General features: G+C 36.6%; 1 pseudogene; it reads right to left on the reverse strand.

Moving 5' to 3' along the window:
* Positions 1-33,593: 33,593 nt before the first annotated feature.
* Positions 33,594-87,910, reverse strand: LOC142442315 (nuclear ubiquitous casein and cyclin-dependent kinase substrate 1 pseudogene; annotated as a pseudogene).
* Between the last annotated feature and the right edge of the window lie 56,269 nt (positions 87,911-144,179).

The raw sequence follows: 144,179 nt of genomic DNA on the forward strand, positions 1-144,179 counted from the left end.
TGAAAAGAAAATTTCCTTGGTAACGAATACTTTTAGATTGCTATAATTTTCCCTGAAAATTGTTTTGATTAAAAAATTGAATCTGTCATCAAGGAATTTTCCTTTTATGTATTAGTTACCATGGATTTTTTTTAGGCTATGTTACTTATGACAATGAAAAATGTTGCTGTAAAGGGGATGACAAGTCAAACAAATGAATATTTCATGATTTGTATAAAGTCTTTAAGAGTTCCTGGCCAGTTGATAGGGATTCAGCAAGGGCAAGGTATCTGAGAGAAATTACTGAAACCCAAATGACGGCTGAGCATGATAGTGGAACTAGAGGAAAGTGTAAGGAAATAGAGGAAAGAACTAGGTGACAAAGAGTATTTACAGGGGTCTAAAGACTGGAATGAACTTATATAAATATATTTGTATAAGAGTGTGGGGAAACAGATCTATGTGCATATATTTATAGGCTTAGTATTAAGACAGCAGATGGACATTGGGTCCCACTCAAGCACTTGCTCAATGTAAGAACATGTTGTTCTATTAAATTGGCATTCCAGGATGCACACCTTCCTGACATGATTACTGAAGAAAAATGTGTGCATAGCAAATGTGGCAAATAAAGCTGATGGTGCCCAACTATCAAAAGATATAGTATCTGGGGTCTTAAAGACTTGAAGATAAACAAGCGGCCATCTAGCTGAGAAACATCATAGCCCACATGGAAGAACCACATCAGCCTGTCTGACCACAAGATGTAGAAGGGACCAGTTATCAGACATCAAAGAACTAAAAATCATATGAGTGGGTGCCCACCTCCCTGATATGATCAATGAAGACAAACATGTGCCTAAGCAAATGTGGTGAAGAAAGCTAATGGTGCCCGGCTATCAAAAGACATAGTGCCTGTGATCTTGGAGGCTCAAACAAAAACAAATGGCCATCTAGTTCAGAAGCAACAAAGCCCACATGGAAGAAACACATCAGCCTGTGTGACCACGATGTGTAGAAGGAAACAAGTATCAAGCATCAAGGAACAAAAAATCATATTGTAAATGTGTGAGTGCAGAGTGGAGACTCAAAGTCCATAGATAATGGGTGAGTGCAGAGTGGAGACTTGAAGCCCATCGGCAGTTAACCGGACACCCCCTTACTGAAGTGTTGTAGATAGGAGATGAGCCTGTCAGGGCGCAGGGTAGCAATGAAGAAACATATAACTTTCCTCTTGTTCTTAAATACTTCCTCCCCTCCCCCCATCATGATCCCAATTCTACCTTCCAAATCTGGCTAGACCAGAGGATGTACATTGGTACAGATAGCAAATGGAAACACAGGGAATCCAGGACAGATGGCTCCTACAGGACTAGTGGTGAGAGTGGCGATACCTGGAGGGTAGAGGGAATGTGGGGTAGAAGGGGGAACGGATTACAAGAATCAATGTATAGCTTCCTCCCTGGGGGATGGACAGCAGAGAAAAGGGAAGGAGGAGACGTTGGATAGTGTAACATATGACAAAATAGTAACAATTTATGAATTATGAAGAGTTCATGAGGTAGGGGGGAGTGGGGAGGGAGGAGGAAAAACGAGCAGCTATTATGGGCTCAAGTGGAAGGCAAATGTTTTGAGAATGATGATGGCAACAAATGTACATATGCTCTTGACACAATGTGCTTGATGTATGTATGGATAGTGATAAGAATTGCAGGAGCCCCCAATAAAATGATTTTAATTAATTAATAAATTATATTTTTGAAAAGAGTTCCTGGCCAGAAGCCAGCCTGATTCAGTGTGGTTATGACTTCCTATTTGTCTCTGCTCCTCTGTACTGAACCAAATTGGAAATTGAATTAGATGGCAGATAGTGGAGGCTTTTAAAGACTAAGCCTGAAAGTGGGGAAGGGTACTTCCTCTCATAGTAAATGGACTAGAATTTAGTTACATAGTTACACCTAATGGCTGGAATTTGGGGACACATGATCTGTTTTCTAGTCAAAAATAAAAAGGAGGTAGGTTTAGAGAAATGCTGCCAATTCTGGCATACTAGTTAGATGATTAATTGACAAATGTAATTTAACCTATTTTCAATTTTATGGGAATTGATTATCTAGATAATAAACATTTAGTATTTAGCTATCAGGCATCCCTGGGTCACAGTGGTTATAAGTTGGTCAGTAGTTTTACACAACCAGTCGCTCTATGGAGAAAAATGAGGCTTTCCTCTCCGGTAAAGAATGGCAGTCCCCGCACCCACAGGCACAGTTCTCTCCTGTTCTGCGTGGCCTCTCTGAGCCAGCACTGAGCTGATGGCAGTGAGGAAGAACAAGAAAGAAATCAATTTAGGGACCAGGGTCTGTTACATAATACATAGTGCTCAGTGAAAGAAATGTAGACCTTTTTCTTTCTTTTTTTTTCTTAGAAAGAGCACATTAAATAGACTAACATGTATATGTGTTTACTTTAAATAGTTTTATATTTTATAAACCTCAGAGACACTATTATTGGTGCATAATTTTCATTTTGTTGGATGCTGTCTGGACAGTCCTGACTTTCAGCAACCTTATTTACAGCAGAATGAAACATCACCTCATATTTCCGTCCATTTTTGCAGCCCCTGTGCCAAGTCGTCTTTGAAGGGCATCTTCCTCCAGTCCTCTCCACTTTACCAAACATGGTACTCTTCTCCAGGGACTGGTCCCTCCTGAGACATGTCTGAAGTACTTGATGGAGAAGTCTAGACAACCTTATCTTTAAGGAGCATTCTAGTTGTACTTTTATCAAGACAGGTCTATTTGTTATTTAGGCAGTTTGAAGGTTTTTCAATATTCTTAACAAACATGATTGTTCAAATAAATGAATTCTTCTTTGCCTTTTCTTATCCATGTCCAACTTTCACACGCATGTGAGGTGATTGAAAATCCTATGGCTTAGGTCAGACCCACCTTAACCCTCAAAGTAACATAGTTTTATAGCATATACTATGTAATGAAAATTTTCATATAAAAATTACTGAATAAATTACATGGAATAACTCTAAAGATGTCCAATGAGAACATACCTATGGGTTAGTCCTCCATGACTTGTCCGTCAGTATGTCACCCAAAGTGAACAAGTTTCAATGGAGCTTCTAGACTAAGCAAAGACAAATAAAAGGGTAGCTTCTGCTCTTTTAGGAGGAAAGAGTCACAACCAATCCCAGCATAGCTTCAAAGCTTTGTCAGATACTTAAGGCCTAATGCATGACAGCAGAACATCTTCGGAGATGGTGCCAAAGGGCACTCTAAATGGAACTGAGAACGAGGTGCTTTCTCAGAGCGGTGTCCACCATCATGACATGAATCGGGTAAAGCCTGTGAGAATAGAACATGAGGATCTGTATTTGTTCTTGGGACACAACTCTAGGGAAGAAGAAACAAAATTCCACTATTGTTTGGAACTTGGAGTATGGAAAGATGGATCTAGGAAAATTGGAAGTAGTCAAAAATGAAGTGGAAAGCATAAAGATCTCTATCCTAGGCATTAGTGAGCTAAAATAGACTAGCATTGAGTCAGAAAATCTTTTGATTTACTATGCTGGGAATAACACAATCAAGAGATGTGGCGTTGTATTCATTGTCATTTGTATGCATTGCAAAATCAATCATGATGCACAAATCTGTCTATGAGAGGATCACATCCATCCACCTCCAAGAAAATCCAATCAATACAACTACTTCAAATGCATGCACCAATCACACAAGCTAAAAATTGGACAGGGCTGGCCATGAATTGCAACTGACCATCAAATGTTCATAGTTAAGTTCATGTTGAAGCTAAAGATTATGAAAACAAGTCCACGCGATTCAAAATACCACCATGAGTCTATCCCACTTGAATTTCCAAGAACAGATTTGATACATTGAACCCTAATGACAAGAGACCTGATGAGCTGTGGGCAGACATTAAAAACGCCATTCAAGGGCAGATAATAATCAATAGAACGTTTATCTCAAGAAGGCAAGTTGGTTGACCACCAGTCAACAATCAGTACTTTATCACTACAGATTAGAATGAAAACCATGTCATTATCTTAATTCATGATCAGAAATCTTTTGATAAAATTCAACAGCTGTTTTAAAGAAAAACTCTTAGTAAACTCTAGAAATAAAAAATATATACAATTATTATTAAAAATATACAAGGACAGAACAAAACTAACTTGTTATTCATAATAATGATGGATTACATTGTCCCTTACATTTGAGAAAAAAGCAAGAATATCCACCACCATTGCTTGTAAAAATGTACTCTAATTTTGGTACACATGCACTGAATCAAGGGTTCTAGGAGTACAAGTGTATTTGTAAAAAGTTTTAGGAATATCTGAGTTTCATATAAGCCTACACATGAAAACTCTTTTTTACCAGGTAATTTAAACAACTTAAGTTTGAGTTTGTGATTCCTTTCTAGCAATTATATAATAATTAATTACAAGTCTTGGTCATCATCAGAGATTTTTTGTATGTACATAACTAGGAACTTTTGGGGTAGATTTCCTGATATTACCATATCATAAAGACTGATGATTGTTCATTATTCTAGCTGATAATTTATTTTATCTTGGTTAATGCTACTTTCCTGGATAGATCATATTTTATCATTCCTTTGAGTTGATATAAACAGTGAATAGAGATTAGGGATATGAATGTACCTCAGTGATTTAAAAATATTGGTTTTAGGGGTCTAAATTAAACATACATGTATTCATGACAAGAAAATAAGTTTAAACAAATTTCTGTGATCAGTGGACAGGTGGAGTAATATACTTGCCTTAGTTATATCTGTGTGTTCACAAATCCAATCCTAACAGCAGTTTTGGGGGAATCTGCTGAATCCATTAAATTTAAAGTAGAATGGTCTGATCAGAAGTTTATGTCACTGTTTATTGGGTCATGAGCCCTGAGGATAGCAGAACAGGTTGCACAATGAGTGGCTAACCCCAAGGTCAGCAGTTTGAAATCATCAGTGGGAGAAAACTGAGGCTTTATGCACTGTAAAGATCTACCTTCTCAGAAATCCACATGAGTGGTTCTGTTCTATCTTATAGGGTTGCTATGAGTTAGAATCAACTCAACAAGAGTGAGCTTGTATTTCTTTGATCAGCTCTGATGTTTATGATGACTGTATTTCTCAAAAGATGAGTTACTCTTACAGAGGCTTAATGGGAAGAACTTAAGATTATTGAAAAAGACAGGGAAAGTTATGCTGAGGAAATATTTTCGATCACTACAATGTACCTGAGTACATTGTACCTGTTACAATGCCCGTATTTGAGAATTTCATTGGGAACCATGCTCTTAATCCTGACCCTTCAGTCTTCTTATTCCAGAAAGTAAAAGAACATTTAGAAGGAATGTCATTTCTGCACCTCAAGGCTGTCAATATTTCCATTATGATGCAGTGAAAATTAAATAATGCAACATTTTCAGGGAACATTAGAAAGGTGGAAATACCTCCTTTGAATAAACTTAGTATATTACAATATTTTTGTTTAATTGAGGTTTCTTTAATTTTCTATAGCCTTTAGAAGAAAGAGAATTCCAGAATACTTCATTGTGCTTATGTAGAATTGCACATAGAACAAGAAACATTTGTGCAAATAAACAAGGGAATTCAGTGTGGTGTACCGTCAGGAAAGGTGTGCATTCATGCCATAGCTACTTACAGTCCCTATTCAATCTGCATTACGAGCAAATAATCAGAGATGATCATTGTAAGAAGAAGATTGTGGCATCATGAAGGCTTATTAATAATCTGCTATATGCAGATGACAAAACCTTACTTACTGAAAGTGAAAAGAACTTGAAGCACTTGCTGATGAAGATCTAGGATTGCGTCATGGATTACACTTCAATGTGAAAAAGACCGCAGTCCTCACAATCAGACCAATAGGTAACAGCATGTTAACTGGAGAAAACGCTGACATTGCCAAAGACTTTGGGATCCATGATCAATGCTCATTGTAGCACAGTCAAGAGATCAAACAGTGAGTTGCATTAGGTAAATCCGCTGAAGTAGCCCTCTTTAGAGTACTGAAAAGCAAGAATGTTGCTTTGAGTACTAAGGTGCACCTGTCCCAAGCCATGACATCTTCAAATGGCTCCTATGCTTGTAAAAGTTGGATATTGATTAAAGAAGATTAAAGAAGAGTCAAAGCATTTGAATTGTGGTGCTAGAGTAGAATATTGAAAGTACCAGGGACTGCTAAAAGGCAACCAAGTCTGTCTTGAAAGAAGTTTGAGCAGAGTGCTCCTTAGAAAGGAGGATGGTGAGACTTCATCTCACAGACTTTGGACACGTTCTCAAGAGAGACCAGTCCCTGGAGAATGAAGTCATGTAAGGTAGAGGGCCAGGGAAGGAGAGGAAGGCCCTGAAGGAGATGTATTCACACCATGGTACAACAAGGAGCTCATGCAAAGGTACAATTGTGGGATGGCACAGGACTGTGCAGTGCTTCATTGTGCACAGGGTAGCTATGGGTCAGCACCAACCCCATGGCACCTATATCCCATTCTCTGACTAGAAATTCTTCACTTATGAGGCCATGGACATATGTGTGGTTGGACACAAACTAGAGACTTTTGTGGCCCTTGACTATATATGGTTTTGTAAGTGGCCATTGAATCTATATTGACTCATCATGTCCACATGTATTCTCTTGTTTTCAAGTCTGTACACTTACAGAAGCAGAATATTAGTAAGATCCTTTGACGAGTAGTTAAGTGGCTGGCAGTTAAGTGATTAGCTATTTACTTTACTCAGATATATATGTGATATATGTATATGGTGGCTCTGTGGATAAGGCATAAGACAGCTGAAAGCAAGGCAGTAATCCAAATCCACTCACATCTTCATGAGAGAAAAATAAGATTGTCTGCTTCTTTAATGATTGTCTCCCACTTTAAACTTTAAAGTGGGAGAAATCCTAAGTAGGGTCACTACGAATGGGGATGATATATTATATGCATGTATGTATACACATATGCAAAGGAATGAATCAGAATTATATATAATTACTATATGTATATAAACATACACAAACACACACACAACCAAGCTTCAAAAAGTTCTTGAAAAAGGAATTAAAAGATAATGGAAATTTCCATGGAACTTTTAGTTGTCTCCTCATGTCTATCTATATATAGATATAAATGTTTATGAATATATATGTGTATAATAGTAGTCATATAATACTATATATAATTTTAGTTTCATTTTAATAATATCTTAATGATATTTTAAAAAGTAATGCCCCTTCTGTAAGGAGGTATCCAGTTGCCTACAGATGGGCTTTGGGTCTGCACTCTGAAATCACCCTCATTTAAAATGATATGATATTTGTTCTTTGATGCCTGATTCCTTTGATACCACGTGGTCACACAGGCTGTGGTGCTTCTTCCAGGTGGGCTTTGTTGCTTCTGAGTTAGATGGCCACTTACTTATGTTCAAGCCTTTAAGACCCCAGACACTGTTTCTTGTGGTGAAGAAAACAGATGGTCCCCGGCTATCAAAAGATATAGTATCTGGGTGTCTTAAAGGCTTGCAGGTAAACAAGCAGCCATCTAGCTCAGAAGCAATAAAACCCACATGGAAGAAGCGCACCAGGCTGTGCCATCATGAGGTGTAGAAGGGAGCAGGTATCAGGCATCAAAGAATAAAAAATCATATCAGTGGGTGCCCACCTTCCCGATATTATCACTGATGACAAATGTGTGCATAAACAAATGTGGTGTAGAAAACTGATGGTGCCTGGTTGGCATTTTAATAATATTAAAAAATGAGATTCCTATAAAGGACAACTCCACCTTAAAAATGGTATCTGAAACCGATTATAAGGATCTACATATAACCTCCACCCTGGGGACAGACAAAAGAAAAGTGGGTAAAGGGAGATGTCGGACATATAAGATATGACAAAATAATAATTTATAAATTATCGAGAGTTAATGAGGAAGAGGTAGCTGGGAAAAAGGGATAAAATGCTCAAGTAGAAAGCAAAGGTTTTGAGAATGATGATGGCAACCAAGGTGCGAATGTGCTGGACACAATGGATGGATGTATGGACTGTGATAAGAGTTGTACAAGCCCCAATAAAATGGTTAAAAAAAGAATGGTATTTGATACATTAGTATATTCTTTCCATGGATGTCTAGTGGTTACAAGTTGTGCTGTGATCCACATGGCCTGTAGCTCAAAAGCACAGCAGCCCGATGGGAGAAAGACTGGACTTTCTACTCCACAAGTGGCTGAAGTCTCAGGAATGGACAGAAGCTCACTATGAGTCAGCATTGACTAGATGGCAGTGAGAGTTCTTATTCCTTGCAAGCTGTCTTCTTTGCTTTTCTGATAAGTCATGCTCGTTTTTAGTTTTATTAATGTATTTATGGAGATCTAACACTTCTTTTAAAAAATAATATTCATCGCTTATATTAGAGCTGTCGGTCATAGATATTGGTACTACATAAAATTGTGTCCTATCTCTACCCCTGACTGCTATTTTGAAATGGGCAATTAGTCCTATCATTTATACAATTAAGTAAATAATGACTGGGGAGTTTATTTTTTCTTTGAGGTTTTTCATAGGAATAACCCTGGCAATGTCTATTAAAACGATGGCCAATATCTGTTGGATAAAAACTATAACTTCTTTATAGGAAAATAATTGAAACTTGTGATAGGAGAATACAGATATAAAGTGCATTATGGCCTTAATTATATTTTCCATTTTTGAAGTTCAAAATAATTTGCAATATGTTTGTTAGAATGATCTATGTGTTTAATTTCATCCCTGTAACAATGAAAAGAAATGTAAAATCAAATAGTTTCACTTTATTTTTTAGAGAGAAAGGAGTTGTCCTCTTTATTCTTTTATTTGCACTATTGGTCTGGGCCATGTTCAATCTCACGTGGATATATATATATATATATATATATATATATATATATATATATATATATATATATATATATATCTTCCCTAGGTCATTGGACTCACCGAATGCTTGCTTCTGTCTGGTGTTGACGGTCTCGTAAGTTCTTTGTACTGGGTGCTTCCATCCAGACAGCACCAGGAGAGCAATACTGGAATCATAAGGCCCTCGCTGGGTTGTAAATCACATCTCTTGAGTACCATCACTCTGCTTTTCCATGACAAGGAATTTATGAATACCACTATTGTACTTTTATGACTTGATAAGTCAGTCTAACCCCACACTTTAAGTCTTCCACTAAGCAATTTATACGACTTTTGTTTTTCCAAATTCCTCTTACTGCCATAACTTTTGTCTCTTTACCTATGACGTATAGCTAGAAAAGTTATAAACCTTCAAAAGCTGGTCTATGACATTCCATTGATAGTTTATTCATATGGGTAAATTGATGACAAATCCTTACTTTTCTAAAAGTTTTCTAAAATTCTGGCATTTGGGGCAAGATCCATGACAATAAAAAAGCATCATTCATGTCCATAATGCAATGTTGCTGCTTATCGCGGCCATTTAAACTTAGACCAATGTTTTCTAGCAACTGAAGGTGAATATAAGAAATGCCTGTTGCGTTATTTTCCTGGTGCTACTATCGCCATGTGTGTGGCTGCGAATAACAGGGATATATTCTCTCGCAGGTCTGTCAATTGGAAGTCTGAAATCAAGACACCGGCAGGGCTATGTTGTGGTTTTCGGGTACCATTGAGACATTGCAAACCTGTAGGGAGCCTGTGCACACCAGAACAAACCACCACTGGTCTTGTACCATCCTCACATTTGTTCCTATGCGCAAGCACATTGTTGAAGCCACCGTGTCAATCGAGACTCTTCCCTGGTGTTCCACAGAAGTCCCCTTCCAGGCTTTTTCCTACTTTCTGACTTTGATGGTTATATTAGTGTCGCTCAGCTTTTAGTTGCAGCAACTAATTTCACCAGTTTTTCCCCATGACCTTCCTCCCTGTGCACCTGAGTCTGAATCCCACTCTAAAAGGACAATAATCACTGCAGGGAAAGCCCACCTGGTTTAATCATCCAGTGCTGCTATCAGAGAAATAGATCAAGTTGTAGCTTTACAAAACAGAAATATATTTTATTACAGTTTAGACAGCAAGGAATCTGAACTCAGATGCTGGCTCTTGGAGAGAACTATTTCTCTGAGTCTTCTCTGGATAATGGCCTTTGTATTTTACTCTATTTTGTGTGTGGCAAATTTCATGTATTGATGGCACCTATTTCCCCCTATGCCTGCATACCCTCACCTGCTCTTTTATGTCTCACAGGTGATTGGCTAACAACAAATCTCACAGGAATATGGCTTCTTAACAACAAAAGCCTATTTCAATACAGGATTATAATAAAAGATACAGAGCTTAAGACTGACAAGAAAAATGTTTGAGGAACATAATTGAATCCATAATATCATCCAACTCCAGTATAACTACATTTCAACTTTGCAAGTGCCCTGAGTTTATAACAACATTCCCCAAAGTGAAAAATTGTCTTAGTCTAACAAAGTATATCTGACCAGAATTCCACCTGCAACACTGTACTTTGACCTACAAACTAGACGCCATTCATTCTTTTTTATTTACTTGACACTCTGCTGTATCCATCACTGTCCAGAGAAGCCATACCCATCGCTTTGGCTTTTAATGGTAACCAGAAAACAACCCTCCACCTACAAAGGGCAATCAGATATCAACATTTCAGAAGGACTGTCTATTTTTCAGGAGTCCATGAATTTTCTAGCTGAATCTTCTTTAAGGATGCATCCTTTGGAATTCTTTGCTGAAGAGCTTATTTGAATACCCAAGTCCTACCACATACCCAGTTCCCACTGAAACATGAGCTTCTATTTGTTGTGAAATTAAGGAGACTACATTAGATGTTGCAATGTGTCCCCGTGGCATTTATATCTTGTGTTTTCATATCCAACAAACACATCGATTGAGCACGGAGATGTCTGTTTTCAAAAATGAAAATATAATAGCTTAACATTTCTGAAACTATCACTGTGGGGGACTAGTCTAATAGTTGTTTTTATTTTGATCTGTATAGGTCACATTTAGAATTATTTGTTTTGATTTATCATACTCTCAGTTGTCCCTTAGCTGTCATGTATCTGCCTTCAAATTTTTTGCATGTTTTAACACAGCCAAATGCATTATTTTTGTAGTATTATGTGTTTATATAGAACATAATTAGGATTTATGTTATAAATCTGTGTTAGTCCGGGTAAACTAGAGAAACAAATCCATGGAAACTTATATGTCTACAAGAGAGAGTTCTATATAAAGATAAGTATACCTTAAGAGAGCATCTCAACCCAGTCCTGTCCAAATCCATAAGTTCAACATTAGCCCATATGTCTGACACTAATCTGCAAAGTCCTCCTCAATCTCACAAAACAAATGCAATGATGCTGACTGCAGGAGGAAAGCCGATTCAGTGAATGTGTAAGCATCTCGGTGCTGGCAGGGGTCTACACACGGGTGCCGCAGCACCTAGGGCTGCATCAGGGTAGGTCCATGTGGCTTCTCCTCAGGCATGTCTCACAGAAAGTGAGCCTTGACAACTGAAGCAGGGAACTGGCTAAGGCAGCTACACCCTACTCCTATCATCAGAGAGTAAGAAACCCAGGAACTAGAAAGGCGAGGCTCACCCAGCCATTTATCTCTCCGCCCTTCAATTAACCCTATCTGTGTTTATCAGCCAGGTTGGCACAATGAACATTAACTATCTTAATATCACTTATATTTTAGCAAATCTCAGAAAATCTAGTTTCTTTCCAAAAGCTAGTATTTTTACTCTATAGTGAAATTATCAGTGAATGAATGAATGAAAACAACAACACCATTTTTACTGAGTTTTGGGATAATTCCAATGTATATATGATTGAGCTTAAGGTGTGTATATATCTCCCCTATTTTATCAGAGAGTAAAAAAAGACAAGTAATATTTATTTTTTTAATTATTGTACAAACCTGGATGTCCTTAATTACATCTAGAAAAAAAAACATGTCCCCCAAAATATGGAGTACTATTTTATCCTGTTTTGCAATGAAGTTTTCCCAATTTCTTATCTCTGAAAAAAAGAAGAAATATGAAACACTAAGGATACTGACTATTACATTTTAGCAGTTGATTCAGACTCCAGTTCTTGAATCAATAATATTGTAGGAGTGTTAAAAATTCTGAAGGTTTGTGCACTGTGCTTTGTATTGGAGAATTTGTTCATTAATCAAGACATCCAACCTTTATAGTTAAATATAGCCTCATAGGCAGGCACATATCATAATTATATGCTGATGAAGGCATGCCTCTTTTTTAAAAACCGCAAGATATTTTAAAGTCAAAACATTGGAACCATTTCCAATATCACCGATTCATAAGATAATGTCAGAATAAATGTTTTAGAAATGGAAACAAGTCTACTATGTGATTTTAAGAGACAATTTTATGTTGACTGGTATAGTTTAATGTTTTTGAAGTGATGTATATATGCAGAGTTTACATATGCAGCTTGTGTTAATAAAAACCAATTTATACCACGTTGCTCTTGTTAGGTGTGCTAAGGTGGATTGCTGCCCTTAGCCACCCCTTCTCCAACAGAACAGACACCATCCTGTGCCAGGGATGTCTCACGATTCTTGGTTTTTAAAGCAGTTTTATTGGAATGTAATTCATACAATTTAATAGTTCAATCGATTTAAGAAAATTTGTGCGTCCATCACCGGTCTATTTCAGAACATTTTCTTCTCATATTACTTGTTGGCTGCCCATTTGCCCTCACTCTTCCCTGTCATAGTCATAGGTAATTATTAATGCAGAGACAGTCTCTATAGACCTACCTATCCCAGATCTCACACGCAAAAAATCATTAAAAGTATAAACAAGAATAAAACAAACAAACACAACAATGGCAAAACAAAATAGAGAAAAATTCATAGAAAACACAAAATGCTAAAAACTGAAAACAATCTGAAGTGGGTCAAAAGAGAGATAAAATGATAAGGTGAGACATTTTTTTCACCTAACTACGTGTGCCTTAATTGACTTTGCAATGCTCTCTGCTTCATGGCACGGGTATTCCCATCTCGGGTCTGTGGTCAGAAGGAATTTGAAGGACATTTAGTCCAGGTGGCGGTGACTCTACAAATAGATTTCAGGTTTCCATTTTCATCCAGAGCTTTCTGCAAAACAGATGTCCACAATTTAATTTCTGATAACTTCCCTCCTTCGGCTTCAGATTTTATTATTTACATTCCTTGGATCACACAGGTTGATTTGCTTCTTCCATTTGGATTTGTTGAAGCCTCACGAAGATAAGTGTTTGTTTTAAGAAAAGTTTCTAAGATCCCAGGTGTTATTATTTCAGATACCTGAGCATCATCTAGTTTCTCTACCACATTTTGCTATATATACAATTATATATTCTGTGAGCTCTTCAAGAGGACATGTATTAAGTCTGGCCATAGCATAGGAACTCATTGTTCATAGACTTCAGCCACAATGGGGTTTGTTCCAGGCATAATTCAATCAGGTAGCTTTGACGTAAACATGCCTCTGGCTACCTTTAGAGACATCACTTTCATCTCCTGACAGAGTGCAGCACCAATCCACCTATTGAGAGTGTCATTAAGTTGGTCCATGATATGGAATCACTGTTCAGAAAAGAAAATTTCTGTATATAGTCGAATATAAGCCAACCCGAGTATCAGCCAAGGTACCTAATTATTATTGGGAGAGCAGAAAAACTGATTGACTCGAGTATAAGCCTAGGGTGGAAAATGCAGAAGCTATTGGTGAGTTTCAATAATCAAAACAAATGAATATAAAATTACTAAACATTGAGACATCAGTGGGGTAATGTATTTAAATATTTATTTTAAATAAAAAAACATAAATAAAAGGACAAGTCATTTAATATTAGTAAACCAGCACAGTAAGTGGAAAATAGGTTTAACAAAAACAATAAGGTATCAAAAATGATACCTTAAGAGTACTATTCCCTGAGCTCAATTAGCCACTAAGCAAAAATGTAAAGAGTTGAAATCCTTCAAAACTGGATCCCTCATCATCATCCATATCCCAATGCAGAGCTTCAGCTGGTATGAGGTCATCATAGTCGCTGTCCTCACTGAGATCGCCGTCATCACCATCACTGCTGTCATTGTCATACACAGCGCAGTCTTCACTGCCATCCATAGCATTACTAATACTACATCCTGAAAGGCACGTCACACCATGTCTTCTGGAATGTCTTCCCATGCATCTTGAACCCACTTTACTACTAACTCTATGTCAGGCTTCATGAGGTTTCCTCCTTTTGTTAGTCGGGCTTGATCAGATGACATCCATTCATGCCACATCCTTCGCACACGGTCTTTAAAAGGCTTATTCAAAGATACGCGTCATAGGACGGCTCTGATTGGTTAGATGTGAGTAAACAGACATTCAGAGCCCTGCAGTGTCAGCGGGGCTTTGAATGAACAGCTGAGAAACTGCAATCACCTGCCAAATAACGGGCACTCGTCCCATTACCTCAGGGGGGATGGGCAGAGAGATATTACACCTCACCGGGGTACCACTGACCTGTGTGCAAGTCGAACCCCAGTTTTTCAGCACATCGACGTACACACGAGTATATACGGTATGTAAGTACAGGCTGCCTTTTGGATTACAATACATGAACTGTTCCTTTACATGGATTAAAATATCTAGATTCAGGAATAAAAAAGGAAGAACTAACTCAGCATATCTTAAAGTGAAAATAACCAAAGAAAATTTAAAGCCTTGATTTGCAACATTTAAATATTCTATGTGCAAGCTACTGACTGATGCAGGAACATCGAAATAAGACGGAAAGGATTCACAAAACAAGCTTCAAAGTCTCCTCTTGCGACCACGTTGAAATTGTCTCTCTTTCCTATATTCTTCACGACCTTTTGTCTTCTCCATGATTTTCTTCATGCTCTCACATAGCTCATCAGGTATGTAGTCATCAGTGTTCAATGCATCCAAGGTATTTTTGATATGTTCTTAATATTCTGGGAGGATAGATTAAAGGTTATATTTGACCCTAATGGACTTGTTTGAGCCATTGATAGTCTGTGGCCGGGGGGCTCCTGGCGTGGTTTTAGTTACTGATATTGTGCTTCTCCAGTCCATTCCCAGAGATGAAGTCAATTTAAGTTCTGTGCATTCCATTTGGAAAAGCCCATGCGTGTAGTCGCCTTTAGTGTTGTTGAAGAAGATATGTGCTATGAATGAATCACTGTTCATGTAAAATTCTATCATGTGTTCTCTGACTTCATTTCTATCACCAAAGCTACATTTCACGGTTGTTCCTCTTTCTTTTGGCATTCCATTTGCCAAAAATTATTAATGACATGTTGATCAATGTCTGACTGTAGACTTTGGCAGCATTGTTCAGTTTCCTCATCACTGGTTTTTGTTGCTGATACTTGGATTTGAATAATAGTTGTATTGATGGAATTTACTTGAAGGCAGATAGAGCAAATCCTATCACAGAGAGCATTGAACTTAGAGATTGATTGTGAAATGTCCTTTTGGACAACGAATGCAGTGCCTTTCCTCTTGATTGTGTCATTTCCAGCAGAGCAATGTATATGATTTTCTGACTCAAAATGCTCAATGGCTCTCCATTTCAGCTCAGTAATGCTTAGGAAATTGATCTTCATGAGTTCCTTTTGCCCAATTCTCCTCTTTTCACATTTCAAGTTCCCATTATAAGCAGATTTCTGCAGCCATTTCCCCTTGAGGTGCACCCACCAACAAGTGAGGACCCTGAGAGTTCCCCTGCCCCGGCTCTCCTCCTCTCTGGCATCAATGTGGACTTGACTTTCAGAAAGCAGCTCCTCCTCAGGCACACTTCAACTGTCTTCTGACCTGAGGGTCCGTCCTCTGGAATGATCTCCAGCAATGCTGTACGTCCATTCACTGAAGTACTGGGTACATATTTGGCTTTGAAATGTAAGGTCAGCAGTTCAAAAGTACTATCCACTGAGTAGAGTTAGCCTTGGAAACCCACAGGAGCAGTGAGTTTGACCCTGTCTTCAGGGTCATTATGAGTGATAATAAGCTATATGTAAGGACGCTCATGTTCCCTTACTTGTCGGCCAGCTTTCACATTCGTATGAGCTAATTGATATATTATTCCTTTGTATAATTATGTTATTTACACTAAAAACATGCAAGTAAGTGCATTCATTCTGGTGGGTTTAACAAGATTTAGGTGTAAGTTCTCAACTTTGCACCAGCAGCAACTATAATAGGATGACAAAACTGAGACATCTATAAATAATTATTTCTATTTACAACAAAGCAGCCATGTCCATCCCAACATACTCAGCATTCGCTTTTCCGGTGGGCTCAACAAACAGTTAAAATTAGAAAGTGACTGGACAGCATGACATGCTAGAATGGAAGCAGATATGCAGTTTTCAAAGGTAATTATATTGTTTTAAATTTGTCATTGGATTGTCGATAGACGTTATATAGTAGTCACCCTTTTCCCCTTGTGCTATGTGCAATTTCTGAGATGTAGTAAGAAATTTGGTATTTTTTCAGTTCATGAGTCTCTAGAAAAATTAAAGAATGCAATGAGTGAGAGAAAGAAAACCTCGTGATGGCCTTTTCTTTCTGAAGAAATTCTTTGTCCTGTTAGGTGCGGTGGAGTTCCTCGTGGTCCTCACTGGGGCCTCTGCTTCGTCCCCTGTCAGGCGCGCAGTCATGCTCTGCTTTAGTTCAGTATTGAAGCCACTGTGCCCAAGCGGCTCTTGAGGACCTTTCTCATTTTGATTGACCTTCGACCTTCCCTAGCATGTAGCTATGCGTCCCTTCTGATAACGTGTGCAATGAAGTCTTTTATCCTTGATTTTAAGGAGCATTCTGGATGTACATCTTTCCAAATAGATTGGGTCATTTTTCTGGCAGTCTGGGGCATAGTCAGTGTTCTTTCCAACACCAGCACGGAGCGGCATCAGTTCTTACACAGTCTGTCTTATTCATTGTCCAGAGTTGGCGTGCATAGAAGGTGCTGGAAAATATGAGGGATTCAGCTAGGCTGCCTCAGTGCTCACAGAGAGATGTTGCTTTTCAACCCTTTGGGGGGCGCTTTCCAGCAGATTTGCTGAGCGTAGTGCATACTTTTAGTTAGAGCGCTGACTGGACATCCAGGGAAAATGAAACCCTTGGTGATCGGGTTCTCCACTTTGTATTATGTTGTTTATAGATCTGCTTGTAGGATTTTTGTTTTCTTCAGAATAGCATGTGGAATAACAATAGAAAAAGTTTTAGCTTAATGATGTGATAATAGCTAAATGTAATGTTATTGAATGGCCAGGTCTCTTTACATTTTTGTGTGAACTGTGGTTTCATATTTCATCTCAAAATTATTTGAATCAACTATTATTTTTGGTTTTAACATGTTTATGATCAGTAGTAATACAGAGGCTGTGGCTTTGAGATTTGAAATCCTAGTGGTGACATCATTACATATGTTGGTCTTTGCTTCTTGGTACAATAACCACTTTTTCCATTAATTTGAATGAGATTTTCTGGATCATTATAGTAAAACTCTAACTTATTGATTATTGAAGAAAAAATAGTTTCTTTTCATGTGAATCACTTTGTTGGTACTTATTTGTGAATCACATTATTTATTGTCTGTTTGGAATACACCTGAGGTAAATTCTGGTTGTACTACATAGATTTTTCATTAGATTAAAGAAAAATTAGGAACAGCTGAACAATTCAGATAAACTCTATGTTTAGCAAGATTAAGATATATATACATATATTATATGGAAAAACAATTCATAGATATTCAAAAACTGATCTTCATGCCAGAGGAACAATGTTAACATATACTTTGCATATGTTATACAGTTAAGTCATTATTTATATATTATGGATTGAAGTAAACTTATGTGCAAAATATCTCAAACACTGGGAAAGTTCCACAGTTCTATTAGAAATGTGGAGAACTTTATTTAAATGTTAACCATAAACAAAGCTCAGCAACCTCTGGAATAACAAAATAATACACATGTTTTAGGGTAAACCTTTTATTTTTGATACTGTCAGTGTTTTGACAAGCAAACCTTGTCACTTTTGTTTAACAAAGCAAAAGCCATTTCAGATGAATGCTTTTGTGACAAAGTGGACTATCAAATTGTCTTCTAAATTTGCCATCTGACCATTAATCATACCAATATGGAACAAAAAAACCTGAAGATTCATGTTTCTAGTTGTAACAAAAGCTATTCTGTCACAAATGCCAGTTATATATTTAGGGAGATTATGAAAGAAACAGGTTACTCTGGCTTTAGGGAAGGGTATACGCATATAGCTCACCAGAAAATGGTGAGATGAATCTTGACAGATTATCCTTCATCTCGAATGTCCCATCACTTACTACCTTGGGCTTACGGAAGGGCCTGCAGGCTTTGACCAAAAATCTATGAAAAATACAGTTTGCATAAGGATTTAAATTTTCTTTCCCTGTTTTTCACATTGCTCCTTAGTGAAACTATTAACCAAATGATTTGACTAACTTAAGTTTGAAAGTGCATTTGTATTGAAAACAAAAATAAAACTTCCAAAGTTTGTCCAAATTTAATCGATTTAAGATATTCATTTTAACCTAACTATATTTTCCACAATAAGCATCACCATGCTCTCTGCCCAATAGGAAGGCTATCACATACTAGCACTACTGTCAGAGGTGATTCAACAGAAGTTTCATCTAATAGGGAGTCTGCAAATTTTAGGTTTCCTATGTCATCCAAAGCCTCTGCAAACCACACGTTCAGAATTTTAGCTCAGATACACTTTCTTCCTTCAGATACGTTGACAGATAAGGGGCAGAAGGAGAAACCAATTGCAATAACCAACACATAATCAACCCCCCCCTCCATCCCCAGGGTGACAAACAAAAAAGAAAGCATGGGGAAGGGAGTCATCAGTCAGTGTAAGATATGAAAATAATTATAATGTATCATTTATCAAGGGGTCACAAGGGTATGGGTGGGGCAAGTGAGGAAAAAAGAGGGGCTAATAGGAGATCTCAAATAGAAAATAAATGTTTAGAAAATAATGATGGCAACATATTTACAAATATGCTTGATACAATTGATGCATGGTTTATTATAAGAGCTGTAAGAAGCTCCAAGAAAGTGATATTTTAATAGTAACAAAATAATACATCTTTTTAAGTTTCTAAAATACTTTTTAGCACATGAAAGCAGTACCAAGTTTTTTTTTGTCATTTTGTTTTTAATGTCCTTTATCAGTTTTCTCTTCTGGTTTATCAAAACACTTATACAGAAGTAAATTTTGACATAAAAATTTGCCATTTTATTCTACTTTGTTTTGTGAAGGCTCTGTGCTGCTGTGATACTGGAAGGTATAACAATGATATTTCAAATACCAGGATAGCTACCCAGGGTGAAGAGCTTCTAATTGAGATTTCAGACTAATAGAAGTACGAAAAAGCCTATTTTAGAAAATTAGTTAATAAAATTTAGGGATTACAAACAACACTGTCCAATGTATTGTCTTTGGACATGTGATAAAGAGGGATTAATAGCAAGTAGAGGATATTATGATTGATGAAGCAGAGGGTGAGTGAAAATGAGAATGTTGGTAGGATGAATTGATATAATATCCACAAAGATGGCCATGACCATGCCAATGGTCATGTAGGACAGGACAGCATTTCATCTGTTATAGGCTTGAAATGAGTTTAAGTCCATTCATTCAAGTTATGACATAAAAGAATAGTTCTCTCTTTCTACAGCTAATTGATAGTACATTCAAGGTCTCTTTAAAGTGCATAAGAACTCTTTATCGTGCTGAAGAGCAGGGGTGTTATTTTGAAAATGAAGGTGTGCTTGACCGAAGTCTGGTGTTTTCAATCACACCTTGTGAGAGTCGACTTTGAATAAGGAGGGCTGATGAAGACGTGTGCTGGCAGCGAGAATTCAGTCTATGGACTGCCATAAGATCACATTTGCTTTGGAAGGAAGTACAGTCAGCCTGCTGCATCTCACACACGTAGACCTGCTATCAGGAGAGAACAGTCCCTGTAAAAGGCTAGCATACTTGGGAACTGATTGGGGCAGCAAAAGAGAAGATCTTCCAAAAGAAGGATTAACACTGGCAGCACCAGTGAACTCACACACAAAATTCATGGGGAGGATGGCGCAGCTCAAGCATTGGTTTGTTCTGTTGTAAATCAGGTTGCTATAAGTCAGAACTGGGTCAATGACATCTGCCAACAATATTCTTCTAAATTTTGTTTTTCTTTATGCTTCCTTTCAAAAGAAATTTTACATATGTCTTTATAATAATCAACGCACCCATTAAACTAAGATAATCCTATAATACCATTGGATTGTACAGCAGTTTTTTCTTTCATACATGAGTTTTAATTTAAAATGCTCTTTGAATATCCAGTTTTAGCATACAGTGCTACTGAGATACAAAGAATAATGAAATATAAAATGATTCTTATAAATAAAACAACACAAACACACACTAAGAAAAGTGAGATAATTTTATTTGTTGATATCTAGGCATGGTTCCTTTTTAAGCAATACTAGATATCTTCCAACTTCACACCTAAATATTAAAGATACATAATAAATAAAGATCAAGTTACTATGAATAATAATGTTCTGCCAAGTTTTTAAACTGATTTTGAGATAGAAATATACTTGTAAAATTAAAAGACTTCAGAAATTAGTCAAGGTTATTTGAATTGGTAATTATGGAGGGAAACCAAATCCACTTAAAAATGTTTCCACTAGGAAATGATTTTGTGCCTACTAGGCATGAAAATGTGCCACCATCTGGCTTTTAATAATATTATGTCTCTCTAATGGCTCTATGAACAAATCACACTTTAAACTCATTCAAATTATTTATAAAGCACAACCAGTCACAAATAAACTTCTGTTTTTCCATATGATTGGTACAACCTAAAGCAATCAAAGTGTTGGCTGTGCCATTTTAAACAGCACAATATTTACTATTAAAGATTAAAAAAGAAAAAAGTTGAGGTTATAGATAAAGAAAGCATACAGATGGTTTGTTCAGTTTCATAGTTTTATGCATTTAACATTAAAATCAAGCTATAAACCATAAGTTAAACAATAATAGAGTTATTCATATTTATCACACATGTGAGAAATAAAACAATCAAGTATCAGGAAGAGTTGTGATGCAAATATCACGTAGTAGGATTTATAGTTTGCATTTTACCTATGTTCCAACAGGTAGTCATTAAAAAATTGAATTAATATTTTAGGTCAAGTGCAAAGTTAAGGCTTATTATGAATTAATTTAAAAATAGGTGCTCTTTATTCTTAAATTTTATATTACAGAGGTGCTGTGGAAAATAAACACTTGCTATTCAATAAGACATATAAATATACATCATGACAAAGTGATGAAGGAACCAAACAAAATGATAGGGAGAAGGTAAAATGCTGGGCTTTTGAAATCAGCATTTCAGTTTCTTTTTAGCTTAAGTTTTAAGGATGAAAATACAGTGTGAGAAGAAGGTAGAAAGTGAGAGGACGGGTTTCCAGAAAATAGCAGCTTGTATGAATAAAACCTAAGAGGGAAACAAATATTATATGTAAAGTGTTCTGTCAATTTGGCTGGGTCAGGATTCTCAGTGGTTTGGCAGTTAAAAGACTACAGTTCCCCACGGCCTGCTTCCAGTAGAAGTAAGCATTGTAGAAAAGCTGGCTTGCTTTTTCCTGGGTTTCTGGATCCTTTATATGGCTAATCAACTGATCTCTAGGGGCTTTTTCTTGGAACTGAGAGGTCCGCTGTATTCCCTGCTAATCTTGGGCGTGCTTTGCAGCTTATTCACCTCTGTATCCAGAATCCTGCCGTCTGACCTGCTTGTCTGAGTTCATCAGTTTCTGAAGCTGTGTAAGTCTGGAGAAGCCTATATAGTCTAGCACTTGACCAGCCGATTTAGAACTTGCCAACCTCAAAAACGGTTTGTCATTTTTGTAATAAAAACCTTTCTATATATTTATATAACTAAGCTTCACTGCTTTCTCTTCTTTAGAATATCCTGTCTCAGACTCCAAGTACAGGAAGAGCTAAACTTTTGGAATTAATGTTTTCAAAGACTATTTTCGGATTTAATGCACACAATCTTCTTTCAATAATATAATGATATACATGCATTCTAACTAAATAATATAAGCATTTCATTGAAAACAAAAGAACACTAGAAAATGCAACTGAAATATATCAGTTTGAAATATACAGCATCATATTTCCCAGTCAAGCTAATTGAAAAAGAAAACCAAGTGCGAGAAAGATTTAATAATTAAAAGAAAATCAACCCCCAAATTATAGAAAAGGTGCTATAATATTCAATCCTATGTAACAACATAATTTAGCAATTTAAGTAAAAGTCTGGTTGAAATTTAGAATGAGTCAAATATCTAGAATCAAATTTGTGCTTAAAAATTTTGAATTATTGTTAAGGTTATTCCCATTAATGCTTATTTTTGTCTTTTTCCGAGCTAGCTCTCTGAATAACTCTCTGATATGTGGCTTCAAAAAAAGCAGTATTTGCAATGCCTTCCCCTCCCTTACTTATTATTTACAAATTTAAACGTTTCAGTGATTTAAATTTTATATGTTAATCCATCGATTAACTTCCATGAGCAAGATGACTGATGTAGTAAAAACAAAAACAAAACCAAAAACGCTATCCTGTGCTTCCCTGGCCTGAACACTAATTTGATCATTACTCTCTATGGGCTCCACTCCTTTAAATAAGCCCCTCATAACTCGAAGTAAGATTACTAACATATAATCTCTCTGAAGGTGTCAAGATTGCTTGATTTCATTCTCTGAACATTATTTTCTTGTAATTTTAGCTGATATTGTATACTGTCTCTCATTCATTTATCAAGAAAAGTTGTTACAAATTTTTAATTCTTTCACATCTTGAGTTATTTTTTTCCTTTTATAGCATCTTTCCATCATTTAGAAAAAAATATTTTCATGATATTTGTAGAATTTCTTACATTTTGCCTTTAATCAAACTTTCTAGCTTACATTCTATTTCCTCTTAATAAATTGCAAGTTCTTTTTAAAAAACTTCAAATATTATCTTGCATAAAATAAAAACTTCTTTATTAAATTAATTTCAGAAATCCAGTAAATTTTCAAAAAGTTTCTTAATAGATACTATTTAAAATAATATCATTTTCAAGTAGCATCTTTTAAGGGAATGTGAAATTCTTTAATTGGCATTTTAAAATAATGTGTTTGGTAATCAAACATTCCTTAACTTATTCAATTATTTTTAGAACTCTAACAATTGCAGAAAGCTTTTAATCTAGGAAAATATTATCTTGGATACCAGAAAATATCTTTTAATTTTTCCCATGTCTTCTACACCAATTTAAATGTAGTAAATATCAAAAACACCTAATTACTATATTATAGTATGCTAAATATATTTATAGATATACATATACATAAATATAAATTATATATAAATATATAAAATATATATTTAGCATATTATAATATAGTGATTAGATATTTCTAATATATATATTTATACACACATAAGTATATGGTTTAAATATTTGGCTCAAATTTTTAATGGTATTTAAGAACATAGTTCTCTAATTGCCTATAATCAGACCATTTGTTACTTTTACCACTTATAAATATTTCATTGAAATTAGGAACCTCTGCCACAATTTGTTGATGTTGTTCTATTATTTTATCTGCAATAATCATTACATTAATAACCATTGATATAATATTCATAAAGTGACAAAAGACGGCAGAGCATTTGTTTTACAATTCATGTCAAATTTTCTGGTAATATCAGATTATTAAGATTATTAGTATTAAGGTGGCGGAAGGACCTTGGGCCTCTACTCAAACACTCCCTCTATGCATGAATACCTTCTTTTATTAAATTGGAACTCTATAATGCTCACTCTCCCGACACAACAGCTGGAGCCAAAATGGGTGAACAAGTAAATGTGGTGAAGAAAGCTGATGGTGCCCGGCTATCAAAAGAGATAGTGACTGGGGTCTTAAAGGCTTGAAGATAAACAAGCGGCCATCTAGCTAAGAAGCAACAGAGTCCACATGGAAGAACACACCAGCCTGTGTGATCGAGTGGTCCCAAAGGGATCAGTTACCAGGCATCAAAGAACAAAAAATCATATCATTGACTGCACACCTCCATGATAGGATCGCTGAAGACAAATGGGTGCACAAGCAAATGTGGTGAAGAAAGCTGATGGTGCCCGGCTATCAAAAGAGATAGTGTCTGGGGTCTTAAAGGCTTGAAGGTGAACAAGCGGCCATCTCGCTCAGAAACAAATAAGCCCACATGGAAGAAGCACACCGGCCAGTGCGATCACGAGGTGCCCAAGGGACCAGATATAAGGCATCATACAAAAAAAAAAAGATATAAGTGTGTGTATGTATGTGTATTTATGTGTATATGTATATATGTATGTGTATATATATATTATATTAAATGAAGGGGGAAGTGCAGAGTGGAGACCCAAGGCCCAAGTGTCAGCCAATGGAGATCCCCTCATAGAGGGGCTTAGGAGAGGAGATGGGTTAATTAGGGTGTGAGGTAGTATCGATGAAGAACACAGCTTTCCCCCAGATCCTGGATGCTTCCTTCCCCCAACTACCATGATCCGAATTCTACCTTGCAGGGCTGGATAGGACAGAGGCTGTACACTGGTACATATGAGGGTTGGAGATACTGGGAATCCAGGGTGGATGATACCTCCAGGACCAAGGGCGTGAGGGACGATGCTGGGAGAGTGGAGGGTGAGTGGGGTGGAAAGGGGGAACTGATTACAAGGAGCCACATGTGACCTCTTCCCTGGGAGAGGGGCAGCAGAGAAGGGGGGAGGGGAGACCCCGAATGGGGCAAGATATGACAAAATAACGAGGTGTAGATTACCAAGGGCATGTGGGGGAGGGGGGAGGGGGGAGGGAGGGGGGGAAAAAAGGAGAGGACCTGATGCAAGGGGCTTGGGTGGGGAGCAAATGCCTTGAGAATGATTGGGACAGGGAATGTATGGGTGTGCTTTATACAATTGATGTGTGTATGTGTATGGATTGTGGTAAGAGTTGTTGGAGTCCCTAATAAAATGTAAAAGAAGAAAAAAATAAAAATAAAGCTCTTTCTTATACATAAAAAAAAAGAAGATAAAGTTTAAATGAGTTTCCTGATGTTAATTATATTAGTCAATTAAGTGTGTGATATTAAATAAATTCTAAATTTTAATAATCTTATTACATTAAGCTTAAATTATTCCTTGATTCATTAAAAGCTATCCCTCAGTAGACATGCTGAGAAATTCAATATTTTATTTAAATGATAATTTACTTAAAATGACCAAATCAGATAAAACATTAGCATATTGATAAGTGATTATTTTAACTTTAAATCATAATTGACAGCAAACAAAAATATATATCTGTGTTTCTTTATATGGCTGAAGATTGTTATGGTTTACATTTGGACTCTTTAGTGTATCAACAAATATGTGCAAATGTAGTTTGCTACGTTTTTTTCCACTTAATTTTTCATAAATGCTTAAACCTGAGAACAATCCAAAGGCAGGTATATTATTTCCTTAGATTTATCATTTTAGATATTATTATATTATTTATTACATATTAATTCATTAATAATTTTATAGTATGCATTAAGGTATCTATCCAATAAATTCTATGAAGGTCCATTTATCATTATATATAATAAAGGCATTTTTAGATATTATGTGCTTAGATATACCTGCAATAGAGTTATTTAACATTTTTCGCCAAAGTGTTACTTTGTTACTTTTTTACTCCCACCAAATAAATTTCTTTTCTGACTGGCCAGAGAGAGAAGGTGGAGAAAATATTGATTGGCCGTGCATTATGAGTGAGTGGTTGTTAACAAGTTAATTATAATGGCTATCCTGCTAGGTATAAAATCAGGCATCTCAGAGTTAAGACGGGAGGATTTAACTACCAGTAAGAGAGACTTGCCAGGAGGAGGGTGCATCCCTTTGGACTTGATATCCCCGTATGGGGTCTCTGCCATTCAGCAGGCAGCCCTGACACCAGAGAATGGCAGAAGAGCACCAATAGCAGAACCAGGTGCCAGAATAGGTTCAATTGCTCTTGTATATAAAGCTCCACCTTCTACACACGTGAGTGTCTATGAATTTGTTTCTCTAGGCCTCCGGACTAACACACCATCCATTGTCAGTTTGGCACTTGTACACATCTCTTCAACCATAAATAAAATTCAGAAAAAATACAATAAATAAAATCATATTTATGTCAAACAGGGTACAATTTACACAGGTATAAATGAAATCCACTAATCTCATTTATATATTGCATTCTAGGAATGCATAAGATAAAGATATTTGATGCCTACATAGAGGTGATACTATTAACAATTACAGTTCTCATTTCTGCAAATGATTACATGCCAGAGCTTGTATTTAATACTACTTTTTTCATCACCCATTACATCTTCTCCTTGCTCTCAGCAAATACATCACCTGGTCATGGTAATGCATACCTGAGGTGACACTGTGCTGGATACCACACTGGTGGATAAGTCATTTTGTAAGTCCATAAAGGTTAGTTTTGTCAACAGCATTGGATGCAGAAGGCAAATATGTATCCAAAGTAGAAGATAAATTGAGTAAAAACAAAACACTGATTTTTCAAAATAGAAGTGCTCCCATGACATCAGCCTGCTCCCAACATGCTGGTTGATTTCTCTGAAGAATATCTCATATATTGGACTCAGTGTTTGTCTCAGAGCAAATCAGAAGTGACATGACTGACTTGGTCTTGGTGAGTGTAAATCCATGATGTCGAGTCCATATATAACCTCTATTCCTTCCACCATGGCCAATTTCTTCGTGAGCACAATGGACAATGACAGGAGTGTCTGGAAAAAGAAGATGGTTGTTTTCAAAGGACATGCCATCATATAAATTTCATGGTTAAAAATGTCCTTTTCAGAGCTAACCCTTGGTGAACATTCACGTGAGGCACAACTGTATTCACCTTTGGGGACCACTCAGAAAGGTTGACATAGATACTTCTTTACCACCCCTCTTTGTCACACATTGTCCAACTATGCTTCTTTCACGTCCCCACTCAACAATTCTTGGAGCTGCCCGAAATTCAGGCCAGATTCGGGTGGCAAGAGGGATATCATTGCTGAGATAAGATAGTTCATGGATAAGGTGGTTAAAAAAATACCAGAAAGGGTTGTACTTGGGTTTTATTGACTATGCAAAGTCATTTGACTCTATGGACCATAGCAAACTATGGATAGCCTTGCAAAGCAAGATTAGTCCAGGACAATCCATTTTGCTCATGTGGAATCTGCACATAGATCCAGAGGCAGTATATTGCATGGTTTGAAATCAAGAAAGGAGTGTGTTTTATCCTCTCACCAGGCTTATTAAATCTGTATGCTGATCAAATAATGAGAGAAGATAGATTATATGAAGACAAAGAGAGCTTCAGAATTAGAGGCATGTATATTAATGAATTGCGGGATGCAGATGACACAACCTAGCTCATTGAGCATGAGAGGACTTGAAACACTTAGTGGAGAAGATCAAGGACTGTAGCGTTCAGAGTGGATTACAACTCAATGCAAGGAAGACCATCATCCGCACATCTGGATCAATAGGTAGCATCATGATAAATAGAGACACATTTGAAGTTGTTAAAGAATTTGTCCTACTTGGATCCACAATCAATGCTTATGGAAATGGCAGGCTGATCAAATACCACGCTGCCTTAAGTACAATTTCCACAGAAGTTTTCATTAAAGTGTTGTAAATCAAGAATGATACTGTGAGTACCAAGCGCTGTCTGACCCAATTCTGGTACTTTCAATAGCTCTATATGCATATAAAAGTTAACCATTAGAGAAGCCAAATAAGAATTGATGCATTTTAATTATGATGCTGATGAAGAATTTTGAAAGTATCATGGACTATGAAAAGAACTAATAAATCTGTCTTGTAATAAGTACAACCATAATGTTCTTTAAAAAATAAGATAGTGTCTTGCATACTTTGCGCAAGTTATTGAGAGACCGGACCCTAGAAAAGGACATCATGCTTGGTAAAATAAAGGGTGTTGAAAACAGAGGAAGATACTTGACATATGGATTTCAACAGTGGCTGCAACACTGGGTTGAAACATAAGTACTGCTATGAGAAGGCCCCAGAGCCTAGTTTGGCTGTATTTTGTTGTACACAGGGTCCCTATGAAGAGAAACCAAATCAATTGTACTTAACAACAATCTTTGAAGCACAGTTTTTAAATTTTGGTAAAGATAATGCACATATGTTTTACAATATTGCCTTGGATTTGGGCGTCATATCTAAGAATTCATTGACATTCCAATGCCCATGATATTATTTCTTTCTGTCTTCTTGTAAAGATTTTTATAGTCTTAGCTTATATAGATAAGTTTTTTTATCTATTTTAAATTGACTTTATATGATATAGAGTAAAATTCCACTATATTTCTATATAGTCATCTAATTTACCCAACAATATTTATTTAGAAGTAACTTTTACTAATGTTACACTTGTTGTACCCTTTTAGCAAATCACCTGTCTATTATTAATGCTAGGAATAATTTCTAGACTCTGTTCCATTCCATGGCTCTATATGTCTGTTCTTTTGACTTGGATACATCATGTAGTCAATATAACTTTGTAGTAAATTTTGAAATTGAAAGTGTAAGTTCTCCAACTTCTTTCTTTTTTAAGATTGTGCAAAAACAATTTTAGACAAGTTAAAGATGACTAGTCGCTATGAGTTGCCGTCAACTTGACAGCAGGGAGAGAGTAAGAGTTCCATGTAGGTGGAGATTGATATGTCTCAAATTTTCAAAATATGATACTGCTCCATTATCCCTCAGAGAGATTACCGCTCTTTGGCTTACAATGCAAGGATATGTAATCACTGCAAAACTTTGAAAAACTCCCAACAGGAGGGAGCAGCACATAGGTAGTTGACAGCATTATCAAGTTTCAAATCCAAAATTCAGCTGTCCACTTGGAGGATTCTCCTCATCCTCCAGAGTGTAGAAGCTAGTGATTCAAGGTCAGGTGACAGGCTGAGATGGAAGTGATCCAAACTGGAGGTCAAGCAGAGAAAAGCAAAACAAATGTGGGTTTGAAGGACACTCCTGGCTCTCCTCTTTTTCTTTTCTTTTATAGTGAGAGCCCACTCGCTGTTTCTGAGATGGCTCACTCTATACACGTTTCAATGGCTTTCACTCACAGCTGAATCATAATATAATCAGCATTTTCCTCCACCTTCTTTCCCAGACAAAGCAGGGGAAACTCAGAGGGTTAGAGTAACAAGAGGTATGACTATAAGATTTCAGATTAATAATAATTCAATGCACTGAAGTTTGTTTTAACTTTTCAGGTCATTAACAAGTCTCACCATCAGTCAGTCAATCTGTCCTATTGCAGTGGCTTGTGTGTTGCTGTGATGCTGGAAGCTATGTCACTGGTATTTCAAATGCCACCAGTGCCACGCACAGTGAACAGGTTTTAGTAGAGATTCCAGACTGAGAACAGACTACCAAGAAAGAACAGGCTGTCTATAAGCAAAATAATGCATGATACAGGAAACCTCAAAAAAAAGGTGGGGAAAATATACAGACTTACTGTCCCCAAACATAATAGTCAACATTCAAGTATTTCAAGAGGTTTTATAGGAGCAAGAACCAATGGAAGGAAGAAGTTCAAGCTGCCCTGAAAGCATAAGCCAAAATCAAGGTACCAGAAATTGATGGAATATCAACGGAAATGTTTCAAAACACTGATGAAGCATTGGAAGCATTCATTCATCTATGCGAGGAAATTCGGAAGACAGTTACTTGGCCAACTGATTGGAAGAGATACATATTTATACCTATTTCAAAGAAAGGAAACCCAAGAAAATACTCAAATTATAGAACAATATCATTAATATCAGATGCAAATAAAAGTTTGCTGAACTCATTCAACAATTTTTGCAGCAGTGTATTGAAAAAGATGTCAGAGGTTCAGGTCAGATTCAAAAGAGAATGTGGAGCAAGGGATAACATTACTGATGCCAGATGATCTTGACTGAAGACAGAGAATAGGAGAAAATATATACACTAGTGTTTTATTGACTATGCTGTTTGGTTCCAACTTTTGAAATCTAATCATCAGTTATTATCATTATATATTGATTGTTAGTTGATCAATTTCATGCTGAAGAAACTGATAAAATTCTTCGATTTCTTCATCACTAACTTAGTGTTGGAATATAAATTTGAAGAATATCTGTGTTAGCTGGAGTTACTTGTAGGCATACACATAACATCCAAATAACCTATAGAATTACACATCTTGATACTTCATGTACTTTCTTTTTAGGATGTATTAAATGCCAGTTGTATAGAATTTGTGACTATCAGCATTATAAACCATTTAATTTTCTACTTTCAAGGTGCTTATAAGTGTCCATTTCTACCCACTAATGCTTAGGGTAGTGATTTTATGTGTACACTTTTACTTTTGACAGCTTCCCAATCGTCTAGATTTATCATTTGTACGTTTCACACTCTAGTTATTAATGGATGTTTGTAGCTCTTTCTGCTCATTTGGTGTCATGTTCCAGCGGCATATACAGGTTCTGAAACTTTGTTCCATCCATCTCAGTAAAGTTAACTCTACATGGAAGGGGCAGTTCTTAGTCATATTGTGGGTGTCTTCTAACTTCAAGGCCTAATTTTCCCAAATTATCGCAATTAATTGATGAACACTAGAACTAAATCAAAACAAAAAGCAACCATTTAACACAACCAAAAAAGATGGATGTCTTGTCTGCTGAAATAATACAATTAAAAATATATATAGTATGCCATTTTAGAAGATACTAATATTTTCCTACTTACATTACACTTTTTAGGATCAATTTATTGAATTCTTTATGTCCACTTGCACTTCACTGACTCAATATTGATACACCTAATCAAGCTTCATTCCCCACCATTAAATTCAAATATACTTTCCAAGATAATTACACCTCCATTTTGAATAATTCAATAATCATTTCATTATCTTTTTTTTTAGTTTCACATTAGCCAGTAAATTATTGTCTTAAAACTTAGAAAACATTGTCAGTTTGTAAAGAAATTCACTGTGATGTAGAGCTTGGTCTTGCTACTTAAATGCAGGGATTTTGTTGGCTTGCTTCTTCCTGGAGTGGGGTGATGAAATATACTTGGTAACATTTTATCCGGAAACAGAATTGATATGCATATATTTTGAATACATGAACCATTAGAGAATGAGATCTGAAATCAACTGAATTGATTTGGCAACCCTTGTCTTTTGTTGTTGTTATTCTAAAAGACTGCAGGGTGGAGGATCACTGAGCAGAGGCTATGAGACAACAAGTGATAGACAAAAAGAAGCCTGTAGCCTCAAGTGCAGCCATCCCTAACCCTCACTCCTCCATGGAAAAACCATGAATATTTGCAGTAACAACTTAGAATTCACCTTCATCTCCTATGTGTCTCATTAGGGGAACTATTAGATGATGATTTTTTAAAAATATATATAGATGTATATAAATAATAAGCACTCACATTAGAGAACAATATGGGGGATTTTTAAATTACAAGGAATTTTGAAAGTAAAGTCAGAAAAAATGGTAATGATTATTAACAAAAACATTATATATATTTGGATTATTAGTCAACTTCCTATCATTTAGCAAATAGCAAATTTCTTACATTGCTCATCCCAAATTTTATTACTTCAAATGTCAATTCAGTTATTAATTTGGCATGATTTTCAATGAGGGGTCAGGTTGGGGTGGTGATGGTAAACAGACCAACATCCAAGAGAGGACACTGAAAAGATATTATAGTTTTCTTTAAATTAAAAAAAAAATTTGTTTTGCTTTTGTGCTTATTATTGTTTTTGCATGTTTATCTGGATAAGAGAGGCAAAATAAACAATCCAAAGGAGAAAACAACCTGATCTATGGTTCCGGGGTACCAGGAGAGGGGGAGGCAGAGGAAAGGTAGCGATGATGACAAACCTAGCAAGAAGGGACTGACAAGTGATCTAAAATTGGTGGTGGTGAGGTGGTAGGAAGCCTGGTGGGGCTTGATCAAGAGGAATGCAGCCAAGAGGAATTGCTGAACCCCAAATTAAGTTTGAACTTGACAGTGGTACAAGAGGAAAGTAAAAAGAAATAGAGGTAGGAACTAGGAGACATTAGACATTTACAGAGGTCTAAATAAAGGGATGTACATATGTAAATATATTTATATATAATTATAGGGAAATTTATCTATGTACATATATTTATATGTTAATATTAAGGTAGCAGGAGGACATTGGGTCTCTACTCAAGTATTCACTTAATGCAAAACCACGTTGTTCTAATAGTTTGATTTTTTTGTCATGTTCACCTTCCCTACATGATTGCTGAAGACAAAATGGGAGAGCTGATGGTGCCTGACTATCAAATGATATGGCGTCTGGGGTTTTAAAGGCTTGAAATAAAACGAGCGGCCATCTAGCTGAGAAGCAAAAATGCCTACGTGGAAGAAGCACACAAGCCTGTGTGATCATGAAGTGTCGATGGGATCAAGTATCAGGCATCAAAGACCCAGAATGAAAAATCATATCTGTGTGAAAGAGGGGGAGTGCAGGGTAGAGACCCCACGCCCACCTGTAGACAATTGGACATTGCCTCACAGAAGGGTCCCAAAAAAGAGATCAGCCAGTCAGAGTATAGTATAGCACCAAGGAAACACACAACTTTCTCTAGTTCTTTAATGCTTTCTCCATCACCCTCACCCACCCCCACTATCATGATCTGAATTCTACCTTGCATATCTTGATAGACCAGAGCATGTACACTGGTACAGAGAAGAGCTCAAAAAACAGGGATTTCAGGACAGATAAATCCCTCAGGACCATAATGAGAGTAGTGATACCAGGAGGGTAAGGGGGAACCAACCACAATGAATGATATATAACCCCTTCCCAGGGGGAATGAACAACAGAAAAGTGAGTGAAGAGAGACAGTGGCTGGTGTAAGACATGAAAAAAATAATAATTTATAAATTATAAAGGGTTCATGAGGGACAGAGGAGAGGCGGGGTGGGGGTGGGGTGGAAATGAGCTGATACCAAGGGCTCAAGTAGAAAGAAAATGTTTTGAAAATGATGATAACAACATACCTACAAATGTGTCTGACACAATGGATGCATGTATGGATTGTGATAAGAGCTGCATGAGTACCCCCAAAAATGATTTTTAAAGTAATTTAAAAATTTTATCTTCTACAAATGAATAAATGCATTCAAAGTCCATGAACAGAGTCATTGCCCAAACCATGTTCTGTCTCAAGTAGGTTCCCTTAATTTTTCTATATAATAAAAGAATTCTCCAAACCATCATCCCCTTTAATCCTCTCTAGCAGGCCGTCATCTTCAGACCCTCATCTATATTTCCCTGGCCTGGGACGGCGGATGTTTTCATTTCTGGTGGGCTTTCTGGCTCCTCTTGTTTTCTTTGCGTGAAGGAGTCTTTTCCTTTGATGCCTTCCTCTAAGTGTAGGGCGGCCTTCCTTTCTCTTCCACTGGACTTGGCCTCACTGTTGCCTTTAGCCTGGGTTTACATATATCCTTTCTCTTAGGTTTGGACTTATAACCATCTTTTGGTATTTATTTTTCAAATTGCCATTGTCACTGTCATCATCTATGTCCAATAGCAAGTCTTCATCACTGCCAGAATCTTGTTCTTGCAATGATGCCTCTTCTTCTTCCTTACTGCCCACATCCTCCATGAAGCACCTCTTTCTACTTAGACACCCCGTTAGGTGTTGCCTGCTGTTGTTAGTGCACATTGTTATGATCCGTTTCATCTTGACTACCCTCGCCAGGTGATGTAATGGTTATCAGTGGCCTAGAAAGGGCATGATCAGTCATTGGAAATCACCAGCAGCTCCGCAGGAGAAAGACTAGGCTGTCTACTCTCCCAAACAGTTACAGTCTCAGAACCCCACAAGGTCATGTTGTGTCAGCATTGACTCCATGGCACCTAACTAGTTTTTGTTTTACTTGTTTTCACTGTGTACAGTGAGCGTCATCCTTCTTGGCCTTCACATTTGTATCTTTGTAGTCCTCACTCCCTGCCTTAGAATTGCTCTAGATTGCCTCGTATTTTTAGCTTCTTGGGGAGTCGATTGCATTTTCTTAGCTGGAGGACTGGGGTCTCATCTATAATTGTCATCAGGATCATCAGAATCCTGAACCGGTGAATAATAAATGGCCTTCCTACATGTTCGCTGTGGAAACAGCACCAAGTTGAGAAGCCAAAGACCAGAAACACCCTTTCCCTCACCAACCTGCAGCCGGGGATGCGTCTCATTTCACTACCTTTACCTTTTTGTTCTCTCAGTAGTGTTTGACACATTTGATTATTTCTTGTTAAATTATTTTATTCTTATGGCTCCCGAGGTATAAGCCTTTTATCCTACAATGTTACTGTACTCAGGCTTGCTTCTTGGGTCACTTAGACTCTGCACAAGAAGTTATCCCAGAAACCAATATCCGTGTCCCTTTCTTCCTAAATCACACTGGCTGAATATTCCCATCCTCTTCTATGTCATTATGTAATAATATCTTTACTGATAATTTTCAAAGCAATTCATGTGACTCACATCTCTCCTATGCTTTTTTTTTGTTTTTTTACATTTTTTTAAATTCACATATCTTGATTGACCCATTTAAGTGACTGATGAGCATCTCAAAATAAACTTTTCCCTTCATTATAAAATAAAGTCACAAAAGCATACCAAAATGCAAAAATGTGTCACTTTACATTTCCTAATTATTACACGTTGTATTTGACCTGGGACAAGCTCCATGCTTAACTTCTCTCTCTCTCTCATTCCAGATCCAATACATTAGCAGATGCCCTGTGAAATACATCCTGCTGCAGATCATATTTCAGTTATTCCTTGTTATTCCCTCTTGCAGCAGCAGCATGTCCATCTGCATTACATTTGTTATCGTTATTCTCTCATTCATTTCCCTATGCCATCCTTATCCACTCTCCAAATACTACTCTCTTTGTTTATAACGTGAATGCATATTCCTGACTCAGAATCAATACCATCGCTGTGCCTTTTTCTGAGAATGAGATAGGTGTCGTATACATGGCTCCCGACACCGCCTAAAATATCACAACCCAGTTTCGTTAAGTCCATTATGACTCTATAGTGATTGGCTTCCTCCACACAACTGAATAAAAATATCATCTCTCTTATCAGTTTAGAGTCCCTTATTTCTTCTTCTTGCTATTAGTACTTTTAAAATATATATTGTCTTTCTATTTTTTCCCTAAAGATGTATATGAAACATGAGAACAGGAACTTAACAATATATCTCTGATAGTCCCAGAATATAAACAAAATTTGAACACAAGAGTATATACTTTATTATAAATTAATAAGTACAAATATGACCCTGTGGCTATATGTAGGAAAGAAGAGGAAAGTTTAGGAAATGAATCCATTTAAGCAGGAATAATGTGAAGTTGGGACAGAATAACAGAAGGAGCATGGTTGATATAAAATTCTATACAATTTACTTGATTGCAGAGCGAAATAATACAGGGGAGAAAAAGGAGAAAAAATTATAACAACCTGTTGTAACAACTGAAGAGCTTATTTGGGCCCAGCATAATATTTCGGCACTAGACTCTGAATTTTGCAACACAGTGGGTAATAGTGTTATGAACAGAAATTTCTTGGGAATGGTGCATTCACACAAGTTCTGTGAATCTAAAAAGATGTAACAAGTATATTTTTAGGGCCACTGGTCTCTAACATAACGGTGATTTTATAAAAATAATACAAACAACTCCTAATATTGCAAGCACTACTTGCCAGCTATATAATTAAAAGGAGAAATGATATATGTATTTTACAAACATATCCAATTCCGACATGGATTGTTCTAAGTTCAAAGTCAAATATACTCTGTGAAGTCAGTAAGTATTTATATAGTTAATGTTTGAAACATTGTCTCTCTACTGTTGTCTAAAATCGATCTATGCTCTTAATACTTCATAGAGTGATTGTGAAAATATGTCATGGTTATATATGTACATCACGTTTTTAAGTCATTGTATTTGATGATTAATAAGATAAATTTAATTATCCTACTACTTATATATGCACAATATATCTATGTCAAATATTGTTTACACTAAAATATTATTTTTTCTATAAACTGTACCAATAGATTAAAAATCTCCTATATTTAACCCTTGACTTTTTTTATAATTTGGAGAAAACATGTCAACAGATTAAAACATGGTAATAAACTATAATAATTCTAAGTAACTTTCTGAGGTGATATTCTCTTATATGGACACTTTGCTGTTGATTGGTCAAAATATGATTTCGTATTCAGCTATGCTAAATAATTGAAGCAGCTTTGTACAATTATGAACAAGCAGGCTGTACATAATTACATTGCATGAATGTATTATGGGTTTAGATATTTCTAGTAGGATGTGGTTTTGATTGATTTAATTCTCATGGAATTAGGGTGTGTAAGTCTACTTGGAAATAGTCTTTGGCCTGCTTAACCAGCAGCAGATGTACTATTTGCATAAGTAAGATGTTTTTGTGGGACTTTATTTTTGGCTGCCTTTAGATTTATGATACCAATTCATTTTTTTGCACAGATGGAAGAAAACCTGATGATGTGAAAAGAGGAGTTAATTTATTTCCTTTAAAAAATGTTACAACTCTTCTGATTTAAATTTGCATATATGTGAGTGTAATTATTTCATTCACAGATGTATATGAAACAACAGATAGTCACTTCATGATCTCCTCCATTTTAGCAACTGAAATTGAGGCAAATAGAGAAATAATGAGTTCTATTAACATGTAAATGTATTAATTATCATTTGAAGGGGAAAATAATATAGAATTCTATATGGATTAGCAAGTAGAAGATAATGGACATTTTGCCAAAAATGCAAGTGGTTTCAAAAAGTTTGTGGAAAAATTGATTTTAAAATAATGTATTAATATTTAAATGTTATGCTTAATATTAAAACAGTGAATAAGCTGTGTGTCTGAAAATGTATGAGGGTAAAAACAGTATAGCTGCAAAATTATAGAAACCTTTATCAAACAAGATCATCAAAATATGAAGCTACTGTGTCTTGACATATCTCCAACTAGGTCCCTGCAATTCTGCAGCAATGTTTCCATCTCTCTAATCCTTCCCTGGGGAATTCTGTGCTTTTTAAAATTTAGATCAAGTCAAATTGGAAGTTTGTTGTACCAAAAGCACTTCAAAATCTTTGAGTCTGGAGAACAGAAAGACGTCTGGAAGGACAAGATGACGGCTATAGAGTAAATGGAATAATATTTTACAAATGAAATTCTCATAGGAGAGTCCTTACTACCTTTGAAGAATGAATAGGTACAAACTCATGTTCAAAATAAAAAACCAAACTCACTGTTATGAATAGATTCCAATGCATTCTCAGAGACCACTATGCCCTGTGGGTTTCTGAGACTTTCATTTTGCGGGGAGTAGAAAGCCCCATCTTTCTCTGTTCAGGTGGCTGCCAGTTTTACACTCCTGATCTTGCATTTAGCAACTAAAATCAAAGAAAAATTATCTTCAGATCTTGCTAGTCATTTTATTACCAACATAGTTTTATTAAAACTTCTCAAAATAATTTCCCATATTTGTTTGCTGGCCATCAAAAAAAATCTATCAAGATCATGCCTCTGGAATCATCATCATCATCATCATCATCATCATCATCATCATGACATTCATCTGTTACTTTGTCATGTCTTTCATGTGATTGTGGAAGTGTAAGCTATGCCACTGGCACTTGAAATACCAACAGCCTCATCAAGATTGAATAGGTTTCATTGGAACATCCAGACTAAGAAATAGGCTAAGAAGTAGAAATAGGTAGTCCACATGTGATGGAATAGTTGCTGAAAACCTAATGAAAAGCAGAATGGCATTGTCTTATATAGAGGCAGAGGATGAACCTCATAGGTTGATATAGCTCAAAATATGACTGGGAAGAGCAGCTTCCTCAAATTAGAGTTTAACTAATTGATATGGGTGGAATTATGGTTTGGTGATGGAGCATGACTCACAATGAGTGTAAATGCTTGTAAGTATACCACTATTAGAAGGAAGTATGAAATCTTAGAAATTGTCATAAAAATGAAACTTAAAAAAATGAAACTGATAAAGTTCTTTATCCTAAGTATTGCTGTTTATATTGTTGCTAGGTGCCATCAAGTCAGTTCTGACTCACAGTGACCCTACGTACAACAGAATGAAACATTGCCTGGCTCTGAGTCACCCTCACAATCATGCTTACATCTGAGGCCATCAGTGTAACCTCTGTGTAAATCCATCCTCCTGAAGGTCTTCCTCTTTCTGCTGCCCCACTGATTTACAGAGAATTATGTCCTTCCCCTGGTACTGCTTTCTCCTGACAGCATGTCCAAATACATGAGAAAATTCTGACCATTCTTGCTTCTAAAGAGCATCATGTACTTCTACCAAGACAAATTTGTTTGTTCACTTGGCTGTTAATGGTACTTTGCCAGCACCCTAATTCAAATCAACTTATTCAGTCTCCTCTATTCAATGTCAAACTTTAAAAGGCATCTGGCGCTACTGAAACTATCATGGCTTGGGTCAGGTGCACCTTAGTCCTCACGGTAATATCAGTGCTTTTCAACCATTTAAAAGATTCTTGTAAAACAAATAGAATAAATAAATAGATAGATAGATAGATAGACAGACAAACAAACAAATAAATAAAAGAGTCTTGTACTGCAGATTTTCCCAAAGGTAAAAATCTTTGGGTCTTTTGACTGCTGCTACCAGGAGAACTAATTGTGGATCCAAGCAAGATAAAATCCTTGTAACTTCTCTACGAGTTGTAAAGACACTTGTTTTCTTTAGATTGAGTTATGATCTGTACTGAGGGCTGCAATCCTTGATCTTCAGCAAATGCTTCAAGTCCTCCTTACTTTCAGGACATGAGGTTGTGTTATTCCCAGCCTAGGAAATCATACAATTTTATGATTAAATATGGCCAGTGCTAGTCCAATGCAGTACATGAATGCCCGGGAAATCAATCTTTGTGAGTTCCATTTCATTTTTAACTATCCTAAATTTTAATTATCCTAAATTCATATTGCACACATTCCAGTTTCCAATCACTATCCGATGTTTGTGGCTGTTTCTTCTTATAGTTAGTTAGTCATGCTCAGGCAATAAATGTGGATCCTCCCTCCCACAGGCTTACTGACTCATGTCACGGTGACCCCACTCTGAGAAATCAGCTCTTCCTCTGTCACACGTTGAGTGCTTTCTGACCCTAGCGTCCCATCATCAGGCACTATGTCTGACAAGGTTCTGTTTCAATCCATTCGGCCTTCCTTCAGTATTTCACAATGTTTTGCAGCTATGCATAAGGTTTGCAGCACCCCCTCTCTCTGACATGAGAGGCTGTTTTTTTTTCTTTTTGGTATTTTAAAATTTTATTTATTTGTTATTATTTTTATTTTGGGGGCTGAGGACTTTTCATTGTCGATTCTTAGCTTGGGTACTCTGCTGAAATCAGTTCTCTTAGGGGTGCAGGGCCTGCTAACATTTGAAAGACCCATGACAGAGCACCCACCATCACAGCACACACACCACCACAATACAGCCAACTGACAGGCAAGGGGTAGAGTCTCCCCTTAGGTTTTATATGAGACTTTTTTTGTTTGGTTTTTTAATGTAAAAGGTTGTTACTCCTATTTAACCCACTCACAGAAATGTAATCACCTTTTCTGAAGCACACATCTCTCTCCATCTTGAGTTGACTTTCAAGTAGATTTGCTTATCATTCTTGTCTGTTCTTTTGGGGTGACCTTGGCACAAAGTTTAATGGCAACAACTGAACGGTCTTTTCCCTCTTCCCTCATCTTGGAAAACGTACTCCTGTTGAAGCGAGGTCTCCTCTGTCAAAGAGGGGTTTAAAAAACATTTTTTTTATGATTCACAACAACTTAACCCTTTGAGGTGACTCCTCAACCTTTAATATAACTGGCAAGCCATAACCCTGGGAAGCACATGACACAATCTTGCTTTTGGAAAAAAAGAGGTCTTTGAAATACTGACTGATGACGATCAAAGAATATAGACCAAAATATGGATTATACCTCAACATAAAGAAAACAAAGGTTATCACCACTGAGGTGAAATCATCATCATACATAATAAATGGAGAAAAGATTAAAGTAATAAAAGAATCCAACTCCTTAGGAAGCATCTTTAGTAATGACACATCAGACAAAGACTTTATTACTAAAATCAACAATATTTTGCAAGCTTACAATAAGAGAAACATTAATTTCCCATTGAGGAGGAGGGCAAAGGACTTGAACAGAAGTTTCACAGAGTCTGAAATCCAAATGGCCAATAAACATATAAGAAAATGTTCCCAAGTATTAGCCATAAGAGAAATGCAAATCAAAACAATTATGAGATATCACCTAATGCCCTCAAAGATAGCCCAGTTCAAAAAATCAGAAACAACAAGTTTTGCAAGGGCTGTGGTGACATAAGAACTCTCATCCACTGCTGGTGGACCTGTAGGTATGTACAGCCACTATGGAAATTGATTTGGTGATTTCTCAAACAGATAGGAATTGAGTTTCCATACAACCCAGCAATCCCACTATGGGGCATATGCCCAGAAGAGGCAATAAACCAACCATGGCCAGGCATCTGTGCTCCAATGTTCATCATGGCACAGTTCACAATCGCAAGGAGTTGGGAACAACCCAAATTTCCATCAAAAATGAATGTATTAAAAATATGTGGTACATGCATACAATGGAGTACTAAGCATTACTAAAAAGCAGTGATGAACGCATGAAGCATATTGCCACATGGGAAGACCTGGAGGAAATTTTGCTAAGTAAGCCAAGCACAAAGGGACAAGTATAACATGAGTCTGCTGAGGTACGTTCATATATATATATATATCAGAAAGGTAAAAAGGTAAATGCAAAAGGGGAAGAGAGGGAAAGCTACTGTATCAAAACACTCAAGGGGTGAGGTCCAGGTAGTATGGCAGGGGCCAGACCAAATCCTGGGGTACATATGGTAGAGGGGGTAGAGGGAGGAAAGGGGAAAGAAAAAAATTGTGTGTGATGGGGGAATAGGGCACTGACTCACCCAAGGGAAGGGTATTGTTTGTGTCTCCACACAAAAAGAGGGACCAGATATAAAGCCAGTGCCAGACGAATGCAGTGTGCCGGCAAGGAGTGGGGAGCCAGTAGAGGGGCCTGAGAGCTCGGTCCCCATACCAGCTATGTGGACAACTGCCTCTCCCCCTAGAAGAATTTACTTTAGAGGATAGCACTGAAGCTACAGCTCTGGGAGAGGGACTTCTCTGATCAGAGCACATGGGAGCAAATGAATGGGGAGGGAGAGGGAGTAGAGCACATCCTCGCCCATCAGGCCTGGAGGATGATAGCCCCCTCTGAACAGTCTATGTGCAGAGTGGACAATATGGCTGATCCCACTAGGAGACACGCCATCCCTTGATGGCCCAAGACCCTAAGTGGGGCAACACTGGAGACACAGTGGCAGGACTGGCCCAAGCTGACCCGGTGACACCAAGACAAACCACTAAAAGCAAGCAACAGAGCTAGTGTGGGTGCAAAACAGGGAGCCCCTGAGGGAATACAAAGGATAGACTCAGAGGCCAGATCATGGTACCTCATTGGACCTAACTGAAAGACAGGCCTAGAGATAAAAAATCAAACATTGATATATTTACAGGTTTTTCTTCCTTTAACTTTTTTTTCTTTTTTCCCCTCCCTCCCCGCTCCCTGCTCCCCGCAACCTCATGAACCCTTGATGATTTATAGATTATTATTTTGTCAAATCTTGCCCTATCCGGCGTCTCCCTTCACTCACTTCTCTGTTGTCTGTCCCCCAGGGAGAAAGTCACATGTAGATCCTTGTAATCAGTTCCCCCTCTCCAAACCACTCACCCTTTACCCTCCCAGTATCACCCCTCACATCCCTGATCCTGATGGTATCATCCACCCTGGATTCCCTGTGCCTCCAGCTCCTATATGCACCAGTGTACAACCTCTGCTCTTTCCAGACTTGCAAGGTAGAATTCAGATCATGGTAGTTGGGGTGAGGAAGCATCCAGGATCTGGGGGGAAAGCTGAATTCTTCATCAGAGCTACATCGCACCCGGACTGACTCATCTCCTCCCCTAGACCCCTCTGTGAGGGGATCTCCAGTGGCCAACGAATGGGCTTTGGGTCTCCACTCTGCACTTCCCCCTTCATTCACTATGGTATTTATTTTTGATGATGCCTTATACCTGATCCCTTTGGCACCTCATGATCACACAGGCTGGTGTGCTTCTTCCATGTGGGTTTTGTTGCTTCTGAGCTAGATAGCCGCTTGTTCACCTTCAAGCCTTTAAGACCCCAGACACTATCTCTTTTGATAGCCGGGCACCATCAGCTTTCTTCGCCACATTTGCTGCTTATGCACCCGTTTGTCCTCGGGGATCATATCATGGAGGTGTGCAGCCAATGATATGATTTTTTGTTCTTTGATGTCTGATAACTGATCCCTTCGGGGCCACGTGATCACACAGGCTGGTGTGTTCTTCCATGGGGGCTTTGTTGCTTCTGAGCTACATGGCCACTTGTTTATCTTCAAGCCTTTAAGACCCCAGACACTGTCTCTGTTGATAGCAGGACACCATCAGCTTTCTTCACCACATTTACTTGTTTACCCTCTTTGGCTTCAGCAGTTGTGTCAGGAGGGTGAACATCATAGAGTGCCAATTTAATAGAAGAAAGTATACATGCATTGATGGGGTGCTTGAGTGGAGGCCCAAGGTCCTTCTGCCACCTTAATACTAAACCTATAAATATAGACACATAGATCTATTTCCCCATCTTCATATATATATTTGCATGTACATGTCTTTGTCTAGACCTTTATAAATGCCCTTTTACTCCTAGCTCTTTCCTCCATCTCCCTTGATTTTCTTCCTGCCCCACTACCATGCTCCATCCCCACCTGGGTTACAGCTATACCTCTTCTTTAAGTAACCTTACCCTTGATCATTCCCTACCAGGCCTGCCACGCCCCCCTCACCACCAATTTGGGTCCCATGTTGTTCCCTTGTCCCTGGGTTTGTTAACAACACTTCCTTACCCACCCCCACCTCCTCCTATCCCAAGTCCCCCCGGAACTGTCGGTCCCATTGTTCTTCCTCCAGATAGTTCATTCAGCCTGTCTTACTTAGACAGAGCTAATTTTTTCTTTCAATTAATGTATTCTTCTATGGGAAATTGGTTCCTTTTTTGTTGTCATCGCTGTTGTCACTCATCATGTGTCTTGCTATGGCTTGATTTTTGGTGTATATTATTATCTCTACAGACCTATCTAGATAAGATAGACTGGATTAATAGTCTGGAGGAGAAAACAATGGGACTAATGGTTTCATGGGTACACTGGAGAGGGGGAGGCGGGGGACAAGAGGTGGTGCTGACCAACCCAGGGACAGGGGATTAACAAGTGATCCAAAATCAGTGGCAAGGAGGGTGTGAGAGGCCTTGTAAAGATTTAGCAAGGGTAATGTAACCGAGAGAAATTACTGAAACCCAAATGAAGGCTGAGCATGATAGTGGGACAAGAGGAAAGTAAAAGAAAATAGAAGAAAGTACTAGGCGACAAAGGGTATTTATAGTTGTCTAAAGATTGGAATGTCCATATATAAATATATTTATATAAGAGTGTGTGGAAACAGATCTATGTGTATATATTTATAGGTTTAGTATTAAGGTAGCAGATGGACATTGGGTCTCCACTCAAGCACTTAATGCAAGAACACGTCGTTCTATTAAATTGGCATTCAAGGATGCATGCTTTCCAGACTTGATTGCTGAAGAAAAATGTGTGCATAAGCAAATCTGGTGAAGAAAGCTGATGGTGCCCACCTATCAAAAGATATAGCGTCCGGGGTATTAAAAGCTTGCAGATAAACAAGCCGCCATTTAGCTGAGAAATATCAAAGCCTACATGGAAGAAGCACACCAGCTTGTCTGACCACAGGTGTATAAGGGACCAGTTATCAGACATCAAAGAACTAAAGATCATATAAGTGGGTGCCCACCTTCCTGATATGATTACAGAAGATAATCATGTACATAACCAAATGTGGTGAAGAAAGCTGATGGTGCACGGCTATCAAAAGATATAGTGTCTGGGGTATTAAAGGCTTGAAGATATACAACTGGCCATCTAGTTCAGAAGCAACAAAACCCGCATGGAAGTAGCACACCAGCCTATGTGACCATGAGCTGTTGAAGGGGTCAGGTATCGAGCATCACAAAACAGAAAATCATATCATTGTAAATGTGAGTGAGTGCAGAGTAGAAACTTAAAGCCCATTGGTAGGCAACTGGACACCCCCTCACTGAAGGGTTGTGGGGAAGAGATGAGCCAGTCAGGGTGCAGGGTAGCAACGATGAAACATAACTTTCCTCTAATTCTTAAATGCTTCCTCCACCCACTATCATGATCCCGAATCTACCTTACAAATTTGGCTGGACCAGAGGATGTACATAGGTACAGAGAGCATCTGGAAACACAGGGAATCCAGGACAGATGACTCCTCCAGGAGCAGTGGTGAAAGGGGAGATGCATGGAGGGTGGAGAGAATTTGGGGGACAAAGGGGGAACTAATTACAAGAATCTACGTGTAGCCTCCTCCTTGGGGGGTGGGCAGCAGATAAGAGGGCAGGGGGAGATGTCAGACAGTGTAACATATGAAAAAATAATAATAATTTATGAATTATGAAGGGTTCATGAAGTAGGGGGTGGGGAGGGAGGGAGAAAATGAGCAGCCAATATTAAGCCAATATTAAGGGCTCAAGTGGAAGCCAAAATTGTGAGAATGATGATGGCAACAAATGTACATATGTGCTTGACCCAATGGATGTTTGGATTGTGGTAAGAATTGTATGAGCCCCAAATAAAATGATTTTTTTTTAAATTGATTGATACAGTGATGGAAATGATGGGCTCTTAGGATATATATTAATTTTTACATAACAATTGTATGTATGGAGTATGAGAGGGCAGCATTTGCTTTGTTATACATATGGTCACTGTGTATTAGCACTAATTTAAGGGCTCCTGACAAACTATAGTATATGTATTTGCATGTGCATGTACATGCAAACATATATGTTTGGGTGAGTACAGCAAAACATGAAAAGGATGAGACCTTCAGTGACATGGATCACTATAGTGCCAGCAACAAAGGTCTCAAGTACAGTAACAGTTGTGAGAATGGCACAGGACCTACCTTTACATGTGCATCCACATATATATGAGAGTATTGCCAGAAGTTCGTAACAATTAAATTGAAAAAGTTCTATGGACGTTTTAAAGCTCTGCTTATATGCCATCAATGTGAATGAATTGTGACTCACAGTTACTTCCTGTGTGTCAGAGGAGAACTCTACTGCACAAGGTGCTCAACTGCTTTCTTTTTGGAGGTATATTACCAGAACTTTCCTAATATAGAATTTCTGGGTCATCAGAAGTTAAATGGGTTTAAATCAAATATTAATACTAGGACTTTGTTTCTATGGAAGATAGATGATAGCTGCTATGAAGATAGGTGATAGATGTATCTTGGTATGTAGATATATATTAATTTGTAGGTTTCATACTTTTATACCACAGGTAACAAAGGGGACAAAAGGCAAGACATGTTTCTTTGTGTGCTGTCTGATAATCACTATTAAAAGGGAATATTTGATCCTCCCCTTGTCATTTTATAAAATGTAATATTCTTTAAGTTTTTACAATACAGTCCTTATTATTTTAAAGGAGCCCTGTTGATGTAGTGTTCATGAATTGGTCTGCTAACCACATGTTCCGCAGTCTGAAATCACCAGCCAATTTAAAAGAGAAAGATGGGACTTTCTACTTCCTTAAAGAGGTACCATCTCAGACATTCCAAAGGGCAGTTCTATCCTACCCTGAAGGGTCTCTCTGTATTAGAGTAGACTCATTGGCAGTGAGTTTGATTTTGGTTATATTATTTTATAGCTTATATTTTCATTTTCAGAGATGAATGTATACATATGTGTACAGATTAAAGCTATATAATAGGGTATAAATTAATTATTTTTTTCATTTTTTCATTTTTACAAAGTGAAATTATATTTCTTATGAAACATGAAAATAGTTATGTTCCTTTTATATTACTGTTATTGTGAGGTTTTTTCTATATAAGAAAATCAATTAATGCCAAAATAAAATATTTTCTCATATTTGATTTTATGTGCATGATTATCTGCTTCATGACTGCAATTACATGGTTATTTATTAATTTTGTATATTATGAATGTCAAATAGCCTGCATTAGTTTACCTGTATTTAAGTTGAGTGAAATATGCTATCCTCAAATATTAAAGTTGTATAAATAGTTTCTGTGAAAGGTCAGTGGGTTAGTCTGGGTAGACTAGAAAAATAAAATTCATAGATGCTCATATTTAATAAGCAAGAGTTTTATATAAAGTGTAAGTTTACATTAAGAAAACATTCCAACCCAGTGCTGTCCAAGCCCTTAAGTCCGACATTAACCCATATGTCCCACACCGATCTACAAAGTCCTTCTCAGTCTCACAAAACACACGCAATGACACCGACTGCAGGAGGAAAGCAGAATCAGTGAGTGTGTAAGCATCTCAGCACAGGCAGGTGTCTCCACACCGCTGCTCCAGCATCCAGGGCTGCATCGGGGTAGGTCCATGGGCTTCTCAGGGATGTCTTGCAGGAAATGAGCCTTGCCAGCTGAAGCTGGGAACTGGCTAAGGTAGCCACACACTGACTAGTCTGATCATCAGAAAACAAGGGACAAGACAGAGGAGACTCACCGAGCCTTCAACTAATCCCACATGTGTTCATTCACCAGGTTGGCACAACAAACCTTAATTATCACAATGAGTGAAAAATAAAACTTTTACCACACCATCATAGTACATGATCTTTTTGTGCAGGTTGGTAACAATTGAATATTATCTAATTAAAAAATATAAATATGATGCAATTAAGTAAGCACACATTTAATTTTAGGGCATGTTTTGAGCTCCACCCAATGCATATGGGAAGAAATTCAGAACAAATAAGTATACTTTGCATCATGATTCTATTTGCTAATAGTAGCAGATATTGAAGATTTATTAATCACATCTTTTTTCAAAATTATTTGTCCATATATTCCTGCAGATAAAACATTAACATTTATTGATTGCGCAAGTCTGCTAATCCCACTATTGTCACAAATAAAATTTATTTGATTGTCATGTTTCTGATTTATACAATCCAAATTTTTCACTTCCATCAGTTCTACTGTTCTCAGATGAATAAAATTGTTCTAAGATGAATAAAATAAAGTCTATCATGCACTGTAATTTCTTCCACAGAATGCTCCCCAAACACTCCTGCTTAGCACTTGTCCTGTATACACTGGTCTTATATACCCTGGTCCCATACCCCAAGAACGTCCATTTATAGTTATCCTAATTCCCAATGGCCTTTTATAAACCAATTCTCCAATGCCATTGGATTATAACTATTACCCTCAACTGTATTCTTTAAATTTCCTAGACACGCAGTTTTACTGAGTTCTTTAGTTCAGGTCTCAATGTCATTTATTCTTCTCTTTTTACACCTCATGTATATGTGTACACACACATATATACATGCATGTGCATGTAAAAAGTTATTTTCCTGAGTAAACAATAAATTTACATATAAATGAAAATTTTAAAGTAATGCACATTTTTGCATTCAAAATACACACTTCAGTTCACACTTTCATTGGAACATAAAGTTGTGACAGAAATAGAAAATTTGAGAGTTCTCTCAAGAATACCCATTCACTTATTAGCTAATTAATTTAAAAAACACTAAATGACTATTCAGTTTCAGGTAGCTTCTAGGGCTATAGAGATAAAAACTAATTTCGTTTTAATTAGATTTAGTCTAATGGAGATTAATATATGAAAAGAGAATTATTTTTTAAGTGATTTCATTGGGGGCTCATACAACTCTTATCACAATCCATACATACATCGATTTTGTCAAGCACATTTGTTAATTCATTGCAATACTTGCTCTCCACTTAAGCCCTAGGTCTCAGCTCATTTTCTACTTCCCTCCTCACTCCCCCTTCCCTCATGAATCCTTGATAATTTATAAATTATTATTATTTTGTCATGTCTTACATTCCCCTTCACCCACTTTTCTGTTGTCCATTCCCAAAGCGGGAGGTTATATGTAGCTCCTTGTAATTGATTCCCCTGTTCTACCAAAACTTCCCTCCATCCTCTGCTATTGCCACTCTCACCACTGGTCCTGAAGGGATCATCTCTTCTGTATTCCTTGTGTTTCCAGTTTCTGTCTGTACCAGTGTACATCCTCCTGTCCTGCCGGCTTTGTAAGGCAGAATTGGAATCATGATAGGGAGAGGGGAGGAAGCATTTAAGAACTAGAGGAAAGTTGTATGTTTCATTGTTGCTACACTGCACCCTGAATGGCTCATCACCTCCCCAAGACACATCTGTAAGTGGATGTCCACTTGCCTACAGATGGGCTTTGGGTCTCCACTCTGCACTCACCCTCATTTACAATGATATGATATTTTGTTCTTTGATGTCTGAAACCTCATCCTTTCAACACCTCGTGGTCACACAGGCTGGTGTGCTTCTTCCATGTGGGCTTTGTTGCTTCTGAGCCTGATGGCCACTTTTTTACTTTCAAGCATTTAAGACCCCAGGTGCTATATCTTTTGAAACTTGGTATCATCAGTTTTATTCACCTCATTGCTTATGTACCCATTTGTCTTCAGCAATCGTGTCAAGATGGTGTGCATCATGGAATGCCAATTTAATAGAACAAAGTGTTCTTGCATTGATTAATACTTGAGTGGAAGACCAATGTCCATCTGCTGCCTTAGTACTAAACCTATAAATATATCACATAGATCTATTTCCTCATCATCCCATATAAATATACTTACATATATAAATGCTTGTATTTACACCTCTATAAATGCCCTTTTTGCCACCTGGGATATATGCCCATGTATAATGTGAACTCATGGAAACACTGACGCCAGACTTTTTTTATTTTCCAAAGTATTCAGAGTACAGTTTAGGGATCTTTTAATGTGCATATTGCTAAATTATTAGCCCTGGTGACATAGTGAGTACACAGAGGACTGCTAACCAGGTCAGCAGTTCAAAACCAAGTGTCACTTGACAAGACAAAGATGAGATGTTAGACCCTTGTAAAGAGCTACAGTCTCGGAAACCCACAGGTGCAGCCTATCCCATCCTATAGGTTGCTGTGCGGGGGAACTGACTTGATGGCAGTGTTTGGATTTTGATTTCTAAATATTGCTTTGGATTCATAAGATAATTCTGAATAATTCTTCAGTAATAATTATATCAACGCCTTTTAAAAATTGGTTATACTTTCAGTAAAGCATTTAAAAACACTCTTATGAAAGTTTATTAGAAAAGATAACAGGCAAACACAGGTCAGGATAAGAAAGCTTTATATTGTCAACAGAAGTCTCTCTCTGGCTCTCACACTCTCATATACATGGTCCCTTATCCTCGAGATAAAGGAAATTTTAAAATTAATTCTTCATGAATGTACAAACCAAGGAGTCCTGGTCACTTAGTGATTACATATGGGGCTGCGAACACAGAGGTGAGCAGGTGAAAACCACCAGGTGCTCAGCAGGAGAAAGAGGAGACTTTCTACTTCTTTCAAGAATGATGGTACTGGAGACCCGCAGGGGACTTCTACGCTGTTCCAAAGTGTCTCTGGGAGTCAGAATCCTATGGCACTACATTTGCCTTTTATGGTGTGCCCACAGAGACTATCAGCTTTTACTCAGATTATTCTTGTGTTAAATATTTTATACTTACAATTTCAGAATGTCTTTCCAACTATGTCTTACTCTGTATGAATATGAGGAATGATTTAATTAGACACATATTATTTAAATATAAGGACTAATTTAGGTCAAAGGGTTATGGAGATAAGTAGGAAATATTATAAAACATGTAACTTATGTATTGAGTCAATACCCATGTTATTTTTAAATATTAGTTCAAAAATATACTAATAGAACAACCAGAATATAGATATTGAGACTGTTTATGCATTGAGAATTATGTGACCGGTGTTTCTGAACATTGTGTGTGGAAACTGTAGAATGAGAGCTAAAGCCACTTTATAAATCTTCATAAAGAACACAGTAAAATAATATTTAAAATTATATATGTGTATTTAAAATATGTTTAAAATTTATAAAAAATGTATTATACTTAATTCATATTCATGTTACAATATTTTTAACATTTAGGTGTGGATTTCTGTGACCAAAGTTTTACTCAAATATCTGCATATAAGACACAAATTTATATAAATCGGTACTATTTTGCATCAATTCCATTTTTGGATCCCTATGGTATAGGACAATGATTACTTTTAAAGAATTTTATTTTGTGTTAAGTTCAAAATTACAGTATTTTTTATGATAAAGGTTATCATTAAAGTGAGGATCTTTTATGTTTATTAATGTACCAAGTTTGTTTATTTTCTTTTGATGGCATTGTAGAATAGTTAGTGTCCCCGAAAATCAAAAGCAAAACCAAATAAAGTGTACAGTTGATTATGTAAATGCCTCTATATTCACTAAGCTATCATTTGCTGTAATTTGAAGTATAAAAGTATAACAATGAATCAATATTTCCTATTCTTTTAAAGGAAAATAACATTACATTTAATTTAATCTGGTGTGTGATTTAATTTTTATCTTATTTGTATTTTAATAAGATTGAATAAGTGCGTAATTACCTGTTGCAAAAATGTTATGGATGAAATATTACATCAAAATAAATGTTTTTCACCTTGTAAAGATAGAAAAACAATTAATTATGCTACTCTTCATATATTTGGGACTATATTCCAGCTCTTTGAGTAACAAATAAATTAGCAGAATTTTGGATTTTCATTAATCCATGGTTGATTTTTTCTGGAAATTAAACAAAATCATTTCCTATGAATTTATAAAGACATTGATGCTAAAATGAAATATTTATTTAGAGCAAATGTAGTGTGAAGGTTACAGATAAAGTTCCATAGGGTTTAGTTTGCAGTTCTCCAACACAATTTGAATGAATACAGAAACATTAATAACAAAACATGATCACAAGGAAAGTGGACAAAAGCTCTCGTCTCTGATTTACAACTTATTGAGTATTTGAATTATAGTTTTATATACATTTTTCTTTCAATGAGTTCACTTTCCATAGCATATTTTCCACAATTAAGTTTGCCTTTTATATTGCTTATCAAAAACAATAAAAACTTCTCTGATGTTAATGTGATTTTTCTCTAAGTATCTGGATAGTTTCTATCCAAATATGAACATAAATATAAAGAGAAAATATTTCTTCATGCGTAATTTCATTAATTTTCACTTGATAAAATTTTCTAGTAATTATGATCTATATTTATAGTTGATCTAAATTTTCAAACCTTGAATAAGTCTGTATTAATCTGGAGAAACTCTAGTGGTGTAGTGGTCATGAGTTGAGCTGCTATCAGTAAGGAAAGCAGTTAAAAATCACCAGCTGCTCCATGTGAGAAAAATTGGGCTTTCTCTTCTCATCAAGAGTTACAGTAGGGAAACTCAATAAAGCAGTTCTACCCTAATTGATAAGGTCGCTATGAATTAGCATTGACTTCTTTGTTGTTTGTTTTGTTTTTCTGTTTTTGTTTGTGTATGTTAAATTGTACACATAAAGCACTTTTACCATATAGAAAACTATTGTGATATTTTGCATTACATATGTTCATTATTCTAACACAAATATATAAAATATAAATTATAATAGTGAGTGCATGTTTTTCTCTAGTGTTTGATATATATATATATATTAACATACATCATTATAAGAAAGACAATTCTTTAATTTTTTAATTAAAAGATCATTTTATTGGGGGTTCTTACATTTCTTATTACAATCCATACATTGTTTGCATCAGGCATATTTGTACATATGTTGACATCATTCTTTTCTAGATATTTACTTTCAATTGAGCCCTTGGTATCAGCTCCTCTTCTTCCCTTCCTCTCTACTTTCACCCTCTTGACCCCTTAATAGATTATAAATTATTATTTTCATATCTCACAGCAACTGTTGTCTGCTTCCCCCATGGCCGTATTGTTCCTCCCCCTGGATGGTGTGTGATAATGAGTTGATCATTGTGATCAGTTTTCTCCTTCTCCCCATTTCCCCTCTCCTTCTGGTATTGCTATTCTCATTCCTGTTCTTGGATTCCATGTGTTGTGAGTTCCCATCTCTTATCTATACCTGTATACATGCTCTGGTCTAGTACAAACTGAGAAGCAACACTGGGTCATGGTAGTGGGGGTGAGGAAATCTCAAGGAATAGAAGAATGCCGTGTGTTTCATTGGTGCTTTATTGCACCCTCGTTGACTCATCCTTTCCCTGTGGCTCCTCTGTGGGAGAGAGTTCCATTGTCTACAGATGGGTTTTGGGTCTCTTCTCCAACCCCCATCGTTCTCAACAATATGTTTTTGTTTGTTTGTTATGGGTCTTCTCATGCCTATTACCCTGTCCTGATGAAATTCCATGATGGCTTTGTCTTGTGTGCTTATTCCATGTGGACTTCTTGCTTCTCTGCTGGATTGCGACTTGTTTAACTTCAAGCATTTAAGACCCCAGGTGTTATATCTTTTAATAGCTGGACACCATCCACTTTCTTCACTTCATTTGCTCATGTAATCTTTTTGTCTTCAGTGATTGTGCTGGAAGGGTGAGCACCACAGAATGCTAATTTGTTAGAACTAAGTGTTCTTGTATTGAGGGGTAGTATGAGCAGAGTCCCAAAGGCCATTGACTAACTCAATGTATTGCCTTATAAATATATATACATAGGCCAAATACCTCTATTTTATGGATTAATGTATTTATATATGTACACTTCCATGCTAATATCTCTATCCATATCTTTGTTTCCTTTTACCTTCCTCTTGCCTCACCATCACGTTCCCCCTACTTTTGCCTCTTAGTGCTTCCTCTTAGCTTGATTGCTATTGTGCCAACACCCCCACGATCTCTACATTCTCCTTGTTGATTTTAATTCACTAACTGTTCCCCTGCTTATGGCATTGTTTGTTCACTGTACCCTTTCCCGCCTCCTTCTCCTCACAAATCCTTCCAGGACCATTGGTTCCACTATGTTCTCCTCAAGATTGCTTTCCCATTGTAAACCAACAATGACATAGACCAAACAAAGTGATTGAAAAGAAATGAAGAAAGGAAAAATGAAGAGAGAGAGAGAGAGAGAAAACATACATAAATCCAGGTCTGACCGCTGAACTTTATGACTGTCTTGCCACTGGTCCTGGGGGAATTCTGGGACCTGCCCCTCCTAGCCTGAAGTCTCTTTGGGGGACATTTTAGGGGTTTTGTGGCTTTGCTTCCATTGTTAATCTGTTATGTTCACTTCTTGGTTTGCCCCACTACAGTGGGCTGAGACCATCCTACATCCCTGCCATATGTCCCAAGTAGTGTCCTCTGTTACAGTAAGCTCCAGTAAGGGGACAACAAGTCATGAGCTTTAGGCCCTATAGTCCTCTCTGTGCCTTAGCAGCTCCGTGCAGGGACATTGTCCTCTGGGCTTGGTGTGCCAATATGGGATCTAGACCAACTGTCCCTTACTCTTTTTCCTTCGTGGTTTGCTTTTGTGTGGGTGTGGCATACCAGAAGGTTTAGTGTTGCTCTGGGTTGCACACACTTCTAGGGAGGGATGCAGCTTGGCTTTGGTTGGTGTCGGCACAAATGACTTTTAAATATATGTATAGATGCATTACTGATCCCGATTCCTAATGAAATATTTTCATGAGTCTAGATGATAGCACAAATAATGAAAGAGATGATGCAATGAATACAAAACCTCAGGAAATTATGAAAGCGGTGTTATTTTTTACAATAAAAGCTAGTAGTTTTACTTAAGTCAGAGTATGGATTTCTGCATTCTATGTTATGAAGTAATGTCATGGACCAAACATTCTTGATATTCTGCCTTCCTCACATGCTCATCTTTTTTTTTTAATCTCCTAGGATCCTTTCCATTCTAGAGCTCTTGACTCAGGCAACTTCTCCAGTAGTGTTTGGTATGACAAATTTCCAATATCAGAATGGAAGAGTGGAATTGGAAGGGTATACTTTGTGTCATTTCTTAAATTTTATTTTTGCTCCATTATTAAATTTAATCATTATATATTTTAAATTGCCACAATAAGCATATGCTACAAGTTTACAATTGTTCTTTAAGCATATTAAATTCAACTTAAACTTCAGTTTCTAATATCCCAGAGCTTAAAAAATAATCTTAAAAAAGATATAGTTTGGGGAGAGGAGCATGTCTGATCAGAGTACACAGGAGCAAATGAAGAAAGAAATAAGTGACTGGAAGATACCACGGCCCACCAAGCCCCGAGGACAATATTCCTGCTCAGAGCAGACAATGTCCAGTGGGGACCTTAGGGCTAGCCCCACCATGCTACACAATGTCCCTCACTGAACCATAATGCTACAGGGGACAAAACTGGAGACACAGTGCAGGAATTGTGCCCAATCTGACCCCACCATACTGGGGAAAAACACTAAGGGGATCAACAGAGAAGCAAGGGGAGCAGATCATTGAAATCCCTGGGAAATACCAAAATTAGACTTTGGGGACAGAGTGTGGCACCCCATCAGATTTGACTGGAAAACACTCCTAAAGGTCAAAAAACAGATCTTGAACTATTTATAGGCTTTTCTTTTTTTGTCATTGTCTTTCATTTTATCATTTTAAATTTCTTGTTGGCTGTTTCTTTCTTCATTGTTTTGCTTGGCTTTGTCTCATTTTGTGCTTATTATTTCTCTGCATGTCTCCCTAGATAAATTAGGTGGAATAAACAATTCAGAGAAGAAAACAATTGGAACAACGGTTCCAGGCGGACACCGGAGAAGTGTAGGTGGGAGAAAGGATGGAGGAGTCAACCAATCCAGGAACAAGTGAGCAACTAGTGAACTAAAATCAAAGGGGAGAAGAGCTAGAATGTCCTGTGGGCAATGTAACAGTGAGGAGTTACTGAAACCTGAATGGAGGCAGAATGTGCTAATTGGGCAAAGGAAAGAGAAGAAAGAACTAGGAGTCAAAGGGCATTTATAGAGGTCTAAGTACAGGCATGTCCATATGTAAATATATTTATATATAATGTTAGAGTACTGGATTTATGTACTTACATTTATATGGTTAGTATTAAGGCAGTAGATGGACATTGGGCCATTACTCAAACACTCCTTCAACTCAAGAACACTCCGTTCTAATAACTGGTATTTCATAATGCTCACATTCACAACAAGATCACTGAAGACAAAGTGGCTACATAAGCAAATGTGGTGAAGAAAGCTGATGGTGCCCAGCTATCAAAGGATATAGCATCTGGGGTCTTAAATACATGAAGATAAACAAGCGGTCATCTACCTAGAAGCAACAAAGCCCGTATGGAAGAAGCACACCAGCGTGTGTAAACACAAGGTGTCAAAAGTATTAGGTATCAGGCACCAAAGAACAAAAAATCATATATATCGTTGTGAATGAGGGGGAGTGCAGAGTGGGGACCCAAAGGCTATGTGTAGACAATTGGACATCCCCTACAGAAGGCTCACAAGGAAGACATGAGTCATTCAGGACATAGTAAAGCACGCATGAAACATGCAACTTTCCTCTAGTTCATTAGTGCTTCATCCTCTCTCCCCACTATCATGACCCTGATTCTACCTTACAAATCTGACTAGTCCAGAACATATACACTGCTACAGATAAGAGCCGGCAACAAAGGGAATCCAGGACAGATATACCTCTCAGGACCAATAATGAGTGTAGGGATACCAGGAAGGGGACCTGGGGGGAGAAAGGGGGAACCATTCACAATGATCTATGTATAACCCCTTCCTAGGGGGATGGACGAAAGAAAACTGGATAAGGAGAGATAGCGGTTTGTATAAGACATATGGGGGGGATTTAAAAATTATCAAGGGTTCTTGAGGAGGGAAGGTGGGGGAGGGGAAAAATGAGGAGCTGATATCAAGGGCTCAAATAGAAAGAAAATGCTTTCCAAATGATGATGGCAACTTATATACCAATGTGCTTGACATAATGTATATATGTATGGATTGTGATAAGAGCTGTAAGAGTGCCCAATAAAAGTAATTAATAAAACAAAACAAGAATAAAAACTTTTCATTTCTAGTCTTAATTCCTTTCTCATTCAGAGACACTGATTTTTAGGAAATCATCATCATCATCATTTTCACTTGGATTGCATCTGTGAACTCAAGAAATTTTGTTCTTAACCCTCGGTTTTAAGGATCCTTAGCAGCCCCTGTTGACCTGATCCTTGATTGTGAGGCAGAATCTCAGAATGATGTTCCTGGATCCTTCTAGGTACTAAAGTCAAGCTATCCCCCAGTTCTGTGCTCTTCTCATTTTAAGGCTAAGTCATGTCCTACCCAAAGTTTCTCCCCAACATTACCTGTCTGTATCAAACGGAAATGTTTGGGACTTTTTAACAGCTTGGGATCAGAGAAGTTTGAGGTGTCATTGCAGAAAATATGACTCATGACTCTTACATTCTATCTTTACTAACATGCACACTGTCTCTACTAGAAAAGATTCACTGTGCCCTGAGTTAACTTTTAGCATTATTGTCTAGGTTTTGTGATTTAACTAAAATTTATAATCCATGTTTTCTTTGAAATGTATAATGAAAACACTGCAAATCAAAAGTATCATCTTAAATTCAAATCCTAAAAAAGAAAAATCCAAGGTATAATACAAACTTAATTCAATTTTTCTTGATTACATTATGCCTCCACTTCTCTGATGAAATAATCATCAATTTCAAGTCTAATTTAATGTAAAAGGGATAAGAAGAATTACTCTTAATGGAAGATACATCATAAAATATTTAAAGGAATATATTGATGTTTATGTTCATTTTTCTATTAAGGAATTTGTAACTCAATATAAAATTTGCATAAACCAAAATCTCTAGGTGCAAAATGAAACTAATAGTTCATAGTTTAGCATGTTAAACATCCTATAGTTGGCTTTTAAATAGGTTCAAATTTAACCCTGCTTTGTTCATTGCACCTTATATTTGTATTAACATCTTCATTGCACCTTATATTTGTATTAACATCTGTGGAATTTAGATCCATTGAATTTTATCTTAGATTCTTTAGGATTATGTTCTTTATTTAAGCTAGCCAATGCTCTTACGGACTCACATATGCAAAAAAATTCAATGTAGACATTTATATTTCCTTTATTAAAATATTCATATCCTACTACCTCCAAAGAGTCTAATCACATTTTCTTGTTTTATTTAACCTATCTAGGTAACCTCTTGATAAATGGATGTGGTAGTTACATAATCTCATGTCAATTCAAGGATATTAAGAGTGAAGGGGTGGAGTCTAGTCTGTCAATCAGGTCACAGCCTGACGATGCCTCTGTGGACATGGCCTTCTCATGAGGATTCTGGGAACTTTCTATCTTTCTCCTGAGAGGTGGGGCCACACACTCTTTCTGCCCTGGTGTTCTTTTTGACAAGCCATGTTGACTTGCTGATCCAGTGAACATCTCTCTCTATGTTTCACACTCTTGTTGAGTGGACTTGATCTGGTGTTAGAATAATCCATCCTCTAACAATCCAAGTGGGGTCTGTAGGCACAATTGTATGGCGATAATATATAAAAATCACAATAAAGTCATAGAGAATAGGAGAGATATGAGAGAAGCTAAAATAAAGGAGTCAGACACATTTTATGGTAGCATGCTCACCTCTGGGATGACCATGATCTCAGTAGACAGGTCCATGCAGAGAGAGGGAGGAGAGACTGAATATATTTCGCACGAAGGATTATGTATCCTTAGGTGACATGCAAAGCTCCTGATTGCAAATAACCATACACCTACCAGAAAGGGGCTGTCCAATAGGCATACGTGTGACAAGAAGGGGATAGGCTAGGGGTATACATATGACAAGATGGGCCGACTCTAGCTTCAAGATGACAGTCTTGGTCTTCCTTAAGGGGGCTTGACCTTTTCTCTGGGGTCTCCTTCTGGGAGATAATCACTAACCTTATCAGCAGAATGTGAGCCCCAAATACAGTGGGACAGACAATAAACAGTGTCTGATTGCTCTAGCAAGCAGGTCTCAGGGTGGGTATATACTCTGAGAAACAACTTGGGGGAAAAACCCGCAAAAAAGCTACAAAAAGCTGGGCTGGAGTGGCTGGGATGTTTTTTCAATATACAATTGCTCTCTTACACTTATATGAGTGTCCCTGGATTTCTTTCTCTAGTCAACCTAGTCCAACACAATGGAGACATTGAAGTTGTCAAGGGTTTTGTCTTACTTGTATTCACAATAAATGCCTATGGAAACAGCAATTAAGAGATAAAAAGTTGCACTGCATTGGTTAAATCTTCTGTATGAGACCCTTTTAGAGCACCGGAAAGCAAATCTGTTACTTTGATGATTAAAATGCGTCTGACCCAAACCATGGTGTTTCCCATTACCTCATATACATGTGAACTTTGGACATTGAATAAGGAAGACCAATAAAGAATTGATGTATTTGAATGGTGGTGCTGGCCAAGAATATTGAAAGTACCATAGACTGTGAAAAGGATAGACAAATGTCTTAGAAGTACAACCAGAATGTTCCTAGAGATAAGGATGGAGAGCCTTTGTCTTCCCTGCTTTGGACATATTGTCGGGAGAGACTAGTCCCTGGCGAAGGACATCATGCTTGGTAAAATGGAGGAGCAGTGAAAAAGCGATAGGCCCTGAAGGAGATCATGGACTGATATAGTGGCCCCAACAATGGGCTCAAGCATAGGAATAATTTTGGGAAGGCTGCCTGATTGGGCAGAAAAGAAAAGTGTGTTGTTCTGTTGTACACAAGGTTGCTATGGGTTGGAACTAGCTTGATGGCACATAACAACAGCAACTACAAATAGGATATGACTTTTAACTCTTCTATAGCACTACAGGTAGCCTGATAGAATGTGTTAGATGCTCGCCCAAGAATGAGCAGTTCTAATTCCCCAGTTACTCCACAGGACAAAGATGGGAATTTCTGTCGCCATAAAGATTTACATCCTCAGAAACACACGGGAACAATTTTCCTCTAGAATTGCTGGGACTTGGATAGTGGGATATTTGAGATAACACTACAGTATTATATATATAAGATTTGTTTTACTTGCAAAAATTAAACTTTAAAATAAATTTTGAATCCATCTATCCTAACACAATGCTTAGAAATGTTGTAAAAGATCTACCAATTTTGTGTGACTACCAAGACTTATTATAAATGATTATTATTCCGTATATCATTTTATCTTTACAACATATTCATGAAGCTAGTAATATCATCATCGCCATTTAGCCAATGATTAGAGACTCAAGTAAAATGAGTTGCTAAATATAATGCCACTTATGTGCAGAAGAAACTAGAGACTGTCTGGTGTAAAAATGTTCACTTTTAGAAACCCTCTATGTGGTTGCGAGTAGTTGGCATAAACGCGAATGCAGTGAGGTTGATCCATTTGCACATTTTAGAGCTATTCCTCAAATACAGAACATTTTACACCAAAACATATACTTCTAAATGTTGTTGACATATTTTCTAAATAAACATCACTGGTATTTAATTTTTATCGGTTATTTTGACGTGCATTTTTATGTGTATGGAACACTTCCTATAATATTAAACAAATATAAATTTGACCAGACATGGTGCTAGGAAATTAATATCTAATAGTAAAAAGAAAAAAAATATGTAACAAATTGCTCTGCAGGAATTTATTTACCCAGTGGGGAAATTAGGAGAACACAGAAAGGTATAGTAGAGGGTGACAATAAGAAAATATATAGTTTTACCTGCGTATGTAAAAGGCAGTGGACCAGCTAACACTTCATCAAGAAAAAAAAGGATATCCTAGCTAAGAATTGAATGATAAGATGAGAGATGCAGGAATTAATTTTCAGTGGGTTAAGATCATGTTTGAAGAACAGAGAAGGGTTGTGTGAGTTAAAAATGTATAGGTAATAAATACTGTGAAATAAACTGAAAATGGAATAAAATTAGCTTTGTTAAACACAGATCCCTAATTGAAAAAGCTGGTTGTGAGGTAGACAGCGAACAGAATAAATTTGTATATAGATGTCGGGGAGGATAACTTCTATATGTAATCATGAAGGATCACCACTAGATTTAAATTTACAGGAAATCTTAATGCTAGTATAAAGAAGACATTTATAAAATAAAATTTAGAAAACATTTTTTTCATATAATATGAGAATTTTATGGGAAAGATGATCTAATGTTTTCATTGATTGGAAAAGTATTAAAGATGCTGGGCTTTGAGCATTTTCCTTAAAAGAAGCTGAAGTGCTGTACAGAAATCAAATGAAACAAATATTTGATAAAAATCAAAGAGAGAAACAAAATGTTATTGCATTAATAAATGTTGTTAAGGCGTCTATGTAACCTATTAGTCTAGATAATAACACTTATATAAAGGAGTCTAGCAAATAAATATTGTAATTTTTATTAATATTCCCATTAATTATTCTTTTTTCTCACCAACTACTCTTCAAAATAAAGTTCAATACTAAATTTAGTTCCAATAAGGAACACTCAAATTCTGTATCATATAGATTAAATGTGATAAAAGAATATATGCTTCCAGAAACTCATAGTATATATTTGCTAAATTATATATCTAAGAGTAAATAAATAAATTCAAGAAGTAAAGAGTTCTAAATGTGAAGAGCTGGAACTTTGTTGTAGATGCCACATGTGTGAAAGGAAGGGCATATGATTCTGGTTCAGGGCGGTCACTAGGAGTTTGATAGGCAAATGACCGACCAATAGAAAGAAATCTTATCTAGAAAATTTAGTGTCTTCACAGTTTGGATTATCTTTGGATATTGGCATTTGGGAGAATTGTAATGAATTCTTAATAAGATTTTGAAATGGAGCGAAAAATGAAGTTAGACTCAAATTTTATTGGTCACAATGCAGCAAATCCAGAGGAAGATCATTGTTTTATGTGTCTAAACAGCAGTGTAGTTGTGTCCTTTAGACTTTTTAAAACTTTGAGTGAACACTGTTTTAACATGCCATATAAACTCGTGCATAAGCCGAGTTTTTCAGCACAAAAAACATGTGTGCACATGTTAAAAGCTGGATGGATGAAGACGGAACAAAAAAATGGCTGGAAGAAATTTGGAACCAATGACCAGGAGCACCCTTAAAGAAAAGCCATTGTTACTTCTTTGGGATATGTTCAGAGCCCACCTATTGGATGACATAAAAAAATTTGGCAAAATCTAGTAAAGTTACTTTAGTCATTCTTCCAGGAGGGCTTACATCTGTATTGCAACCTCTGGATGTATGTTTGAAAAAGCCTTTTAAAGACTGTGAGCGAAAGATGTGGCATGAATGGATGTCATCTGGTCAAGCCTGACTAACAAAAGGAGGAAATCTCATGAAGCCTGACACAGAGTTAATAGCAAAGTGGGTTCGAGATGCATGGGAAGACATTCCAGAAGCCATGGTGTGACGTGCCTTCCAGAAATGTCGTACTAGTAATGCTATGGATGGCAGTGGAGACTGTGCTTTGTATGAAAATGACAGCAGTGATGGTGATGTCGTGATCTCAGTGAGGACAGCATCTATGATGACCTCACACCAGCTGAAGCTCTGCATTGGGATACTGATGATGATGAGGAATCCAGTTTTGAAGGATTTCAACTCTTTACATTTTAGCTTGGTTGCTGACTGAGTTCAGGGAATAATACTCTTAAGGAATCATTGTTGCTACCTTATTGTTTTTGTTGAACCTATTTTTCACTTACTGTGCTGGTTTACTAATGTTAAATTACTTGTCCTTTTATTTATGTTTTTTACTTAAAATAAATATTCAAATACATTACCCCACTGATGTCTCAATTTTTAGTAATTTTATATTCATTTGTTTTTATTGTTGAAACTCACCAATAACTTCTGCATTTTCCACTCAAGGCTTATACTCGAGTCAGTCAGTTTTTCTGGTTTCCCAGGTAACAATGATACTCAGACTTATACTCAGGTCAGCTTATATTCGAGTATATATGGTATATTTTACAACAATTTATTATTTGCTAGTTCACTGTTATGCCTTCCTTAAAATCTGGTTAAATATACAAGATTTTAGATAATTACCATATATCTGAATATCCAAGACTCTTTCCGAATGTGTGTGTTCATTTCTATCTGCCTTTCTCAATTTCTCACATTTTTTCTCCTGTAACAAAGGTTACTGTCAGAAATGATGAGGTGATATAGAGCATAGTGAATAACTGTATTGATTTAATATTTTAATTTTTCATGTGTAACAAAAAGTGTGATGTGAAATACTTTGCATGTGCCATTTACCCCAGATTAAATTTTATTTGTCACACAGTGTCACAAGGAATTTTCCTTTGACAACGTGTGTTCTAGACACTAGCAGCAATTTCTCTTCTTAAGAATGAAAATCAAAGCCAAACGAAAGAAAAACAATTTCAATTTTATGAAAGACCACAGTGTTCTCTACAAAGAGAATACAAGATCCTGTGGAGAGTCTGGGCTTGTTCAGTGCTTATCATCTCTCCTGCTAATGATCAGAATTAATATTTTTTTCTGTACAGTACAGTATAATATCAAAGTATAGGTAATAGTCCTACTCTAGATTAAATTATGATTATTGTGTGTGCACGCTAAGTAAAATAACATGAACATTCTTGTTCTCGTATGTATACATACTCACAGTGCAGCAACAAGCAGATTGATATTACTTGCTATCTCTGCTCATGTGTTTAGATACAAAGATGAGCTATGCATGCAAGTTACCTAGATTTATTACTACCGTCAGCAACCTTGGTGGCACAAGTGGTTAAAGTTACAGCTGCTAACTGAAAATTTAGCAGTTCAAACCCAACAGCTGCCCCATGAAGGGGGGTGGGGGGAGGGATCTGCTTCTACAAAGATGTACAGACTTGGAAAGAAACCCTTCGGCATGACCCTAAGTGTGACTTGGATGTCGTTTTTGACACCATTCTAGAGCAGTTTTATTTACTCAAGCAGGGTCAACACAAGTTAAAACCTTAACACCTACTCCATGACAACGAACAAAGGTATCAACTGCAAAAGGTTTTCATTGCTTGGAACTAAAATCTATTTGGAAGCATCTCAAAATGAAGGTGTGTTTAACAGCTGAGTAAGTTGTGTAATTGCACTTACAATCTTATACAATCTCAATGTTAATGTCTCAGAATAAACAAATACTTCCTATCTTTCTTCCTAGCCTTAGGGTTCTTTTAATTATTTGCTTGGACAGCATTGGGAAATATTTGTATCAACCATTGTAAGTGAAACCAATGTTTACAGATTGCCCCGATTAAAATGGAAACAATTTAGCAAATTCATCAAAGAAAGAAAGCACTAAAGTAATAGATATTTTAAACTCTGTATCACCTGAAGAATGCTAAGCGTCAGATATTAGTCTGAGTGCTTCCACATCAACATATCGATCTGTTAATGCAAAGTATAATTTAGGTTAGAGTACAATAAATAAAGACAGGAAAAGTATTACAATGTCAACCTTTCTTTTTATTGACTAGTCGTCACCATTTAGTTTTGCAATTAATTTAATGTATCAAACATAAATATTGAAGTTCAAAATAAAATTCTATTGCTGCTCTAGCAAATTACCACAAATTTAGCATCTTAAAACAACACAAATGGATTATACTAAAATGTTGTAGGTAATCATTCTGCGTGGGCAAAATGGAATCCTCTACTTCTGTGTCACAAACCAAAATCAAGGTGCTATTTGGCCTGTGCTGTATCTGGAGGCTTTGAGGAAGACTGTATTCCAGGCCAGTTATAGACGTCAGTGGAATTCTATTCCTGCAGTCACAATACTTGAGCAATTAATTATACGTACCACCTGAAGACATCAATTGAAACTTCCTTTTGTCTTGTAGGAATTCCTGTATAACACAAAGAGTTATAGTTCTTCTACTAGTGGAAAGGTTTGAGGTTTGTGGGGTAGTTACATAATTTCACATCAACTTGAAGATATATAAAAGTTTAGGGGTGGTATTCAATCTGTCAACCGGCTAACAGCCTGATGGTTCCTCCTGGTAGGTGTGATCTTTTCATAAGGAGGGCCCTGGGAAACCCATCCTGCCCAACTTTCTTCCTGCATCTTCCTGCTGACTGACCCTGATTGCTTTCAGAGCCACTGCCATTGGATCCACATGCCTTGGTACCACCAGCCTGCGATCATTTGGCATTCTGTGTCAGTGCATATAGCTGTAAGAATCTGAAGAGGGACTTGGGGACTAGGATTACGGACTTGAGTTGGACTCAGCTTGGATGTTTTCTTGATATATAATTATTTCTTGAAAGTTCTTTGTTACACATATATGAATGTTACTAGATTTATTTCTCTAGTCAACCCGGCATAATACATTATGATCCTCAGAGTGAGGTGCTAGAATAAGTGATCATGAAGATGGAGAGCCACTGTGTTAATATGTCTTGTTAAGGGCCTTCTTCTTCTTCATTGCCCCTCTATGAAGCAAGATGCCCTTCTCCAGGGACTATTGTCTCCGGACAGCGTGTCCAAAGTATGTGAGACAAAGTCTCGTCTCATCATCCTTGAGTGTAAAGAGCATGCTGGATGTACTTCTTCAAAGATAAATTTGTTTGTTTTTTTAACACCCTCAGTATGCTTTGCCATGATAATTTAACTGCATCACTTCTTTCAGTCTGTCTTTTTGAGTGTCCAAGATATGTATAGGCAGTTGAAAATACCAAGGCTTGGGTCAGAGCATCTTCATTTTCCTTGCTTTTCAACACTTTAAAGCGATCATATGTCACAGATTTACCCAGTGTAATGCATCTTCAGATCTCTTCACTGCTGCTTCCATGAATAGTGATTATGGATCAAAGAACTACAATGCAGTGTGTCATTACATTAGTGTTGCATATGTTATTACATATTTGACCTTTGTAGGGAAAAAAATATAGATACTTTTGCTTGCTACGGGTTTCTGACTCAAGCAACTCCATGTAAACCAGAAGGACATGTTACCTTGTCTTTGCCATCTTTGAAATTGGTATGTTTGAGCTGATTGTTAGAGTCACCGTGTCAGTCCATCTTGTAAAGGACTTGTCTCTTTTTCACTCTCCCATGACTTTAGCATGCAGGATGTTCTATTCCAGGGCTAGTCTCTCTTAACAATATGTCCAAAATGCATGAAATGAAGTCTCAAAAGCCTCACTGCAAAGGAATATTGCAACTACACGTCTTAGAAAACACATTTATTTTCACTAGTCCAAAGTATTTTCATTATTCTGCATCAACATCATAATTCAAATGCATCACTTCTATCTTTCTTATTTGATATTCAACATACACATGCTTATGAGGTGATCGAAATTACCCTGGCTTCAGTACTCAGAGTGGCATCTTGGATCTTCAATACTTTAAAGAGGCTTTGTGCAGTATGTACCCAATTCAATGCCTCATTTGCTTCCTTAAATGCTGCTTCCATGAACATTTAACAGTTTATTGGTTTTACTAATAAAAGTAAATATTATATTTATATTCTCTCTGTTAAGTTAAGAGACATGTGACAGTAGAAATAATATTCCTTGCTGCAAGTCCTCTTCTGAATTGACCTGAATTCCTGGCAGCTAAATGATATTGTTTGATGATTTTATGCATTCTGCTGGGTCATTTTTATCTGGAATCTGACAAATATGAATCTAATCAAATAACTTGTCCAGGCAGCTCTTCCTCAGTTGCACTTTGAGGACCTTCAGAGCTGAGGTGCTAATATTATAGCATTATATCAGACAAGGTTCCATAGCTATTCAGAAGATTTTCAGTATATCTGATAATGTTTCACTGGTATTCATAAGTTTATCAGTCTGTCTGAAAAGGTTCTGCTGCTATTCATAAGGTATTTAATGGCTTTGTATTTAGAAGTCAACAGCCTATTCATTCTGCACAGTGTGTTCTTAGTTGTCAGTTCCAAGGAGACTGGGTGGCTCTCCGAGTGTTTGAAAAATAAGCCACATAACTTATAACATCACAACAACATGCAAGCTCATACTGGCTGACAAACTAGCAGACAGGTGGGTAGAAACTTTATTTAAAATAATTTAAAAAAACATTTCAGAAGTACATTGACAAAGAATTAACAGAAATGAAAGCTAGATTCAGAAAAGGATGTGGTATGAGGGATATCTTTGCTGCTATCAAATAGATCATGGCTGAAGGGAGAGAATAACAGAAATACATTTACACATGTTTCCTTGACTCTGCAAATGCATTGGGTTGTGTGGATCAGAAAAAACTAATATAGTAATGTGAAGAATAAGAATTTCAGAACACTTAATTGTGTTCATCAAAGAGTAAAAGACAGTAGGTGGAAAATATAGACTTGGGTGATAGCAATGAAGCTGGAGACTGCAAGAAAGAATTTTGCTGGAATAACAATTTTCTAACAGCAAATATATTTTCAATAACACAAAAAATGACTGTACACAAGTTCTCTAGATGAAATATACAGAAATTAAATTGAATACATCTGTGGGAATAGATGCTAGACAAGCTCAATATCAGCAGTTGAAAATCAGGCTAGGAGATCATTGTGGAGGAGACCATCAATCACTTCATATTTAAGTTCAGTTTAAAGCTGATGAAAATGAAAAAAGTCCACAAAAGCCAAGATACGACCTTGATTCTATCCCCCCTGAATTTGATAACATCTGAAGAGCAGATTTACTACCTTGAAAACCAAGGAAAAAGAGCTGATGAGCTGTGGAGGGACATCAAGAGTATCATTCATGAAGAAAGCAAAGGGTAACTCAAATGTCAGAAAAGAAAGATAATATCAAAGTTGATGTCAGATGAGACAGTGAAACTTGCTCTTACGTAGCTGAAACAAATGGAAGAAAGGATGCAGATAAAATTTGAAAAGATTGCTTTAAAAAGACAAAGTAAAATATTATAAGGAAAGTCCAGAGCTATATTGAGAAATGCAAAGAGGAAGAACACACTAAACATATCTGAAACTGGGAAGAAAGAATAACCTAAAGAAATATTCAAGTCTCGAGTTGCAATAATAAAATATTATATGGGCCAAATATTGAGCAAAAATATTCAATGGGCCAAATATTAAACAATGCAGGAAGCCATTAAGAAAGATGGAAATAATACACAGTCACTGTACAAAAAAGAAAGGAAGAAGAAAAGAAAAAAACACTAGTTAACATTCCACCATTTCAGGAAGTAGCATAAGAGCAAGAACCAATGGTGCTGAAGGGAGAAGTTCAAGCTATACAGAAAATATTAGCCAAAATAACGCTCCAGGAATGGATAGAATACTAATTTTATGTTTCAACAATTTGATGAAGCACTGGAAACATTCTACCAGAAAAGTTTAAGACAACTGCTGACCAACTGAGTGGAAGAGATCCATATTTGTACACATGCCAAAATAATGTGGGCCCAAAGAATACTCACACAGTACAATAATATCATTGATATTACATGCAAGAAAAATTTTGCTGAAGATCATCCAACAATGGTCGCAACAATACATTGACTGGAAGTCACCAGAGGTTCAGGGAGGATTCAGAAGAGGATGCGTAAAAAGGGATATCATTGCCAATGTCAGATGTATCTAGGTTGAAATTAGAGGATGTCCGAAATATATCTATTTTGTTTTATTGAGCTAAGGAATCTGACATTCAGAATCGTCTTTGGATATGTTGAGAAGAATGGGGATTCCACAGCATGTCATTGTGCTCGTGTGGACCTTGTACATGGATCAAGAGGTAGCTATGGGAACGGAACAAGTGCATACTGCTTGGTTTAAAATCAGGAGTGATGTGTTTCAGGGTTGTGCCCTCTCACCATACCTGTTCAATCTGTATGCTGAGCAAATGACCAGAGAAGTGGGTTTATATGGGGAAGAATGGGGCATCAGGATTAGATAAAGGCTTATTAACAGTCTGTAATATGCAGATGACAAACTTTCTTGCTGATAGTGAGGAAGATTTGAAGCATTTGCTGATGAATGTCAAGAATTTCAGAGTTAAGTATGGATTACAATTCATTATAAAGAAGACCCAAATCCTCACAGGCAATTGGTGTTAGTCTGGGTAGAATAGTGAAACAAATCCAGGGAGACTCAAAAATCCCAGGCCAGTCCATATCAAGTTCATAAGTCTAATATTAGCCCATACATCTGATACCAATCTATAAAGTTCTCTTCAGGCTCATGAAACACATACAATGATGCAGAATGCAGGAAGATCACAGATTAGTGCCTGGGAAGTCTTGGGGATCCAGTGGTGTTGAAGCATCTCAGCACTGGCAGGTGTTTCCACATGGCTCCTCCAGCTCAGGACAGTAGTCTAGCTTCATGTGTCTTGTTAGCTGCAATGTCGCCCAGAGACTGAGCCCACATCCTGCCTCTAGCCACTATTTATCTGCTTATTGCCTCCTAATGAGGTCATCAAGCTGCAATCAGATTGGCAAGCTAACCTCTACCCCTTCGTTCATAATTCTCTCTAATTGACAACAGCTTATGTAACTACCACATGGCTCAATAGGTAACATGATGATAAATAAAAAAAGATTGAAATTATCAAGGATTTTGTCTGCTTGTGTACACAATCGATGCTCATGGAAGCAGCAGTCACAGGTCAAAAATTGAGTTGCATTATGTGAATCTGCTGCCCAAGACGTCGTTAGAGTTTTTGAGAGCTAGGATGATTTTTGAGGTCTAATATATGCCTGACCCAAGTTGGGCATGGAATAATAAACACTGGGGAAGAATTGGTGCATTTGAATTGTAGTACTGACAAAGAATATTGAAAATACCATGTCCTATGAAAAGGAAAAAGCAATTTGTCTTGGAAGATGTACAGAATGCTTGGAAGTCAGAATGCTCCTTAAAAACAAGGATGATAAGGCTTCATTTTACATGAACACATTGTTAATAGAAACCACTTCTTGGAGAAGGAGTCATGCTTGGTAAGGTAGAGACGCAGCCCAAAAGAGGAAGCCCATCAAGGATATGAATTGACACCAGGGTCGCCACAGTAGACTCAGGCACAGGAACAATTGTGAGGATGTTGGAGGATGGGGGAGCATTTAGTTCTGTTGTGCATAATGTGACAATGGGTTTTAACCTACTTGACCTCACCTAACAATAGGAACAATTGTGTTCATGCAGAATATATACATGGACCAAGGGGCAGTAGGTTTAACAGTTCAAGAGGCTACTGTGGGACTTAAAATAAAAAAAATGTGTCATGGCTGCACCCTTTCACATTACTTATTCAAACTGTATGCTAAGCAAGTTATCTAGCAAGCTGAAGGAGTAAAGCTTATGGAATTGAGTCTTTAAGAAAATTTACTAACAACCCAAAACAACCTTTTGTACTGAAAATTAAAAGGACTTGAATCACTTATTGATGATGATCTAAGTTTATGGCTTTCAATGTGAATTACATTTCGACATAAATAAAGCAAAAGTTTACCCCACTGGTCCAAAAAGCAAAAAAAAAAAAAAATTGGCTTTATCAAAGATTTCATCTTAACTGGAGTCAGAATCACCACTCATGGAAACAACATTCAGAAACTCAAAAAGCTTACTTCAGTGGTACATTTTGTTACAAAAGATCTAATTGAATTGTTGAAAAGCAAAGATGTCACTTTGAAGACTAAGGTGTACCTGGTTTTTGAACAATTCATACTGTGTACAAAGCTAGACATGAATTAGGAAGAAGGAGGAGGAATTAATGTGTGTGAATTATGCTGCTGGTGTAGCATTTTAATATGCCACAAATGACAAGAAGGATGAGCATATCTATGTTGTAAAATATAGTCAAATATTTCTGAAATAACTGAAACGATATATTTAGATATATATGTGTACAAATTTGTACAAATATAAGACTATATATGTAAGTATTTATTAAGAGCTTTGATGGATTGAGGCTGTTGTTGACGGAAGAAAAGAAAAGCAACAAAGCCTGCAGAGCCGGGAGGAGCCCCCAAAATAAACCAGTTAAGGAGGGGCAATTTCCAGAACCCCCAGGGCCAGTGGGGAGAGAGTCATAAAGGTCAGAGAACAGATTTGGAACTATGTATGGTTTTTTGCATTTTCTTTTTTTCTCTTCTCTTTTAACTCAACTTTCATTTTCTTTTTGTTTTGTCTCTGTTATTGTTGCTTTTCCAACCCATATAAGAAAGGCCTGGGAGTAAGCTCAAGGAGAAAGCAATGGAACCAAAGTTTCTTCAGGGTCTTGAGGGGAGAAGGAGGCATTTGAAAGGAGTGGAGAGCAGACTACACCATAGACAGAACAACTAGGGAATTAAAACAGCAACAAGGAGGACATAGAGATCCTGATGATGTTAAAACAACAGCCATCTAACTGAGAGGAATTACTAAGAGGCAGAAGAAGGGTGGGCATGATGTTTGGGAAAGAGGAAGGAAACAGAGGAAAAATATACGATTCAAAGCTATGGATATTGATATAAACATAGGTGTCCACACATGTAAATACCGTATATTAATTCATAAAAATAGAGGTATTGGCCTATGTACATATATTTGTATGGAAATACAATGAGCAATGGGCAGACTTTGGGCCTTTGCTCAAGCCCTCATCAACACAAGAACACTTTGTTCTAACCACCTGTGATGCTCAGCCTCCCAACACAGCCATTGAAGACAAAATGGGTACATTAGCAAATGTGGTGAAGAACTCTGATGGTGCCCACTATCAATAGATATAGCATCTGGGATCGTACAGGCTTAACATTAAACAAGTGGCCATCTATTAGAGAAGCAACAAGCCCACATGGAAGAAGCATACCAGCCTGTGCAATAATGTGGTGTTGACAGAATCAAGTAATAGGCATCAGAAGATCCAAAAGAAAAAACAAAACAAAAACATACTGTTGAGAATGAGGAGGGTCAGTACAGAGACCCCAAACCCATCTGTAGACAATGGGAAATCTCATCACAGAAGGGTCACAAGGAAGGGATGAGTCAGAAAGGACACTTTATAGCATTGATGAGACATATAATATTCCTCTGGTTCTTTGAGGCTTCCTCATCCTCTACTATCACGACCCCAGTCCTGCCTTTCAGTCCTAGCTAGACCAAAGCATGTACAGTGGTACAGATAAGAGCTCACAACACATGGATTCCAAGTCAGATAAACCTCTCAGGGATATAAATGGAATTAGTGATAGCAGGAGGGCAGGGTAAGGTGGGGGCAGGTTGGAAGAAAGGGGCAGCCGATAGATCTACACATACCACCCTCCCCAACAGAAGCATGGGTGAAGAGAGACAGAATTCAGTGTAAGATATGAAAACAATAATAATTTATAAGTAATCAAGGAGTCATGAGTGTGGGAAGGGGGAGGGAAGTAAAAAAAGGAGTTGCTGATATCAAGGGCTCAAATAGAAAGTAAATGCTTAGAAAATGATGATGACAATATATGTGCAAATATGCTTGATACAATTGATGTATGGAATATTATAAGAGATCCATATAAAATGATTTTTTTAAAAAGACTCTTTCATTTACAGAGTAGAAAAGCTCTCCAGAAAATTCCTAAAAGAATACTAGTTTTGTAGCTTTTCTGCTGCCTGGGTACTCACATGAGGAGTAAATTCAATTTATGGTCTGGATTCCAGAAATCAGAGTAGGTAATCACTATTACTAGGAAGAATTATTAATGGGTTTACATGCAGAAGTGCTGCATAGATAATTATTGGTGATTCAAATGCAAAAGTTGTAATTAGAGAGGAAGGGACAGTGTCTGAAAAGTATGGCCATGGTGAAAGAAACAACGCTTTATATCACATAGTAGAATTTTTCAATACTAATTATTTCTCCATCACAAATACCTTAAAAAAACATAAAGAAGGACTATGCATGTGGCCCTCTCCGTTTGGGATACACACACATCAAACTGACTACATCTGGGATGAGATGATGGAAAAATTCAATATCAGCAGCTAAAATCAGACCAGGGGATACAGTGGAACAGACCATCAATTACATATATGTCAGTTCTGTTTCAAGCTCAGGAAAATTAAAATAAGCCCACGACAGCCCGAATACAACTATGAATAGGTCTTACTTAATTTCTAAAACACCTCATGAGTACATTTGTTCCACTGAACACTGAGCATTAATGACAGCAGACCTGATGAGGTGTGAGAGCATATTAAGACCATCATTCAGGAAGAAGGCAAAAGGTCTTTAAATAGACAGGAAATAAAGATAAGATTAAAGTAAATGTCAGAAGAGACCCTGAAATTTGTTCTTAATTGTAGAGTAGCTAAAGCAAATAGAGTTGATGAAGTCAAAGAGCAGAACTGAAAGTTTCGAAACGCAGCTGAAGACAAAATAAAGTGTTATAATGAAATGTGCAAAGACCTAGAGTTAGACAACCAAAAACAAAGAACGTGTTTAGTGTATCTTTTTTAATAATTAATAAATCCTATTGGGGCTCATACAACTCTTATCACAATCCATACATACATCAATGGAGCAAAGCACCCGTATACATTCGTTGCACTCGTCATTCTCAAAATTCACCTTCCACTTGGGTTCCTGAAATCAGCTTGGTTATAAAATCATTTTATTAGGGGTTCATTCAAATCATCACAATCCATACATCCATCCATTGTGTCAAGCACATTTGTACATTTGTTTCCCTCATCATTCTCAAAACATTTGCTTTCAGCTTCAGCCCTTGGTATCAGCTTCTCATTTTTCCCTCCCTCCCCATTCCCCTCTCTCTCATGAACCTTGATAATTTATAAATTATTATTATTTTGTCATATCTTACAATTCCAAAGTCTCCCTTCACTCACTGTTCTGTTTTCCATCTCCCAGGGAGGAAGTTATATGTATAAGCTTGTTATCAATTTCCCCTTTCTATCCCACCTTCCCTCCAACCCCTGTTATTGCCACTCTCACCACTGGTCCTGAGAGGATCATCTGTCCTGAATTCCCTGTGCTTCCAATTCCTATCTGTACCAGTGTACATCCCCTGGACTAGCTGGATTTGTAAAGGAGAACTGGGATCACGAGAGTGGTGGAGTGGAAGTATTGAAAAACAAGAGGAAAGTTGTGTGTTTCATTGTTGCTACACTGCACCCTGTCTGGCTCGTCTCCTCCCCACGACACCTCCGTGTTCAGCATATCATAAACCAAAAGAACTAAAGGATATATTTAAGCCTAAAGTTCATTCCATGAATGAAGAGCTTGGTTGGTGTAGGGAGTTGTATATAGAGTGGCTAAGCATAAATTCAATAGTGTGAAACCACCAGGTACTATGAGGGAGAAAGATGAGGTTTTCTATTCTAGTAATTGTAGGAGGTGTTGGCTGGTCAAGGTGTTAATTGATGGGTGACTAATTAGTCCCCTGTTCCTCTGTTTATCTTGTAGCTAAAAGAATTTCAAGATAACTCAGTTCTTTATGATCTTGCACCTAGAAGCAGTGTGAGATTACTCAGTTGTTTATGACCTCTTTAAGATTCTTTAAAACCCTGCATGTCTTTGTGCTTACCTTAGAATCTAGTGCTTTTATTAGTCAAGTGTTTAGACAGAGTTAAGTAAAGTTTTCCATAGAGAAGAGGTTCAGAATGTTTTTTTTTTTAGAGCAAGCGCTTTAATGTTTGTTCTGTAACCATTCCCTTGTAAGAAGAATATAAAAACCAAGCTTCGAATATGCTCAGTGCTTCAGTCCATAAGACTGCAGTCCTCCCAATCCCATGCTTTGTACATTTCTCTTTCTTTTTCTTTCATCCGCACGCCTCATTTCAGATGCTGCTTGATGCGGGATAGCTGGTCTAATTACCCTCAAGTAATAAAGAGTTATAGTCTCTGAATCACACAAGGGGAGTTCAATTCTGTGCTATATAATTGCTGTGAGTCAAAGTCCACTTGATGGCAGTAAGTTTGGAATTTTTCATAATGTGCAAAATATTAAATGATGCAAGATGTATCAATAGAAGACAAAAATAATATACAGTCATTGTAAAAAAAATAACACATATATTTCACCATTTCAATAGGTAGCCTATGATCAAGTACTAATGGTTTTGAAAGAAAAAAATTACATTTAACTGACGGCATTAGCCAAAAACAAAGCTCTGGGAATTAGTGGAATACCAATTGAAATGGAAACTCTCACTTGTTTATGTCAAGATATTTGGAAGAGAGCTGACCAACTGGCTAGAAAATATCTGTATTTTATTTGTGCCCATTCCAAAGAACGATGAACCAAAATATACAAATAATTGAAACACATCATCGATAACCCAAGCAAATAAAAGTTTACTGAAGATCAGTGAATAGTTGCACTATGTTGACAGAGAGTAGCCAGAAATCCAAGGCTTTCAGAAGAGGACATGGAACAGAGGATATGATTGTTGAGGTCAGATGGATTTGGGGTGAAAGCAGAGAATACCAGAAAGATGTATGCTTGTGTTTACTGACTACCCCAAGGCATTTAACAGTGTGAAGCATGACACAGGGAGCTGTGAGAAAAAAGGGAATTCCAGAGCACTTAACTGTGCTCATGCAGGACTAGTACTTGGAACAAAAGGCAGTAGTGCAAACAGCGAGGAATTACTGCACAAGGAATCAGTTTAACAAGGAATGAGGGTACCAGCAAGAAAGTGTGTGTGTCAAGGTTCGATCCTATCAACACACTAACTCAATCTGTGCACTGAGCAAGCAATCATCAAATAATGAAAAGGAGCAGTACTACTCAAAGAAGAAACAGTATCAGCTATGGAGGAAGGCTTACTGACAACCTGTGATATGCAGACGACCCAACTTTGCTTGCTGAAAGTGAAGAGGACTTGAAACACTTGATGAATTTCAAGGATTATAGTCCTTAATTTGGTTATTTCATTAAGTATAGTATGATTTAAATTTTCAAAGCAAAGCTAAGACAAATTGCTTTATGTATATACATGTATTCATAAAATCCCTCCACTGCAAAATCTGATTTAATTAATTTTATCTGGAAAAGATGAAATTAGATATGCCTCATATGCATGTGATAGTTGGACATTGAACAAATAAGACAGCAAGAATGGATTCACATGCGTTTGAATTATGATGCTGGTAACATATAGAAAGCACTATGGATTGCTAAAAAAACAAAAAAAAACTGTTTTTAAAGAAATATAACCTAATTTTTCTTTAGAATTATGATAGCAAGACTTCTTCTATGCTTTAAACATATTACCAGGAGAAACCAGCTTCTAGACAAGGACATTGTGGTTAGTAAAGTATAGTGGCGGCGAAAAAGAGGACATCTGTCTACGAGATGGTGTGTAGCAGTGGTTACACAAAGCTGGATGTACATAGGATCTCTGTGACTCAGAAATTACCCAATATCACTTAACTACAACTGGAACAGCAATATTTTTTAAAAAGCTACTCTAGGTTGTAAGTGTTCCATTTTATTTTGTTCAACAACAAACTTTCATCGAAGCAAAGTCAAGATAGCAAAGAAAATGAATATTAAAGAATAAAGGCGTAACTTAGAGGATGGAACTGCAGCTGAACCAAACTATTGCATTTTCAATGGTCGCATAAGCAGATGAAAGCTGGGAAACTACTAAGGAGACCAGGGAAAAATGGATGCTTTTGGATTACGGGGATTGCAAAAAAATATTGAAAGAACCAATGGACTGCCAAAATGTCAAACTGATCTGTCTCGGGAGAAGTACTGTCAAAATGCTCCTTAGAGGCAAGGATGTTGTGTTGGATATTGAATAAGGAATACCAAAGATGAATTGATGTACTTGAATATGGTGTTGATGAAGGGTATATAAATACTATGCACTGCCACTGGTTCTTGATCATATAATCATATGAGCAAGAGCCAATGATACTGAAGGGAAAAGTTCAGACTGTACTGAATGCACTGGCCAAAAACAAGGCTCGAGGAATTGATGGAGTACCTATTGAAATGTTTCAACACCCCAAAGAAGCACTGGAAGCACTCAATCTTCTAGGCCAGAAAATTTGGGAGACACGTAGTCGTCAAACGGACTAGAAAAGGTCCATATTTTTGCCCATTCCACAGAAAGGTGATGCAACAGAATGCTCAAACCATAGAGTGACATTACTGATACCACACGCAAGTAAAATTTTGCTTAGGATTATCCGACAAAGTTTATACCAGGTCACTGACAGGGAACTGCCATAAGTTCAGGCTGGATTCCAAAGAGGACACGAAACAATGGATATCATTGCTGATGTCAGATCTCGGCTCAAAGCAGAGAACACCGGAAGGATGTTGCCTTGTGTTTCATTGATTATGCAAAGGTATTCTATCATGTGAACCATAATAATCTATGGATAATCTTGAGAAAAATGGAAATTCCAGAACATTTCAATGTACTCATTCAGAACCTGTGCATGAATCAAGAGGCATTTATGTGAACAGAACAAGGGGATAATGCACGGTTTAAAATCAGGAAAGATGTGTGTCAGGGCTGTATCTTCTCACCCTACTTGATCGATCGGTATGCTGAGCAAATAATTAGAGAAGCTGCATTATATGAAGAAGAATGTAGCATCAAGATAGGATTTAGGCTAATCAGCAACCTGTGATATGCAGATAACACAACATTGCTTACTGAAAGGGAGGAGTGTTTGAGGCACTTGCTGATAAAGATCAAGGATTGCAACTTTCAGTACAGATTTCAACTTGTATATGGATGACCAAAATCTTCACAACTGGACCAATTGATGACATCATGATAAATGGAACAAAAGTTGATGTTGTCAAGGATTTTGTCTTGCTTGGATCCACAATCAATGATCATGGAAGCAGAAGTCAAGAAACCAAAAGATGTATTTCATTAGGTAAATCTGCTACACAAGAATTCTAGAGTTGAAAAACAAGGGTATTACTTGTGGACTATAGTGTATCTGACCAAAGCCATGACATTGTCTGTTGCCTCAAATGCATTGAATAAGGAAGACCGTAGACGTTTTTATGAATTTGAATTGGGTGCTTATGAAGAATGTTGAAAGTACTATGGACTGCTACAAACACAAACCAATCTGTGTTGGGAGAAGTAAGGCCAGAGTGCTCCATAGTGGCAAGGAGGACAAGCATTTATTTGACATATTTTGGACATGGTGTCCAGAGAGTCCGGTCCCCGGAGAAGTACATCATGGTTGATAAAGTGGAAGGGCAAAGAAAAAGAAGGCTCTCAACAAGATGGATTGACATCGTGGCTACATCAACGGGTTCAGGTTTAGAACGATTATGAACTGTGCAGTGTTTGTTCTGTTGTGCATAGAATCCCTACTGGTCAGAGCCAAGTACATGGCAACTAACAACAACAGCATGGAGTGACAAAAGGACCAACAAACATGTCTTGAAAGAATTACTGTCAGAATGCTCCTCAGAGGCAACGATAGTGAGACTGGGTCTCACAAACTTTAAACAAGCCTGGAGAAACTAGTTCATGGAGAAGGGCATTGTGCTTGGTAACACAGTTACCAAGCAGCAATAAAGAGGAAAACCCAATACATTTGTGAACCCTTCAAATGAATTTGGGCTTTCATTGTCATTCACAGTCTACTGCAAACCAGGTATACACAATTTAAACTCTGATACTATTGCCTCCTTCACATGTAGATTTTATTATTTACAATCCTTGATTCACATAGGCTGTTATGTGGATTTAGTTGATGCCTCAATTGTGTGGCTGCTTGTTTGAAGCACCTAAGCACCGAAGACTCCAGATGCTATTCTTTCTGAGAGCCTGCCACCATTCTGTTTCTTCACTACATTGTGATGTAGCACCCATATATTCAGTATCTCTTTGTGAGACTGAGTATCAAGCAGGGAGCTAATTATCCTTTGATAGGAGTTAGAATTAATTGTGAGTCCCAAATCCACTCTTATATCTATGATGCTCATATATATATCTCTGGTGATATAATGGGTATGTTTGGGTACAGACCCTTAAAGTCAGTAGTTCGAAGCCATTAGCTGCTCCATGGAAGAATGATGGGCTTTTTTCTCCCATTACCACCTGTGCAGCTTTTGAACACTGGAGGGAAGATGCTGGGGAAATGAATGAAAGACAGAAGACAAGATACAGAAGGCTAAGGCCAGATGGAGACTTTTCCCCTGATGAGGGAGAAGATTGCCAAGCAACTGCAGTGTGTGAATTTATACAGGCAAAACTGCCTAAGGAATATCACATGGACTCAAGAGGAGGATGAATCCAGGAACAGGGAGTATATCTAATCTTCTGTAGAATGTTGTGCTTCAGAAGTTTCCCAGGGAATAAGAGGGGGCATGTCTACTTTAAGGCAAATATCAGGCCATTCAGGGCATGAGCTCCTTGAGTTATTAGCATCTTCCCATGGGGCCTTTGCCTTAACCATGGGAGATGATGGCCCTGTCCTTCTTGCCCAAGGAGTAGTCAGCTTTGCCCCCAACACCCATGGGGAAATTCTACCCTATTCTATAGGATTTCTATGAGTTGACATCGACTAGATGGAAGTGAGTCTAGTTTATTTTAGATAAATAATTATCATTTTATATAAGAGAACATTATCAACTAACACCTTGAGCACAAGTTAATTATACCGATGTGTCATTAATTTATCCAATGGCATAGCATTTAAGACACTGTTATGAAAATGAAACTTTACAAGTAGAGGCAAGCTAAAAATAGTATTATAGATTAGTACATGTCATAAAAATCAAGGAAGACATTAAAATTTTAAGTGAACAGTAGTTTCAGGCCACCTTCATTGGGCACATTTAAAGACAAGATGTCTGAACCAAAGTCCAACTACAGACAGTTCTATACCCTTGGGATAGCGTGCCTCTCCTTCTTTTGCCCTATGGAATATCAGCATTAAATCCAAGGTCTAAGTTTAAAGTTGTCTCTGCTCAATTAGTCTCAGACCCCTGTCAAGGGCAGTAAATAACCTTATTATTAGGAAGAGAACAATATAAAGTATATTGTGGCTATTATAGTTATGTAATGTTAATAGGTAATGTATTATCATTTCATCTCATTTTTGACAATTTTAAATTTGTTCTATTTTTTAATAATTAATGGTTTCTTGGGGGCATGACAAGGAAGGCTGGGGCAAAGGGGGAGCTAATAACAATGAGCAATGTTCTAAAATTTATTGTTGTAATGATTTTACAACTTTTATGAATATAATTGAACTACTGAATTTTAAGCACTGGAAGTCAGGAAATTTGAATTCAACTACTTGGCCAACTTACTGGAAGAGATACATATTTGTAATTGTTCCAAATAAAAGTGACCCTACAGAGAGTACAAATATAGGAATCCTAGTAGATAGAAATAATAGTAGTAGATTAGACACTTCAGAAAAATAGCAACATTTAATTTTTAACAAAACAATATTTATGATTACAAATTAATCAGAATAAAATATTAAAAATGTATTGACTTTAGTATTAATTTAAGAAGCAGCATGTACTAGTATGTTTAATTGTATTCTCAATGCAGATATGCCTAAACAAATTAAATAGCTAACAGAATAGCAGTCTAACATGGCCATATTTTGATGTAGCTAATAATCCCATACTCAAAAACTTCTTAGCTAAATATATAATACAGATATTTCAAAAAGTAAGATCAATTTTTAAATACAATTGCTGTCCGTTTGAAATACCTCTTCTATTTCCTCACAATTAACATCGTGTCATTCTTTCATTGAAGTTGTAGCCTGATTGCAACACATCAGAAATCACATTCTGCCAACTTACCCTAGTGCAGTGGTTCTCCACCTTCCTGATATTGCGGCCCTTGCAAACAGTTCATGTGGTGGTGACCCCAAACCATGATATTGCTTTCATTGCTGCTTCAAAACTGTAACTTTGCTACTGCTATATATCAGGCGACCCCTGTGAAAGGGTTGTTCTACCCACAAAGGGTCGCAACACAAAATGCTAGTGATAAAACTTTCAATAACTTGGTTATTCTGGTAAATCTGTCATATTTACCACACTTTATGTTGTAATTGTTGCTAGGTGACATAAAGTATTCTCCTACGCATAGTGACCCTAGGCACAAAGAATGAAACACTGCCTGGTCCTAGCAATATTTACAATTGTTCCTATGTCTGAGCCCATTGTTGCAGCCAGGGTGTCAGTCCCCCTCACTGAGGGTCTTCCTCGTTTTCACTGCCCCTCCACTTTACCAAGTATGATGTCCTTCTCCATTGCCTGATCTCTCCTGACATTATGTCCAAACAACGTAAGACAAGGATGTATGTCTTGACATCCTTCTCTCTAAGGAGCACACTGGCCAGAATTTTTTAAAGACAGATTTTGTCCTTTTAGCAGTACATAGTAATTTATTCTTCTCCTGCATCATAATTCAAATGCATAGATTCTTCTTTGGTTTTCTTCATTCATATCGAAATTTCAAACACAACAAGGCAATGGTAAATATCATGGTTTGGGCCAGGCACACTTTAGTTCTCAAAGTAACATCCTTGTTTTACAATACACTAAAGAGGTCTTATGTGGCAGTTTTAATTAATACAACTCATTTTTTGATTTCTTGACTGCTGCTTCCATGTATCTAAGCAAGAAAAATTCTTGACAACTTCAGTCTCTTCTCCATTTATCATGATGTTACCTGGTACTCCACTTGTGAGGATTTTAATCTGCTTTTCACTGAGTTGTAGTCCAAACTGAAGGCTTTAATCCTTGATATTCATCAGAACGTGCTTCATGTCCTTCTCCCTTTTAGTAAGCAAGGTTGTGTCATCCGTACAGCATCAGGTTATTAATAAGCCTTATTACAATCCTGATGCCACCTTCTTTTTCATATAAGGCAGCCTCTCCCATGATTTGCTCAGCATACAGATTGAACAAATATGGTAAAAGGAAAATCTTTGTCACTCACCTTTCCTGATCAGAAACTACACAGTGTTCCCTTATGCTGTTTGCCCAACTGCTCCTTGATCTGTGAACAATTTCCTTATGGGCACTATAAAGTGTTCTAGAATTACTGCTCTCCTCATGGTTATCCATAGTTTATTAGGGTCCACACATTTGGATAGTTTAGTCAATAAAACACCAGTAAAGTCTTTCTGTTATCCTGTGCTTGAGCCAAGAAGCATATGACATGAGTGCTGATATCCCTTGTTTCATTTCCTTTTCTGAATCTGACTTGAACTTCTGGGCTGAACCTGTCAATGTACTGCTGTAATGGTCGTTGGATGATCTTTATCAAAGTTCCCTACTCTGTAGTTAGTATTATTTCATCTTTCACCATTAATATATTTTGTTGATTTGTTAGTCTTCATAGACTAGAGAAACAAAATTCCCAGACACTCATATTTTATGAGACAGTTTTATATAAAGGGTAAGTTTACATTAAGAAAGCATACCAACCCACAAGTTCAACATTAGCCCATATGTCTGGCACTGATCTGCAAAGTCCACCTCAATCTCACACAACACATGCAATGACGCTGAACGCACGAAGAAAGCCTAATCAGTGAGTGTGTAAGCATCTCAGCACTGGCAGGGGTCTCCACGTGGCTTCTCCAGCACCCAGGGCTGCATCAGAGTAGGGGCGCATGGCTTCTTCTCATGGATGTCTTGCAGGAAGTGAACCTTGCCAGATGAAGCAGGCAACTAGCTGCTCTGACCATCAGAGAGCAAGAGACCAGAAAGGTGAGGCTCGCTAAACAATTTATCTCTCCACCCTTCAATTAATCCCACATGTGTTCATTGCCCAGATTGGTACAATAAACGTTAACTATCACAGTTGATACAGATGTATATTTTAGATGTAGTTATATTGTTTTTCCAATATTTAAATTAAAACTAAACTATACTCTCCAAGGCACACTAAGCCCAAATGTGTTTCTGTTGCTTCTTACTCATAAGACCATAAATATGTAGAGATAAAGACTGCCCCGTCGTTCTCCTGCAAGTTGCTGGTGGGATTAAATCACCAAAGGTTAAGTGAGCAGCCAAGCTCTTCAACCTGTGCCCTGGGCTCCTCGGAAGATATCTGTTTTCCCTCTAAATTAACTTTAGCATTGCCCATCTAGTCATAATTTAGTTAAAACTGGGGTTTAAAAGGAAAAATAACAAATTCTAGTTTTATTTCTTTCATTTCTGAACTGTCTACATAGAGGGCAAAATTTCACTCCCCTTTTTATATGCATTGTGGTAGTTATATAATCTATTGTAAATTCAAGAGGATTAAGGGTGAAGTGGTGGAGTTTATTCTGTCAATCAGGTTGCAGCTCGATGACCTCATTTGGAGTCACTAACGAGATAAATTGCTCACTGGAGGAGGAGACAGCCTCACTCTCTTGAAGACTCTACTGACAAGACTCATACCTGTGAGAAATCCCCATCAAGAAGACACATGAAACTATGCTAGTGCACTGAGCCAGGGAAGTCATGGAGAGACCCTTGCCAGTGCTGAGATGCTTACAATGCCACTGGATCCACAAGACTCCCCACCCACTGGCCTGTGATCTTCCTGCATTCAGCATCATTTCATGTACTTCGTGAGTCTGAAGAGGACTTTATAGATTGTATCAGACAGATGGGCAAACACTGGACTTATGGACTTGATTGAGACTGGGTTGGTATGCTTACTCAATATTCAATTGCTCTTTTACATACACTTTCTAATACACATAAGATGTCTCTGAATTTTTTTTTTCTCTAGTCTACCCAGACTAACACATGCATTTGATGCGGGTAATTAGCACTACATTTATTATCTTGAATCAGTTAAGCAAGTGGATATTAGATACAATCAATTGAATCCTATCAAGTAATCGTAGATAATTTTTTTGTAGTGGTAAGAATGTAGACTTAGAAGCCTTCTAGGCATCCCTAGACTCCAAATTTTTTCCTTCTTGCTGTGACTTGAGCCCAATAGTACTCTTATAAAAATAATGCATGCCCATGAAATGTTTATATTTAGGGGATGATGTAGGTGGTGAAGACCAGCTAGTACTTAAAAGTTTAAAGAGATGGAGCTTGAAATTCCCAAAGAGTCAAGTAAAAATGTAAATAGAAACCATGTTTTATGATCTGATTGGCTTTAATGACATATGTGGTTGTTATTTGATCATTTCCCGTCATTTCTGGGACCTAATTTAATATGCAAAGAACCTTGGTGGTAAAGTAGATAGATTCTCAATTGCTAATCAAATGGTTGATAGACTGAGCTAACCAATTGTTTCAAATGAGGAAAGTACAGCAATCTGATGCTGTGAAGGCACAGCCCCTTCGATAGTCATTGTATCTTATAGGCTCTCTCTGAGTCAGATTTAGATTAATGACAATGAGCTGTGCTCTCAAAACTTCATAAAAGTTTGCTAGTTGATTCATTGTTGGGAAAGTTAAAGGATTTTGAGGTTTCACATTCTTTAGTTTGTAAAGCATGATATAAACATTATCTGTTATTAAAACTATTAATACTTTTCACCAATTTTAATTTCAAAGAAACCAATGACATAAATTAAATTTGTTACACTACGGAAGCTCAGGAATCAATAAACCCAGCAGTTCTCTGTTGAGAATACTTGACACAACTCAATTGCTTTTTTCCCCATTTAATTTGCCACTGGATCAATAGAAGTCACGGTGTAAGTATTTTAACTCCAAAATTCTAGGGGAAATAGAGGTGAAACGGGAAACACAATTTTTCACAGGCATTGATCTCACAGTCATGTTGACAGTTTCTAAAACATTATCAAGATCAGTGAATAAATCGCACTAATGTGACCTAAGAAATAGATTTGATTATTTTGCCTTGAAAGGTTCATTACTTTTATGCAGCAAGTGTTTGTCAATTTATAAAAGATCAGGTGAATCTTATTTTCTTTAGAAACCTTCACGGTCATTTCAGGTGATTATTCAGATTATGTTAGTGAGTGATTGTTTTGGCCTCACCTTTGGGCAACCTGAAATGTATATTATTTATTGAACACATTGGAGCATCAGTGACAGAAGAGTGCAGGTAGCCAGAATGTTTGTCCTTAATTCAGTGTATGCTAAATGTAAAACACTGTATCCAAATAAAAATAAAATTTTATCATATTATTAATAATAATTTTATATTATTCATGATAACTTTTTATGTTGTTGCCAGGTAAGTAATAGGCTTCCTACCAGAAGGCTTGAAGTTCAAATCTACCATCAGAAGAAACTATCTGTGCCAGAGGTATTTACAGCTCTGTGTGCTGGAATTCAATATTATATAATTATGTTTGTACCATAAACATTTATCAATTTGAAATCTTAAAATATAATTAAAATTAATGGGCTCATATTTTATTGACTTTTTTACCCTAGAAATTAATTATGGAACAAGAGGTTTTTTCATTTTAAAAATAAGTAATTCTCAGATGCCTTGATATAAGTCAATTTTGACAAGCTAGCATTTAAGCACTTTTTACCATAAAGTCGATCTTCTAATTATCACTTTATCCATTGGACTAATCTGATGTTATATCATGTTCCTTCATGAACTTGGATATGTTGTCATGAACGCTTATGTGGCATATATTTCAATTAGTGTTTTAAGGAGGGGAGAACTACTTCTTGTCAATTACTCCTTGTCAAGCCGCTCTAAAATGTAAATAGCTAGATGAGAGCTATTGACATGTGTCCTAGAACACAACAACAAAATTACTTTGAGTCTGAATGATTGGCATATGCCACAGACGGAATTTTTTCTTTCCTTCAGGATATTTTTACAAGATGTAAAAATGTGCCAGTTAATGTAGTGACATTAAAATAATAGATCCTTGTGAAATTTTAACCATGAAGAAAGAATTCACTCAAATAAATTGAAAGAAAAAAGATTTCACTCCAAATGTCAACTGAAACAATTAAAGGGTCAAAATAGAAGCAAAAGTTTAAATATATAAACAGCATGACATTTGACATTAATAGAATTTGGATCAGTTTAGTGTAATATTAAATTACTTCTATTCACAAGTCATTTCAAAAGCAAATATATGAAAAACTCTTTATAGAAAGTAAAACATTATTTGAATAAAGCACATTGGTATATTGTTATATGTAAGAAAATGAATATTAAAAGTGTCAATGATTTACTGACATCTTAAAACAATTATCTAGTGTTTCATATATAAATTTTTGATCCCATTAAAAACAAATTTTCTAAAGTGCATAAATACATGAAAAGAAGAAAAATATCAAGTTGAAAGCTTTGGAAGGTAAACAAGCAGTAAGACATATAGACAAAGCTCAACAGGAAAACTCAAGATTCCATCATAGTATCTGGGGCCACTCTTGTACAAGCTTTGCAGACTGATAATGAAACAACCAGTGACTGAGACACCGAATGAAGCTTTCCACATCATTCAGATCTAAGGCAGAGTTTCCCCAACTTTTGGAAGAGTGAACTCTTGTGATGAATAATTAGTTGTTGTGAGACGATTTCATTTGTAGAATATTAAATAATATCCCTGTTCGGAACCCGTTCTGTGCCACTGGCAATCTCACACCACCCCAAGTTTTGTCAAGCAAAAATGTCTACACGTACGCTGTCTCACACGTGCTGCCAACGAGTCCCTGTCAATTCAAAGCACCCTAGCAGACGGGGCAGAGCTGCCACCTTGGTTTGCTGAAACCAGGGCTCTTTGTGTGAGGGGAAAGCTTCATTCTCCCCCGCGGAGCAGCAGCTCCTGTTTTCCAAGCGCTGAGTTTGCAGTTAGTCGCCCAACTTGTAACCACTCTGAAAAGTGATCCAACGGACAAAACAACTCCTTTCTGAGAAACACTGGACTAAGGACACTGAAATTTAATCCAGGCTTGCAAAAGGCAGTCATTGCCAAACTTTTCAGTAACAATTCAAATGATATGCTTAAATCTGTAAGTAACATCATAAACTTAAAAATAATTGATTCTAGTAGTCTTTGAAACTCAGCATTATAATAGTTCACCTCTGGAATCGCATTCAGCAATCACAGATTGCCAATGGAAGAGTTTCGCTAAGAAACAAGCATGCCAACTCATCTTGGGTCGCATATATTTCACTTTTTCATATTCATTTTATAGTGTTTAATCAAAAATGTGCGAGCTTAGTTATCATGATTAGAAATCAAGAGACAATAGAATTCTATGCCTTTGTATTATAGAGTTATAAGACAGAATTTAATTATACATGCATAGCATATTTGAGTAAGTAAAATTTGAGAGTGCATGTATCAGAGTTTGAAAGAATGAAAACTAAATAAACACATTTCAAAAATGAATATGAAAAATGAAATTAATAACTTGAAAATATAGACCTTAAAAATCACCCAGAGGCATGAGAATAACAAAACTTGTATAAATTATACAAGTGTGGAGTTTAAAAAGTGTGGAGGCAAGGTGATTCACCTTCCTTGAAACAGATTTACACTACGTCTGAAATAACAATAAAAGAAAATATTAACAACAAAGGAAAACATGCTGTTTCCAAGAAACTGAGCATTAGATAATAAAGAATATCGATTCCTGAGGGTCAGAATGAACAAACGAATGAACAAACAAACAAACAAAGAAGGTGCTCACTAGTGTTGTCCTCACTGCCTTCAGAATTTCTAGGCTACAGGGAAGGTAAAGGGAAACGAACACCAGATCATGATCTCCCCTCTGTAGAGGACACAAGATCGAAATACAAGAAAACCGAAACACCCAGTATTGGAAAGAGTCTCCGAAAGTAAAACCTATACATGGAGATCATCAGATTCCTCTTACATGTCAGTAGTGTATTTCTCAGTGAACACAGATTACTATTAGGAGTCTGAAAGGTCAACTAAAATACGTAAAGGTAGTTGTGCTTGCTTTTCCTCATAGAAACTAGGAAAACAATTCATGGAACATGTATATTTAGGAACATCTTACCGGAGGGAATGGCTAGATGAGATCAGTGGCTGGCAGTTTATGATAGATAGATAAATAGATAGACGATTGATAGATAGATAGATAGATTTATTTTTAGGTTCTATTGAGTTGGCTCTGATTCATAACAATCCTGTGTACAATGGGACAAAACTCTGATTGGTACTGCTTCATAATCACAATGCTAGTTCTGTCTCAGGCATTGTCACGGCTCTGTGTCCATACAGAAGCTAATAAATTAACTCCAACTCATAGAAACTGACGTACAACACAGCAAAACTTACCCTGATCTGGAATGAGCCCCTGATGCTGGAATGTTTCAATGTGCTGTTGCAGCTAGTGTGTGACTCTAGGACACTGATGGCCCCGATGTCCTCCTCCAGTAACTGATCCATCCTGATGCTACACATCAAAGCAAACAATTGAAGCAGCGTTCAGTTGTGGCCAACTAGGATTTGTATTAGGTTGTTTTGGCATACTAGAGACAACACGTGTATCACAATAACATACAGGCCACCAAAGTAAGATGAACTGTCAGACAGGTGTCAGAATAAGTTTTAAACTGAGGATCATAACAGATCAGCTTAATAAGAAAAAAAATCAACCATAATTTTCAAAAGGATAGAACTGATTTGAAATATAGACCCCAGAATGAAGTCTAAAAATACTTATGGAAAAAAAACCCCATCATGGAATACTGTGAACATCATTATTTATAGAATCTAATAGGCAATATTCAACATGCAAGAAAGTAGGAACAATTATCTGTATCATGAGAAAAATCAAACAATGAAAAGTGAGAACTACCACAGCTTCTGGAATTAGGTGTAAAATCAGTACCTTCATTTATTTTACATTAAAGATACAGTTAATTGAACATGAAAATATTTCTTGTTTAGCTCTATTATACCCTGCACCAACCAGACCAGTGATACACTGCCATCAAGTTAATTTCAGCTCACAGTATCTCTATACAGGATTTTTGAGTGTAAATCTTTATAGGAGCAATCAAATAGTTTCATTTTTCTTTGAGGAGCGGTTGTTGCTTTAAAACATGGAACTTGCAGTTATCAGCCAGAAGTCAAAACAGCAGAGCCACTAGGCCTCCTTATATTCTGAACCATGTGTCTACATTTCAATTCCTGGTTGAAACCTTAGGAAAATATTTCACATAACAACTGTATCACTATTCACTTAGCATAAACTTCTTCTGTCCATTGTATTATATTCGATATAATACTGCATTGATTTCTCTGTATATAAATGTTCTTTCCTCTATTAGAGGAAACTGATATTAAGGTCAAGGCAGTAAATTATTCATCAATTTTTATTCTCTAGCTCTAGACTAGTTCATGAAAAAAGTAATTGCCTAGCCGCATGTTTAATGAATAAAAGATTTATGCATCAACTTCCATTAAATTCTATGAGGAAAGATCATTTGAATATCTTAGCACAAAAAGCAGCAGAGTAATCATTATAAATAGTTTATTTTCATTTGTAAAATATTATTGTAGCTTACAAGAAATATGTTTCATTATGTGTGACTTTGTTACATTCCAGAAAAATTCAAGATACTAGAGTGATATATGTTATTAAAATAATTTAATAATGTCTTAAAGTAGAAGAAAGCAATTTGACTTGCAAGAAATTATGTTTGATTTCCCCCTAATTGTCCATATGATCTTCAGTTTATTAATTACACACTCTGAAGCTCAACTTCCGTGTCAATAAAAATGTTACAAGTACAAAAAGATAATTGTGAGAATAAAATAAGTTAACTCAATGTCTCTAGAAATTATTAGTAACTATAGATAGGTGTAATGAAATGAATTACTGATTCTGTCTTTTCTAACCATTGTCTTTGTAAGTCCCACACAAAAATCTGTGTAACTCTACAGATGGACTTCAATTGCTCTTTTCTTGATAAGTGTGGGTAGAAGAAGGTGGGGGAAAATGCTGAAAGATTGATAAGACTTAGGTATGCGTGATTATTAACAGATTAATTATGATTCCCCAAACCTGGAACAATAAATATTGGTTAATTTTGTCCTCGTGAAGGGTATGAAATGAGTCATCTCAGAAGCAGGTTGGAGAATGTCACTACTACTAAGAAATGAGAGTTACCTTGGGACTCTAAGATTCCTGGACATTAAACTTCAACCAATGACAGAAATCATGACACTAAGAAGTTGGCAGAGCAGCAGCAACTGCAGCAGCCCCAAGAGACAGTGCGCGGGAGAGTGCAAGGGCTTTGCAGCCCATGGAGCAATTCTAGCTGAGTTCATTCCTACAGAGAGCTCCCTTGCAGAGTGAGATAATTCCATGCATTTATTTCAAGGAGCTAGTTTTGTTGATCCATGGAATAGAGCTGAGTCGCTTCAGGATGAGTTTTAAGGCATAGTGGAGTGCCCATTGATCATTTATTAGCAGGGTCCAAAGAGCTATTTAATATTGTCTAAGCAGGTCTAGGGGCCAAGGGCAGTGGAGAGGATTGTTTTCATGTATAGAAGAGTTAATTCTGATCAAAGTACTCTTTCCTGAATATTTCTGATTTTGCATTGTTACCTGTTAGCTTACCTAACAAACCTCACAATTGTCAATATTGTCTGTGTGTTTTATGTGACCACTGCATCAGTTTCAGTATATGGAAGACAGTTGGAAGGAGGAGGCTTGACTGACTGTCTTAAGATTTGGCTTTGGTCAATTGTGGCGTTTAATTCACCCTCCTCCTACTTTAGTAAGAGGAGGTTAGCAGCCTTGCCTCTGTTTTTTTAAAAAAAGTAGGTTAGCTCTTAATTTATAAAATGTTATTTAACCAATAATGAGATATTTTTACAAAATTCAAAATCTGTTCACATATACAATATCTATTTGAGATAATCTGGCATGCTTATCTAGAAGTAAGAAAATGACTATTGTCATTGACTGGACTTGAACTAGCAGCCCTGAGGGTGTCGTGGTTTAATTGTTGAGATAATAACATGAAGGTCAATGGTTCAAGCCCATTTGCTTCACTGGAGAAGAATGAGGTTGTCTTTTCCCATAAATATTTATAGTCTCAGGAGCCCTAAGGAACTATTTTACATTGACTTATTCTGTTGATATGAGTTGGATGATATTTTTGTGTTTGCTTTTTATTTTGATTTAAACTAAGTTTTAAAAGTCTATTTATATCCATATTGTGGTCTTCCTGCTCTTCCTCTAGGTCTAGACACATATAAACTGATTTCTTTTATAGTTGCTAAATTGTAAGATTACTTGCTGTTGTCTGAAGTTATAGCCATATCAGAAAATAATTTTTAATTTTCTCATGAGTAATCATAAATAAATAGAAAAGCTGCTTCTATAGAAAACAACAAATTAATGCTTAAAATCTAGTTCATAAAGCTGTTTGTGAATTATACATAATACAACACTAGACAGGATAGCAGAGAGAACTATAAGGAAGATTTTTATTTTAAATTTAGCTTTGAAAGTTATGCCTTAAAACAGTGCTATCTAATAGAACATTTTGCGATGATGGAATTAATGGATAGCCATATCTTGTGCAATTAAAGTTTGTTTGAGGATTGGATTATAATATAACATATTAATGTACTTACATGCATATTTAAAGTATTTTAAATAATAATATTGCTAGGATCCATCAGATCCAAATGGATATTATGTATTTGAACAGATGGCTCCATCAGAAATATAGCCACCATGTGTGCAGGGTATACTTGCCATAAGGTGACCCAGACAATGGCCCTGGTGACACTAACCATAGTAGACACTGTCCATCATGAACCCATCTGTGTACACACAGAATACCTGTACATCTTAAAATTAGAATCTAGACACATGGTCTAAAGAGGGTGTTCAGGGATGTGGCCAGTTCTTTGTCAGCTGTGCAGAAGGCAAGTGTGGAACTCCATGAGCTTCCTTCATAAACTAGTTGACCTATCCTGGGGAGCAAGTCATATTGTTCTGGAATCTTTGCCTACTGTATGAATAATAGAACAAGGTAAATAAATAATAAACAAACATACATTAAGCAGACTACCGGATGTTCCTATCATTCACTCCCAATGATCAACGACCTAGAAACTTAACTCATGAACATTCCAGTAACCTTGTGGTTTCCATTTGAATAATATTTTTCATCACACAATTTGTTAGCTGACAGACACAAATATTTTTCACAGCATGTTGAATGAAACATATTGAAAAAGCTTGGTCTCCAAACATAATATAATTTTTAAGGTTATTGTTCTGCACTGATTTTAAATTGCTATGGATTTTTGAGATTTCCTTTCCACAAAGCAAATCCTTATGGAAGAAGAAAACCTCATCTTTTTCTCTCAGAGAAGATGGTTGGTTCAAACTGCTGACTTTGTAGTTATCAGTCCATCACATAGCCCTCTATACTATCTGACCCATCTCGCGGGGCATCAACAGCATGGGTACCTGAAAGAGGGACTGGGAATGAACATGGGCAAGAGACGCGGAGAATGGAGATAAGACAGGAGTCTAATCAAGTCTCCTTAATTGAGCTGAGAGCAGAGACTTAAATAGCCAGCAAAGGGCAGGCACCATTACGTCATATGGAAATAAGGTATAGCTGGGGTAGCCAATAGTCACGCACCTAGCAAATGAGTAATAAATGGCGGGTGATTGTGCTCAAACAGGTCCGCATGCTAATGAGGTGTAGGGAATTTCGTGTCCCCCCAACCTGGATTTAAGCCATATACAACCTTTATGAATTTACTCTGTTTCCTGCCATACAAACTGCCCTAAGGTTTTACAGCCCTTTGTTCCTTTCCCGCCAGAGGGTGGCTGCTTGACCCTTGCTAGGATTGGTGCTCTTTCACTAGCAGCTGCTATGCTCATTGGTCAATACATGACAGGTGGCATCTCTCCCCAGGCGTAAGGTATGCTTCATTAACATACTTACCTATTTGATCAGTTGCTCGCCATTTCTTCCTTATTTGGAGATGCACGACTATGTAAGGGTGCCCGCCCTTCGCTGGCTATTTAAACCTCTGCTCTCAACTCAATAAAGCAGGCTTGATCAGATTCCTGTCTTGCCTCCATCTCTCCGCACCCTTGCCCATCTTCATTCCCAGTCCCTCTTTCAGGTAAGCAAGTTGTTGATGTCCCACTGGACGGGACAATGTGGCACACTGGGTGCCTGGCGGAAGTGCTGCCAGGTGTGTGTTGTCCAATGAGTGTAGCGGCTGCTAGCAATTGAGCAGCAATCCTAGCAAAGGTCAAGTAACTAATGACCGCAGGGGGAACAAGGGCAGGAAGACCACTGGGCACAATTTATATGACAGAAACCCGAGAGAGAATACATGAAGGTTGTATATGGCTTTTGATCCAGGGCTGAGGGACATGCAGTTCCCTACAACTATCAATGCTCTTTTTTTATATATAGAAAAATATTGGATTTGCAACTAATACTAAACATATAAATTTGAACTTACCCAAATATTGTAAAATAGGAAAAATATGTTAATGATGAAGAGTACATCATAACAGTTATACATCTAAAATAATTATATTTCATCAATTGTGGAATCATGGTTAATAGTTTGATTAAATATATATTGATTGTGTCAAAAGATAATTTTAAGTAATATTAATATTATAAAATCTAAATTAACTTTACTGAACCTCTGAGGAGAAAACTGATTAGTTTTGGGCAAGTTGAATAATGAATAAGAATTTTAAGCTTTGTATTATTGATTATCCTAAAGAATTATATTGTTAAGGATATTCAATTTATTGCCCGCACCAGTCATGGAAAAGTGCTGCTACTGCTCTTGGCTTCCTACAGTGCCAGAGCAGGAAATTCACTAGAAAATTCCTGGAAGCCACTGTAGACCTTGAATCTGCTGTCTTCTGATCTTAGTCATCAATCCGTCTGCTACTGCAATAGAAGAAAATAATGACTTCACTCTTGCGCTTCAAAACGTCAACACATATCTTTATTTGACAGGGATTAACTGGAAACCGTAAGGCAGGATATTCTGGAACTATGATTGATATACTTTTGTAAGTCATATCTCGGGAAAATATTGGAAGGGACAATAATGATAAGGAATCAAGAAATGATCTGCACAGTGGTTCTGACAAGGTGGGAGAAAAGACAATGACGAGAATATGATTTTAACCCAGTGACCACATTTAGGAGAGCAGGTAAACATATGTATGTTAAATTATCCAAATATCAAACATCTGAGAAATGTGGACTCAATACTCTAAACTGAAGGATCCTCCCTAGGCTGAAATTACACAGAATTGTTGAGAATGTACTTAGATACGTTGGTGAACACATGCTCTAAAATAAGGGGTGAACCAAAGGGAACTCATTGATTCATGCACAAGTCAGTAACGAATGTATTTTAGAACTCTGGAGAAGATGTTGCTGCTTTACTGTTGCCACCGTAGCTTTGTAACAGTGCCACAGTGGCTGGTTACTTGAAATCTCCAAGGAAGATTTCAGGGTCACTCTCTTCTTAATTCTGTCAAGAGTTAATATACCAGGTACAACTGAAGTCAGATGATGTGCTTGTGTGCTAATTAAAATAGGAAGCCATATGATGCTTTTTATTTGAACCAGTAGATGTTTTCTCAGTTCTGGTATATAACCCTCTGCATGTCTTTAGATCTTTACTGTATTGCCTTCTCTACTTCTCTTTCTTTCTCTCCTTTCTTATTTGCATTACTGTTTAGGATTTTATATATGACCATAACTTAGTTTTAGTATTAAAGTAATATTAAATAAAATGAATGCAGAAGAAAACTGAGGTAGCAGGGATCTCCATTTACCCCTTAACTACTAAGGTAGAAAAAAGAAATCAAAACACTCTACTAGCTTTCCAGCATGAAAAGATGGCAATCAAAATGTGTTGATAATTACTGGTGATTGGAATGCAAAGTTTGGAAAAAATGAGGAAGAATTAGTAACTGAAAAATATTATCTTGACAATAGAACCAAAGTTGGAAATCACATGGTAGTATTTTACAAGACCAGTGACTTCTTTTTTGAAAATACATATTTTTCAAAATTGTAAATGGTAATTATACAAGTGAACTTTTCCAAATGGAATAATCAGCAATCAAATGAATTACATCCGTGGAGCCCTATTGTGGTGGTTATCCAATAGAGTGCAAAAATTATTGAACAATATCCTTAGCATCACATGCAAGTAAAACTTTACTGAACATCATTCAATAACAGTTGCAGTAGTACGTTGACATGGAACTACCAGAAATTAAAGCTGGATTCAAAAGAGGAAATGGCACAAGAATTATTATTACTGATGTCACATGAATCTTAGATGAAAGTAGAACATAGAAGAAAATGCATTTGACTATGTGGATTATAACCAGCTATGGACAGCTTTGAGAAGAATGAGCATTTCTGAATGCTTTGTTGTGCTCATGCAGAACCTTTATATCGGTCAAAAGAACAAGAGGACATGGCATAGTTTTAAGTCAGGAAATGTATGTATATTTTAACTATACTTATCCAATATGTTTGCTGAAGAATAATCTGAGATGGTAGTATGTATGAAGAAGAACTCGGCATCTGTCAAGATTGAGAGAAGGCTTATACACAACTTGTGATATGTAGATGACGCAATCTTGTTTGCTGGAAGGAAAGAGGACTTGACGCACTTGCTGAGAAAGATCAAGGATTGCAGCCTTCAGTTTGGATTACAAGTCACAAAGTAAAGAAAACCAATCATCATCTATCTACCTATAAATAGATGGCATCATGATAAAGGGAGAAAAGAAGTTGGCAAGCATTTCATATTATTTAGAGCCACAATTAATGCTCATGGAAGTAACCTTTAAAAATCAAATATTTTATTGCTTGAGAGCATTTTCTGAAAAAGACCAAAGTAAGAATTCCCCTTTGACAAAGAAGTGCCTATGACTGATGCCATGGTATTTCTAATGGTGTCATTGGCAGGTGAATGTTGGACACTGAATATGGAAAAGTGAAAAATAATTGATACATTTGAATTGACGTTCTGATGAAGAGTGCTGAGGTATTACAAACTTCCACAAGAACAAATACAGTATGTTTTTCTTGGAAGAAATACAGCCAGAATGTTTTGTGGAAGCAAGGAAAACAAGACAGCCTCAAATACTTTAGTCATCAGGAGAGACCAGTCCCTGGAAAAAGATATCATGTTTGGTTGAGAAGAGAGCATCAAATGGGAAGAAGTCCATAGACAAGATGAATTGTTACAGTGACTTTAACAATGGGCTCCAACCTATCAATTGTGTTTGGCCCTGGACTAGACAGTGTTCTGTTTTGTTCTACATAGGTTTCTATGAGCTAGAATGGACTTGATGAAGCAACGAAAACAACAAGCAAAATGTTACTTGCTTGTGATACAAATGATATTATTTTCCCTGCACTTTGGGATCCCCTTTCTTTGGATTGGGCACAGATAGGAATCTGTTTCAGTTGGCTGCGTACATAGATTTCTTCTAAACTTCTTCACGTAGATACGTGAGCACATCTAGTGTGCTTAAGCCGATTAAAACTTTTCAATGGGGATGCCATCAATTGCTGAAACCTTGAATTTTGGAAACTCCTTCCTTGCAGCTTAGCCTTCTGTTTGCAATACTAATGGTTCTTTTTCTGGCCCACTGGTCCTTGACCAACCTCTCCACATGGTTGAACATATGAAGTGTTTCAGTATAGTGACTATGTACATTTCTTCCATCTTCATGGATCTTCCTGCTTTGTTGAATATTTTGCCTATGCAATTCTTCAACACTGAAATTTGTCATTTGAATAAATTCTTCAGTTTTTCCCCCCAGATTGATAAACCCTGAGTGTATTCTTCCCCTTTGGTTTTGTGACTCTAGTTCTCTACATATTTCATTATATTATACTTTGTCTTCATGACCTTTGTTTCGACCTTTTACTTCAGAATCAGTTTTTTTTCCCTTATGCTTTAGCTTCTCTATGTCCTAGCATTAAGTTTCAAAGATTATTTGCAAGCAATTTTGGTCTATTCTTTCTTTATTTTTTAAAATATCATTTTGGTTTCTTCATGTATGATCCCCTTGTCATCCCACAACTTGTCTGATCTTCATTCGCTGGTATTCAATATTTCAAATCCAATCTTGAAAGAAACTCTAAATTTAGATGAGATATACCTAAGGTTGTATGTTGGACCATGTGAACTTTTTTTAGAATTCAATTTCAACTTGGATTGTATATGAATAATTGAAGGTGTAGATTGCACTTAGCCACTGGATTTGTTCTGATGGATGATAATTGGCTCTTCCAGTATTCTTTCACTTTTATTTAATAAGTTTCATTCCTGTGGACTCTATCTGTATTTTATTTCATTTTTGGTAACTTCCCATTTTCATAGATTTGTACTGCATACCACTTGATTATTAGTGGATGTTTGTTTGCTGTTTCTGCTCAGTTTGAGTCCTGCTATATCAGGGATGGAGTAAGCTTGCTCCAGCCAAATAATTTAGGCGTACTATGCTTTGAGGAAGCACTTCCTCATCGATTATCGTTTGAGTGCTCCCCAACCTTATGCGCTCAACTTCTTTCACTGTGTCATACAATGTTTTACTGCTATTCTTATGCTTTTAATGGCTAATTTTTCTACTGGTGAATTGCTAGGTTCTGCTCCTTTGTCTGTCTTACTCAGACGTGCCACCAAAACATGTCTGCCATGGGTAAACTGTAAGGATATGAAATACTGGTGGCAATAGCGGCTAGCTTTATAGCAACACTAAAGACACTATAGCAAAACCAGCAGAGTCAAATTATGCTTATTTTGCTTAATCCTCTAATTGATTTTGTTGTGTTTATTTGGAAGTATCTTATTTTCTATGGTGTTTGAGTTTCCTTTTTCTCTAAGTTGTCTTCTAGTTTAGAATTCATAATGTTAAAAGTTTTTACAGTTACTGGGGGTTCAAAAATTCTTGAAAAATCTATTCTATTTTAATTTTAATTTTCTATGAACTTTTTTTGAGAACCACTTTTTTATTTCTTTAGACTTTTTTTAATTGCCAATGTAATCCTTAGAACTTCTACTGACATATTATAAATCTTCCATAATTTAAAAATAAATAGAAGTTTAGATTTAATTAAAAACAATTACTTCACCTAAAATTGATCTTTGTATTGTGTATAAACAAATATCTTCCACCAACACCCCTTCTGTCATTTTATTTGTTAGAATTTCCTTGTTTCTTTATAGTAGTTTTTTCTTTTATGTATATTGGTATTATATTGAAATTGTATTACCTCTATAGATTAGTCTAGGAGATGTCAGCATCATTTCTATGTTAATCTTCATAGCTGCCTTTATACTTATGTTGCTATTCTTCTAAGTATTGCCTTATATTATTTTTCAATTTAAAATTTGCTTATATGGTTTATCTCTATTTTCAGTAATCTATATTTGTTGATTGCAGCTGTAAAATTTTAAATAAAAATATATTTCTCATTTATAAAATAAATACTACACACCTGTTCAGTAAAGATGAAACAAGCCACCGATCCCTTTATATACTTTGTATGATACAATTTAAGAAAGTTATCTGAGAACACCCTTTCTTTGTTTAAATAATTTCTTTGATAACCCTTTAGTATGTTTTCCAATTGACATTCATCTAAGGAATACACTCATCAGAAACTGCAGAACATTGTCAAATAGACTTTTACTTTTCTTTCTGGAAATCAAAAAGGTTTCCTTAAATTCGTATGAAAAATGGTTCTAATGAATCATTCATAAAAAATTAGGACAGTGTGACAAAACAGACAAAGAATATATGTTTTCTGGTATTTTGTTCAGTGTTACTGAATCGAACTCTTTAAAAAATTCTGCCCAGTCTTCGGTTTTAGGAGAATCCTAAATTTGCAATTAACCAGCATCAATTTTTTTCATTGACTCAAGATCCTGTATTTATTTGACATTGCTGTAATTGTAATCTTCAATCCCTTTGTAGATGACCATGCCATGAAAACATAAGTTTCCATTCAATAAGATTTTTAATAGAAGATACATCTTTTTAACTTAATTTTATTTTTTCCAGATTAATTAAAATATGATTCATTAAATGCAGCCATTGCAATTGAAGAACTATTGATGAAACATAAATGTCAAGTAGTTTGTGATTCCTCTCTCTCTCTTTTTAATTTAAAACACACACTGTAGTTCATGACAGGTCTAATATTGCAATTCCATGTTTAGGAAGGTCCTGGTGATTTGCTCCAGTAAATATGCAGCTTAGAAAGTTCTACCAGGGCAATGTTATTCTGTCATGTTGGGTCACTACAAGTCAATACCCATCAGCCTGGCACCTAAAAGCAATGATAATGTATCTAATAAAGTTTACTGCCAATTAAAATTATGGTGGTCTTAATTTAGATTTTGAAAAAGGAATGGAATAATACAGGTAAAAAACAACATTCTGAAGGATAATATTTTATGCTGACAGCCTACTTAGGTGTTAGGCATAGCCCAATGTATTTAAAATTAAAGTTCAAAGTTACTTTAAGACATAAGTATTATTATTATTCCAGTTAATGATGCTAAAATTAATGCAAAGCAAAAATCAACTTAAATTAGCTGAAACAGAACCATAAACAGGGTATAGCTGTTCCTGCTACTAAAGCTTCTGTTTTAAAGTGTTGTGGCGTCTGTTTCATCTGTGTGTGCTCCAGATTCCCGCCTTACATATACTCTCAGCCCAAGCATCTCTTAGCAGGATTCTGTTAATTTCAACATAAACAACAGGAAATGCAAGTGAAATCCTCAAAAGTTGCATTACCTCATTCTATTTTGAGAAAAATGTTGGCTGTACCACCTAACTTTCTTCAGAAATGGGACACATTGCCCAGATCACAGACTGCTGATTTGATTACCATGAAGCACTTAGAAATACCCTTTAAGTCGTACATTTGGTGCCAATTAAAGACATATCTTTTAGGGGTAAACAATATACCCAAATTACTGCAAGAGAAAATAAATGTTCTTTTTTATTCATTTTAAAGTGTGCTATCTTACAATCGAGGGGTTCTCATAATCAGAGTAGTTAAGCGCCTGTTGAAAGGCCAGCACCTCAATCAGTTGCTCTTGGAGAAAGCGCTGGGACAGTCTACTTGCATGACGCAGACAGCCAGCAAACCCTGTGGTACTTTTCTACACTGTGCAGTGGGGTCCCTGTGGGCTGGGGTCAACTCACTGGTAACGATTTTGTATTTGATATTTGAAATCTTAGGGGCATTTACATCTTTCTGGTTGAATTAAACTTCTCATTAAACTTAAACCAAAGGTTCCATCGTATCCTTTTATTCTTGTCACAAAGTGTTTTTTACATTATTACTTCATGTTTATGTCCTGTTCTAAGCTACATTTTACGTGGTCATGCGCTAGAATTTATCATGCTTATCACACTATAACACCTCTTAGGGAAATGTATGTGAAGTATATGTCTTATATATCAGTATATATGAAGGGATGACATTTTACATGACTTAGAAGTTAACAAATTGCCATTTCAGTTTTTGGGGTGCTGGTATAAGGCACAATATTCCTGAATCTGAGAAAAAACGAGAGAGAGGGCAATGTCAGCTCTCATTTCCCAACCCCAGTTGCTGTGCCATGAAGAAGCCGTGGCATGATCTGATGATATTTTTGCAAGAGAGGAAAGCAGATTTAGAGAACATAAATATTTTATAATGATCAGAAAGAAGGTCTGATATTTGACTTGGAAGAAAATATATGTACTTATTAGAATACTGAACCTCATAAACAAATTTCATTTTTCTCTAGGATGAGAGACTTTTAAGGGTGCTTTCTATATAGGCAACCTTGAAAATAGAGTTAAAAACAATGTCAGTGATTCTGTTTAAAGATGTATAGAAATGTAGAGGACTTTGGATGCTTATCTCCTGAGTGTATCACACAATATTGTAATCATATGTCCTATGATTGACCTTTACTCCATAGAGGTATACACCCCCAAAACAGATTATTTTTCAAAACTACATTTTTAAAAATTTTTTCCACCTTATCATCTTCACAGTAGTCTCCATTACACTTTCTACATTTGTCAAATTTGTGATTCCATTCATGGAAACATTTTTCAAACTCATCTGTTTGGATGGCTGACAGAACCTCTTCTGTGTCATCAAATTGCTGTCCTTTGATGTCCCTCTTCATTATTGGAAATAAAAAGAAGTTTCAAGGGGTGAGGTCAGGTGAGTCAGGTGCCTGGGGCAAGAGAGGTGTGCACTTTTTAACAAAAACTGGTGTGCTGAAATGGCTGTGTGAACAGGTGAAATGTCTTGGTGGCAAAACCAGTGCCCCATCTGCCACAGATCAGGACACTTTGCCGCACACTGTTATGCAGTCTTTTCAGAATCTCTGAATAGAAAGCTTGATAAACAGTGTAACTTTGGTGGCATGAAGTCCAAATGCATTATCACCCTTACATTAAAAAGAGTTAGCATCATCTTTACCTTTGATGTCACTTGAAGAGCTTTTGTGGGGGAGATGGCAATGGCATCTCCCACTGATTGGCTGATGTTTGCATTGGGGGTTGTGAGAATAGCCCTGTATCTTGTCACTAGGAATGACCTTGGAGAAAAAGTTTGGGTTGAGTGGGAGCTATTCTTTCAAAGCATGACATGTTTCCATTTGATACTCTTTTTGCTGGTCAGTCAGAACCTGAGGCACAAGATTCGCAGCAACCCTTATCAGTCCCAAACCTTCTATTAAAATTCGCCGAACCAAACTCCACGGCAGTCCAAATAATGTCCCATCTCTTCTAGTGGTTCCTTGTTGATTTCAGAGAACAAGGGCCTGGATTTTGTCACTTTCTGGAAGCTGAAGCACATCCAGAACTAGGTTTGCCATCAATCAACATTTCACCTTTTTGAAATTAAAAAAAAAAAAGCACACTCATACACTGGTGTTTTTCCCATAGTGCTTTCCTTGTAAGCTATGCTCAATATCACAATAGTTTCTGGCATTTTTCCTCAAGCAGGAGACAATATTTCACAGTCATACTCTGTTCTCTTAAATCATTCATCATAAAAGGAGGTCTGAGTGAAACTGCTTATATGAAAACATTCACTGTGACCAGATAGAACCATCCCCAGGAGACACCACTGGGTGCACTAACTCACAGTGAACTGATCGATGCTGGCCTAGTGGGAAAAATGTGTACTATGAAAATTCCACCCAGTGGAGCCTTTTCTGCATTTTGGGAGGCACACCTTCGTATGTACAGCAAAGGACTCTCTGCTCCCCCTCTAGCCCCTCACATATCATGTTGTCATCCTTTGGTGAACAATACTCTTTGAGAGAACCATCTGTATATTGCCCATTATTACATTCTTCTATTTAGTGCTTCATATGTAATATCTACATATAAACCCAAGGAGGGTCACTCTTATCTGACCTAGAGTGTCACTATGTATCATTTCTGAGGGTTGTAAATCTTCAGAGGAGAACACAGTCCCTTTCTTCTGAGAAGTGGCTGGTCCATTTGAATTGCTGACCAGGCAACTAGTAAGACTTGCTTGTTCGCTAGTGCCCCAGGGCTCCTAGTATGCATTTATACTTACAGTATATCTACCATCTCTCTCTATCTCTCTAACTACATATGACTATCTCTAAAAGTCATGATAAATTCTGTGACACAGTATGTCATCTTATATAACAGCTGTGTGAACACCATGTATATGCATTGCATAGATATTTTCCATAGTCTGTTCCCAAGTTTTGTTCCTAATTCTGTCTTTAAGTTGAGTTTGTATTTAAGTTGGAATAGTTATGTAAGGTCTATATCTAACATTCATATATGGCTGTCTTTGTATGTAATTTACCTTTATATTAATCTAAACATTATATAAAAATTCCAGATACAATAACATAATAATAGGAACATAATGATAATATAGTAATATGATAATAACATGGTAATTAAATAATAATGTAGTATTAAAACAACACAGTGATAAATACACTATTAAATAATAATACAATATTAAACAATACAGTACTAATGTAATAACATATAGTAATAAATAATAATGATGCAGTAATAAATAGGAATAATAATAATTATGTCCTGATGCCAATTAAGTCTTATTAAAAACCTGAAGTGTATACCTAGGATATAACCTGGTTGGCTGAAAGTGAAGAGGTTCTAAAGCACATTTGGATAAGGGTAAAGGACTGGACCCTTCAGTATGGATTAGAACTCAATGTAAAGAAACCAAAATTGTCACCAATAAACTTCTTTCTCCATGAATGAAGAGGGTCATGGAAGGACAGCGATTTGATAACGTAGAACAGGTGAAAAAAATATGAGGGTGGTGCTGTCAGCCATCAAAACAGATGAGTTGAAAACATGCTTTCAATAATGGAATCATAGATTTGACAAATGAATGAAGTGTAATAGAGAGTAGTTTGAAGGTCTTAAGGTTGTTTTGTAGAAAATGTAAATGCATAGTAGGGTTGAAAACAAAACAATACAAAGGTAAAAACTATGGCTATTAATATACTTGATTATATTTTAGCAGCTTTAGTAATACCCTATGTTGGATTTGAGAGATGTTTAGAAAAATATATTTTGTTATAGTGAACATTAAAGAATGCCATTAATTTCTTAGAAAAAAATACAGCCTGTTATCCAGCAGAGCACCATTTTATAAAGAAATAAATAACACCAGTTTACAAACACATATATGATGTCTTCATAATTAAAAAAATAATATTGACTTTTAACCTATCATATACTTTTCCTAATTTATTAAAACCTTTTACCACAAACAATCAGCATATGAAAGCAAGGCTCACTCACACATCTGGAAGCAGAAAATTCTGAATAGATAATATTGTGTGACATGCTCATGTATTTAAAGATGGCTTTGGGATCATTTAACTTTCTTCTCTACTTTGTAAGTGGCTATTTTGGAGTTTTTTTTCTCAGTGTAACAGTCATTTTGAGTTCATAATAGATACTATTTCTCTGCTTTTGAAGTCATTTATTTATTGCATGCCCAAATTATAGCAAATTCACCCACAGAAACCTTTATGTATGTAATATGAAGTTAATTTTTATATTTTGAGTTACACCAGGCTTATTTATACTGGATAGGCCTAGATAACCCTAATTCAATGTTGAGATGAAATATGGTCTAGAGGTTTTCTACTAAAGGAAAAAAAATTACTTTATCAACATATCTATCTTCAGTCTATTCAGCTAATACAGATCCAATTTTATTTGACAAGATTCCCAATATATAGGATAGACACAGTCGTTTGCAGTGTTTATCACTAAATTCTCCTTATCTTTCTTGTCAGTGAATGCCACAATGTGCCAGCTCTTAAAAATGTAGCCCATCAACAACCAATCAGATGTGAAATCTGTATTAAAAATATATATATTCAAGGAAAGAAATTTACCTATAGTATAGCAAAAGTCATAATTAAGATGTGATCTTTTATTTGATGGCCTGTTTTAATTATCAATGATGCACACTGCCCTCACCCATGTCACTAGCCAAGAAGCACAAAACTCTACTCTGTGAGCTGTCTTATCCTCTTTAGCTTCGTCAAGATGTCAGTTTAATTTAGTTCTAGCTCTCCTGGTTAAATTCACCTTTGCCTGTCCTCTCAGTTGTATTGGTATTGGTTTAATTTGAAGCTGATGAAATAAGATTTTTAAATCTCTAGGTTCTATTGTCAATGTATATTGATAACACTTGAAAATTAAACACTAAGATACAAAATGATATTAAATTAATATCTGCAGGTTGAATACTGAAAGATAAAATGTAATATAATTATGACAAAAATAGAAATTGAAAAATATGATTACATTTTACTGTCACCATATATTTTGTTTAGAATGTGAATTTCTAATAAATTTTAATAGAAGCAGACCAAATATACTATTGTTAGCTACAAAGAAAATATTCAAGATAATATTAGTGTGATTTTATATATTCAACTATCACCTACATTAATTTACTGGCTATAGAGTCATGTATCATTAACTTTTAAGAGTATGCTAAATTTCTCTTCAATAACAATCATGATAGATTTATCTTCTTTAAATGCAAAATATATAGGGTTAAGTATTTTCTATAAAATGATGTCCCCTTAATATCTATCTCTCAAAGGTCACTTTTACATTTAAAAAATATAGATATGTATCATTTTATTTCTAATCCTTTTTATTTTTGCTATAAAATATAGATTCCTTGTATTAAGCCAGGTTGACTACAGAAACAAATCCAGTGACATTCAAATATGAGTAAGAAATAGCTGTCTATCAAGAAGTAGTTATATATCAGAAAAACACCCCATCACAGTCCAACTCAAATACATAAATCTGATATTAGTCCATATGTCCCTCTTCAGACTCACGAAGTCAATGATGTCGAATGCAGTACTTACACAGGCCAGTAGGGGAAAAGACTTGTGGATCCAATGGCTGTGGCCGCATCTCCAGGACTCTGAAAAGTCTCAGAGTGGCTTGCATCAAGAAAGTGAAGGAAGAGAGTTAGAGAGAGGGGAGGTTCCTAGGATCCTCTTTAGGAGAAAGCCAAACCAACAAGAGGTAGTATCAGGCTGTAACGCGATTGACAAAGTAGTCTCCCCGCTGTCCTTCTATATATCAAGTTACATGATAGTATGTAATTGCCACATTCCCATAGATATTTATGACAAAATCATCATAAAAAACAAGACCCTTGTCAATTCTCACCACCTGTTGATTGATACACACACATTCAAATGAGCTAGCATTAAAAACTGAGAAAATGGAATGAAGGGTTAATGAACTTTTTTCAGTTACCAGCAGGGTCACTATGTGAAGAGGTTTCAGTATATATTCCAAACTAATATTAGACTAGGAAAAGGGGATAAATGAATAACTAAATATCTTATGAACAGCATTAGAACATATCTGACATAAAGAGAAAAGAGGAACTCAGTTGGAAAGACCAAAATCTATACAAAATTGTCTTGTCAGAGTCAACCCTCAAATAGAGCAGCTCTTTCAGGACCTGCACGTGGTGGTGAGAATAATCAGTGTGAAGACACAGCTCTAATAATCCATGTAGAACAGGACCTTATACAGAATGTATCAAGTATGAACCAAGGGAAATTGGGAGTTGGGAAAAATAAAAGAGAATGAAAAAGTATCTATTTTGTAGGCATTTGTGAATGGAAATGAATTGATATTAGCCATTTTTAGGAGGACAATCTTATAGTTTATGCTGCCCAGAATGACAAATTCAAGAGAAATGGCATCACGTTAATTATCAAAAAGAACCTCTCAAGAGCTATCGTAAAGAACAATGCTGTTTGCTGTAGAAAATCTTTATGTTTAAGAGGACATTCAGTCAATACAATTAGCATTCACATTTTCATACCACCAACAAAAGCTACTGATGAAGAAATTGAAAAACTCTACCAAATTCTTCATTCTGTAGTAGATCTTCCATTGAATAGAAAGACTTTGGTAACACTGTCCAACACACATTTTTGTGCTTCAAATGTTAGACTTGTGCCTGGATATATTTGAAACGCTGACTCAAAAAAATTGCATCAATGTTCCCCTATCAGCTGTAGTTATAGAGACACAGAACGTGAGCCATATACCACTCCTCACTTTGGTCACCTATAAAAAATAAATCAGGATATTTTAGTGTATTGTTAGCTATCAAGAGATAGAGAAGGTGTATCCTGGCATTTTTTATGGTAGATTGTTCTGTCTAAATATTATACTCCACATAGTTCCTTTGATTAAAAATTATAGGTAAAATTATACTCCACATAGTTCCTTTGGTTAAAAAATATATTAACTGTGAAAATTGCATGAACTTGGAAATTTCCCCAAGTATCACTTTACGTTTAATTGGAAGTGGACAGCAGATAGTGCCCATATGTTATCTTAAAAAGGTCAAATAAATAAAAGTTATTGTACTATAAATACAAAGCCCTGATGGTATAGTGAGCTATGAGTTTGACAGCCAACCACAAGTCAGCTATTCAAGCCACCAGCCGCTCTTGAAGAGAAAGGTGAGATTTCATGCTTCCATCAAGATTTATGCCTCAGACACCCCAGGAGAGGCTCCACCCTGTTCTATGGGCTCACTATGAATCATAACCCACTGATAATGGATTTGGTACAGTACTTATTCAAATGTTCTGAACCTCAAAATGGATCTGCCAGAATTCAAACTATTTTATTAAAATTAAAGTGCTCCAATCTTGTTAAAAGGTGGTACAATTTATCCACCCTTGCACAGAGATTCTTTAGAGAAAAGTTACAATCTTTCTTATAAAGATGCTTGGAGTCAACTTTACCTCTGAAACATTTCAAATGAATCATCTATTGACTTTGACATATTAAAATGTGTTCTGAAATGTTTATTCTATAATTTGAAGACTATTTTAGTTATCCAACATATTTCTGAAAATTGCTATGACATCTTACATTTTCAACACTCTAAATTTCCTTATTCCTTCCATACATGTCCTTTTAATTTTTTTGAAAAAAAAATTGTCCACTCTTCCCAAGCTATGTTTTGGGTTTGCAGTCTCTAACTTAAGGACTGCATATGGATTCCCTCGCTGCCCATATTCAAAAGAACACCTCCTGCCATCTAGCTAATTCTAAATCACAGTGACCCTAAACAGTACAGAAGAATTGCTCTTTGCGAAGTTCCACACCTCTTAAAGGCTGCAGGGGCTTTGCGGTTTAAGCCATTGACCCTGTGATTGGAAGCTTCCCTTGGAAGTCCTTTATATCAAATTATCTTTCAAATATTTCTTACCTTTTTGGTCTTATCCTGAAATTTGTGGGTCTGAATTGTTCTTGTATTTAAAACAATGGTAGGTTATTAAATTAGGATAGACTAGTAGCTAAACATATAGCAGAACACCATATTTTAGAAACTGGAAGTGATAGTGTCTCTCCAACGCAGTTTTCTCAATCAGCACTTCGCTAAACCCCAGGAACTGCCTACAAACTAAGAAACCAACAGACATGCTGTTGGTGTTGGACTGTGGAATTATTGGTGATTGGAATGGTAATTATTGGTGATTAAAATAGAGTTGGAAATAAAGAACCGTGCCAATAGTTACATAGTATGGCCTTGGTGAAAGAATCAAACTGGATATCACATGATAGAACTTCATGAGATCAACAATTTATTCCCGGCAAATGTCATTTTTCAGCAACATAACTGGTGAGTGTGCATATGGACCTTAAAAGGCTGAATACACAAGAATCAAAGTGGGAAGGGTCTACGGAGAAACTCAATAGTAGCAGCCAAAACAAAGCTGAGGTCTGATGGAGGAACAAACCATAAATATGTTCACCTGTAAATTTAATTTGCAGTTAAAAAAATCCATGATAGCCAATAATAAACAGTAGATAACTTTGAGAAAAATGAGGATTCTGGAAAACATTGTGTTCATTCAGAACTCATAAATGGATTTAGAGGCAGTTGTGTGAACAGAAGAGGAGTACAACCTGTTTGATTGTTTGTTTTTGCTTCAGGTCAAGGAAAGCAGGATTTTATTGAGGGCCCAGGGCCATTGGGCTGAGGGCAACCCCCAGCAGGAGGCAGGGAAGGCTATAGACAGAGGCTCTTACTCGGCCTTCTTCTTGGGACTCAGGTTATTGGTGTGGCCACATTTCTTCTTGTGGCAGTTAACCCTGCAGAGGGGTGAAGGCGACAATAACAGTGGTTGCAGATCATCTTATTGCAGTTATACTTCTGGACCATCTGGCGCAGGGACAACTATGATGCCATCATGCAGACACAGCACCAAGTGCACAGTGGACTCTTTTTGTTGTATTCCGAGAGAATGCAGCCATCCTCCAGCTGTTTACTGGCAAAGATCAGATGCTGCTGGTCTGGGGGAATGCCCTCCTTGTCTTAGATTTTAGCTGTGGTGTTCTTGATGGTGTCGATGCGTATTCACAAATATCTGCCTCTCTGCGTTTGCCGCTCACGCCGCTGCCTTGTTCAATACTGAATGATTTTTAAGTCAGGAAAAGTGGTGTCTGGGTTGTATCCTTTCACCGCAATTGTTCCATCTATATGGTAATAAATCGTCAGAGAAGCTGGATTATATGAAGAGAGTACTGCATCAGCATTGAAAGAAGACTTATTAATAACCCGTTATGCGTCATTTCAGTTGCTGCAAACGAAGACTTGAAGCACTTGCTGATAAAGATCAAAGATGGTAGCTTGAGTATGGAGTACAACTCAATGTAATCTATTGAGGGTGACCCAAATCTCCACTACTGGATCAATAGGTAGGTGGCATCAGGATAAATGGAGAAAACATTGAAGTTGTCAAGGACTGTGTCTGATTGGATTCACAATCAAAGCTCATGGAAGCAGCAGTCAAGAGATCAAAACTAATGAATTAGGTAAATCTGCTGCACAAGACCTCTTTAGAGTACTGAGAGCAACAATGTTTCTTTTATCAAGGCCATCAGAGGCACCTGATTCAAGTCATGCTATTCTTCACTGTATCACTTGGATTTGAAAGTTGGACATTGAATAAGGAAGACTGCAGAATAGGTGCATTTAAATTGTTGTGCTTGAGAAAATGTTGAAAATACCATGGAGAACAAACACATTTGCATTAGAAAAAGTAAGGCCAGAGTATTTTTAGAGGTAAGGTTGGCAAGACTTCCTCGAGGTATCTGAAAAAACCAACCAAACAAAAACACACAAATGGAATTTTTTAAGGCTATGTCATTTATTTATTTGTTTGCTTTTACAAAATAGGCTTATCACCTTCAAAAACTCTTCATTTAGTATATTTGTCAAATCTGCAATTCCATTCTTAGAAACAATTTTCAAACTCATTTTTGGACAGCTGACAGTAAATTCCTCATTTTTTTTCTTCACCTTTTCTAGGTCATCAATTTGCTATCTTTTCATGTCCTTCTTCATTTGTGGAAACAAAAAGAACTTACACAGAGTGAAGTCAGGTGAGTAAGGGCCATGGGGCAAGAGAGGAATGCTGTTTTTGCCCTGAGGTGGCAAACCAGATGCCTGTGTGATCATGTGCATTGTCGTAGTGCCAAAACTAGTCTCTAGTCTCCCACAAACCAGACCATTTTTGTTCCACACTGTAATGCTATATTTTCAAAAAAATCTAAATAGAAAGCTTCATTAACACTCTGGCCTGTTGGATTAAATTCCAAGTGCTCTGTGAGTGGACATTTTAATCTGTTTGAAGTTGATGGATGTCCAGAATGAGGTTCATCATCAGTCAACATTTCACCTCTTTTGAAATGAGAAAGCCTCTGGCACATTTGAATGTTTCCCATAGCGCTGTTCTTGTAAGCTGCGTTCAACATCACAACAGTTTCTGTGACATCATTCTGAGCAGGAAACAAAATTTCACAGTTTGATGCTGTGCTCTTAAATCAGCCCTTACTAAAAAAAAGAATGAGGTTTGAGTGAAACTTCTTTTATAAAAAAATTCCCGACTGCCAGAGAACCTGCCAAGGTGATGCTACTGGGAACACTAACTCCGAATGAGTTGTTTGATGTTCCCCTAGTGAGATATAGCTGTGCTCTGAGAGCTCCACCCTACCCAGCACTATTCCGGTTTTGGGGGTACCCCCCTCCTATCCCTAGGAGAGACCAATCTCTGAAGAAGGACATTGGGAAAATGAAAGGGCAGTGGAAAGCAGGAAAGCTCTCAATGAGATGGATTGATGCAGTGGCTGCAACAATGGGCTCAGACATAGCAGCAATTGTGATGATGGGGCAGGACCTTTAGTTTTTGTTCTGTTGCTGCTACAGTCAGTATGGGTCAGAGCCTACTTAATGGCATCTGACAACAACAACAACGACAACCACAGTATGAACTTGAGTATATACCACCTGCATTTAGAGACCAGGTCAAGAAGAGATTTGGCACACTGAATTCTAATGACAAATACTTAAAGAACTATGAGATGGCATCAACAACACTGTGCTTAAAGGAAAAAAAGTTCATGAAAAAGATAAGACATAAATGATGAAAATCGGTCAGCTGGACTGTAATACTTGCTCTTGAAAGTAGTGTAGCTAAAGAAAATTGAAGGAAATGATGATAAAATAAAGGAACTGACTAGAAATTTTCAAGGGCAGCTCAAAAAAAGATAAAGTATTGTAATGAAATGTGCAAAAACATGGAGTTAAAAAGTTAAACAATAGGGATACACATGGCATATTTCAAGCTGAAAAAACTGCACAAATAAATTAAACCCTGATTTTCAATGTTGAAAGATTCTATGGGAAAAATATTGAGGAGCACACAAAGTCACTACCAAAATGAACTGGTCAGCAATCGACCATTTCAAAGGGTAGCATCTGAACAAGAACCAGTGGAACTGAAGGAAGATGACCGAGATGCAGTGAAAACATATGCAGAAAAACAAGGCTCCAGAAGTTGACGGAAGCCATTTGAAATATCTCAACAGCAGATGAATCCCTTGGAAAAGACTCGCTTGCCAATATCAGGAAATTTGGAAGTCAGTTCCTTGGTTAATAGATTGGAGAAGGTCCATATTTTTAACTATTCAGAAGAAAAGTAATAGAATGTGGAAGTTACCAAACATTAATATCACATGTTAGTAAATTTTACTAAAGAGATTTCAAAAAAAGTTGGCAGAAATTTAAGTTGATTTCAGAAGGGGACTTGGCATGAGGGACATCATTGCCAATATCAGATGGACCTTGTTTGAAAGCATAGAAAACTGGCAATACTTTTACGTGTTTTATTGACTATGCAAATGCATTTAGTTATTTGGATTACAACCAACTTTGGACAACCTTTACAATAATAGAAATTCCAAAACAATCATTTTGTCCATGTGGAAGCAGCATGTGACCCAAGAGGCAATCATAGGACTGAAACAAAGGAAGACGAATGATTTAAACTGAGGACAGTTGTGGGTCACCACTGTGTTCCTCTCACCATGCTTAGTCTGTAGGCTGCTCAAACATTCTGATCAGCAGGACAATTTAAATAAGAACGTGGCATCAGGATTGAAAGAAGGCTTAACTAGTTTAAGGTATGTATAATTTTGATGCTTTTACATTTCCTCATTGAAAATTACAGAAACTGTTCACATTTACCTGCTACTATTTATGCTGACTTTTGTCCATTTAACAAGACAAATATATATTTGCTTCTAAGCCTTCTAATCTCAAAATTCTCTCTGTGCTATACCTGCCTCTAAATATGATAGACATCGACTTCACTCGAATGTAGCAAATTGAGTATTAATCCCAGTAAGTCGGTTTCATTCATGAAAACATTACTTCAGTAATAAATAGGAACATAGTCAAAGTCCTCAAAAAGTAAACTTAAAATATAAGGACAAGCAATGCAGCAGAGAGTGTCCTACTGACTTAACCCAAGTAGCCTTTATTTTACAATGAACCTAATATCTACAATACAACTAAATGTTGTATAATGTTAGTATTATACATTTTATAAAATACAGTTTAATTTATGTCAATAGCTTATAATTATGTTGTGTTAAAATAGGTTTTTTAGAGAAAAGGTGTTGTTTTGATCATGTGTTTATTTAATGCATGTCCATAGAAATGTGTATATAAGAATTGCCTATAAACTTAGTGTTAAACTGTGATATGAAGATGACAAGCCTTTGTTTTCTGAAAGCAATGAGTGATTGAAGCACTTTCTGATGCAGGTCAATGATTCCATCCTTCAATATAGATTACAACGCACTTTAAACCCAAACCCTCACAATTGGATAAATAGGCACCAGCATGCTGAATTGAGTAACAGATGCAATTGCCAAGGATTGCATCTTACCAAAGCAAAAAACAACCATCAAGAATTCAAAGTATATACTATATTGGGAAAATCTGCAATCCAAAACTTCTTTAAAGTGTTGAAAACAAGGATTTCACTTTCAGAAATACCTATATGTTGGCAAAGAAGATTGAAAATACAAGGGACTGCCAGAAGAACAAACGCATCTATTAATGAATGGAGTACTCTCAGACTGCTCCTTAGAAACAAGGATGGGGAGTGTTTGTCTCGCTTATTTTGGACATAGTTTAAGGACACGCCAGTCCCTGGAAGAATATTATGCTTGATTAAAGACAGGGTAACCTTTTTTTAAAAGCTTAAACATCAGAAGTCCTTTAATAAGGTGGATTAAGACAGTGGCCGTAACAATGGGCTCATTCGTAAGAGTTATGAGAATGGCACAGAACTGGGCTGTATTTCTTTCTGTCTGAAGTGACCCAAAGGCCAATAACAACTAAATATGGTTACCCGAAACCAAAAGCCAACTAATTTTCATTGAATTAATCCAGATAACCTAACAGGTGCATAGTTTGACAAAACTCAATTTCTCTCTGGATTCTGAAGTTTATCCTACATTTGTCTTGTCTTTATCTAACTTGTTTTGTCAGGGACAAAGGACAAGCAAACTGATGCATGTTCTGCAGGTTTTGAGTTTGCCATTCCTAGGGTAAATATGAGGAGGCATTGATCTGATGGCAATGAATTTGGAGGTTTCTGGATTACTATGTTAATCAGAAATATCAAGCTTGCAACTTGGCCCACAGACCTGTCACTTGCTAATCTCTACAATTTTGGAGCACATCCTGGCCTACCAGGCCTTGAGGATGATGACCCCAATTAGAGAAGCCAGTCCACAGAGATGACCACATGGCCAGACCCACTATGAGACATCATCCCCTCACTGACCCATAAGTCTATAGAGAACAACATCAGAGACACAGTGTGGGAATTGCACCCAATCTGATCCTGCCACACCAAGGAAAAGCACTAAGGCAGTGTAACAGAACAGCAAGGGAATGGAGCGGCGATGTTCCCAAGGAATGCTGAAGTTGAACTTTGGGGCCAGGGCATGGTGCCACAATAGACTGGACTGGAAAACATTCCTAAAACCAACAAATGATCCTTGAACTAACTACAAGCTTTTCTTCCTTGTTGTGTTTTGTTTTGTTTGTTTGGGTCATTGGTGTGTTGTTGTTGTTTTGTTGTATATTGTTGCTTGGCTTTGCTCTGTCTTGGGTTTGTGCATGTTATTATCTCCGCAGTTCTGGCTAAATAAGATAGGCTGGATGAACAATCTGGAGGAAAAAACAACGGGATCGTCAGTTCCGGGGGTACATAGGAGAGGGGAAGGTGGGGGGAAAGGAAGTGGTCTTAATAAACTCAGAGACAACAAGTGATCCAAATTGGTGACGAGGAGGCTGTGGGAGGCCTGGTAGGGCATAGTAAGGGTAATGTAACAAAGAGAAATTGCTGAAACCCTGGTGGGGACTGAGTTTGATAGTGGGACAGGAGCAAAGTCAAGGAAAATAGAGGAAAGAGCTGGGAGGCAAAGGGCACTTATAGAGGTATAGATAAAGACATGTATATATGCAAATCTATTTATATATGAGAATGGGGAAATAGATCTATGTGTATATATTTATAAGTTTAGTATTAAGGTAGCAGAAGGACATTGGGCCTCCACTCAAGTACTCCCTCAATGCAAGAATATTTTCTTCTATTAAATTGGCATTCTATGATGCTCACTTTCCTGACACAACTGCTGAAGACAAAGCGGGTAAATAAGCAAATATGGTGAAGAAAGCTGATGGTGCCGGCCTATCAATAGACATAGTGTTTGGAGTCTTAAAGCCTTTAAGGTAAACAAGCGGTCATCTAGCTCAGAAGCAACAAAGCTCACATGGAAGAACACACCAGTGTGTGTGATCACAAGGTGTTGAAGAGCTCAATTACCAAGCAACAAAGAACAAAAAAAATCATTATTGATATGATATGATCACTGAAGACACCTCCATGATATGATCACTGAAGACATATTATTGCATATGCAAATGTGGTGAAGAAAGCTGATGGTGCACAGCTATGAAATATATAGCGTCTGGGTGTTTAAAGACTTGAAGGTAAGCAAGTGGTCATCTAGCTCAGAAGCAACAATATCCACATGGAAGACACACACCAGCCTGTGTGATCATGAAGTGTTGAAGGGAACAGATATCAGACATCATCAGAACAAAAAATTCTTACCATAATGAAGTAGCAGGGGGAATGTGGAGTGGATACCCAAAGCCCATTTGTAGACCACTGAAGATCCCCTTGCAGAGAGGCTTCGGGAAGGAGACAAGCCAGACAGAGTGTGATGAAAAATACAACTTTCCTCTAGTTCCTAAATACTTCCTCCCCACCCCAACCCACCCCTCACATACACACACTATCATGATCCCAATTCTACCTTAAAAGTCTGACTAGACCAGAGGATGGACACTGGTATAGATAGGAACCAGAAACACAGGGAATTCAGGGCAGATGACCCCTTCTGGACCAGTCGTATAGTGGCGATATTAGGAACATAGAGGGTGAGTGGGTTGGAAAGGGGGACCCGATTATAAGGATCTACATGTGACCTCCTCCCTGGTGGACGGACAACAGAAAAGTGGGTTAAGGAAGACGTCGTACATGACAAGATATGACAAAATAATAATTTATAAATTATCAAGGGTTCCTAAGGGAGAGGGAAGCGGGGAGGGAGGGGAAAAATGAAGACCTGATGCCAGAGGCTTAAGTGGCAAGCAAATGTTTTGAGAATGATGAAGGCAATGACTGTACAGATGTGCTTTACACACTTGATGTATGTATGGATTGTGATAAGAATTGTATGGGCCCCCTAATAAAATGAATAAAAAATTTGTGTGCCCTATCCTTGAGATAAATCCCCATATATATTCCATTGATCTTTACTTCTCTAGAGAACTCAATCTAATACCACCGACTGCATTTCTCTACTTTTGTAGTCATTGCCCTTGGCCTCTTCCTTTTTTCTTTACTTTCTGAGAATATACTTCCAAACTCTGTCAATTGTAGGTATAGGTTTATTTCATGAAAATTTTAACTAATATAAAGTCCTGTAAGGTGCACCTGACCCAAGCCATTTTATTTTATATTGTCTAATATGCATGGGGAAGTTAGACATTGGGTGAAAAGACCAAAGATGTGTTGATGTATTTGATTTGTGGTGCTGGAGATGTTGAAAGTTATATGTACTGCTAAAAGGATAAATCAAACTTTCTTGAAAGAAGTATAGGCAGAGTGATCCTTAGAGGCTCATGCATGTGGGGTTTATTATGGAATAAAGTGAAAATGAATTAAGTAACCAGAGGCACCCCACTCCAATATGCTTCAAACCAAAGGCACTCACGTCCAGCTCAGGGGAAACCCAACTCCCTGATATGTCCCCAGTTGCACCCTCCTGGACAAGTCAGCCTTCTGCTTCAAAGCACCCTGCTTTACTTACTCTGTGTTCTGCCATGTCCACACTCAGTCTTGAACACTGGCCCCTGAGCAATGTCAGATTGTTCTTTGTGGCAGTTGCGATGAGTTATGGAACGCACATGAAAGCACAGACTTCTGTGCTAAGACAGAAACTGTCCTGACTGATAATACTTCTAGAATTCTCCTCTACTATATATATATTTTAAGTAGCCTGTCTCCATAAAAGATATAACCACTTAGCTATGGTATTTTAACATCTTTTTAATTGTCTCTAAGTATAACTATCAATTTTTCTAGATGAATTAAGAATTCTAGGAAATTAGTTGGAAATGAGATGTTTACATTAACTTGATGGATAATATTATTTTATACTCTAAAATACCTTTTTTTTGCAAAATGTGAATATTTCAGATGTTGAGAGGTGCCCTGTTCCCAGTTCTGTATGACATATTTAAAAATCAAAGCTCAGCATTTGTTAATTAAAAAATCACCTTAATGAAAACTTTCTTTGTCTGTAAATACAGGACATATATATACCTTGTTGTCCAGGAAGTAAGAATACACATACATTGTAGAATATTGAAGCTATTTTAAAAGAAATAAATTAGAAATACCATTTTTCTCTGCCAATCAATGCATTTAATATCCCTGTAAATAATGAAAAGTAATTTTCTCCCTGACTTGTATGTTTACTTCTGACTGAAATTCAGAATGACTGCCTATAATAATGTAATTCAAAATATTTATGCATTGATGTAGTAAGCATATTGTTTAAATGTCTACAGACTGTGAAGGAACCACCTTCCACCAGAAGAGTGACAGACTAGCAATATAAAGGTAATGAACTCAGTAGAGGAAGACTTTCGACAATTCAGTTCTGTTAAACTCATTTTCTAGCTTTATTATAATTATAATAGAGAAATATATGCATCACATAAAAAATAAAATGTGTTTGGAAAAATAGATACGAGACTTCAGAAAGCTGTAGTGTACAATGTACATTCCTACATTAATTTTAGAACTAATAATTTTAACTTCAGGTAGAACTATCTTTTGTGTATTTATCATAATCAGCATTTGAATTTTTAAAAACTTTATATAAACCAAAAACCAAACTCACAGCCATCATGCCGAGAGTGACTCATAGTGGCCTTACAGAGCAAGGTAGAACTTCCCCTGTGGTTTTCTGCAACTAATTTTTTATGGAAGTAGAAAGGCTCATTTTTCTGCAAAGGAATAGTTGGTGGTTTCAAACTGCTGATCTCTCAGTTTTGAAATCAGCACATAAGCACTATACTTTGGGACCGCTGTAACAAATTATAGCAGACTTGGCTTCTTTCAGGAACAGAAATGAGTTCCTTCAAAAGATGAAGTCTGTTGTGCCATCGAATTGGTTCCAGCGCATAGAGACCTTGTGTCCAACAGAAGAAACATTGCTGGGTCCTCCCTCTTGCTCACACTGCTGTGTTTGAGCCCCTGGCTGCTTCCACTCTGTCAGTCTATCTCTTTGCAGGTCTTCCTCATTTTCACTGACACCGTACTTCACCAAATTTGATGCCCTGTCCAGCAGCTGGTTTCTCCTGATAACATGCTCAAAGTATGTGAGAAGATTGTTGCCATCTTCCCTTCCACAGAGCATTCTGACTGTCCTTCCTTCCACACAAATTTCTTTATTTTCTGCCATTCCATGGTAATTTCAATGTTTTTTACTAACACCATAATTCAAAGGCATTGCTTCTTTCATGTCTTTTACAATCAGTGGCAAATTTCTAAATGAATATGAGACTTTTGAAAATATCATGGCTTGGGTCTTGCACTAATTCGTCCTCAAAATGGCCTCTTTGCTCTTCAACACCTTTCAAGACGTCATGTGCAGCAGATTTTCCCAATGCAATCCGTCTTTTGAGTCTGTGGTTGTTACTTCTATGACCATTGCTTGTGAATTCAAGCAAAATGAAATGATGGGCAATTTCAATTTCTCTCTATTTATCATGATGCTGCTTATTAGGCCCACTCTAAATGTGTTTGTTTCTATTATATTCAGTTGTAGTAAATATTTAATACTGTAATTTTTATTTCTATCAGTAAGTGCTTCAAGTCCTTTGTGTTTATAGAAAGCAAGCTGTTTCACCTATATATTACAGACTGTGAGTCTTCCCCTAAATCCTTATTTCATCCACTTTGCCAGCATACAGACTGAAAGGTATGGTAAAATGATTCAACCATGACATACATATTTTCTAATTTTAAACCATGCAATGTCCTCTTGTTTTGTTCCAATTACTGTCCCTTGGTCTGTGGAGTTTCCACGTGGGCATACGTTTCTCTTCTTTCATGTCCATTCTCTGTAATGTTGTACATTCTTGTTATAGACAATACAGTTAAATGATTTTGCATAGTCAATAAAATAGAAGTAAACATAATTCCAATATTCTTTGTCTCTAGCAAAATCCATTTAACATCAACAATCAGATTCCTCATTCCATTTTCTTTTCTGAATCCAGCATGAATTTATAGTAATCACTTTCAATATTTTAGTGCAATATTAAAAATAATTTAATCATTTTATTGGGGGCTCATACAATTCTTCATTTTTTTTGTAATGCATAATGACTCTATAGGACAGGGTAGAACTGTCCCTGTGGGTTTCTGAGACTGTAAATCCTGAGGGGTTAGAAAGCCTCATCCTTATCCCACACAGGGACTGCTGGTTTCAAACTGCTGACCTTATGATTAGCAGCCCTAGACATAGCCCACACTACATCCCCATGGCTCCTCTCCTAGAGCTAGGGCCCTGAATTTGGGCATTTGGCCTCATATACAATGAGAAACAACATTTCTCTGTGTTAAAACTGTTCATGTGTGGTCTTTCCATTGTAGCAGCCCCAAGTATGTAACATACCTCCTCAATATCCTTGTCGTTAGGCACTGTCACGTTGATTACAATTCAGATTGATGCTATCTGATGGAGCAAAACTGCCTACAAGGACTTTGCAGGCTGTAATCTTTACTGGAGCAGAATACTAGGCCATTATCTCACAGAGCTGCTGGGTGGGTTTAAATCACCTGCCTTTCAGTAAGCAGTTAAGTACGGGTGTTTATTAACCATAAGGACTCCTTCCTAAACAAACTATTGTTCTTCGGCTCATACAAGTCTTATTACAATCCATACATACATGTATTGTGTCAAGCACATTTGTACATTTGTTGCCATCATCATTCTCAAACATTTGCTTTCTACTTGAGCCCTTGATATCAGCTCCTCATTTTTCCCCCTTTGTACCTTCTCCTCACTCCCACATGAACCCTTAATAATTTATAGATTGTTATTTTGCCCTATCTTATACTGTCTGATGTCTCCCTTCACCCACTTTTCTGTTGTTCATCCCCTAGGGAGGAGGTTATATGTAGAACCTTGTAATGGGTCCCCCCTTTTACCCCACCTTCCCTCTACACTCCAGGCATTGCCACGCTCACCACTGGTCCTGAAGGGGTCATCTGTCCTGGATTCCCTGTGCTTCCAGGTGCTATCTGCACCAATGTACATGCTCTGATCTAGTCAGATTTGTAAGGTAGAACTGGGATCATGAAGGTGGGGGGAGGAAGCATTTTGTCAGCAAAGATTTATTTGTATGTGATATCAATGATATTTTTAATAATTTTAATTTTCTGCTGGGTCATCTTTCTTTGGAATGAAAACAAATATAGAAAGCTTATTGGCAAACAAGTGGTCTCCTAAATATCTTGGGTGAATGATAAGTTCTTGTAGTGCTATCTCAGTGTGTTGGAGCATTCCAGTGGGTATTCTGTCCGTTTCTACCATCTTGTTTATTGTTGATGCCTTCTGTGCAGTTTGGTTTTCATCTTTAATGTCACGGCGACATAGGTTTTCAATCGTGCTGGATTTCTAGATGGTTAAAATTGACCAACTTTTAGTTTGGCACACTGTGTATGTCTTCCATCTGCCACTGATGTGTCCAGCATTTTCAATATTTTATCCATAGAATTCTTTAACATAGAACCTAGAGACTTTGACTATCCTTCAGTACTTTCAACTTGAGATTTATGGATATCATGTTCCTCCTTTTTAACACTAACTACAACTCTGCAACTTAATTATATAATTTATATAGTTAGATTTCTTCTCAGGCTTTTTATTTAAAAATTCTGTTTGGCTCTTTTACTTCATTGTTTATTTTATTTGATTTAGCTATTCTATATTTAAGGTCAATTTACATAGATTCTTCTGATATCCATTTTCTTGTCTTTGTTTTCTTTTCCTGTCATTTTTTAATGACCATTTGTTTTCTTTATGCATGTAATTCTTGTCATTGTCCCACAACTACTATAGAATTTGGTCATTAGTTTTCAATGTATGTTCCATTTTTATATGCTCTCCAAATTGAGGAGGATATACCAAAGGTCATATATTATCTCATAAATTAAAAAAATTCTTTATCCTAAAATTGCATGTGAACAATGGATGGTCTGTTATACAACCATCCCTTGCCCTTCCTTTTGCCGATAATCCTGTGCTTCTCCATGTCTCTGCCCACACAGCTAGCCAATTTGACGCCTGCCTATTCCATTTAGTGAGGCCATATGCCTATACTGTTGACCAGGGGTATTTGAAAATAATAAGTTATTGGTCTTGTAAAATTCCTTGATGTGACATTTGGCTTCAGTTCTATCACCATGATCATGTTTTCCAACTACTAATCCTTCCTCGTTGTTTCTAATTTTCATATAATTATCAATGCATGTTGACTATATGTTTCATCAATTGCAGACTAAATAAAGAAAATGATAGGATTCCACAATTTCTTTATCATTGAATGTACTCATTAGTGGGTAAATATGGTTAATTGTTGCATTAAATAGAGTTCCTTGTAGTTATACCATTATTACCTATAACAGACATCATTGCATATTATAATAGATACTGACTTTTTGAAAATTGAATATGATGCCATTTCTCCTGAATTTGTCATTCTTGGCCCAGTAAAACCAATATAATTTGTTTTATTCAAAATAGTAAATTCCAGTCTGATAAGCTCACTAATAGCTAAGATATTGACCTCTGTATGTTCCATTATATTTTTGACAACTTTGAATTTTCCTAGATTCACACCTTGTGTAGTACATATTCTGTTTATTAATATATATTTGCAGCTATTTATTCCAGTTTTTAGTTTGCCCAATTAGCAAATGAAGGTTCCAATGATTTTCTCCATTAAAATCATTAAGGTTGATACTACTTGAGTAAGGAGCCCATTTGCAGCCATATTTTGAATGCTTTCAAGCCTAATGTATTCATCTTATCACATAATATCAGACAATATGTATCTACCATTTATTAGATCTTCAGTTGATAATCCCTCAGAAGTGAACTCCCTAGTCCTTGCTTCTTATTGGTTCTGAGATAAGAAGTTCTACTGAAGTCTTACCAGCATTTTGACCCTGCTGGTATTTGAAATACTGATTCCATAGCTTCCAGAATAACAACATCATATAAGCTACCAGAGTAGGATAAGCCAACAGAGATCCAGAATCACAATATTGGTAAAACTCTCATTTCTGAAGACCCCAGGAGAGAATCTGTCTCCATCTTTCTGTTAGTTTTATTTATTTTGTTAGCAATATTTTGTAACTTTTGGTCTATAGATATATATTTTATATGTATCTCAGTCATCAGATATTTTCATTGTGAGTTTACCATTCATCTTACACTAGAGCCCACTCTAAAGGAATATGAATTCATCGTAATTTAATTACATTTACAAAGACTTATTGCCAAAGTCACCTTCACAAGTCCCAAGGGGAAGGTCTTCAACATATCTTTTTGAGGTGACACAATTAAACACATAATAACATAGTATTTTACTGATGTTACATTAATTCCTTTCAATGACCTATATTTTGTTCTATATGAAATAGTACTTGAAGACACCAAGTAATCACTTTCCACCAAGGCCCCTAGACATTGATAAGAAGATATGCTAAATATATTATTCTCCAATGAGTCCTTATTAGCTTCAATAGATCGCATGGTTCTATTTTTGACTTTCTTTAACAATTGTAGTTATATTTTACTTTCTCAAATAAGTAGAAAATGTGTCTTTAAAATAGATTTGGAATGTAAACCTAGCAGAACATTTTATTTGTAATCCGATGTCTAATTGGTTTAGGTGGTTTGGGGGAAGAGAAGTTTGTTACTTGCTGTCAGTGAAATCTATGTGAACCAGAACTTATCAGGACTGCCTGGATGTTCCAGGTTTTTCAAGTTTTCCAGATTTGCCAGGTTGTAGTCTCACTACTTATTTTTGTCTCTCATTTCAGTAGAGAATAATTTAGTTTTCCCTCTAACAAGTTCCAGCCTCTCACTGATTTTAGCTTTCCAGATGTTACCAATTTTTTTAATGGGTAAAATGCATGCATGATCATAGTTAAACTTAGACTGATTCATGTTTATTTGTACACATAGAAAATTATGTTCTATATGTTTATGATTTATAGTAATGATTATTGTTATAGTTTTAGATAGCTAGCCATGATAAAATATAAAAAATATAATGAAAGTTTTTAGTCAAATTAATAAAAAAAACTGAAACACTTCCAATTAGGTTTCTTAGATCAGTATTTAATTTTCATGTGCACAGCTTTTAACTAAATGGAAGTCGTTTCACTGTGCCGAGAAAGTTTATTGATATTTATGTTGAATGAGAAATACGGTATTCAAGAACCATTTTCAATTGGCTTTGTTTAGGCATTTAAATGTTTTGAATCTCTCATATAAAAAGCATTTAAAATATTTTCCATTTTTAATATAATATTACCTTTTAAATCCTTAATTTTAGGATAATTCAATTTGGTGATGTAGAAAAAATGTTAAGAACACATTTCAAATAAAGGGCCAGGTGATAAATATTTTTAACTTATTCTCAACTGTTGAGTTTACTTCTTTTGGGGAGCAAACCGTGATGGACAATATTTAAGTAAGTGAGCATCGATGTGACCCAATACAATGTTATTTGAACAAAATAAGTGAGATAGCTTGTGGTGACCCCTCTATCCACTGCTTTAAAGTCACTTCTGGGTCTTCATGGTCACAAAGGTCAGAATAGAAACCAGAGAGTTTCCAAGGATATACATCTTAATGGACGCTGAATGTCACACCTTTCTCTGGAAAAGAAGTAGGATTTGAAAGGCTGACCAATCATTTAGCCTCGCACTTAATTGCTTTGCCACCAGGGATCCTGCCCACCAAGATTTCAGCTTAAGAAACATTATGAGACATTTCTCTGGTCTGTCTTAGAGGGTCACTATGAATCAGAACCAACTTGATGTCAAAAAAATTAAAACAATGGAAATAACCCAGCAGTATAGAAAATGGCAATGAAATGAACATTACTGAGCGATGCAGTGTATCTAACACAGAGTGTGATTTTCATTTCATCCCACCTACTTTGGACATGTTATCAGGAGAAACCAGTACCTGGAAAGGGCGTTGTGCGTGATAAAGTAGAGGAAGGTCAGTGTGAAAGAAGACCTTCAAAGAGATAGACTGACGCAGTGGCTGCAACAACGGACGCAAGCACAGGAGCATCTGCAAGGATCAGAGGAGGCGTTGTACTGTGCATCGGGCCACTGTGAGTTGGAACTGACTGCACTGCACCAACAACAAGGCACCAGGCTGCAATGAATTGGAGATCACTTGACAGCAACTAACAAGAACAACACTCAAAAGATTTAGAGAATACATTTTATATTACCACTGTAATTTTTCACTTCGTTTTGCAGATATTTATTGAAGCAGTCTGAAATCTGAAGTTTGTAAAATACACAAAGGAAAAAAGTGAAGAAGAATGTACCCAAAATGTACTAATATTCTTTTACTTTTTTTTTATTCTTTTACTTTTAATGCATTATTTATCCCTTTATTTCTTTCTCTCTCTTCCCTTAATACTCCTAGAATAACAGATCATAACTTTATACTGTGCTTGTTCTGTTACAAATTTTACTAGGAGGATAATTAATATTCCATTTGTTTTAGAGATGGCAAATATTTAAATTTAATATCTAGAATTGATGCTTTTATTATAGGTGATCATTTATTATTTAACATATATATAGTAACTTTGTTTTTAAATTTATTTTGTGTTACTATTGAAAATACTGAAAAATGAAATAGAACAGCCATTTTCCAGATATATTTTCCAATATTTGGGAAGTGTGTGTGTTTTATAATATGTGACCATCTTTGTAGATTGGGGCTGAATTAAGTATAAGAATAATCCCCTATATTCAAAATTAATGACCATTTTGTTGGAATTAAGAAATTGTGACAAAATAATTACTAATTTCCTTGTATTTCAGTTGCAACAGATACTGGATTTAAGTGTTCAACACAAATATAGTTTGTTTGCATGAGTTTTTAAATAACTCTGTATTGCTTTCCTGAGTTCCATAATTGTGAGTTTCCATAATTTACAAACAAAATTGAGGTGCTTTCACTGACAACTTTCAACTATTTTTACTCATATCTGACTTCACCAAATGTTGCAGAAAAATTATCTTCATAAATTCTACAAAACTTTGGAATGTTACTGATATTTTATGCCTGGTTGTCTGCATAAGAAATAGAATGTGACACCCAGGAGAATAACTCTCAGCTCTGTCTATAGGCAGTAAGTGATATGTATGGTATGCCTATGTCACTGTGAACATAATTACAAAATCCGCTACACAATCCAAGATTCTGTTAGAAACTGAACTTATTCCTAAGTATCAAATTGTTCATCTCTTATGGGAGGATATTAATTTTCATTACTTTCCCCAGCAAATATAAGTTTAAAAAAATCATCTATCAGTCTGTCATTAACAACCATTTTTACTCAGCAAATATTTAACTTTCCAGTTGGAATTTATGGAGAAAATAATACTTCCAAATTCATGAAAATATCACAGCTATTCAAGGAATGGAGTTTTTATTAAAAGTCATGAAGGACTTTTGAGTATCTACTGTTTTTACTATAAAGGTATTTAATGTATAGTACTTATATATTATAAAGTTATGAATGTATAGTACATACTACTGATTCTTTGATTTTAATGCTCCAATTTCCTCTTCATAAGGTAGTATTTGTTTAATAAAATGTAAAAAATGAATTTAAAAATTAAATAAACTACAAAGCATAAATCTCCAAAATAATTTAAATTATTATTTGGTGTGCATAATTAAGTGTACTAATAACCTATCTCTGCTATATATTTTAGATTTAAAGGGACTTCTTAATCATAGATATTGTAGATTATGAAAGGTTATGAAAGGTTTTAACATTATGCAATCCATTACTTTAATGGATTAATCCAAAAGTTTAATATAATCCATTACTACGTGTTTTTTCTCCTGTCCACATTTTTATTAGCTATGGTTAACCTCTCCTGAGATTAGGGGTTGTAGTGTCATAATGGGTTATGCTTTGGGTTATTAGTGAAAAAGTCATCTATTCGAATTCATTGGAAAAAGATGAGACTTTCTGTTTTCATAAAAATGTATAGACTGGGGTATCCAAGGGGCCATTCTATTCCATCCCATAGGGTTTCTCTGATTTGGAATCAATGAGATGACAGTGAATGCCCTATGTTTATATGAGTATATTCAGCAAATGGTGTCTGAACTCATTGTTACTATATTTGAAGAGAACATTATCATTTAAAAAATTCCACCATACCCAAAAAGTGCAAGCTCACTCCTATTGAGTCAATCTCAGCTCACTGTAGAGGTACGTGGCAGAGCCGAAGATGTGAATGCTCTAAAAGTAAATAAAACCAATAGACAGTTTATCCTTGAAAAGCAAAGAAAACACACACAGGCAAGCACTTTGGTTCTTCATCTTCAATTCCATTTCTTCCAAGCAAATGAACATATGAACGTTCTTATGTTATACAGTAGCATAAATTTGAGAACTCACTGAGGCCAGTGAGATCTACATAATTCAAAATCATATCTCTCCATCAACATAATATCTAAGAAAATATTAATATTGTTGTGCCTTTTGAAGTAGAATTGATTACAAAATGCTAGCCAGCTTTCAAAAACTGATTTTAAAAAATGTCTACATTTTTTATCTTCATTTGAATTTATTTCTCTATTCTTTGATTTATCGATATTTTTCTTTTGCTGTCTACACATCAACATTTTCAGTACTTTTGTTCTTTCTCTCTCCTAGTATATCTAGTAGTTACTTGGTGAATAGCATTGCTGACCTACCGTTTATGATATGTCCCCTTAATCTAAACACAGATGCTAATGTATGGATGGGGTAATTGGTTAATGCTCAGATTATAAGCAACAGTTGGAGGTTTAAGATCCCTGAAAATTTTTTTGAAGGAAGGTCTAGCTATGTACTTCTAAAAAAATAAGACCTTGAGCTCACCATGAGTCAGAATCAGTAAAGGCACATGAGGCCAATGACCATTTTGTGCTCGACTTTACCATTTCTCCTTTCAGAGTGTGAGCTCCTGGAATGCATAATACATGCTAGCACCCCCAGTAAGTGAGAGTAATATCCGTGGCTGTTGAATGAAGGTGCCTTTCCTGGTATGTGATTGTCAGATTCAAAATGTGCAACACCAGTCTACTTAAGCTCCCTGTGTGGATCATTACGAACTACGGATAATATCAAGAAGGACGGGGATGCCAGAGCACTTCACTGTGCTTACATGGAACCTGTACACGGACCACGAGTCAGCCCTTCAAGCGGAACAAGGGGACACTACATGGTTTAAAATTAGGAAAAATGTGTGTCAGAGTTGTATCCTTTCATGATACTTATTCAAGCTGTATGCTAACCAAATAACAGAGGCGCTGGAGTATTGAAAAAGCATCCTGCATGAGCAGAAAGCCTTACTAACAACTGTCCATACGCAGATGACATGCCCATGTTTGCTGAAAGTGAGGAGGATTGAAGCCTTTGTTGATGGAAGCCAACTACTGCAGCCTCTTGAATGGATTTCAGCTCACTATAAAGAGAACAAAACTCTTCACAACGGGACCAATGGTCAACATGAGAAATGAACAAAAGATTGAAATCAAGGATTTTAACTTCCTTGAATCCACAATCAGCACTCAAGCAAGTAGCAGTTAATAAATCAAATGATGTATGGCATTGGGTAAATCTGCTACACAAAATCTCTTTACAGTGTTTCAGAGCAAGTATGTCATTTTGAGGACTAAGGTGAACTTGACCCAGGCAATAATATTTTCAATCATCACATATGCGTGTACAAGTTGGACACTGAATAATAAAGATAACCGAAAAATAGACGGATTTGAGTTATAGTTTTGGCAAAGAACATTGGAAGTACTACAAACTGTCAAAAGAAGGAACAAGTCTGTCTTGGAAGAAGCATCGCCAAAATGCTCCCTGAAGGAAAGGATGCCAAGACATCATCTTACTTGGGACTCGTTAGAGGGTGAGACTAATCCTTGAAAAAAGAACAGCGTGTTTAGTACAGCAGAGGAACGGTGAATAGGGGAGGAAACCCTTTGACAGGATGCATTGACACAGTCACTGAGACAATGTTCTCAAACCAAAAAAGAATTCGAATGAGGGTCTTGTGCCCCGGGTCACTATCAATAACAACATACCCAAGGTTACAGTGGTTCTCAACCTTCCTGATGCCACAACCCTGTCATACAGTTCCTCATGTGGTGGAGACCCCCAAACCATAAGATTATTTTTGTTGCTACTTCATAACTTTAACTTTGCTACTGTTATGAATCGGACAACCTCTGTGAAAGGGTTGTTTGATCCCCAAAGGGGTCACGACCCGCAGGTTGAGAATGACTGCTAGGATATAAATCTTCAAATGTTTTATATCATTTTTGATACATTCTAATTTTAATAGAATCATACTATGCTTTCTAGATTTCATGTTCCCACTATTAGTGCATATTTGCAGCTATATGTCTCATTTTGAGGACTGTTAATACAGGTCTTGAAATCTTTAGTCCATCTGTATCATTAACGTAGATTTTACTTGGAGAAGGCAGCTCTTATCCAGTCATATTTAAAGACATTCCAAGCTGAGAGACTAATCTTCTGGCATTTATTTCAGGCAATGCTCCACTCTAATCCATCAGAGTCTTATTGACTTCATGGAGGAAATCAGCAGGCCCTTCTTCCTAGTCTACCTCTGCTGGAACCTGGTCACCCTCCATGAGAGTTGTGGTTCATGTGAACTGTGATCTAGAGTCCATTAAGATTTCTAGTACTATGAAATCGCCCTCCACTTTCTGAACGTATATACTTCCCTTGAATATCTACCCCGCACACATCATCAGTGGATGCAACAATGGGATCCAATTAACTGAGAGGCTGGTAAAGCACCTGGGATTGTTTCATTCTTATGTCCAGAGGGCTCCTGTGAGTTTGGTCCAACAGAATCACTCCGAACAAGAACAACAAGTGTAAATATTGTCTGCATATTGACATATTTAAACTAAAAAATAAGTAATACACAAAAGGGTTAAATATTCTACGTACAATGTTTTATCTTAAGTGTTTAACACCTATTTAGATTTGAATACTTATACCAAATGAAACACACTTTATTGTTTGCCCTTGAAATGTTTCCAATTCATTGCTGTGGTTATTAGATGCCATTGAGTCCATTCCAACTCATAGCGACCCTATACACAAGAGAGAAACAATGCCCGGTCCTGTGCCATTCATATAATGTTTCTATGTTTGAACCTATTGTAGCCACTGTGTCAATCCACCCCCTTGAGGACTTTCCTATTTTTTGCCCACCTGCATTACCAAACATGACGTCCTTGTTCATAGAATGGTCTCTCCTGACAAGAATCTAAAGTGTTTGAGACTAAGTCTCTCCATTGTGTCACTAAGGAGCACCCTGCCCCATATTTCCTCCAAGATAGATGTGGTAGTCACCTAATTTGGTGTCAATGTACGGATTAAGACTGTAGGGGTGGAGTCTAGGCTGTCAATCTGGAGATAGCCAATGAGACTTCTGTGTGGGCATGGCTTTCTCCTGAGAATTCTGGGAAATCTGGTACTTCCTCCTGGGCGGCAGAAGACATCTCTCTCTGCACCTCCCTAGAAGACATTGCAGAAGACAAGCCTCATGGACACAACCACACGTTGGAAGCCAGAAAAGCCTCAAAGATATCCCTGCCAGCACTGAGAGGCTTACAACACAACTGGACCCAAAGAATTTCTACCCACTGGCTTGTGATCGTCCTGCATTTGCCTTCATTGCATGTGTTTCGTAAGTCTGAAGAAGACATTATAGATTGGTATTGGACATATGGGCTAATATCAGACTTAAGGCCTTGGCCTGGACTGGGTTGGGATGTTTTCCCAATGTTCAGTTCCTCTTGTATTTAAACCTCTCCCTTATATACATATGCATATTTATGAATTTGTTTCTCTAGTCTACCCAGACTAACACAATAGATTTATTTGTTCTTTCACTAGTGCATGGTATTGTCAATATTCTTCTCCAGAACCATAGTTCAAATGTATTTATTCTTCTTGGTCTTGTTTATTCAATGTCTAACTTTTATATTCATATGAAGCAATAGATAACACCATGGCTTGAGTAAGGTGCATCTTAATCCTCAACTCACAGTAACTGTATTGTCACAATAGAGTTACATATAGTGCTCTATAAAGAATTTCCAAGGGGATATCTTTAGGGGAACTAATAGTCTCATTTTTTTTACCCAAGGAAAAAGTGGTTAGTTTCAAGTGCTAACTTTGCAGTAGCAGTCCAATGCTTACCAGACAATGCCACCAGGACACCCTGCAAACATACATGACACTTCAAATCAATAAGAGCTAATTATGTGTGAAAAAAATCTCTAATTGCAACTGGTTAACTATCTGTCTATTTACCTAAAGGTTAGTGGTTTCAACCCAGCTCTATGTGCTTCAGAAGAAAGACCTGGTGTTCAGAAGTTTCAGAAAGTCACAGTTTTGCAAATCCTATTTTAAAAACTAGTTTTGTTTTATTTTTGGTATTGATTAGTTTTATGAGTTAACTGATGAATTGTTTTATAATTTTATGTAGTCCAAGTTTGTTTAAAGGTGAATAATACAGGTCAATGTAATTGAGAAATGTTATTAATATTTATAGCCAGCCACTGCAAAGTGAGATTGAAAATGACTTTATTAAATTATAGTATAAGGGAATGAATGACATCGTTTAGAAATAAAAAGTTTCAGATTTAATTAAAATGTTAAATTACTGTTAAAACAAAGGTCATAATCATAAAATGTAATTGGAAAGAGTTTATTATCATGCACCCTAATGTATTCTTTCAGTTTCAAAATGTATATTGCATATTTGACATTTAAAGGATAAATGGATATCATTATATTTGAGTGGAGGAACTAAGATGATAAGAATTGTTATAAATTGTACACTTTAGGGAATTAATTTTTAAAGAATTCATTTTCTCTCTGCTTTGTGTAATCTCCTCTCTCTAAATCTCTAGCCAAGTAATGTTATGAAAGTTCTATTTTTGTTGTTGTTACCATTAGAGGCAAAACAATGATGAGGCTTAGAACATTACCATTTTCTGTTTATCATTTAAGCGTCCCCTGGATTAGCCATTTGTAAGTGCCATTGTTAGCATCTTTTTGTGTTTATAATTATTTGTGTAATTCATCCCACTACTGATCTGTCCATTTTTATCCGACTTTGCTGATGTTTGTGTTTAATGAACCTGGAAACTCTGCCACTGGATCTGCTACTGCAGGGGCACCCTTGACGAGTAGTTTCCAGATTAAGGAAAACTAAGAAAGGGCTGGTGAGCCACTCCCCAATTTTAGTCATTGGATACCCTTTGAATCACAGCAGGGTGCTTTTCCATGTCATGATCAATGATACTCTAGGTTTGAAGGCATTATAAATACATGGAGGTCCCCATGATAAGTTTTCTTTAACATACCAATGATTGTGAAGATGATATAGCACTGGGCAGCATTTTACACCTTTATGCATCAGGTTACCATGCGCTGTTACTACAAGGGAGAGTAGAACAGAGAGATGGGTTTCCAAGGCTATAAATTTTTAAAGATGCAAATCATCTTACTGCTCTCCCTTGGTAGCCTTTTTTTTAACGTTTGAGTGCTTAACTCTTGTGTCATCAGGGCTTCTGTTCAGGCTAGTGATCAAACAAATTAACCCAAGTCTGTATAGCTTATGTGGTCATTCACTATTGAACATTTATCTAGCAATTTCTACTTTCTCTTTGTTACAACAAATATCTTCTCTCAACTACTACTCATTTGCCATCAATAAACACATTAATTTTAAAAAGAAAGAAAATGTAAGAAAAAATAAGTAAAAAAGAAAACAATAACAAACCTTCCCTTACCATGATTTTCCATCCTATTGCACTTTTTCCTTCCATAGAAGTCTCCTGGAAAGGTTATATTTACACATTGTGCTGAAACTGTGTTTCATCAAATGATTTGTGTGATCGACATTTGTGTGATCGATTTAACTAATAAGATTTTACCTCTAGTGGTCCCAAAGGGATCAGTTACCAGGCATCAAGGAACAAAAAATCATATCATTGACTGCACACCTCCATGATAGGATCGCTGAAGACAAATGGGTGCATAAGCAAATGTGGTGAAGAAAGCTGATGGTGCCCGGCTATCAAAAGAGATAGTGTCTGGGGTCTTAAAGGCTTGAAGGTGAACAAGCGGCCATCTAGCTCAGAAGCAAAAAAGCCCACATGGAAGAAGCACACCGGCCAGTGCGATCACGAGGTGCCCAAGGGACCAGATATAAGGCATCATGCCAAAAAAAAGATATAAGTGTGTGTATATATGTGTATATATATATATGTATGTGTATATATGTATATATATATCATATTAAATAAAGGGGGAAGTGCAGAGTGGAGACCCAAGGCCCAAGTGTCGGCCAATGGAGATCCCCTCATAGAGGGGTTTAGGAGAGAAGATGGGTTAATTAGGGTGTGAGGTAGTATCGATGAAGAACACAGCTTTCCCCCAGATCCTGGATGCTTCCTCCCCCCAACTACCATGATCCGAATTCTACCTTGCAGGGCTGGATAGGACAGAGGCTGTACACTGGTACATATGAGGGTTGGAGGTACAGGGAATCCAGGGTGGATGATACCTTCAGGACCAAGGGTGTGAGGGACGATGCTGGGAGAGTGGAGGGTGAGTGGGTTGGAAAGGGGGAACTGATTACAAGGATCCACATGTGACCTGCTCCCTGGGAGAGGGACAGCAGAGAAGGGGGGAAGGGAGACTCCGGATAGGGCAAGATAAGACAAAATAACGAGGTACAAATTACCAAGGGCATATGAGGGAGGGGGGAATGGGGAGGGAGGGGGCGGAAAAAAAAGAGGACCTGATGCAAGGGGCTTAAGTGGAGAGCAAATGCCTTGAGAATGATTGGGGCAGGGAATGTATGGATGTGCTTTATACAATTGATGTATGTATATGTATGGATTGTGGTAAGAGTTGTTTGAGTCCCTAATAAAATGTAAAAGAAGAAAAGAGAAAAAAATGATTAGGGCAAAGACTGTACAGATGTGCTTTATACAATTGATGTATGTATATGTATGGACTGTGAAAAGAATTGTATCAGCCCCAATAAATTTTTAAAAAACAAAACAACAACAACAAAAAAGATTTTACCTCTTTATGAAAGTAGAAAGCTTCATCTTTCTCCCATGGAGCAGCTGGTGGTTTCAAACTGCTGACTTTGTGATGAGCAGACCAAAGTGCACACAATTTAATGATTCAGGAAGCTTTAAAAAATGAAATAAAGACACAGAATAACTCTACCAACATTAATTAGTCAATATTCAAACATTTTGAGTTGAATCCTATGATCAAGATAGAATAGTATTGAAAGAAGAAATCCGCCCCTAATAAAACGTTTAAAAAAAAAAAAAGAAAGAAGAAATCCATGCTGCACTGAAAGCATTAGTCAAAAACCAGGTGCCTGGGAGTGATGGAATTGAAATATTTCAGCTAGCTGATGAATTACTGGAAGCACTCACATGTCCATCCCAGGAAATTTAGAAGACAGCTACTAGTTCAATCAACTGGAATAGATTTATATTTGTGCACATTCCAAAGAAATGTGACCCAGTAGAACGCAAAAAGGATGGAGCAACACAGAAAGCCTATTACAGTCGCTATTTGTTGACCTCTTGGGTATTACCTCAGAGTGGAATAAGTGAACCATGTGGTAGTTTTATGTGCCACAAACCAGAATATATTGGGATCAGTATGAGTCAAAATTCACTCAATAACAGTGAGTTTGAGTTTGTTGATACTAAATTACAATCCTACAACATGCATGAAGTTTCCCGCTTCTTCACAACCATCTAATCAGCTATTATTTCCTTTCTTACAAAATAGTCGTTGCAATCTGAGTGAGGTAAGTATCTCACTGCTGTTTTGATTATAGCTCCCTAATGGCTATGAGTCAGAATTTACTCAAGAGGTGTGACTTAACGGCTAATGACATTGAATATTTTTAATGTGATTCTTGTCATTGAACTCTTTTCATGTGCTTGTTGGCAATTTAAATATTTAGTTGGTAAAATGTTTGCTGTGATAGTTAGATAATTTTTTGTCAACTTGATGAATGAGTATGGGAGTGGTCTAGTCTGTCAATCGGGTGACTGATGATGCCCCCTTTTGGGTGTGGCTTTCTCATGAGGATTCTGCAAACATCTTCTCTCTCTGTTTCACCTTTGCTAGTGCATCATTCAGAGAGCATCCTGAGACAGACTGAGACTGGCAATAGCCCTTAAAATGCTTCCAACAGCACTGGGTTCACAAGACCTTGCACACACTGGTCTGTGATCTTCCTGCATTGGTTATCATTGCATGTGCTGGCTGTGTGAATCTAAAGAGGGATTTAAGGGTTAGTACCAGACTCATTGGCTAATACTGGACTTAAGGATTCAATATGGACTGGGCTAGGACATTTAAAAAATATTCATATACTCTTTGGCATAAAGCTCTTTCTTATACATATAAGGGATTTGTTTCTCTAGTCAGTCCAGACTAACATATTCACTTACATCCCTCATACATTTTGTGATTGAATGTCTTTTTCTTGTTGTTTCAATGCTTATTATAAGGCGTTGATTTTGGTGGCAATTTTTATATGGTAAGCGGAATTATCTCATATATTTACAATAGATAATAACCTTTACTTATGACTGAGTTGAAGTAAAATACTTTTACATCATTTGGCGGGAGCTCTTACAGATATCATATTATCCCATAATTCAATTACAGCAAATGGTATTGTACAATTGCTACCTCAATCAGTTTCCAAACATTTTTTTTCTTCTTAAACTCCTTGATACAAGCTCTCCTTTATTCCCTCCCTCCCATCCCCAACCCCTCAGGAACCCTTGTTTATTTATTATTGCTGTATCTTACACCATCCACTATATCCATTCACAAACAGTTCTGTTGTTCACTTCCCTTGAGTAGGGTTATACAGTCTTCCATGTTATCAGCTGCCACCCCACTCTGCCCCTTTCTGTACCTTCAAGGCTGTGATTCTGATGTTTGGGGCTGGAAGATACGTGAGAGAGGGTGGTTTGACCACCTTGCTGCCATAAGCTGAGGATGTCCTCAGAAACTGAGTCAACTTGATGTCCACAGGCAAGAAAAGACGAGAGCTCTTCTCTGGGTCTCCACGCTGCAGCCACATTTATTTGCCTTTCTGACCTCCAGTCTGCACCGTCCACCGTCTTCTGATCATCAGCACAAGCACTCACCTCCATAATTTCATATTTTGATAGTAAGCTAACACTGCTTGCTTTTCAGAGCCGTGGAATTCCTCTATTCCTGCCTCTTAGATGGCTCATTATTTTAAAAAGCAGAATGGAAAAACTAACCAGTCCTCAAGACAGAGACTTTTACATCTTATTTGTATGTGCTTACTCACTCATTTGGTGGGAGTTATGAAGAAAGTGGATAAGAGAACCATACCAGGTAATTTCACTTCACTATTTATACAAATAATTTACAATGTTTTAGTTGATAAATTCAGACTAATACAGAACTCATATTCACTTTAAAGAAAAGGCAACAAAAATAGCACAAACTCATAAAATGCACCACATGCCACTTTATACACACAAACATATGTTTTAAAGTAGTTAAATCAAATTAATTATTTAGAAAGAAACATAAATAATATTCCAACAGACAACCAGGAAGTTCAGAATCATAAGAATTTACAAATATGGGATTTGACTAGAATGTCACTAGAAACAAACTAGAAATCCTCAGTCTTTAAAACAAAGTATATTTAATGTCCACAATTGCATTGGCAAGAGAGAAATCAAGAAGTCCAAAAAGAGCCCATTGAGCTATTTAGAAATTTGCAAGGACAAGAAACTTGGAGGACCATTGGGCAGGAAAAACAGAGAAGTGTAACTGAGACGATGGTCACTTGTAGAAGCAGGGGTCAGAGTAGACATATGGGTAAGGCCAGAACCACTAACCTGAAGCAGATATTAGGGTATGTATGCAGGGAAAAGAGGCAGGGAAAAGTAGATATGGGATACTTTTTCATTCTTTCCCTGAACTACTAAATGCCTCCCATAGAAATCACCAGGAAATAGTTGATACATTAACATATATGGTCATCTTCCTGTAATTCAGATCAGAGAATAGATAGTCAAGTTCTGATATATGGACAATTAGACCTTTAACCAACACAGGTGATGATACTGTAAAATAAAAATAAATAATAATAATTATTGTATGGAGTATTTTCAAATACAATGAATTACTTTTAGGTATGTGCTAATATCATCCCAATACAGTTGAAATTAAATGTGCTAATTTAAACAATTATGTTTTACATAGAATAAAAATATGGTGGTGTAGTCAATACACACGTGCTGTAATCTGTAAGGTCAGTAGTTTGAAACCATCAGGCACTCTTTGTTCTGGAGAAAGACAGGGCTTTCTATTCCCATAAGGAGTTTCCGTCTCAGAATCTCAGAGGGGAAATTCTGCCTTATCCTATAAAGTCTCTTTGAATTGACATCAACTAAGTGGCAGTGAATAATAAATACATCTCTTATAAATAATATTTTCTAGCTTTTTATTGTTATTGAAATGGCATAAAATTTAAAGTTGAATAGCAACATAATGACATATGTAACTAAAATTAGAAATAAGTAACCATAGATCACCTTCACATCACTTCCATGAAAGATTTTATTTATATCAGCAAAATATGCATAAACAAAAAACATATATAAGTTGGTAAAGTTGATATATAAAAGTTAGGGCTAGAGCTTCAGTATACTCAGACAGCACAGTCTTCAACATATGGCTGGAAACCCAAACCCGAAGACTTAGCATGGAAGATTCAGAAAATGATACCACAGAGATTTTCGAAAGACAGAGAAAGAGAAGGAATGAAAAAGAGAGGGAGATACTAAAATCTCAATTTAAAATGAATTAAAAATGGTAAATCAATTCAGGAAAGTGAGAGTGATTCTCTCTGTCCTCCCTCCATCTTTTGTTTCTCCCTCTCTTCTCCCCCCATCCCCTCTGCCTCCCACAGGATTTGTGGCCCCCCCATCCCCTCTGTCTCCCACAGGATTTGTGTCCCCCCCATCCCCTCTGCCTCCCACAGGATTTGTGGCCCCCCCCATCCCTTCTGTCTCCCACAGGATTTGTGCACCCCATCCCCTCTGTCTCACACAGGATTTGTGTCCCCCCATCCCCTCTGTCTCCTACAGGATTTGTGTCCCCCCTCCCCTCTGTCTCCCACAGAATTTGTGGCCCCCACATCCCCTTTGTCTCCCACAGGATTTGTGGCTCCCCCCAATCCACTCTGTCTCCCACAGGATTTGTACCCCCATCCCCTGTCTCCCACAGGATTTGTGTCCCCCCATCACCTCTGTCTCCCACAGGTTGTGGCTCCCCCCCCCCCATCCTCTCTGTCTCCCACAGGATTTGTGGCTCCCCCACATCCCCTCTGTCTCCCACAGGATTTGGTTTAGGAACCAAGGCTTTTTTTCTGAAATAGCCTCACCAAACATATACATCTTTCATATTGTTCAGTTTAAGTTCTTTACAACCTGTTGACAAGAGGTTCCTTCCTTGTACTAATTGTAAAAATGCAATTAAATGTATTTCATGAATTTTAAAATACTCCCCTGACTTTCATCATTATTTTCTCTGCATTTAATACAATAATCTCCTTTTATCCTATAACATATCCACTTTTCATTTAAATTGATAAAACAAATATTTTTATTTCTATAACCATATTTGAAGCATTTTTATTGTATTGCAACAAAAGATTTGTGAATAACCATACTATTCTTGGAAGAAACAAAAGTGTGGGGATATTAGCATATGAATGACAATTCAATTATCATGGTTATTTGTTTTACACAGAGATTAGTAAATCCTTTGGTAGTTGAAATAGTTGATACAACTGCTTGCTAAAATTTGGAGGTTCAAGTCTATCAAGAAGGAACTCAGAAGAAACACCTAAATATCTATGTTAAAAACAAAACAAACCACAAATTTAAAAACCTAACGGAACATAATTCTACTCAGACACACATGTGACCATATGTTGAGATCAACTTGATGGGACAATTTGTATTTGTGTGTTTGTTTTTGCCTTTTTCCTGTATGTTTGCTTGTTTCTTTGGGATGCTTTGCTTATGCTATTTTTCTTTGTGAAGCATCAGTCATTGAAAATAAGAAGAGTAAGTGAACGTAAAGAGATCCAATGCACACAAAAATGCATTAACTAAAAAGATACTTTTAAAGTGCTTTAAACATATTTTTTACTATTTACCAAAACCTGTAAGATGATTGCAGTATTAAAACAAGCCACAAATACACATGCCAAAAAGAAACATACTAATATATAGAAAGATTAAACAAATATCTAAAGTTAATTAAGTAATAATACAATATTCAACTTCAAAACTGTCCATTTCATCCCGGCAATGTGACGCTTCTCCATTAGACACAAAGCCTTGTCTTAACTTAAAGTCTTTGTTTCAGGTAGAGTAAAACACTTAGAAAAACCTTTCTACTCTACTAGAACAATTTTGTAGTTGTGAGTCCTCATATTGTGTGAAATTCAGAATCAATTTCTTAAATATAAAATTGTAATGAATCCTCCAGACTGTTCATCCAGCCTATCTTATCTAGATAGATCTGTAGAGAGAATAATACGCACCAAAAACAAGGCATCACAAGACAGGTGACAAATGAGAACCCAGCAATGGCAACACAAAAGAAAACCAATGGCCCATCGGGTTCCCGGGGACATAGGGAGACAGGAGACCGGGGTAAGGAGGTGGTGTTGACCAACCCAGGGACAGGGGAGCAACACGTGATCCAAAATCAGTGGCAAGGAGGGTGTGAGAGACCTGGTAGGGATTCAGCAAGGGCAACGTAATCGAGAGAAATTACTGAAACCCAAATCAAGGCTGAGCATGATAGTGGGACAAGAGGAAAGTAAAAGGAAACAGTGGAAAGAAATTGGTGGAAAAGGGTATTTATAGAGGTCTAAATACAGGCATGTACATAAGTAAATATATTTATATAGGATGATGGGGAAATACATCTATGTGCATATATTTATAGGTTTATTATTAAGGCAGCAGATGGACTTTGGACTGACACTCAAGTACTTACTCAATGCAAGAACATATTCTATAAAATTAGCGTTCTTTGATGCACACCTTCCCGACATGATCTCTGAAGACAAATATGTGCATAAGCGAATGTGGTGAAGAGAGTGGATGGTGGCCAGCAATCAAAAGATATAGCATCTGGGGTCTTAAAGGCTTGAAGATAAATAAGCGGTCATCTAGCTCAGAAGCAACAAAGCCCACATGGAAGAAGCACACCAACCTGTGTGACCACGAAGTGTCAAAGGGATCAGGTATCAGGCATCAAAGAACAAAAAAAGCATATCATTGTAAATGAGGGTGAGTGCAGATTTGAGACGCAAAACCCATCGGTAGGCAGCTGGACACCCCCTCACTGAAGAGTTGTGGAGAGGATATGAGCCAGTCAGGGTGCAGGGTAGCAATGAGCAAACATATAACTTCCCTCTAGTTCTTATATGCTTCTCACCCCTACTATCATGATCCTAATTCTACCTTATAAATCTGGCTTGAGCAGCGGATGTACATATAGCAACACGGGGAATCCAGGATAGATGATCCTTTCTGGACCAGTGGTGAGGGTGATGATACCGGAAGGGTGGAGGGAAGGTGGGGTAGTAAGGGGGAACCAATTATATGAATCTACATATAACCTCCTCCCTGGGGGATGGACAATAGAAAAGTGGGTGAAGAGAGACATTAGACAATGTAAGAAATGATAAAATATTAATAATTTATGAATTATGAACGGTTCATGAGGGAGGAGGAAATGGGGAGGGAAGGGGAAAATTGAGGAGGTGATATTAAGGGCTCAAGTAGAAGGCAAATGTTTTGAGAATGATGATGGCAACAAATTATACAAATGTGCTTGACACAATGGATGCAGGTATGTATGGATTGTGATAAAAATTGTATGAGCCCCCAAAAATGATTAAACAATTTTTTAAGAATCATATATATGGGATTTTAAGCAAGAAAATCAGATTTTGGCATACATTATGGCCTATTTTTAAATTTCTCTATTTCCATTGAACTATCTTCGGACAGAAGTTATCTGATACTTTACATTAAAAATGCAGTGCAATACAATATTAGTATTTTAATTAAATTACTCTTTGATATACATTTGTAAAATTTTAACTGAAGACTAAAAACAAGGAGATAGTACTTAGCAAGATCAGTGAAGTAGACAAAGGAAAACTTTTTTTGTTTGCAAATGAATTTTCATATAAAAAAAGCAATTTCATTATATATAAAATTTGAAGTTAAACTTTTACATTATTTTCATACATAAACTCATTTGAACTCTCTTTCAAGCATGCTTATTTTCTGTTCATGATTTCTGCATGTGTCCTTACATCCATCATGTTTTTCACTTGTTTTTCATTTACACTATGATAAGATTATTTTGTACTACTTTTAACTTGGTATGAAAGTTGAATGAATGTTGATGTATTCATGTCAGTTCAGTAACATTTATGCTCTTAATTTGGTCATTTGTTTTGAATTTATACTTCATATTTTACTTCTTTATATTTATGTTAGTGCTTCATTTTAGATGTTTTAAAATCTCTATGCTATAAAAAGTAACTCTGGAAATATAAAATTAAGAATTGATCCATTGAACCTATTTATGTAATGCATTTATGTCTCAAAATCAAATATCAGAGAGTGACCTTCACAGTTATTGAAATCATAAAGGTCAAAGACAAACTGAAACAAGGCTATAGATTAGAGGTGCATAATGATAAACAATATCTAAATAGCATTTATTCTAGATCAGAAAGACTCTAGAAATTAAAAATATTAACAAAATGATGGAATAGGTACAGGATCTCCAGGTTTAAATCATAGCACTGCACATGTCCTTAGTTTGATCGTCTCGATTACCTAGGATATTAACATTAGGGACGGACAAGTGAAGAGTGTAAGTGCAACTGTTTCCTTTATTTATTTGTATCTCTTCAAATTTTAAGTAAAAAATTAGTTATATTTTAAAGTTCAAAATAAATAAACAGTATGAATGGTTTGCTATTCTGTTTTGCCTTTTCTAAGTTTGTTTTTGAACGTTATTTCTCAAATGATCCTCCAGTTCCTACACGTGCCTGCCATCTGAACATAGCTGTGAGTTGCTTAAGGAATTGAATCATGGGTTTCTCAGCTTTCGTATAACATAGACAAAAGTTTATAGATGTTTTATAAATGACAAAGTTGTATCTCTTTTGAAAATGTAAATATCTGGCAGAGACAGCACTTCACCTCACTTTGTTCGGCAGTGTTGAGTTCCAAACAACAGGTGACTGAAAAATATTCTGCAAAAAATGAGTATTTTCCTCTTTTTCAGACCCTTCACATTGAGCTGATCCCTTCTTTCCTCTGACTGCTCTCCACGACAACAGAACAAATGTTTGACTGGTGAGGCCAGCCTTTCTAGGAATGTAGGCTGTTGCCTGTGTGTGTGTGTGTCAATCAAATATTATTCTTTTCATTTCCACCCAACATCTCTAACCACAAAGGAGATTAATCATTTACCTATTCAAGAAAAAAATACTTGTGATGGAATATTTAACTCTGAGGAGAATATAAGGATACTGAAATGTGTTTTTGTTTTAATCAATGTTCAGCCTCAAAGGAGTTGGATCAGAAACGTTTTTAAAAACGTGATTTGTTCGTTGATGTCCAAACTGGTGAAAAGGTGAACAGTGAACCAAGGAGAGGACTGTGAAGCTTCTGGACAGAATGAGGTGGGAGTGTTGAGTCACAATTTAGTTAAGGTTTAAAGGAAGTACAGCCAAGAGTACTTGCTTCTACAAATGAGCTTCAGTGCTCTACACAGCTTGTCTTTAAATACAGTGGATATAAGGCAAAGAAGCTGACAAGAACTGGTGGACATAGGACTTGAGGTTGATTTTAAGATTTCAGATATTAAGTGACTTAGGACAAAGACATAGGAAGGTAAACTGAAGTAGAATTGAAGCAAAACCTTGAATTTTTATTCTTATGTTTAGTGTGTAAAATGATTAATTTATTATCAGAGAGAATATATCCAAGTGCTTGGAAGTTTGCATCTGGGATTATTAACCTGTGTAGTTCTGAGTCCCACTGTTTATTAAATGGGAAATTAAAATCTAGCTGCTACTGAAGTTAGCTTGTACATTTAGTTTGATGGAGAGGCAAATCATAGGGGAGCAGATAAACCCAGAGATTATGGTGGATAGTCCAATTTGACATTAGTCAGTCCATATCAAATCTGTAATTATTTATTAAAATATAGTTGTTATATCACCTTTGTAGATTTTAAACTGATTATAAACCTTTTGAATTTTGATATATTATGGGTACCCTCATAATTAATTGATTACATGAAATATGCAACACATATTAACTTAATATTTGCTTACAACAAATTAACTAAAATTATTCAATCTTCTTACCAATTTTATTCTAAAAACTGAAGACAAATTTATAATTAGGCTCAATCTCTTGTGGAGAAAAAATACAAATGAGCTGTAAACTTTCATGTGATGCACAAATTCAAATTGTACGATGACATATGTAATCTTAGCTCAAGGACACATATTTCTTATGGTTGGCACAATCTAATATTGGGCACAGAGTTGTCTCAGAGGTGGCGGGTCTCATTTCTCTTAGCTGTGATATAGCAATACATTATGGAAAGAAAATAGAGTTCAGCATTGAAATAATATCTTGACTATATTACTATTAATATTTTATGACTCATAAATATGTTGCTGTGCTAATAAGAATAGGTTGTGTGTTAATAAATAGCCAAGGACTGTCTCCGTTTGTCATATATATATATATATATATATATATATATATATATATATTGCTTTAAAAAAACCTAAGGATTATTGCTTGCTGCTTAAAGTGTCTCAGTCTGATCGAGTCATGTATTTCATACTCTTGTATCTCTTATTATATGACAGTGGTATTATGGTTCTTCCTCTAAACATTATTGCAAAATTAAATTTATTCCAAGTACATAATGCCTTTAAATAATGTCAAATCCATATAAATCTACAAAAATTGTTATAAGCTATGACCACTTTGAATATTTACTAATAATTTTGCAAGATGATATAGAACCACTATCAGAATTTAGTGTGCTTTAAACAGCAAAAATTGGAAATAGAAAAATATTTTCTTACCATCTACTCCTTAAAATCACAGTCTATGTCAGAATATCTTTCTAAACACATTATTTACATTTTCAAAAGTATTAAAATACTTCATAATTAGACTTGGATAAACATTACCATGTTTATCATGATTACTTGGGGTTACATTAGGGTGGGAGATGAGAGTGAAGACATTGAATTTATCAGTGTGCTGGACTATTTGTACATTATATTTATCACTTTGAGCTAATACTAGGACACGGTCATAATTGAAATGTTTACACTTTTCCAAATTCTTTATTATTTTATCTTCATAATTCTGCTAGGTTGCCTTTTCTAGAGAAGGAAAACCAGTGACCCTTGTATGTGTGTCTATAATAGAAAGACATTTACATTAAAAATAATCCTTCATGGTTGTAGAAAGAGTTACGTTCAGTCCAGTTCAAGTCCGTAGTTCAGATGTGAGCTGAAGCCTTCTCCAATGCATGGAGCTGCGGAAGCTGCTGTGCAGGAATCAGCATGACAAGATAGGAGAACCACGAACAGGTGGATGCAGAGGCAATCAAATGAGGTCAACTGAGTGACTCCAAGGTTGGCAGTCTGCTGATGGCTCCTGAGATCAGCAGGTGACAAAACAGGAGATGGACTAACCAGCTCCAACAGAAGGTGAACGGACAAAAGAAAACCTGGCTCTGCTTAGGATATCTTTCTTATACAAAATGCCATCTCAACAGGGGGTATATGACTGATACGTGGGCCTTGACTTTACCTTAACTCAGGAATATTTAGTTGACATATACTTTAGCCATCCAGTTCCCCCTTCTTATTTAGACACAACTCTCTAAGCATACATAATCTCCAAAGACAAGTAAATGATACTTGGACGTAACAAGATAAAAATAACCCTCGTGCAATTGAAAGATGACCCCGCAGAATGCCCCATTGAAAGAACAAGATCATTGATCTCACAAACCAGCAACATGTTGCTGGCCATGATCCAACAATAATTGCAGTAGGACATTGGCAGTGAACTGCCAGAAGTTCAGGCCAGATTCAGAAGAGCGCTTCAGAAGGATGTTGGCTCAAAGTAGAGAATACTAAAAAATGTTCACTTGTGCTTTAGTGACTATGTAAAGGCATTCAACTGTGTTGTGTGGCTCATGATGAACTATGAATAAGCATGAGAAATATGGGAATCCCAGAACACAGCATTGTAGTCATGCTGCACTTATACATGGATCAAGAAGCAGCCATGCAAATGGAACAAGGAAATGCTGCATGTTTTAAAATCAAAATCAGGACAAATGTTGTATATTCTTACCCTATCTATTCAGTCTGTATGCTGAGTAAATAATCAGAGATGATCTATTGTATGAAGAAGAATGTGGCACCAGGTTTGGAGGATGATTTATTAGCAATTTGACATATGCAGATGACACAACTT

This window comes from Tenrec ecaudatus, chromosome 3 (genome assembly GCF_050624435.1).
Source record: "Tenrec ecaudatus isolate mTenEca1 chromosome 3, mTenEca1.hap1, whole genome shotgun sequence".
In the NCBI taxonomy this organism is placed as follows: Eukaryota; Metazoa; Chordata; class Mammalia; order Afrosoricida; family Tenrecidae; genus Tenrec; species Tenrec ecaudatus.